At 45.1% G+C, this 121,866-nt stretch overlaps 3 protein-coding genes and 2 long non-coding RNA genes across 16 annotated transcripts; 3 read left to right on the top strand and 2 right to left on the bottom strand.

Annotated features, from left to right (window-relative positions):
- Positions 1–13,304: 13,304 nt before the first annotated feature.
- On the top strand, positions 13,305–15,386 carry LOC310667650 (beta-1,3-galactosyltransferase 2-like; the record flags this gene model as incomplete). Its single annotated transcript, XM_083420452.1, has 1 exon — positions 13,305–15,386. One exon carries the CDS (start codon positions 13,305–13,307, stop codon positions 14,424–14,426), a length of 1,122 nt encoding a protein of 373 aa, XP_083276578.1. The 3' UTR covers positions 14,427–15,386.
- A 2,618-nt stretch (positions 15,387–18,004) lies between these two features.
- On the bottom strand, positions 18,005–41,291 carry ILF3 (interleukin enhancer binding factor 3). 10 transcript variants are annotated; one of them, XM_083419687.1, is made up of 21 exons: positions 40,195–40,480; positions 38,700–38,801; positions 37,231–37,313; positions 36,930–37,156; positions 33,510–33,690; positions 31,774–31,921; positions 30,246–30,337; positions 29,778–29,873; positions 27,586–27,697; positions 27,056–27,153; positions 26,639–26,750; positions 26,447–26,557; positions 26,005–26,204; positions 25,160–25,318; positions 24,270–24,407; positions 23,989–24,162; positions 23,607–23,760; positions 23,075–23,128; positions 20,297–20,638; positions 19,212–19,343; positions 18,005–18,641 (listed from the first exon to the last, which is right to left on the bottom strand). In XM_083419687.1, the coding sequence occupies exons 3-21, from the start codon at positions 37,231–37,233 to the stop codon at positions 18,511–18,513; spliced, it is 2,664 nt and encodes an 887-aa protein (XP_083275813.1). In that variant the 5' UTR covers positions 37,234–37,313; positions 38,700–38,801; positions 40,195–40,480; the 3' UTR covers positions 18,005–18,510. The 10 variants fall into 10 exon arrangements, 7 of the variants coding, with proteins under 7 accessions (XP_083275813.1, XP_083275811.1, XP_083275812.1 ...); XM_083419685.1 differs by having other exon boundaries at positions 26,429–26,557; positions 40,195–40,442; XR_014506282.1 differs by lacking the exon at positions 38,700–38,801 and having other exon boundaries at positions 20,297–22,728; positions 26,429–26,557; positions 40,195–41,291.
- Positions 41,292–41,419: 128 nt separating this feature from the next.
- On the top strand, positions 41,420–48,436 carry LOC310667945. Its single transcript, XR_014506460.1, has 3 exons — positions 41,420–42,242; positions 42,612–44,712; positions 47,084–48,436. It is a non-coding gene; the product is annotated as an uncharacterized lncRNA (long non-coding RNA).
- Positions 47,765–107,980, bottom strand: SLC44A2 (solute carrier family 44 member 2 (CTL2 blood group)). Of its 3 annotated transcripts, XR_014506290.1 has the most exons (23): positions 89,517–89,671; positions 83,148–83,196; positions 81,249–81,322; positions 80,020–80,104; positions 78,076–78,160; positions 73,350–73,475; positions 73,141–73,207; positions 70,922–71,045; positions 69,331–69,414; positions 68,109–68,221; positions 66,480–66,611; positions 65,986–66,085; positions 65,151–65,243; positions 64,906–64,990; positions 62,265–62,527; positions 61,140–61,234; positions 59,962–60,065; positions 57,649–57,722; positions 55,988–56,058; positions 55,523–55,611; positions 54,974–55,058; positions 49,882–52,824; positions 47,765–49,628 (listed from the first exon to the last, which is right to left on the bottom strand). XR_014506290.1 is itself a non-coding variant. In XM_083419863.1 (22 exons), exons 1-22 carry the CDS (start codon positions 107,683–107,685, stop codon positions 48,941–48,943), a joined length of 2,157 nt encoding a protein of 718 aa, XP_083275989.1. In that variant the 5' UTR covers positions 107,686–107,980; the 3' UTR covers positions 47,765–48,940. The 3 variants fall into 3 exon arrangements, 2 of the variants coding, with proteins under 2 accessions (XP_083275989.1, XP_083275990.1); XM_083419863.1 differs by lacking the exons at positions 49,882–52,824; positions 89,517–89,671 and adding an exon at positions 107,634–107,980 and having other exon boundaries at positions 47,765–49,047; XM_083419864.1 differs by lacking the exon at positions 49,882–52,824 and having other exon boundaries at positions 47,765–49,047; positions 89,517–89,658.
- LOC310668031 lies at positions 89,737–100,317 on the top strand. Its single transcript, XR_014506560.1, has 3 exons — positions 89,737–90,061; positions 92,043–92,088; positions 99,354–100,317. It is a non-coding gene; the product is annotated as an uncharacterized lncRNA (long non-coding RNA).
- Positions 107,981–121,866: the final 13,886 nt, after the last annotated feature.

A 121,866-nucleotide genomic window follows, 5' to 3' on the forward strand; every position in this document is an offset into this window, starting at 1 on the left:
ATCCCAAGCCGGAATTAAGATTGCCGGAAGAAATATCAACAACCTCAGATATGCAGATGATACAACCTTGATGGCAGAAAGTGAGGAGGAATTAAAGAACCTTTTATTGAGGGTGAAAGAGGAGAGTGCAAAATATGGTCTGAAGCTCAACATCAAAAAAACGAAGATCATGGCCACTGGTCCCATCACCTTCTGGCAAATAGAAGGGGAAGAAATGGAGGCAGTAAGAGATTTTACTTTCTTGGGCTGCAGATGGTGACAGCAGTCACAAAATTAAAAGACGCCTGCTTCTTGGGAGAAAAGCAATGACAAACCTAGACAGCATCTTAAAAAGTAGAGACATCACCTTGCCAACAAAGGTCTGTATAATAAACGCTAATGGTTTTCCCAGTAGTGATGTATGGAAGTGAGAGCTGGACCATCAAGAAGGCTGATCGCCGAAGAATTGATGCTTTTGAATTATGGTACTGGAGGAGACTCTTGAGAGTCCCATGGACTGCAAGAAGATCAAACCTATCCATTCTTCAGGAAATCAGCCCTGAGGGCTCACTGGAAGGACAGATCGTGAAGCTGAGGCTCCAATACTTTGGCCACCTCATGAGAAGAGAAGACTCCCTGGAAAAGACCCTGATGTTGGGAAAGATGGAGGGCACAAGGAGAAGAGGACGACAGAGGATGAGATGGTTGGATGGTGTTCTTGAAGCTTCCAGCATGAGTTTGATCAAACTGCGGGAGGCAGTGGAGGACAGAAGTGCCTGGCGTGCTCTGGTCCATGGGGTCACGAAGAGTCGGACATGACTAAACGACTAAACAACAACAACTGTGTTGATAACCCTCCTACACAACATCTGTTATAAATGGGGACATTGTGGTTAGCGGTTTCCTGTTTTTAGCTGCTGAGGAGCTTGCCAGGACGGAGGAAAGGGCCAGCACATCAGATTTATTGCTTCCTACTATGCTTGGGTGCATTAGAAGAACAAGGGGAGAGAAATGGGGCAGAGGTCATTTTGGATTTCTAAAATCTAAGCATTTCGCTCTTAGCTCTGCAGAAGACTTCATGATTCAAACACCCTTCGTATACATGTATATATAGAAATCATACATGGATAGCTGATTTTATAGAAATCATAAGGGTAAAATTCATCCAGGTGATCCTGCCTCACTCTTAACCTTATAATCTTATCAGCTTTAACTTCCATTTTAAGTCAAGTTCAATCACACCGTGTGCTATGTCCAAGTTCAACTAGAGTTCAGGTCAAGATCATTATTTTAGAAAAACTTGAGATTGGCATAAACGGAAGCTGGGTGCAGTCTTTTAATCCTAATTGTTCATTAGTTAACTTCTCTTCCAAAGTAAATTTCATCCACACATATATTTTGTGCCTATAGCACCAGTAATGGGAGCGGACTTCCTTTTTTCACTCCCATTTTCTTGCCAAAATTAGCCAAATTAATTCCCTAATATTTCCTCACCTTCCAATTGGCACAGTATGCTGGAAAGGTAACCACTAATGACTGGATCAGAGGCTTTGCTTCTGTGGAGCTGCACTGGTGCCGAGCTCACCGGCGCCTTTGGCTCCCCCCCCCCCAATCCGTTCCTTTCGCTGCAGCACCAACAGTGAGCCGCAGGATCCCTGGATACCCCAATGTTCCTCTTGGGGTTTTGGGGGTAGGCATATCACCCTCGCACCCTTCTCCTTCACTCCACAAAGCCGAATCTGACATAGCTGTCAGATTCGTGGTCCGCCTGCCATGTTGCAGAGACCTGGAAGGGGGAGGTTTTTTAATGTTTAAAGGTAAAGCAACCCCTGACTATTAGGTCCAGTCATGGCCGACTCTGGGGTTGTGACGCTCATCTCGCTTTATTGGCCGAGGGAGCCGGCATACAGCTTCCAGGTCATGTGGCCAGCATGACGAAGCTGCTTCTGGCAAACCAGAGCAGAGCATGGAAACGCCGTTTACCTTCCCTCCGGAGCGGTACCTATTTATCTACTTGCACTTTGACGTGCTTTTGAACTGCTAGGTTGGCAGGAGCAGGGACCGAGCAACGGGAGCTCACCCCGTCGCAGGGATTTGAACTGCCAACCTTCTGATTGGCATGTCCTAGGCTCTGTGGTTTAACCCACAGTGCCACCCGCATCCCTTTTAATGTTTAATGTCTATTATTATTGTTGTTGTTGTTGTTGTTGTTGTTGTTGTTATTGTTATTATTATTTGGAAACCACCCAGAGCAGGGTATAACAACAACAGCAGCAGCAGGAGCAGAAGCAGCAGCAACAACAATTATTATTATTATTATTATTGAATGAATGAACAGGGCATCCCTATTTGGAGAAATGATGGAGGGTATGAGGCAAGGTGATAAACTGGCATTATAAGAGTGATATAAGGAGACACCTAGCGGAGCTTCTGAGGGTAATCCCTAGCTCTATTGATCTGAAGCATACTGATCATATTAGCAGCAGACCTCAGAGGCAGAGAGTGCTGCTCTCCTTTAAAACCAAAAAGCTCCCTGCACTTATTATGTCCTCAAGAAGCCTTCTAATTAACTATGGAATCCTTGCTACAAGAGTCTTTACCAATACCAAGATTTGCCCCCTCTTACCAGGCTGCTTGCTCGGAAAGAAGGCAGACAAGTCTGAGGGTCCGCCAATTGCCACGACCCCAACTCCCCTGGCCGCAGATCTAATCAGCTGGATTGACGCCCCCTTGCCTCCACTGACAAAGGCTATACATCTGGAGAACTCTACGGAGCATGAGTTACTTCTATCCTTCTCCCAATTGCCAAAACTGGAGCGAACAGAGATAACAGATTGGACGAGTTGCTACTCCGTCTCCGTAACTCAGAAGATCATGTTCATGTAAATAAGATGAATTCCTCACCAATTGTAGACCAGCCTACACAAGCCCAAGTGGTACCTGTTTTAACGACCTTTGATCTGCAACCTGGCTGTACACGGCCTCGGGATGTCAAGCCCGGGCAGGATACAGTGGAAGATTCGACAACCCTCTGGTCAAACTCGGAAGCTGTGGCAAGACTGAATGCTCTTTTGGAGGCAAACCGAAAAGGATGCCTTCCACCTGCCTTACACTGCATGTTCCCTACAGCAACCGCAGATCCAAAAGGCCCATCCCCCTCAATCTTAGAGCATACTTTAAATGCAGAGTCTATGGACCTGTCGTTAAGTGATACTCCCATGCACCAAAATCCATCCCTGCAGCTACCAATAATTAAGCCTCATCCCATGGCTGCTGCTGCGGTAAGTGGTGCTCGGAAATTGCCTGGTAAGCAAGCTACAATTACTTCCTTCTTCCAGCCTATTGCCCCCCCTCGCCGCATGCATTCCCAGGCGGATTCTGCCGTGCTGGCACCGCAAGGCCCAGCATGGCTCGAAGGGGGGACCAGGAGATTACTTACTTTCTTATCCTGGAATGCAGCTGGCATTAAACCTAAGCTGATGGATCCATCCTTTGTCGCCTACATAAAAGGCAGTCGTATTCTTTTGCTGCAAGAGACCTGGGCTTGTGAGGGCTTCTCCTTATCAGGGTATAAGGGCTTCTACCTGAATGCACAACAGAATTCACTATCACCCGGTAGACCACAAGGTGGGTTGGCTACCTTAGTTTCTTTGGCCCTAAATCTGCAGGTGGAACAAATCGACATCCAGTCGTCATCCATGCTGGGTGTAAAGCTACAGACAGCGGAGGAAGTGTTCGTGGTGATCAATGTTTATTTGCACCCAACCTATAAGAAAAACCTGGTGGACCAAAGATAGAGGGGAATTCAACTGACTCTTGAAACTCTCCTAGAGAAATATCCTGAAGCCACCTTCCTAGCTGCAGGAGATTTCAACGGCCGATTGTCTCACTCTGATAAATCATTATTTGCTAAATATAATAAATATCCCCCACTACCCATTTTAACTTCAGACCTTTTACCCAGGATTTTTAAAGACAGTGTTGCTACATACGCAGGTTTTAAATGTAGACAAACTTTGATGGCTCTTAACCTTCACCTTTTAAACGGAGCTCTCAGTTCTGATTACCCTGCCGAATTTACTTTCTGGTCAGGCTCCCGAGCCTCTACCATAGACTTTATTTGGACATCAGTAGACCTAATTCCCAAAATTTCCAACTTTAGGGTGGTAACGAGGCTGAAAAGTGACCATTTTCCACTAGAACTCTCTCTGACCCTGGATGGTGAATTGGCTACCTACCCCTGTGTGCCTTAAACAAATAACCAGCTTCAGATGAGGCCCACTGCCTTAAAATGGACCGACAATATGGCTCAACAGATAAATGAACTCCTTTGGTCTGACCAACTGCAAGAGACAAGGGACTCCCTTATCCAGGCAGCTGAGCCACTGCCATTATATGACAATTTAGTAGAACTGTTAAAACCTTCGTTGGCTAAGGCCCCGGTAATGAATAGTAACCATTTCTCTCATAAAAAGTGGTTTGACGAGGAATGTAGACACTTCAAGAACAACCTATATAATGAATTCTTGGCATATAGGGCATCAAATGACCCCGCACCTAGCAGTCACCTTATGAACCTCAAGAGAAGATATAAAGCATTATTAAAGGAAAAGAAGCTTGCGGCAGAAAGAAATGACTGGAAGAACCTTCTAAAAGCTGCAGAAAATAGAAACCCCTCCTCCTTTTAGCACCAAATTTCTCAATACCTGGGTAGACCGTTGTCAAGGACAGAACCCCAAATTTCAGCTGACACCTGGGAAAGCTTCTTCTCCGATTTATATGCAGCTCACGCTCCCAGCGGAGGAAGGTTAGATTTGGCCCCCTTGCCTGAGTGGGAACCTGTTACCTGCTCTGAAGTGGAAACACTTATAGGCCAATTTGAGGCGGGCAAGGCACCCGGAGACGATCTTATTTCCATAGATGTAATTAAAGCCAATAAGGATTGGTGGTGTCCACCCCTAGCAGCTCTTTTTACTTATATAAACAAAACAGCACAATTTCCTCCAAGCTGGAACTCTGCACTGATTGTGTTAATTCACAAGAAAGGGCCGCGCACAGATCCGGCCAATTTTAGACCAATTAGCCTGCTAAATGTTATCGGGAAGATCTATTCAAGATTTCTACTTAACAAATTAACGACCTGGATGGAAAGCAACAATATCATCGCAGAGGAACAGGCGGGTTTCCGCCCCGGAAGATCAACAACAGACCAAATCTTAATCCTAAATCACTTGGCCACCAAGTACGCTGGCAATGGCCTAAAAGCCCTCCACGTCGCCTTTATAGACTTTAAGCAGGCCTTTGATCTAATTCCCAGGAACCAGCTATGGACAAAATTGGCAGCGACATCTATCGACCGCCGCCTTCTTCTGCTGATTATTAATTTGCATACAAATACCCTCCTGAGGATTAGGCTAGATAGTAAGGGGCTAGTCTCCAATCCGGTTGCCACCACTAGGGGGGTAAGACAGGGCTGCTTGCTTGCCCCTGCTCTGTTAAATTTCTATATTAATTCGCTAGTGGTGCATATGGCAAATGCTGATTTCCATCCACCAAAACTGGCAGGACGAGCCTTGAATGTCCTACTATATGCGGACGATGCCGCCCTATTAGCTACCTCCCCCATCGGATTAAGGAGGATGCTTCGAGCTCTTCATGAATATGAGATCCAACACGAGCTCCAACTAAATTATGCCAAGACCAAAATAATGGTCTTTGCCGCTCGACCGAAACCAAATCTATGGTCAATCAATGGTATTCCTTTAGAGCAGGTCAGTTGCTTCAAATACCTGGGTCAGGTTGTAAGATCAAATAGGTCCTTCTTGGCGCACAGAGAATACATAGCCTCGAATGCATCCAAAGCAGCCTTGGTGATTAGAACCCTGTACTCCAAGAAACAGGCACAAACTGTCAAAGTTGCTTTGCGACTCTTTAAAATGAAAGTCCTCCCCCTTCTGCTGGTGGGCACTGCCTTGGGCTCACGTAGGGACTTTGAAAAATTGGAATCTATCCAAACCCAATTCCTTAGGGCCATACTCAGGATCCCCCCCTCCGTGGCAGGTGCGATCATGAGATTGGAAACCGGTTGTCAAGCCTTTAAGTATGTGGCCCTGAAAGCGAAGTTATGGCTTTGGCTCAAGCTCTGTTTCAGACCGGTGGGTTTGGCCCCCTTGATCCTGAGGGACAACTTTAAATCTCCATGGGAAGGGGAGATAGTGGAGGAAGTGCAGAAGTGCGGGTTGTCCTCCCTTTATATAGAGTCCATGACGTATAGCCACGCAAAGGTGGTGATCGCTCAAAGATTAAGAGATATTGCCAGACAGGAGGACATAGCCCGTGTGAAACCTGGGTTGTTTCTGGGGGAGCAGTTGTATCGGGCTGCCCCAGCTCGCTACCTGGCGGATATCCCCTATGTGGAATACCGCAGACTATTTACTGCGGTTAGGCTGAATGTTCTTGACTCGGCGGTCCTGAAGGGAAGATATGGAGGAGTCCCATATGACCAGAGATTATGCCACTGTGCATTGGGTGAGGTAGAATCCACAGAGCACATTTTACTGAGCTGTCCCATCTACAACGATTTAAGACAGTATCTTATAACTCCATATTTACCCCAGCTCAGTTCCCGACAAAGAGGAAAGCAGACAGCGTACCTGCTAAACAAGTCTTCTGGGAAAACAACTTTGTCAGTGGCTAAATTCCTTTTCCTGGCACTCAAGCGTCGGAAGCGTATAATTGAATGCTTTGATGTGGGTTACCTGTGAGAGTTCTAGTACTGTGGCCCTACCTTATTTATGTACCCCTATGATGTTATAGTTTATAATTATTGTGTAATGTTTTTTATTTCTGACTATCGGTCGAATAAAGGAAATTGATTGATTGATTGATGGAGGGTATGCATTATGATAACACCCATTGGCACATGTATATAATTTATATAAAATAATCATTTACATAAAATACATTTATATAAGATAAATTTATCCCTTTCATCTTGTTCTTGTGTTTGGCTTTGGGGTCTGAGGGGCATGTTCTTCTTTTCTGGTGTGTGTGTGAGATTCAGCATGGGATTGGCATGCAGGTGGTGAGTCTTTCCAGGTGCTTCAATGGTCCTGGAAAAAAGACTCTCCTGGAAGCAGAATCCCTGCTCCCTCCCTTCTGTTTTAGCTGCATGACGTAGGCGTTGTCCCTTCCTTTTGTGCCACACCCTCCCCGGGGAAAAGGTAAATTGCAGCTGACAAAGGCAGGTGGCAAGCTTGAGTGAACAGCACCTCAGGCAGGTAAGTGCTCACCTGTGAGAAGAGAATGGGAGAGGGGTAGAAAGGCACCACTAAGAGGTCCCTCAAGGAGGGAAAGAACAAATACCTGGAGCACTGAATGAGATTTCCTTGAAATAGATGATGGCAAAGGTGTTTCATAGATTAGGCTTGTATTTTTTTAACCATTTGCTTGGTCACCAAAGGTGACCAGGAGATGTATGTGGGTGAGTGGGCTGGAGGCTGAGCACTCTTTCCCTCATGTGGCAGCCCCTTGTGGTTTTATACCGTCTCTGGAGGAGACCTAGTCTAAGGTTGCCATATTTCAAACAGTGAAAATTAGGACACAAAAGTTGCTGAAGTGGCTTTTTTTGGGGGGCAGTTGTTGAATTTTGGGGGGAGGGAAAAGTTGTTGAGTTTTTGTTGAGGGGAAGTTGTTTGTTGAGCTTTTTGGCAAAATTGCAAAAAAGAAAGAAAAAAAGGCGTGGAACCACCTGAAACAAGCGCAGGTGTGCTCAGACCATTTCTCCACATTCAGCAGAAAGCTGTTGCTTTTTCTGGTGCAGAAGCAGAAAAGGCAAGCCAGCTCAATCTGTACTGGAGCCAAGACTGAAGTCTGGAGAAGGCAAGGGCAGCAAAGAATCTCAGCAAAATGCTCGCAAGTAATTACCCTATTTTTCGCCCTATAGGACGCAATTTCCCCCTCCAAAAATGAAGGGGAAATGTGTGTGCGTCCTATGGGGCGAATGCAGGCTTTCGCTGAAGCCTGGAGAGCGAGAGGGGTTGGTGCGCACCGACCCCTCTCGCTCTCCAGGCTTCAGGAGAGCCGCAGCACCAGCCCCACAAGATCGGGGGAAAGCGGGGAGGCGGAACGCTGCCATCCCACTGTCTCCCGATGTGGTTTGGAGGCTGACGGCGGGGAGACGCGTGCTTCTCCCCCCCGCCAGCCCCACAAGCTCCGGGGACAGCTGGGAGGCGCAGCGCGTCTTCCTGTTGTCCCCGGACCTGGTCTGCAGGCAGGCGGCGGGGAGAAGAGCGCTTCTCTCCGCTGCCAGCCCCACAAGCGCCTGGGGGGGGGGGGAAATAAATTCCCCCCCTTTATTTCCCCCCAAAAAAACTTGGTGCGTCCTATGGGCCGGTGCGTCCTATGGGGCGAAAAATACGGTAAAACCTATAAGTAGTTTATCAAAAACTATATTTAACAATAGGGTTAACAAGTTCTTGAAGTAAAAGAGTCTCCAGTTTATTGAGCTGCAAAGAAACCAACCTTTTAAACAAATAACATAAAGAACAGAACTAGAGAAGGGAGCATATGAATCACTGTGAATCTGAAAGCAATACAGTGGTACCTCAGGTTAAGTACTTAATTCTTTCCGGAGGTCCGTTCTTAACCTGAAACTGATCTTAACCTGAAGCACCACTTTAGCTAATGGGGCCTCCTGCTGCCGCTGCACCCCCACTGCGCGATTTCTGTTCTTATCCTGAAGCAAAGTTCTTAACCCGAGGTACTATTTGTGGGTTAGTGGAGTCTGTAACCTGAAGCGTATGTAACGCAAGGTACCACAGAAGGGAACATATTAATCACTATGAATCTGAAAGCAATACAGGCACACCTATTGGTCCATGGCAGCCCACGAGATAAAACCCAAAGAGCGACAGCAGCAAAGCTCCTTTATTAAGATGGATTGAAAGTAATGAGCAAACTTCTAAGTTCAGCAGAATTCTTCTCTTCAGGAGGGATATTAACCAAAAAGAAAAGGGAAAGGCGGGTGTTGATTGAGCTATTACTATTTGGACTCCTGTCCTGAGATGGAGAGGAGAGCAAGATCCACACTTACCAGCCCTACTGAAGAGGCTAATAATAATAATAATAATAATAATAATAATAATATATTTATACCCTGCCCATCAGGCTGGGTTTCCCCAGCCACTCTGAGCGGCTTCCAACAGAAGGTTAAAAATTTATTAAAATATCCGTCATTAAAAACTTCCCTAAACTGGGCTGCCTTCATGAGGCCGGAATAACATCGCCCGGCTGTGAGGCATGAAGGCCGCTCCCTGCAAGGTCCTTTCCACCTGGCCTAGGGGGTGAGGCCTACACTCACCGGCCTCATGAGGCCGGAGGAATATAGCCCGGATATTGTTTTATTGTTTATCCACTATTATATATTCTTTCCATCGAATCCTTAACAGCATCAATAAAACACAATGTAAAGTTTTGGAGTGTTGATATACAAGGTTAAAGTCCACACGATCACTTTCTTCCCGCATGAAATTGTGCTTTTATTGTCTAACCCAGAGGAAATGATGCCTGAAGTTTGGGGAGAATTAGACTATTGAAGCAAAATCTGATTTGCAACTTAGCTAGCTTCAACATTTCCCTTTGATAACTAAAGTATTTGGGAACATGTATCTGTAAAGAAAATAAATTTTTCTTTCTTGCTCTGGCAGAGCAAACAGAAAATGAAAACTAGGGGGAATCTAAATCTCTTATGCCTTGGATGCATCACCACAGTGAAGATGTCAATTCTTGCAAGGTTTCTTCCTTTTTTATTCCAAGTTTTACCAATTGTGATTGCTCCTGAATGACAGGGTCCAATTCAGAAGTACCCTCAAGCTGTAGACCCGCTCCTTCCAGCAGTTTATAAAAATTATGCATAGCATAGAGAAAGCAGATTCAGAAAGCCTTTTCTCCCTCTCTAATAACACTTGAACTTGTGGATGTTCAATGAAGCTGAAGGTTGGAAGATTTAGGACAGATAATGGAAAGTACTTCTTCACTTCAAACTATGGAACTCTCACCCCATTATGAGGCAGGACTCGTAATTGCTTCGTTTTTCATTAATGGTATTCTGAGGCCAAATATAGCCTATGTAGCCTGCCAATTAGGACAAGTACAGGAGGTTGTTGACATTTCTTCCAGCAATCTTAATTCCAGTTTGGGATTCATCCAGTCCAGCCTTTCGCATGATGAATTTTGCATATAAGTTAAATAAGCAGGTGAACAGGTAAAAGAACATGTATAGGATTGGTTGCATTACAGTGGTGCCTCGCAAGACGAAAAGAATCTTCGTCTTGCGGTTTTTTCCGTCTTGCGAAGCAAGCCCATTAGCGGATTAGCGCTATTAGCGCTATTAGCGGTTTAGCGGCTATTAGCAGCTATTAAAAGCTTAAGGGATTAGCGGATTAGGTGCTAAAAGGCTATTAGCGGCTATTAAAGGCTTAAGGGATTAGCGGATTAGCTGCTAAAAGGCTATTATCGGCTTAGATCAGCTGATAAGTGGCTTAGCGAACAGCTGATAAGCGGCTTAGTGAACAGCTGTTAAGCGGCTTAGGGGCTTGGGAAAAAGGCTGGGAGGGGGAAAAAACCCCCAGGAATCGCAAGGCATTTTCGTCTTGCGAAGCACGCCCATAGCATATTCGTCCTGCGAAGCACCTCCAAAACGGAAAACCCTTTTGTCTAGCGGGTTTTCCGTCTTGCGAGGCATTCGTCTTGCGGGGCACCACTGTACTTCCAAACAAATGAAATGTTCAGGAAAGACGTTAAAAAATGTGGTTATGCAGACAAGGATTCAATATTTCAGTCAGAAATAATAAATAAGGACTTTAAAATTTTGTCCAAAATGTATAAGCTGTTGCTAGAATGGAATTTGAAAGATGAGGAAGTTAAGTCGGTAATGATACACTGGGCCAGAGACTTTGGTTATAATATCCAATTTGAAGACTGGGAAAGACTATGGAAGGAGAACCTAAAATTTACAGCATGTGTGACACTAAAAGAAAAAGTTATGAAAATGTTTTATTAGATATAATTTTTTGACAGAATTACAAGCCTGGTAGATGAAGGGAACGCAGTGGATGTAGTCTACCTTGATTTCAGCAAGGCATTTGACAAGGTGCCCCATGATATTCTTGTAAAGAAGCTGGTAAAATGCGGTCTTGACTATGCTACCACTCAGTGGATTTGTAACTGGCTGACTGACCGGACCCAAAGGGTGCTCATCAATGGTTCCTCTTCATCCTGGAGAAGAGTGACTAGTGGGGTGCCACAGGGTTCTGTCTTGGGCCCGGTCTTATTCAACATCTTTATCAACGACTTGGATGATGGACTCAAGGGCATCCTGATCAAATTTGCAGATGACACCAAACTGGGAGGGGTGGCTAACACCCCAGAAGACAGGATCACACTTCAAAACGACCTTGACAGATTAGAGAACTGGGCCAAAACAAACAAGATGAATTTTAACAGGGAGAAATGTAAAGTATTGCACTTGGGCAAAAAAAATGAGAGGCACAAATACAAGATGGGTGACACCTGGCTTGAGAGCAGTACATGTGAAAAGGATCTAGGAGTCTTGGTTGACCACAAACTTAACATGAGCCAACAGTGTGACGCGGCAGCTAAAAAAGCCAATGCAATTCTGGGCTGCATCAATAGGAGTATAGCATCTAGATCAAGGGAAGTTATAGTGCCACTGTATTCTGCTCTGGTCAGACCTCACCTGGAGTACTGTGTCCAGTTCTGGGCACCACAGTTCAAGAAGGACACTGACAAACTAGAACGTGTCCAGAGGAGGGCAACCAAAATGGTCAAAGGCCTAGAAACAATGCCTTATGAGGAACGGCTAAGGGAGCTGGGCATGTTTAGCCTGGAGAAGAGGAGGTTAAGGGGTGATATGATAGCCATGTTCAAATATATAAAAGGATGTCACATAGAGGAGGGAGAAAGGTTGTTTTCTGCTGCTCCAGAGAAGCGGACACGGAGCAATGGATACAAACTACAAGAAAGAAGATTCCACCTAAACATTAGGAAGAACTTCCTGACAGTAAGAGCTGTTCGACAGTGGAATTTGCTGCCAAGGAGTGTGGTGGAGTCTCCTTCTTTGGAGGTCTTTAAGCAGAGGCTTGACAACCATATGTCAGGAGTGCTCTGATGGTGTTTCCTGCTTGGCAGGGGGTTGGACTCGATGACCCTTGTGGTCTCTTCCAACTCTATGATTCTATGATTCTATGGTATATAACACCGGCAAAATTAGCGAAAATGTATAAGACATGCAATAAGTGTTGGAAATGTAAAGAGAAAGAAGGTTCATTTTATCACATGTGGTGGGAATGCAAGAAAGTGAAAGGCTTCTGGGAAATGATATACAATGAATTAAAAAAAATATTAAAATATACATTTATAAAGAAGCCAGAGGCCTTTCTCTTAGGCATTTTAGGAAAAGAGATAAAGAGAAAGGATAGTAAGTTCTTTCAATATGCAGTGACAGCTGCAAGGGTGTTACTGGCGCAAAAATGGAAACAACAGGAAATACCGACAATGGAAGAATGGAGAAGGAAGCTGCTAGACTATGCTGAGTTGGATAAAATGACTGGGAAGATTAGATACTTAAGAGACCAAAAGTTCACAGAAGACTGGGGAAAATTTGGGGAATATCTGGAGAGTATAAGTGATGGTCAAATAACGCTAGAGGGATTTTAAAAAGCACTGTGAAACGCGAGAGGTATTGTTAAAAGGGAATAGAAAAAGAAAGGTTCAAATAATGACAATCCAAACCTAAGAAATGCGTAAATTAATAATGACTACGAAAGATTTACGGAAAAGCTGAAGGAAGTCCAGAAAAGAAAGATTTTGTGAAAAATTGGATGTGAAATTATTGTATGATTTGTTTTTGTTGTAAATTAATAAAAATTATTATTAAAAAAATATAAAAATATATAAGTTAAATAAGCAGGGAGACAATATGCAGTACAATCCCCAAGAGTACATATTTTCCTTCCAGAAACAGAAGGCAGGTATTATTAGCAGGTCTTGAGTGTGTCGGCAGTTGGAAGACTGATTCTCCGTGCGCCCAGCCTGATCCCCAAAGCTTCCCTTGTGTGCGTGCACACGCGCGCGCGCGCGCACACACACACACAGAGAGAGAGAGAGAGAGAGAGAGAACAGAATTCAACTCCTTTCACTGGGCTTCTCTTTTGCAGGTTGCTTTTGGAAACAGGATAGAGGTGGCCAGGATCTCTCCCCCACCCACGTAGTCTGCAAGCGCCTTCCTCCTGCCCACCAAAAGTATGGAAGGTGCCAGGAAGATGCTCATGACCAAGCTGCAGCATTTGCCCACTGTAATTATCTTCTGCTCTATTTTCCTTTTCCTACTTGTTGCGAAGAGCAAATGGGAGTCTCTTGAGACGCTTTCCTCACCGCCCGACATCAAGCTCAAGGGCGGCCCAGTTTCCGCAGGTGATCGTAAAAGTGCCATGGTATTTGAATGGGAATCTGCACTGGAGAGGACAAAGGAGACAAAGCCCTCTGGTCTGATTTCACCACCACCACCAGTGGCCAAGCGGCATCCCTTGGAGGTTATCTATTCCACTGATTATAAGTTCCTTCTCAACGAGCCAAAGAAATGCCAGGAGAGGAGCCCTTTCTTGATCCTGCTGGTGATAACTAAGCCCCAGGATTTTGCCACGAGGCAGGCCATCCGGCAGACGTGGGGCAACGAGAGTTTGGTGCCTGGGGTTTCCATTCTTTGTCTTTTTCTGACGGGTGTCCACCCAAAATTTGGATACCCGCTCCAGGCCCTTTTGGAAGAGGAGAGTTCTAACCACAAAGACATTATTCAGCAGGACTTCCTGGATACCTACAACAACCTTACCCTGAAGACGCTGATGGGCATGGAGTGGATAAGCAAGTTCTGCCCCAATGCCACCTACATGGTGAAGGCAGACAGTGACATCTTTCTCAATGTGAACTTCATGGTGTCCCACCTGCTACAGCCTCACCTGCCACCCAAGAAGAACTACATGACAGGGTACATCTGTAGGAATTCAAAGCCAGTGCGTAATAAGGCCTCCAAGTGGTATGTGCCACGGGAGGTGTACCCCAATGAAACCTACCCGCCCTACTGCGCAGGCCCAGGGTATGTGTTCTCTGGGGATCTGGCCAAGAAGATCTACCAGGTAGCAAAGACCATCAGGGTCATTAACATGGAAGATGCCTTCATGGGAATCTGCCTGTATGAGCTGGGCATCAGCGTGACAAACAGCCCCGGGGGTCTCTTCAAGACGTTCCATGCCAACTATCAGAAATGCAAGCTCTCCAAGGTGGTTGTGGTACATCCTCTGGTGGTCCCAGAGGAGCTGCTGCAGATTTGGCCTGGCTTTCGGGCCCAGAACCAGACTTGCAAGAGTTAAAAGGGAGGGAGGTGAACAGCCTCTTGTGGAGAAGTTGGCATAGAGGACTGGCAACATGCGGGCATGTTCCTGTACAATGGACAAATCCATGCCAACAAATTGCAATGAGGAAAGGGAAGGATGGCTCAGAGAAGAAGGAAGATTCTGTGCTTGTCGAAATCGGTATTTATGCCCTCAGAAGCGAGCTGGCCCCACATAACATGCTCATCGTGCCGTGTGGCTCATTGTCATTCATACGGCTCTCCTCCCCATAGAATCTCTGCAGCTGCCCATAGTGACTTGTTTGGTCTGCTCTGAACTGACCACTGTGCTACTAATGTGCCAAATTGACAACCTCAGAGTTTTGAGATCATCACAGCCATCACCTCACCTACTGGAAGAGAGCAACCCTCCGGCCATGCAGGTGTGGCACTAGGCATAGGGTTGCCATACGTCCAGGAATTCCCGGAAATATCCTCTTTTGGGGGGTCCTGCATGCCCATCCAGGGGGAATTATACATTTTAAAGCAATTGTTCGGGATTTTGGGTTTTTAAATATATATACATTTTTTGTGTGCAATAGCTGGGCGTTGTCCCTCCGGCTTCATGAGGAGCCTCTTCAGTAGGGCTGGTGAGTGTGCGCCTTGCTCCCTAGGTCAGGTGGACAGGGCCTTGCAGGGAGTGGCCTTCACACTCACAGTCGGGCAATGTATATTTATATATATGAAAAAGCAACAGAAGATGACAAATAATACTTTTGCACAACTGGCAACAACCCAAAGAGGCATGTGCTATGTGGAGTATGGCTTCCTACTGTGAAGGAAACTTCTACTGATCTGCTTTAAATTACTCCCCAAATCAACACAGACTGTGGAAACTTCACACTGGACTTCAAGCATCTGGCATTGTGTGCCTCCCCATTATTCCACCAGACTCTGGGTCCTGGGTTTCCAAATGAGATGCAAAAGGTGCTCTCATCAGAAAAGACCTGGGCATCCTGGGGAAACAAGCCCTTAAACCCAGTTATCAACTCATGCATGCCAAAACAATTGCCACCATATAGTGGCTTTTGGGCTCCACCTTCTGGCCACAAGACTTGCTGCTCATATAAATCAATATGCACCTAATCTTCCGCCTCTTATACTTGGAACTACTTTTCTCAGCTCTCTTCCTTCAAATCCCTGCTCAACGTTATGATTTCTTTGTGGACTCTCTTATCTGCATTGCAACAGTAGCAAAGCTGTAAGTCAGAGATGGAAAACATGTCCATGCCCTCCAATATGTTGTTGGGCTGGAGCTTCCATAATCTCTAGCCAGCATGGCCAATGGTCAGGGATGGTGGAACAGTCCAGCACCTGTAGCATCACAAGTTCCCCACCTGTGTTTTAAATACATGCAATGCAACCTCACCTTCCCACATTTTCTATCTTGCAATAAAGGAATGTAGGACTTTGATTTTAGAACAGTGCCTTGTTTTATTTGGCCATACTTGGCCACATTCGTTGGTGCAGAGGGGGCAAAGGCTAAAAAATGTGGGCATCCAAGACAAACTGAAGTGAGTTGATGGAGAGCATTTTCCTAAAGGGGAAAAGGCAAGAACTGTCCAGCTTCTAATGCCATAGCAACACCTAGTGGCAAAATCAGGCATTTTGAGTACCTTGACACTTTTACTGGAAAAAGGGAAGGGGGTAGTGCTGGCTAGAGCTGGTGAAAATGTTTCCATCTTCCTCTGTTTAAGTTGCTGAGTTGCAGCACTTCAAACAAATGCAGTGACAGATATAGTGATGCCTTGGTTCTCAAACTTAAATCAGTTCCGGATGTCTTCCAAAACCATAGCAGCTTGCCCATTGAAAGTAATGCAAAATGGATTAATCTGTCCCAGACAAATAAAAACAGCAATTTAACATGAATTTTAGTATCTAACGAGACCATGGATCCACAGAATGAAAGCAATAGACCAGGCTGCAATCTACCACCCAGTTTAAAAAACTGGAGTTATATACCCATTACCATTGGAGGGATGAGTGTGCGGGGTGCATGAAGGGGGAGGAAAGGGAGGCAAAAGTTCTCCGAGGAGCCAGTTGGCTTCTCTCCATCCGGCCCAGGCCAGCTTTTCTGGATCCCCCCCCCCCCAGCACCCATTCCTCACCTTCTTCAGGGCTAGCAGAAGCAGAAGCAGCCCCTGCCACTTGGATGCGTTCTCCTCACTGAATAATTTACTGCAGTGGCAGTGACAGCATCCTGCCCATGCTGTCCCGTGCCCTGTGAGGGAACACAGCAGCAGTCACTTCTGGGACAGCAGAGGGACCAAGCGGTGCAGGGCAGCAGCAAAATCCGGAAGCCGAGAAGGGGGTCTTTGATGCTCAGCATGCCCTTCCCCAACTTGGTGCCGGCCGTGGCAACAAAATCCAGAAGTAGAGATGGGGGTCTTTGATATGGAGGTGTGCAACTCCCCCCATGCAGCTGCGAGAGGTGTACACTCTAGGGAGTGTTTCCCGCAGTGGCCGGCGCAGAGTTAGGGAAGGTTGTGCTCAGCAGGCAAACAATGTCGCTGCCGCCCGTGCCGCCAGGTCCCTCTGCCGCTACAGCATCAATGACCCTCTTCTTGGCTTCCGGATTTCGCTGCTGCGGCCGGTGCTAAAAGAGGGGAGGCCATGTTGAGCAGGCAAGTGATGTTGTTGCCTCTATGAGCTGCTTGTTCCCTCTGCCACTGCCGTTGCTGCAGCATCAGCCACCCCCGCTTCCAGTACTGGGTGTTGCCAGTGGCTGGCACTGAGTAAGGGGAGCCCAGGTCCGGAGGCAAGCGAGTGTGGCACTCAAAACGGAAGTGTGCCCCCCAGAGTACGTTTAGGTTCCAAAAAAAGTTCGAAAACCGGAACACTCCTTTCCGCTTTTGAAGCGTTCAGGTTCCAAATAGTTTGTGAACTAAGCTGTTCGAAAACCAAAGTACCACTGTAGTGTTGAAATTACCTAGCTTCCAACTGGGATTTAACCTTGAAATGAAATGAAATCCAGTAACTACACAGGTTCCCTTTCCAATGACAATTCTATTCTTCTATGAATCTGTACCTCAGTATCATCGTAAGAACTCTGATAGGGAGGGTGTGTGTTAGGAAATGGTACAAACACTATTTTTGGCTTGTATTTACAGCTACTTGTTAGTATTTCCAATTTACCAGAATAGCTAGAGTACGCTTCATCAGTATCACATGCAAATTGTATCTTGTTGCTTCAGCTTTGATGTGCTATTAATAAATGACTGAAGACTCAAAATAAGAGTTGGACAAAATCACCAGTGTTTCTTGTTCCTTACCCCATTACTGTTTCATTGTTACCAAAGCTGCCTCTCATTCGTCCACCATCAGAATCTGTAATTCACATAACTGTTTTCTTGTGAAAGACTAAAAAAAGGCCGTTAGAGATGTTAATACAACTTGAGTGTTACTGGCCATGCAAAGTTTGGGCCTTTATAAGGGATTTTTTGAAAGTTACCACAAATTATCAGGATACAACAACCTAACGGCTTGCTTTGAAAGCTGATAGGCAGTTGGTAGCAATCAGGTTATGGGATTTAGGCAGAATAAGAATCTAGACAGACACATGAAGAGTTTGTGTTTATTTGTCTACATTCAGCATAATCCAGATGTGCTGTCTGAATGACCCAGACATACAAAACCCACTCTTTCCCACAAGTTTTAAAATAAAATCCTCACTTATAAAACTGAAAAACACTAAAGCATTAAAATACAGAAAGCTTGTTTAAACTCACTTCACAAAAGCATTAGCAGAAGATATCCCTTATCTATTTAAAGCCATACTGTGTTAACACATGAATGTCATTTAAACAGAAAAAGGATACTGAACTCAAATTCTATTTAGACAGAAAATTGAAATGGCAAACAAACCATTAAATACACCATTAAATGTCCAAAATACAGCTAAGTATGGAATTACAAAGTACTCAACCATTAGTGACTGATATCACAAAGAGCACTGCAACATGGAAACAGGGTTTACATGTTTACTGTGATGCAATAAAACTCAATATTCAAAGGGTATGCAAGTTTAGAAGGTAACAAAGCTTCACACCCAAGAACAGACTGGTTTATCTATACTGATAGTTCATGCTGTGGTCATTTCTGCCATAACCAGCTTGGGAGACTTGGTAGGAATTGGGAGGTCCACTGTAATTCTGGTTTGAACCTGGGGAGTTGTAGTTTGGCTGAGAATATCCTCCTAGGGTGAAAAGGGAGAGGGGTCACTTTAATATATCATTATAAATCTCTACTTTGCTTATATAGTCTAAACTATCACATACACAAATAGCAGGCAACACACCACGACAGAATGAACATCGCCTCCCCAAAGTTTGGTAACTGAAGAGCACTTGGGGAACAATAATCTTTCCCTGCTGCACTTCTGTCTGCTCTGGTCTATCACCGCCTCCCTTTTTAATGTGATCTAAAATTATGCTTTAGTAACAAAGGCACTCCCATCAGCTTTTGGAAAAGAAAAGCAGCAACAGGAGTCCCCTCCCTGCACTGCTAATCTTTCTTGAAACTAAAGCCTAAGCAAGTGAGAGTGACACTCTTCCACCTTTGTTCATTGCATGTTCCGGAGGACTGACGGAAGGAAGGAAGGAAGGAAGGAAGGAAGGAAGGAAGGAAGGGAGCAATAGCAGTGATCACATATAATGGATGGCTGATTAGCAAAGTCAAGATTTGTGGACTACCAAACAAAAGAACTTATTCCACTCAACATGCAAACACTTCAGGGTTGCTGTTATTCTATACGGACATTGCTTACCTTGGTAAGATGACCCTCCTCCAGCTCCGCCCCCATAGCCACCATGGGAACCAGCATTGTAGGCGGCCCCTGAGCCATAACTGTTTGCGCCACTACCGCCACGTCCACCACCACCACCACCACCACCGTAACCTGGAATTAAGAATGTATACTGAGGAAAGTCTCACATCAGGCTACTTTGGAAACATTCAAAATCAGATGTAAATATATGAAAGCTGACTTCATATAATACCACCATATAATACACAGGGAGATTATCAGCTCTTATCATAGATGTCTCCCCTGGTTTCTTGCAACACAGCAGCAGTGGAGAGGCTATACCGAAACTAGCTGCATGATGAACGTTTCCCAACACACCTGCTCAAAATTATTAGATGCCTTCATTTATCACTGCAGCTCAACTCCACTGCCTTTTAAAAGATGCTCCTCTGATCTGCATCTCAACCCAGTTACTGGAATATCTCCTGTCCACAAGGGTCTTTAAAATACAGCTATTTTACTTAAGCATACAAAGTAACACAGAATCACATCAGTTCTTAAACTATTATGTTTCCTTTACAATTCCAATCTCTGTCCTTGCACTCTGGGACTTACATAGTGATAACAGCCCTGATGTGCAGTGTACGAGACATAAAGGTAAAAGTAAAGGTACCCCTGCCCGTACGGGCCAGTCTTGACAGACTCTAGGGTTGTGCGCCCATCTCACTCAAAGAGGCCAAGGGCCAGTGCTGTCCGAAGACACTTCCGGGTCACGTGGCCAGCGTGACATCGCTGCTCTGGCGAGCCAGAGCCGCACACGGAAACGCCGTTTACCTTCCCGCTAGTAAGCGGTCCCTATTTATCTACTTGCACCCAGGGGTGCTTTCGAACTGCTAGGTTGGCAGGCGCTGGGACCGAACAGCGGGAGCGCACCCCGCCGCAGGGATTCAAACCGCCGACCTTTCGATCGGCAAGCCCTAGGCACTGAGGCTTTAGCCCACAGCGCCACCCACGTCCCTCATATGTACGAGACATATGCTTATGCTAAAAGTGTTATTAAGGGCTTTCACAACTCCCACCCCCCACGAGGAACACACTGAATTTACTTTCGTAATTGTAGTCTGATCCTCCTCCACCGCCGCCAGGAGAGTTGTAGGAATTCGAGTAGGAAGCGTAGTTGCCTTGGTTATATCCCTTCTGCTTGCCTTGCGGTGGCCCATAGTTGCTATACTGGTTCTGGTTATACGATTGCTGTTGTTGGCCTTGATGGGCTTGATACCCTGAACCATAGGCGGGCTTTTGCTGTCCTCCATGCTGCGGCTTCTTCCCAGCGTGTTTAGGAGGGGCAGGAGAGCTGTAGTCGCCACCTTGGTAGTAGGAACCATACCCTGCGGATCCACCACCGCCTCCTGCATTGCCGGAATGGCCACCATTGCTGTAGAACTGACCTAAGGACAGGACAGAAAGCAGTCACTACACTTGTTCAAGTTATTTGAAACTGCTACATGCTCAGGAAGAAACGGGCCTAAAATGTGACTGTGTAGCATGACTTGTGTCGAGCTTCCCCTGCATCCTAGAAGAAATCCGGAGCAAACTGACACGTTACCCCAGATGTCCTCCCTTTCCTAAAGGGATACTTAGGTTTGACTGGAGCCTTATACCTCTCTCTGGAAGGGCTATGCACTCTCCCACAATATTTGAGATGAGAGTAACCCATTTTCTGTAGCAGTGACAATTCAAAATTTGGAATTCTATAGACTTGAAGTCAGACTTATTACATCAGCCATCTCAGGCAGATGCTTTCAGCTGGGAGTGAACATCCAACAAAGCAGTCTGGTATGATTTCAGTTCCCCATGTACCAGACTGCAAAATATCCCCTGGTGTGTAAAAGGAAGTGATGATCACAGCTGGAAACAATAGCAGAAGACACAGAGTTACTTGGGTACATCTAAAGTCTGTAAAGATCCTGTTTTGAAATACAATTTGAGCACATAAGATTTGAACCCCCTTTTTAACATGATCTAAAATTATGCTTTAGTAACGAAGGCACCAGCTTTCAGACCCACAACAGGTGTTATAAGCCTATGGTTAAAACTGCGCAAGAAAGGCTATTGTCTAGTAAGGTGACACATGCAGCCAATCTGCACAGCATGGTATACTGGAAGGAACGCCACTAGTTTTAAATAACAATTTAGATAATGATTTCTGGAAATAAGTCTTGGCTCCCCAAACCATCTTCACACTAACACCCACAGAACACCCACAACACAGTGGGTGTTAAAGTGAGTTTTCACTCAGTTCAGAACTATAAAAAACACAGTTTCTCTTTAAAAAAAGGACATCTAACAACAAAATTCATTGGGGAAAACAATTCCCTCACCACAACCACTTGTAGTTACCATGTTAACTATTTCGTAAACTGCTTATTTAGTAATGATTTCATTTAGAATTCATTAACAAATAAATAACAATGTGTGTGCATGGGGGGGGGGGGTATTGCTTTTGTTTGTTACTATGTTATGCAATTTTGTGTTTTTATATTGTAAACCACCCCTGTGATCCTTGGATAAAAGGTGGTATAGAAATTTTAATCCCTAGACAGGGATCAAGATACACACATTTAAATCAACTACTGAAGCAAAGAAGACCAAACAGTATGTTTATTAAAAACCTCAACAACTAGTTTATTCCCTGTGCCTTTTCAGTGTTTAGTAGCTTTCATTTCCTGGACATTACATACACCTGCTTTTGGGGACATGCACTGCAAAAAAGATAAGTAGCCATACCCTACAAGAATTTGAACCAACTTGCAAAGTGCTTTAGGCCTTTTATCTTTAGTTGCAAAAAATGCCCACTGCAACTAATGAAACCATTCAATTTTAGAGGAATCGCAACCCAACCATTGTAGCTGAGGCTGTAGGTCCTGGATGTTATACCAATACAAGAAGCACAAAGGATGCAGATATTAAAATTAGCACATACTATTTCACATACAAGTCAATATCATGCATGCTTAAAACACTAAGTTGTCATAGATTCTGAATTGTTCAAATGTCTTTCCCTTATTATTAGAGGCATCTATCCACTTCAGGGAACCAAAAAGGTTAAGTTTTGTACAAAATCTGTTGTAAATTAAATCAAGTAGTTCACACATTATCATGTTCCTTAAAAATAAAGCGATGCTTTCCATAAAAAGCAAACAGGGGCCTTTTGCTTGTAAGCAGAACAGAGTTGGCTCTTTTTGTGCACAACGCACAAACACATTCCTTGAAATTTAGCTCCCCCATAGTGTACATCAATATGACCAAAGGCAAGTCACAATAAAAACTGCCACTGTTTGTAGGCTAACAGTTTCAGACAAGCTGCGGTGAAAAGCCACTGTTGAGAAACCCAGTGAAGCACAGGGACACAGCACGAACACTTTGGGTTTTGGAGTTCGAGAAAATTGGAGTAAAAAGCTGTTTTATGTGCAATACTTTTAGATGATCTAGGAAGACCCAAAATCATGATAGCCGTAGCAGTCTGTGAAAAAGTCACCTACAAAAGGGGGAGACAGAGCAGAGGAAAAAAAATTAGAATTTTTGGAAGATGGCAAAATGTGCCACATTTTTAAAATTTATTTTTATTTCTCTGCTCCCGTCTTCCCCCCCTCCCGAAACAAACCAAGCTGTGTATTTTAAAATTGTATTTGTATTTTTTTAGGGAAAATGCTTTTCAGAATGGTGATTTGCTTCACTGGCATAAAGCAGAGAAATGTTTAGTTCATTTTAAAAGCAAGTGAGATTTGCTTTCAACATCAGATTTTCCTCATTTCACTACGTAAAATAGAACTGAGCTTCACTACCCCCAGGGTGTTGTGTTTATTTTTTCCATGAACACTTACTATAGCCTGCTGTTGCAGAATTGCCACCGTAGCCATAGCTTCCATATCCAGCTCCTGGAACAAAATGAAGTATGTATTAGTCACCTGACAATATTGCAAAAAAGGAGCGAATTAAGTAGACCATTTGGGATGTTTACACCATGGATTTACACTGATGCTCAGATTCAGGCACATATATAAAAAGTGGACTCCACAGAACCACTGAGTTCAGCAACCATTAAGGCTTTCACCTGTATTTATCTTCCAGCTCCTCCTTAATCTCAAATTTGCAAATCCTGCACTCGCTCTCTCTCTCTCTCACACCCACACACTATATGCAATGTTATGATGCAAGTGCCCCTCTAGATGTTGTTGATCTCTCAATGGGCATCAGCTCCAGCCAACATGACCAATGATAGGAACCAGAATTTAATCAAACCTGTTGGGGTACAGGCCTCCCACCCTTGCTATGAAGCAGAAAAAGCAGCATGTGCAGGATGATTAATGCTAGCTTTCACACTTTAAAGTATGGAACAGAAAGGAAGTAACTCACCAGCATTCATATATCCTCCATGATTAGCACCACCAAATCCACCTCTTCCTCGACCGCGGCCTCGGATATTTCCTCCTCTACCACGACCCCGCATGTTTGGAGGGGGTGGCACTTCAGTATGCATAGGGCCTCCCATACCATAGCCTGGATTATGCTGTTGAAATTAGTAAAAATCCAATCAACAGAAAGTCAACTAACTTATATTTGATTCTTGCTATGTTAAGTATTTTGTATAATTCATTGCCAAGCAGCTCCTAGAACTGTAGCCAGAAGCTATGCTTTTCAAATCAACAGCCAAATAGTCTGTTAAGAGTACAGTCTCTCTAGGGGATTGAGTATTATTAATCTACCTGAAAGCACAAGTTATAGGGTTAAAATTTACCTTTACGGGAAATTTGGGTCCACCTCGCGCTGGCATAGGGGCCCTTTTCTTCTTTTGCTCCATTGGAAGGGGGGCATCTGGAAAAAGCTTTTCTAATGCAGCCAGTGCAGCATAAGCTTTTGCCACTTTTTTGTTTGAACCAGCTCCTTGGAATTTCTGACCATCAACCTCAACCTTTGAAGTAAGGAAAAGTGTCAGGGAGAGAACTGAACATTCCCATGTTGTAATGGCATTAACTAATAGTAATTCTGAATGCAGCTTTGAATACCAGATCATCTCACCTCCATCACAAACCGCTTATCATGACTGCCGCCAGTTTCTGAGATCAGCTCATATTTTAAGCCACGTCGTTTCTCATTTAGCTCCATAACTGGGTTTTTCCCATGCTTTGTCAGTATTGGTCCCTGCTGCTTCACATTCTACGAAATTAAAATACCAATGCATTGGTGCCATTTCTACTTTTTAAAAATGTAGATCAATAATTGGGGGGATGGGTGTGTGTGTGCTAAACCACTACAGAAAAGCCGAAAGCCAAAAAATTATCTAGGTTAGCATCCCACCTTCCTAGTTAGCACAGTAGGGCAAGCAAGATGCTGAGCACAGAGAAGCAAACCATGTGATATTTGCCCACTAGAACAAGGAACTGGCTTTGTGAATGTGTAGTAAGGTAAAGGTACCCCTGCCCGTACGGGCCAGTCTTGACAGACTCTAGGGTTGTGCGCCCATCTCACTCAAGAGGCCGGGGGCCAGCGCTGTCCGCAGGCACTTCCAGGTCACTAGGCCAGCGTGACATCGCTGCTCTGGCGAGCCAGAGCCGCATACGGAAACGCCGTTTTGAATGTGTAGTAGTAGAGGAAAAAGTAGGCTTTCAAAAGAGACACCTGGGTGCTGGTGAGAAGTGTACCAGAAACTATAATGTACTTTGTCTTCATTGACTACGCACAATTGATTAGTAGAGTACACTTAGAACTATAATGCCAGATTTAGTTAAGCTATATATATGAGAGATAACTGTATCATTTGAATCACCTCCATAATCATTTGGTGGTTATTGATTGTACAAGAGTTTCTAAAACGAAGTAGGAAATTGGCATTGATCTGGAGTGACAGGGATTCTAGCCTGAAGAGCAATGACCAGAACCTAAAAGAGGCACAAGTAATGTACACCTACCTCTGTTTGCTCTGAAGGAGAAGCAGCACTGGGTGTACAAATAGTCTCCACTACAGGCGGAGCAGTTATAGCTACTGGTTTCTGATCTGTTTCCTCTGCTGATTCATCACCCCTCTCTCTTCCTTCTACACCCGTAGGCAATCCCATATCTTGTAACACCTAAGGAAAAAAAATTATCCTGATCAATTTAGAAGCTTCTGTACAACTTCAGACTGTTATATACTCAGTAACATCCATTAAGCCATTCAGCAACCACACCTAACTAGAGTTTCACAAACTACAGCTTGAGCTTCCAAACACAGGTCGTAACATGATTTAGAGCTTGCTTATCCAGGCCCGTGCAGAGCTTGTCTGATGCCCGGGTTGGAAGTTGTGTTAAAATAAAGCTATAAATAAAAAAAAAAGAGAAAAGAAGCAGCTGGCTTCTAGAGGCCCCCCCCCCAACAGCTTAGCCCTCCAAGGCATGGGGCAAGTATACCTGGCTGCCGGCTCTCTTATCCTGTGCTTATCCCTCCCAGCTTCTAGGTAAAGCACCCTCATAGTCAACTGATACTATGGCAAATCATAAAGCACAAACTACATCGATTACATGTCTGTGTCAAATCATGGTTCTCCAATTTTGTCTTGTTGGTCAATTGCAAACTATGTGTATGTCAATACAAACACAAGACTAAATCATAGTTTAAGCTTCCTTAACCATGGTTTGTAATGAATGACACTGATGTATTCTGGGAAAGGCACAAGATCCCCTTCCAGATGAAAGGAATTCAAGTTACGTTCAATGCGAAACTGTATGTACTGACTTACAAATAATAGTTATGCACATATTCATAACCACTTCCTACCTTTACAGCTACATGCAGCTTGGCTGTTTTTTTGGAAGGTCCTGAAGCTTCATATGTGATGCCATCTACTTCCACAGACATGGTAAATATAGGCGCATGAACTGGACCTGTCTGAGACACTAGTTTATACTGAAGTCCTGGTTTCAGTTGGTTCAGTTTCATCAGTGCATTCATAGCTTGCGGCGGTTCTGATTTCTCCTCTGAACAAAAGAAGATATTAACACATTGACTGAAGACCCCACGTTAATGTCTTTTGTGCTCTATGAAGTGCACAGTGTTACGTTTATTGCTATCAAGCAAATCAGCCAAAGCAGAAGAACAACTCGACATTTTTTCTACTTCCTACCATTCACTGACATTTACACATCAACATGAATCCGAAACATCTGGATTAGCAAGCACTTGGAAAACTATGTATACCTACCTCTTGCCAACTCAATACCTTTTTTCTGAATCTTCTTTTTCTTTTTGCTTGGAGACTTCTCCTCTCCGTCTTCTTCCATAGGACGTTTCAACGGAGCAATGGCATATGTGGTGCTAGGGGGAATCTGGACTGTAGACAGATTTTAGATTGTCAATAAAAACACCAACATATTTTCTGTCAGAAATAAAATTCCAGACTACTGAAACCTACCAGTGTAATCAACTGGGTTTTCATTTTTTGGTTTCTTGGGCATCTTTGATGGCAACGGATCCATCCCCAAAACTTTATGAAGTTGACCAAAAGCAGCAAGCCTTAACGCATGCTAGAGAGATAGAATGTGTATTACTGAGGTGTCCAAACTGCTCCTAGCTTTTCCCACATTCATAACAAAACCCATTCCCAGTATTTCAAGCCAGAAATTTCTGAAGACCAAAGTCAGCAAGCACTCTGGAACTTACTGTTAAGTTTTAAAAACCTGACATCTTTTTTTTGGCAAATCAGCAAAAACCTCCTGCATTACTTAATGGGACCCTTTTTCTGTTTCCGATTAAAGCCAGCCTCATTGGGAAAACTAGCTATCATTAAGAACTCATTGCGGTTTTGTAACATCTGTAATCAAAACTATACCTGAGCACTCTGTGTGATATCTTCCCTTTGTTGTCTGTCTAGATGCCCAATAGCATCAGTGGCTTCTTTTTCACAAGGATCATAAATACCAGAACCATCTGAAGGCAGGAAACAAGGAAGATATGCAGAGAATTATCCTAGGGTCTCTACGTAGACTCAAATATTCCCTCAGCATCACCTAAGACTCAGAAATGTAAGTAGCTCAATTGAAGTTCTTGATCCAATGGGCAATAATTTGATCTAGTCTGCAATACAGATCATTAAGCCCAACACTGAGTGGCAAGATTGCCAAAGTCTTCAAGCACTCCAAAAGCAACCTGCACATTCTGTCACATCCCCATTAAGGGAGTTGGAATACTGGGTCCATAATTTTAAGAGCATTTGTTCAAGGTAATGTCATGCCCTATACATCGAGTAAAAGAAACAGATAAAATATGGTCATGCCTAACATGGCGGAAACACAAAACCTTGACTAGAGCCAATTTCAGTCACTTCTATTGAAATTTCTCAAGAGTCGAGAACTATCTAACCTGGCATGACTATTCCTGATGCAAGGCATTCAAGAACTCTTCTCAGGGCCTCACCGGCTCCCATTGGTCGATTGGCAGTTCCAATTGATTTCTCACATAGCAGTTCTAGAGGCTGAAAAGACATTTCAGAACGTTATAAGGAAAATAGTAAACAGTTATCAGTGCCCATAGTACAGATGCTGACCTACCTTAACCATTAATCTATTAAATAACTCAGTTAAAGAGACACATGTATGACTAGAAAACTGGGTGTTGGATCTAGGAGACCTTGGTACAAGCTTGCCTATCACTGACTCAATGGGAAAGTTAACATGCGGATGTTAGTGCCCTTTCTGTAAAATGGGAATCAGTGAATGAATAAAAATTTTAAACTTAATTAAGTGCAACATAAATAGTAGAAACAACAAGCTCTCTATAGCTTTAACATATAGAATGCTCATAGTTCACATATTAATTGCTTCTGCTTCAAAGTGGCTTCTCTGTTGAAGCTTCCGGGGGGGGGGGGGGGACACCTCACCAGCAACTTGAATTGAAGCATGCACCTCCTAATATTTTAAGTGTTTGAAGAGTCAATGGTAATTGTTAAAAAAAGGGGGATTGCACTGTTCATCTTGGTGAAAGCAAGAATGATCTGCATGTTAAATGATACAGACACTTGCAATTTACTCGCCCTGCATTTATATTCCGCTCAAGCGGAATCCAATGAAGCTTAGCCCAGTTTGGTTGTAGGGGGTTGCTGTAAGGCAGGCACAGGAAAACACCGGCCCTCCAGATGTTTGGGACTACAATTCCCATCATCCCTAGCTAACAGGACCAGTGGTCAGGGTTGGTGGGAATTGTAGTCCCAAACATCTGGAGGGCCAGAGATTGCCTATGCCTGCTGTAAGGTGTGTGGTCATCTAACCTGGACTAGAGTCACTTTTAGCTGTTGCCTGGGCATAAACTTAACTGAAGGTCTGAAATGTGTGTGAGGGGCTGTCTAATAATGCCTGTGAAGTATGAGAATGGTAATCTGCATTGAAGACTGAATAACCTCACCACGTTCTCAAATATTCACTGGAAGCATAAACACATAAGCCAGACTTTCTGTGTGCTGGTACATGTGGTCTGAGCACTCCTCCTCTGGTACAAGTGGGATAAACACACCAGGAGGCCCTTGGCTTCCTTTTGCATTCTAACAAGCCACAATAAGCAAGTGAACAAAGCATGGTTTAAGATGGGCAGTGACTATGCTTTGTTGTCACAATCAAACTAACAACTTCCTGGTATACATATCCTGCTCACACCAGGAGAGGGTTGAAGTGGAAGTAAGCAGGCAGCATGCACTAGCTCACTGCTTGTTTACAGCTTACCATAATAAACTAGAAACTGGCTTATGACAATGTTTGTGCAAACACAACCATTATATCTATGAAAACAATGGAAACTTCCTACAATGGCATATATTCATTGCACATTCAAATTATTTATATGCCACTAAATGGGTAATATTCCCAAGCAGTGATTTCAAAACTATTCCCTCCCCCAGGCCATCTGAAATTTGCTAAGACTCTTGGTGGACTACTTAATGATTTTTCTGCCTCTTGCAGCAACTGTGTTAAATACTGTAAGATTTCTAATTGTATTTTCATTATTTAATTCCTTCAATATTTTATTGTATTACAATTTGAATTCCATAGAACTCAATTGCATTACAAAATACAACATAACAAGTAATAAAATACAAACACAATTGAAATCAATATAACTGCTTAATAGGATGGATATGCTGGCTGTTGTTTTCAACCACAATCCAGAGATCTGCCCTGAACCATCCGAATGCAGCTTGCAGACCACTCCTGTTCTAAAAGCACAGAACAAGTCAATTTTGAGCCTTAGCAACCTGATGAACCTATGCCATGAGGATACTCTAGCTATAAACCAAAGCAGACTTTTGGCAAGCATTTTAGAACTGTCAGGTTTCCACAATCCCTAAAAGCCCATCTTACACTAGAACCTTTGGTCACATACAATCAGTCTTATTTAACAACCTAGGCAGTCTTACAAAGATTACGCTTTTCTTAAATATTATCCAAATTTTTCACATTTTCATAGTAAAATGAGAACTGCCTTCCTCTCCACAGGATATAAAAAGCACCTGCTTTTTCTCACATACATTTGCATATTAAAAAAGAAATAACTTGAAAGATTACCCATCCTCTAAGTGGAGCCCAAGTAGGCACACGGGTACAGAGATCTCTCAGCACTCTGATGACTATGACACATGATTTCAAGCCATTTGCCCTGGCCTAGAATAAAGTAATAAGTAACACAGGTTCAGTAATATACTGCATACCAGGACCAAATTGAGACAAAATATAAATTTCTTGTAGTGCTACTTTGTCAAGGGTAAACTATGTATACATCTCCATAGCTTTATTTCTTTAGTTTAATTACTGTGTATGAAAACTTACTCTTAACACAAAGCAGCAGCAATGAAATCTACTCCATTCCTTCTCTGAAAAACTAAATTCATTCAAGTGCTTCTTTAGCAACTGTGCATTTAACAGATGCTAAGTTCTGCACATCTACAGCCCAGATTTAAAACATTTTAATGAAGTTAGACAATTACAACTTACAAGTTTTCTACTTAAAGACAAATATAAGAACAAAATGCAAACCTGGAACCACTTGGCGTGTCGGAGTGACGCCAAGGCAGCAAGGCATTTCTGCCTGTCCAGAACGTCCGGTGAGTCGTTGACTGATAGCGTTTCTATTCGTGGGTGGAATAAGAAGACAAGGTACAGTTTGACCAAGGGGGTTCTGTCGGGTGGAGAGGGGATGAGGCAGTTTCCTAAAGGGCAGCTGAGGCTCCCAGAACTCTGATCTACAGCCCTGTACCTGGAAGTATAGCCTCAATACACTTTACTTTGTCACCCTTATGAACTAACAACTACATAAGGAGAACAATGTGAGGCACTAACTCACTTTTACAAAAGGAAAGGAAACCCTACAGGGAAGGACAGAAATCCTAAACTATTTTAACCAGGTTACAAAAAGGTATAGAACTATGCTAACCAACAGAATGGAAGGTTAAAATTATATCCCCACTCTATATCCGTAGAAGTACATAACTAAATGCTTTTCTAGATGGGAACCCCCTCCGCCCACAAGGCTCGACTGCCCTGGCCCCAGCCCATGACAGAGTGCGTCCTGTTGGTCAAAGGTCCAGCGTCCCTAAAATCGACAAACTAGAAGGCTTGGTAGATGTGGTCAGATATCAGAACCATAAAACAATCAGTAGCGAACAAAATTACTATCCAGTCTGTGCTGCAGCAAAACTGAACATAGGAAGAAGCCAGGGTTTTAGATAAGGCTAGTTCAGTCATTTGAAATGTGAGACCCTTTAAGCATTGTGTTCACCTGGCTACTGAAAAAACCATTCTAGATTTATTCAAATGTGAAGATTGCTTTGAATATTAAGGGTGAATTCACACATCCAAGCTCATCTCTGTACGATCAAGTGATGTGCATGTATGAAGACAGTTATCACACAAACACCGCATAGGTATTTTGTAGTATTTGATATCACCTCAAATACTTTGTGTGGACTGCCTCCTTTAAACTCAGCTGCAAATAATCAGGCTGAGTTATTATATACATGCTTGTCACTCAGACCCATAGATGTATAAGTAAGATGAAGGATGGAGTAACTTTATCCAAAACTCTGCATTACATTCTTGAATTCAGCTGAACAGGCTGAAACCCCAAAACGATCAAAAATACAAAAAGCAACTATCATTTTTGCTGCAACACAAACTGCTTTTATGTAACATATCCAATTTCATGAACATGCAGAAGTCATTTAAACTAAGACTTCATCTTAAGAGGTTTTAGTTTACATTTATAACGTCTGTATCCATCATTAAGGTCTGATGAAAAAAGTTATACCAGTGAGTTAATGTACTTGTACAAGGCCATACAAAAAGGCCCAAACATTTTAAAAATTGATTTAATTTGGAAGGTGGTACTCAGATTCTAGAAGCCTATAATCCAGTTGTTCATAACCATGACACTGTGTAGCATTGTGACACAAAGTTGATTTGCATGAAATTGCTCTGCCTAATCAAAAACAGAACACCACAGTGAACAATGAAGTCAGTCTGGAAACTTATTCTGCGGCTGCTAGCAGTTTTCAGTCCTCCATACCTCCAGCTAACATTTTTTCCATTTCTTCTCTGACAACAGGGGATGTCAAGTGGATGGTAAGTGTCAGTGGAGGCTCTTTTGTATTCTTAATGATAATTGCAGCATCACTGATAGATTGGATAATTTCATATTTATCTTCAGTAATAGCCTGAAACACAAAGAAATGCCTTAGAGTTTTATCTGAGTCTCTCCCTTTCTGCAGTGCCAACATCCAACTTAAGAGCTTTGGGGCAACTATGTTTGATTTTGGCGTAGTTGGTATAGCTAAGAGCAACATAAGGAAATTCACTTCAGGAGCCCAAATGCTCCTTGGGCAAGCTGCCCAAGATAAGGAATCCACCACATCTCCCTGCCCATCACACGGATCTCTCCACCCCCACCTTGCACAATGACTGGAAAGGTTCTTCAGGCAGAAAACCCCTTTCAACACTACGAAATTTCCTCTTATGAAGGTTCAACTAAAGCTTACTATTTTGTCTGAGCAATGAGTTTATCTAGCTCATTCAAATATCAGACTAGTAAAAAAGATTTCAAAAGAGGAAATATTGATAATGAGATCATACTATGGTATCTAACTAGTTTCTTAAATAAGCCAGTGGTAGCAAATGAAGATGAGCTACCAAGTGCTGAGAAATGTTCACCAGCTTAATTTGTAATGTTCTGGAAGTTCTGAAGGGACAGACCCACAGGGCTAGTTACAAAATGAGGTGCCAGCAACTGGATACAGAAAACTGGCAAGTGGTAGGCCAAGTACTTGGTAGATCTAATTACAGTGGGCCCACCACTTATGTGAAGGTTCAGTTCCAGAGCACCGTGCACAAAGTGCAAAGTATGGAACACCTGGAATGGCAACCTGCAAGGTGGATGGCTGCTTACTGGACTCTGGGAAGGCCACAGGGCCACTTGGGAGCTTCCCAGCCCCCTCCTGCAACCTTCCAGAGCCCAGTAAGCATGGCACTGGGCTTTGGGAAGGAGGCACAAGGGAGAGCCATGGCAGCTCCTTGCCAAAACTTGCTCAGCTTTGGGAAGGAGAAGCATGGGCTCGGGCAGCTCCTTCCCAAAGCAGAGCTGCAAGAGAAACCCACTAGGTGCATGGGTTGTGCAGAAATAAATGAATAAATGGAGAGTGGGGAACAGTGGGTTTTATTTATTCTCCCCACCCCGCATAAGTTTGTGTTTGCAAGTGATTGCAGGCTCAATGTACTACATAAAATGTTCACTCCGGAATTATCCCATGTCAGCAATGCTTTGATTACAAGGGAACTTAAAATGCTACAGTATATGATAGCAAAATGCATGATTTTAGATGTTATAATTATTTATTAAATTTCTATACTGCCCTTCATGAAAGGAGTACAGGGCAGTTTACAATATAAAACCACAAAAATACATTACATGGTAACAAACAAAAACTATAACACACCCCCAACAGTTTTAAAAGCCACATATTGTTGAATTAGCCAAAGACCTTGGAGAAAAGGAATGTTTTTGCCTGGCACCTAAAAATATGTAAATAAGTGCTTTTTACTCAGATTAAGTAACTTTATCCAAAACTGCATTACATTAGAGTACCCAAGTTGGCAGAACAGCAAAAATTCTGTGCACTCTTTGGCATGAAACCCCATAACCCAATAAAGTAGGATAACATTGTATTTGTTGCACAAACAAGTAAAAAATAAACAAGATAAGCGGTGGCAATTATAAACTTTTAAAAATTGCATATTTTTCATACTCACAGCAAGTTGGGTTCCAAGATTATCTGCCACTTTTTCCAAAAGACCAATAGTAGGCTTTTCCTTGCACAACAAAACCAATTCAAGATCCAAGTCTCCCTTAAGCAAGAGCCCCTTTGCTACAAGACCAACACGCATCACTCCACGAAGTGTTCGAGTTAAGTGCTCTGTGGTCTTCGGCTCACTAAGAAACGATGAAAAGAAGCTTTACAGAAAATGATGAAATGACAAACTGCTCTTTTATTGTGCTAAGTATTTGTTCAAATCAAACTTTCAGCACACAATGGAAACACTGAGCTGTTTCAAAATAGCCACCAAACTGTTTTGCACTACATGGAGGGGCCCAAATATCTTTAAATGTTGATTCAAGTAGAACAAACACCATGACCTGGTATTACATCTCTATCAGCTCATTATTTCTAACAGTTTATCATCATGTACAGGTCTTTTAATCCCCAAAGTATTCAATCTACCTGCCAGGGGTAAAATACAGTATTAGTAAAAATTTAATTTCAAGGAAAAAATACAAATAGAGTATGGCCTCTTCTTCATGGAAAGGGTACTTCCTTGCCATGGAATATGGAGTCTTAGAAAAGTCAGGAAGCAGTGAGGCATAACAGCCAGTGTGGTGTTGAAGTAAGTGTCGGACAAGGATCTGGGAGACCAGAGTTCAAATCTCCACTCAGCCATAAAGCTACTGGGTGCCCTTGGGCCAGTCACTGCCTTTCAGCCTAACCTACCTTGCAGTGTTGCTATGGAGATTAAATGAGCTCCTTGGGGGAAAGGGTGGGATGTAAATGCAATAAATAACTGCTTCCAGAGCCTCTGAGGCTCAGCATGAAGCCTAGGAGATTCTCCACCATCCTAAACAGGGCAGAGGTGTGGGCAGAGAAGAGAGGTGCACTGCTGCTGTCTGAGCCTTTTAAACATTCATCAGAGTGAAGCATCCTACACCCTCCAGCTTGGCGTGTGGGCATGTGAAAAGTTGCACTGGGCTCTAGAAACACTCCTAAGTGTTTCTGAAGTTCGGCAAGATGCCATTCCTTTCCTCTCAGGGTTGCAACAGGGCTGGTAGCAATCATAAATTCTAGGTGACTATGAAGGCTTCATGTGCTTATGGGCCCCTGAAAATGGATGATCTGGACTACAGGTAACAGAAGATGATGGGAACTCAAGTATAGCTCGTGGCAGAAAGACTGGTCGAGAAAGGCACTGGGAGATACCTCCTAATCCAGCCCTGAGCAAAGACCTCCTTCTAAAGTGTTTCCCTCCTAGACGATAGCATGGAGAGCGCACCAGTGTCCTGGAGTCTAGACCACTGGGTACCAATAAACTGTTGAATGAACTGTTGAATGTTGAATGAATCCTTAGTTTACTGAACAGACAGAAGTGCAGCCTGTGTAACGGTTATAGTGCAGAACTATTAAACAGAGAACATTTAACTGAATATTTTAGTTTGCAATTAATCTAATCCTGTGATGTGTTCCTCAAATGTTTCTACCACCTTTGCATTAAAATGCAGAGGTCTACATACTGTTACCAAGCAACAATGATAATCTTCCTTTTATTTTCTTCAATGCTCTTAAGTTGAAACTTTTCCCCCCAACTGGAAAAAAATAATTAGACACCTTTGGATGCTGTTCCATTCCAGATACATGGAATATCTGTTAAGCTATTTGGAGAGGCTGAGAGAGAATGACTTCCCAAAGCTTAGTGAGTTCATGGCAAAGGCAAGATTTGACCCAGCAATGTCCTGATTTGTAATTCAGTCTCTTATCCACTATGGTGCAGCAACTTCAAGAATGCCTTCTCCCAGCCCTACTCATTACCCAGCAAGAAATCAGCCCTGAAGTTGTGGTGTAGGGAGGAAAATTCTATAAACATTGTACAGCTTTATTTTTTCATGGTATTTTCAGTTTAAAAATATGCCATTTTAAACTAAACCACTCTGCACATGGAATGACTTCTGTGAGCACAATGGAAATTGTACCCCTCCTGCATTCACCTATGTTCCCCAGAGAAACCCCCACATCAAGGCGGAGGTGGGTGGCTGCACAGCACGAGAAGCTCCAGTGTGCCCGCATAAGTCATCCCACACACAATGATTTAGTTGGATGCAACACATTGTTTCAATAGGTTGCCTCTAAATAAATACACTAAATATTTAAATTACTAAATACACTAAATGGATATTATTATTATTCTGCTCTGTTCAACTAGTATATATTATCCATTTAGTACTTTACTAATTGAAGCAACTAAAACACTGCACATGCGGAATGACTTTTTCTGGGGAAACTTACCTGAACCTTTTTTTTGGGTGACTAACCCTAGTATGTCTGTGTGCATATATTATATAAATACATAGCTCTTTAGTGTGAAAAAATTAGCATATGAAGTTTTCAGCACCTTTATTACCTTTTAGAATTTAAACACTATAAGGAGGCATATGTGGTTGTGTTGCCACATTCCTAAATATATTTACAACGTGTTAAGCATGATTTTTTTTTTCCTTTTCAATTTCCTTTCCTTGTCAAAGTATTTAAGTTCAAATATTTTTGGCTATTTGAAAATTCTTTGATAGTTATGCAACAGATGAAATTAGCATAGAAGATTTCTAGATTTGCTTACTAAAAATAAAAGTCAAAGATGCAAAATGAGTTCCTAACCTACATAATGCATCAGAAGTTTCCAATTCAAACATTTTCAGGGGGAAAAAAATCACTTTTTTGATGTTTAAATATTTATGCAGTACTAGTAGAACCCCAAGAAATGGAAAGGGGTATCATATCCAGACCATGTTTTCTCCTTGACAACACATACCCAACCTATACTGTATTTATAGGGAAATCTAGTGAAAAAACATGACACTTTCTAGTTCCAGGAAGACTCCAACACAATTACCCAAGATTCAAGAAAACACTACTCACACATATGTATGTGGTAATGTAGTTGGGCTGCAATCTTACACTCTTAGCTGGGAATAAGCCCAACTGACCTAAATGACACATTTCTGAGTAGATGTGTATAGTACTGCACAGTAAGAGATTCTGTGGTAGTGGCAAATCCTCCAGCAGCAATTACCTGAGTTGATGAAATGTTCTAAAATGTTCTATCAGCTTAATCAGGGATGGAGAACCTGTAGTCCTCCAGATGGTGTTGGACCTGAATTTGCAACAGTCTCAGTTAGGAGTGATAGGCGCTGGAATCCAACAACATATGGATGACCACAAGTTCTCCTCTCTCTATGGCAAATGAAACAACCAAAACTATGGAGAACAGGAACAAAATCATGCTTACTGTTTCACCTATTGTGGCGACTGGAGATTTGCCTTTAGACGTAGAGATGGCTGCTTGCAATTGTGCCCTTTGATTTCTACTTAAGTATTTAGCAGCTGACTGATGCGCAGAAATGTTACTTACCTTCCTTCTTTGTTCTCTTCTTCAGCTACAGTCTCCATGGTCTCAGGTTCTGGCTGATCTCCGCTACCTTTCTCTTGTTCATTAATCCAGTCAGATACAGCCTTGAGAGCACGTTCAGTGTGAGAGACCATGTTCTGTACTGCTGTCAGCTCCTCTTGTGTTGGATAAACTGCAGAGTGTTTTGCCATAACATGGCGGTCATCATTCACAAAAATACGCATTGGCCGCTGAAAATAAAAACACAAATAGTAAACCACCAGTGTATGCTATTGGCTTTCACCTCTGAATGGCAGTCTCTTACCATTTTTGCTTTTGAACTTTGGCTGAATTTTTCAAGAAATATTTGCTTCTTCCAATTTGTACTCGCTCAGTGTATTCAGTACTCTGGGAAAATGAAAAGGATAAACAATATCAGAAATCAATCAATCAATCTTTATTGCGGTCATAGACCAGACAGAAAATTTAACAACAGAAACACACACTTCATCTTCATCCAATAATATCAGAAAACAAACTGGTGGACTTGTCACAACATGGTACAATTATGAATTTATATTATAACAGAATATACCCTGCTACATTTTATGTTAATCAATGATTTATCATGTTTACAGAGGTCTCATTCTGATCTCCCCATCAACAAACCATGTTGCAAACCATGTGAGCAACAAGCTTATGCCCCCTGGTTTAGCATTAGTGATAACCGTTTGTTTCATTCCAATCAAACCACAATGCAAAACCAAGATTTACTCTTGGCTTTCTGATTACAATTTGAGTGAAATGCTAAGCCAGAAATTGTGGTTTGTTGTTCCTTATAGGGGAGGGGTAAAGCCAGAGCCATCTCTGCATTCATGATAAACCAGCAACTATGGTGTACAGTGGCACCTCAAGTTACAAACACCTCAGGTTACAAACACTTTGGGTTACAGATTCAGCTAACCCAGAAGTTGTGCCTCGGGTTAAGAACTTTACCTCAGGATGAGAACAGAAATTGTGTGCCAACAGCGCGGGAGGACCCATTAGCTAAAGTGGTACCTCAGGTTAAGAACGGTTTCAGGTTAAGATCTGACCTCCGGAACGAATTAAGTTCGTAACCAGAGGTACCACTGTACTACAGGGACAGGAAACCTGTGGTCCTCCAGAGCCTGGACTCCAAGCTCCATTAGAAAGCATGGCCAATGGTTGAAGAGAACTGTGATCCAGTAGAATCTGGAGTGTCACCCATGGCTTGTTGTGTTGTGTGAATGGGGCAATGTGTTATGTGTTGCCATGAGAACAAATTGCTTTATTGTAGCAAGAACTGAGAAGTGCAGGACAGACACATTTGAAATACATAAAAAGAACTAAAAATAGAGCTTGCTGGTCACAGGAATGATTTAAGTTCGTAATTTGTGAAGTTACGCAGTCCTTTGAGCACAGCAGGATAAATATCTTTGGGAACAAAGATAAAAATTTCTTTCATTTTTTAACAGTAACAAACCATTTAGCACCACCCCCAGACTCTTCTGTTAAAAAATGTTAAACCAAAGTGACCCTATCTCCTAGAGATGGGGGGAAGGCAATCAATAACAACACATTACATGCAGCATGAAGTTGATGAGGCAAGAAGCAGTGTGTCTTGGACAAATGTTCAGATCACAGACAATGATGCTACGCTAGACTAATACTACTAGCACAACTTTTCATACAGTAAGAATATAATTGATGTTGTAAACATTAAATAAAAACTAGTCTCAGTCTAACTTAGCTTTTAAGCCACAAATTAAGCACCTGTTTTAGCTATTCTTGTGAAGCTGCACAAATTCAGTTGTATTCAACAAACTCAAATGCTCTGGAAGCCTATTTCAGAGCTGGTTTCTTGTGGAAAACGAGCTGCAAAGTTCAGGGAAGAACATTTTGTTTTCATTGTTGTTGGGGGAAGAGGAAGAAAGCAGAAACACACTGGAAAATGCCTAGTCTGTACAACACTATTCAGCACATCCTATTGCCTTTAAGCCTTCCCCCAATTTGTGCACTACAGCATCTAATCCTGGATTCAGCTTGCATTAAATTATTTCAAATTACGGTTTAGTAGGGCTATGATTTCTTGACACAACAATCCTGAGTAGCTGGTACACCCACCCCTATTTCTCTTTCCATGGGCTCAGGTGTTAACCCACTAACTTTGAAATCGTAATTCCTAGCCAAACTTAATAGTAGCGCTACTTTTGTAAACGGAAAGCCAAGGCTCCTAAGCTTGGGAAACACCATCACCTCTTTTACTAGTTAACGGACAAAATAAAAGGCTGATAGTTGCCTAGAAGTCGCAGACTCTGAAAAGAGCTGCTTTTCACAAACTTAAGGTTTACCGTCATTAGATCCCCACTCGATCAAAGTGTGGCTCTCACCCCCCCCAAAAAAAAATCAACGCAGGGGATCGGCCATTTAAAGCTCACATCTGCAGGAGATTAAAGACCAGCTTCACACCTGCGGCCGTCCAGACGCGCGCGAGAAACCCGGCGCGGCCCAAGACCCCTTTTCCCCCGTAACCCGAAGAAGGGGACCCGGCCCTTGCCGCATTTTTAACCACGTGGAGGGAGCGCGTGCCGACCTGGGCAAGGTTAGCCAGCAGGCGAAAGCCATTACGGTATGTACCGGGGGGGGGGGGGGTCGGGGAGAAAATGAGAGGGCGGCGCTTCATTTGGGGAAGGGGGCCGGCACAAAACGCGAGTCCGGCGGAGAGGAGGCAGAGGGCGCCAAGCGAAGGGGGCCGGCGGCGGCTGCAAAGGTCCCCTTCCCCTCTGCCTTCAAGGGGAACTCGAGGGCGGGATCGGCACTTATAGGAGGGAGGCGGCGGCGGCGGCAGCACACGTGAGAGGAGGCATCGGGGAAGAGATGGAGGCCAGGGACCGGGGAAGAGCGCACCCACGTCCCCGGGGCCACTGGCTCCCCTTCCGTCGAGCCGCCCCGCGCGCCATGGCGCTTCTCTCCCTCCGATTCCCCCCTCCCTCCCGGCCCAGACAACGCTGCCGCCGCCGCCGCCGCCATTTTGTTCGCTCGACACAATGGAGCGCGCGCGCGCAAAGACAGAGACACAAGCGGGAGAGAGGATCCTCTTCGGAACGCAGGGGAACGTTATTTTCCCCCTCCCCTACCCCCCGCCGCACGTTCCCTCAGAAAGGAGCCAAGCTCCCGCTGCCGCCTCAGGAGAACCCCGTGTTGTGGGAGGCGGGCCTGAGGCTCGGGCTTCTCCCTCATTCCCTCCCCTCGAAGCCCCTTCACTCACCGAGCGGGCTGGGCCCGTCGACAGCGGCGGCCTCTACTAACGGCCGCCCCGCTCCCCTCTCCGCCACAGAAAGCGGGCGGTTGCCGGTATTGGGCTCGCGGCTTTCCCGCGCAGAAGGCGGTGGCGGCGGCTACGGCGGCGACGTTGACGGCGGCTTCTCCTCCTCCTCCTCCTCCTCCGTCAGCCTCTAACTGCAGCGCGGTAGCGGCGGCGCGCGGGAGGGGGGAGGGGAGGGGCGGGGCTGCGCGGAGGAGAAAGGCAGGTCGCCGGACCACGTGGTTTGCGCCCCTCTCCTCCAATCGCGGCCGGGCGAGGAGGCGCGCGCCTTGCCTGCGGGGTGGAGGAGCGCGGCGTTCTAGTCCTTCCGCCCCGCCTCCTTCCCCGCCGCCATCTTGTCTCCTCACACGCGAGCCGTGAGTAGCCGGCGGCCTGAGATGAGCGGGGCGCTCGACCCCGCGCGTCCCCACACGCGAAACGGGGCGGTTGCTTCCAAGTATTCGAGGAAAAGGGGGTTGTGGAGGCGGATGGAGGGCGCAACTACCTTTCCATATACACTATATCTTTTTTTATTTATTGAACTGGTCGGTCTCTATATCTTGCACAGGCAGGGCGACCCAAAGCGTCGTAACAGACACCGGCCAGCCCACCTCCTTCCACGGAGCGAAGTGTGCGCAATAAAGCTGCGATCCTAAACACCCATAGCTTCGGCGTCAGGAAGCTGCTCATCAGACCATTGTGGAGGTCCATCTACCTCAGTATTGTCTGCACTGACGGGCAGCAGCTTCCCAGGATTTCTGGCCAGGAGCCGCTCCCAACTCTGATCTGGGGGTGTCGGGGATCGAACCCGGGATCTTCCACTTTCAAGGCGGAAGCTTTGCCACTGAGCTATGGTTGCTGGGAGTTCTTCCGTTCCTACGGTGCCCATCAAATAAGAATAAAATACTCACGTTTAGGCACGCCCTTAATCCTTTTGTAGTCGGACGCCTTGTTAATAATCCGCCTGTAGCATTTATAAATTGCACCCGTTAGACGAAGCAGCCGAGCCGATAGCAAACTTCCGCTCAAGCGGACCTGCCTGCTTTACTTGGAAGCAAGTCCTATTGAATTTAATGGCATTTGCTACCAGGTAAATGAGGATGGGATTGATGCCTTTGTCTTGTTATGTCTTGTTTAGCCGCAGGTGGCGCTCAGGTGTGATACAACAAGGGAAACACTTAAGGTGGTCGCCACATGGCTGTAGCCACATTGCAACTTAAAAGGGATCTAGGGGAATGTCCAGACCGAACTAGTGATACTAGGTATTGTTTTACTGCTTGTATTTTCACATACAATACTGATTTTTGGCGGGATGTAAATTAAAAATGGAAGTAAGCATGGAAAGGATAGCATAAAACAAGCTGCACACTACAGTTCTTATAAAATCCAGTAAAAATCTGGGAAACATGCCCCACTGAGTAAGACTTATTTCTGTGTAAATAAATATGCTTAAGATTGGGCTGAAGAATGAAATATTAGAATAAGAATTGTGGGTTTGGAAGGGACCTCTAGGGTCATCTAGTCCAACCCCCTGCAATGCAGGAATCGCAGCTAATGCATGACATGATCAACCTCTCCTTCAAAACCAAGAAAGGACAATCCACAACCTCTCTAGGGAGTCCATTCCACTGTCGAACAGCTCTCACTGTCAGAAGGTACTTCCTGATGTTGTCATAATCTCCTTCCTTGTAAATTGAATCCATTGGATTGAGTCCTACCCTCTGGAGGAGAAAACAAGCCTACTCCATCTTCCATGTGACAGTCCTCTCAATATTTGAATATGACTATCATATATTCTCTCAGTCTCTTTTCCAGGCTAAAAATAACCACTCCCTCAATCATTCCTCATCAGTCTTGGTTTCCATTCGCTTGATCATCTTGTTTGCCCTACTCAGCACATGTTCCAGCTTAGGAATATCCTCCTTAAATTGTGGCACCCAGAACAACACTATTCCAGGTGGTGTTTGACCTAGGCAGAATAGAATGGTACTATTGCATCCGCCGGTGGCGCTGTGGGTAAAACCTTAGCGCCTAGGACTTGCCGATCGTCAGTTCGGCGGTTCGAATCCCCGCAGCGGGGTGAGCTCCCGTTGTTCGGTCCCAGTGCCTGCCAACCTAGCAGTTCGAAAGCACCCCCGGGTTCAAGTAGATAAATAGGGACCGCTTACTAGCGGGAAGGTAAACGGCGTTTTCGTGTGCTGTGCTGGCTCGCCAGATGCAGCTTGTCACGCTAGCCACGTGACCCGGAAGTGTCTGCGGACAGCGCTGGCCCCCGGCCTCTTGAGTGAGATGGGCGCACAACCCTAGAGTTGGACACGACTGGCCCATACGGGCAGGGGTACCTTTACCTTTACCTTTATATTGCATCCCTTGATCTGGAGACTATACTGGTTGATAGCATTAGCTTTTTTTTACTTCTGCATTCCACTGTTGACTTATTAGCTACCCCCCTCCCCAAGTTTGGTGTCATCTGCAAATTTGGTGAGCATCCCTTCAATTCCTTCATTCAAGTTGTTTATAAAGACATTGGACAACAATGGGCCCAAGGCAGAACCCTGAGGCACCCCACTTTGCCACTCTTTTCCAGGATGATAAGGAACCATGAATGAGCACTCCTTGGGTTTGGTCAGTCAACCAGCTACAAATCCACCCAACAGTTACCTAATCCAGCCCATGTGTTACTAGCTGCTCTGCAAAAATATGTGGAACTTTGTCAAAAGCCTTACTGAAATCAAGATACACTATGCCCACAGCATTCCCCTGATCCACCAAGCTTGTTACTTTATACAGTGGTACCTCGGGTTAAGTACTTAATTCGTTCCAGAGGTCTGTTCTTAACCTGAAACTGTTCTTAACCTGAAGCACCACTTTAGCCAATGGGGCCTGCTGCTGCTGCTGCACCGCAGGAGCACGATTTCTGTTCTCATCCTGAAACAAAGTTCTTAACCCGAGGTACTGGGTTTCTGGGTTAGCGGACTCTTTAACCTGAAGCGTATGTAACCTGAGGTACCACTGTATATATAAAAAAGGAATGAGATTCATCTGGCATGACTTGTTTTTTTTAGAAACCCATGCTGGGTCGTAGTAATCACATCCTTTTTCTAACTGTTCACAGACTGACTGTTTCATTAGTTAATAGGAACTCCCATAGACCTCAGTCTGCCTTACCCTTTGAGTCGTTCAGCCTTTGAGCATTATGTTCCAAGCAATGTTATAAAGTCATTCCAAGTTTCTGCACATCCTGGCTTTGCAGAATGGCTGCTCTGAAAATTGGATTTAAGGAGCCAGTCCTTCCCAACTACAGATCATTGGTGCCAGCTTACATGGGAGCAAAGACCAGAATTATTTGTATGGTCCACATCTCTGTAGCTTTCTGTGGTGGGGTGAAGAGAACTCCTTTTGTAATCTTGCTGCAGTATCCCACAATAATATGGGGATCCATTATTATTTTACAGTGATGTCATTCCTCCCAAAGGATCCAAAAGCATATAACATCATACTCAAAACATCATTAAAACAATTACAAAAAACAGAATTATTTATATTTTTTGGATTGATTCCTCACCCAAGCAAGCAGAAATGTTGGGATTTTAGTTAATTTCGTCTGGTTGTGTTGACCTGTTAATTGTCTTAAGCGAGGGATTTATTGAAGCTCATATTTTAAAAAACAAATCTAGTGAAGAAAGTTAAGCTTATATTTCCAAATTTGTTCTGGTTTCACAGATCATTTTTGAGGGAGAATAATACAGTGCAAAATAAGAGCTCCCATTTAATACACTGAGCCAACGTTTCAAATGCACTATGCAGGGGGCACTTAGAACAATTGCATTTTGGTCACTACTTGGGAATGCCAAGTACTGCAGTGCTGATTCCTTTCCAACCAACATTCCCTCTCACAGATATGTAGCACTTAAATGATTAATCTTTTGTTATTAGATTTTTGCTCAAACAGATCTTGAAAGAAATAATAAATTGGGGAAAAGGGATGCCCACAGAAGATTGAAAAGGCACCCTAACACTTTATTAGAGTTTTTACTTTTTTCTTCTTGAGAGGTTTTCTAAATTACTTTTTATTTGCACCTTTCATTTCTTCTCTCTGAAAATTCCTCTCCAGTCTCTGGTGCTTCTTTTGTAACCATGCTCATCACCTCCAATTTGTAACCATGTTCATCACCTCCAAAATTATAGAGACCAAATACTCGGCCTGGTCTGTATTGACCATGAGGCAATGGGAGGCAGAGGCAGGCTCGACTAGGTGCCTAATTCCAAGTTAGGCATATATTAGAACCCTGGCAGGGCGCTTGAGAGCAGAGAATCAGCAAAGGGTACACAGGGCTCTCTTCTCACTTGTATACAAATTCCAAAGCCCCTTTAACTGCGGTTTCATATTTCAAGGTTTTGTTCTTGGCTGCAGCTCAGAGTTAGAGATGAAAGAGCTTTCGGAGAACTGCGCTCTAAACCCTGCACAGTCGCATGATCCTGGTAAGTCATAGTTTTGATTGTCTTGTGTGAAGAGTGGCAGCACTAGAACAAAATGTCAGAGGGGAACATAGATGGGGAAACATGTATTTCTAGGTGGGCGAGTTGTGTTCCACATGTTAAGCTTTCCGAAAGAAAAATAACTATATGTTAATGTCGGAATCCAGTCGTGGTGGCAAGCTCCTTGTTTGTGAACCAGGCCACACAATGGCCTTGTTAATTTATGGACTAAGAGGCTGACTTTAACCACTGGTTGGGGCCCAAGTTTGCACATGCACCCCAGGAAGGTCACTTTGGTGCCATTTGATTTCACACCCAGAGACGCACTCCATTGTCTCTCGAGATAGGTGGAGGCCAACAAGTATGAGACCATTGAGTTGACTCCTATCACTTCACCCTGTTAATTCTTCTCACACACAAAGTATCGCCTGCAAATAAAAGCCTTTTACATCAGAGGAGGATTCTAGCTCGCCCACTTACAGCTCTGGCAGGAATTATCAGCAAAACAATAATAGCAGTTAGCAGCTTTATTATTAGTACATAGGGGGATATTCAGAAACATGATCCCTGCCCCCAATCTGCAGATTAATGAAGTCCAAAGCCATCCTACCACCTTATTCATATTTTGTACTGTTGCATGCATAGGCAGTCTTGGTTAGGTTTATTGGGTTGTGCCAGCAGAGGTGCGGGAACTGTTGTTAGGATCCCCAGCTCAATTAACCCTAACAAGACAAGCATATTAGCCTTGATCCCAGATAGTTCCTTTCTTAAGCAGTCCAAGCTCTGAATCCCCCCCCCCCCCCCCGTTAGTTTGGGCATTAAGGAGACAATGGTCTCGGAGGTAGCCATACAAATCTGCAAATCTTTCTCGCTCTGCCCTATCAGTTCCTTTGGCTGTGGACTGAGCCTGTTGATTACAGGTAGAGCCTGTGTTGAACTGCATGTTGTTATGATCCACGTGTGTAATAAAATAATTTTCACATACTACATTTGTGTTGCCTCCCATTCTATCTGCTGCTATGTCTAGATTCTCCCTTTTTTGATGGAGACGTGCTGTAGACTTTTTAGAACATTCTGCCTTTTCCTACTTCTACTGCCTTCTGGTACTTTTGGTCTATATTGGGTCCCTTTGAAGTTCCTTTAAGGGGACATGTTGCAGCAACACGAGTCTCCTATTCAATCAGAGAAGCAGTATTCCAACTCCTGGATGCGTGTGCAAGCCTTATAGAGGCATGGGATCACTAGCAGAGCCAAACTGTGCTCTGGGACACATGACTTCTGTGCAGAGGAAACAGTCTGGGAAACAGTTGCGTTGAATCAAAGGTGACCTGTTCCAGAAGCTTCGCTAACACCATCTTAGTAATCAAGATAACCCCACAATTAATTGGTAGTTCTTGCAGCAATGAGCTCATATATATTCACTTGCTTTGATATAAGCTAATTAGCAGACTCTAATGTTATCCTTAGGGACGTGGGTGGCGCTGTGGGTTAAACCACAGAGCCTAGGACTTGCCAATCAGAAGGTCGGCGGTTCGAATCCCCGCGACGGGGTGAACTCCCATTGTTCGGTCCCTGCTCCTGCCAACCTAGCAGTTTGAAAGCACGTCAAAGTGCAAGTAGATAAATAGGTACTGCTCTGGCGGGAAGGTAAACGGCATTTCTCTGGTTCGCCAGAAGCGGCTTAGTCATGCTGGCCACATGACCTGGAAGCTATACACCGGCTCCCTCGGCCAGCAAAGCGAGATGAGCACCACAACCCGAGAGTCGCTCATGACTGGACCTAATGGTCAGGGGTCCCTTTAATGTTATCCTTATCTGTCAGCTTGGGGTGCTGTGCTCTGAGCCCAGAAAGGTTAACTATCTGTAAGATTTGGGTGTTTGCCACCTATGCTCTCATCTGGTTAGGTAAAGCGATGGGAAGTTGTGGCCAAAGAGACGTATGCTGCTTTGTGTATAAAGAATGTATGCATGCACTGACGGAGGAAGAGGAGTGCGAGGGGATTGCCTGTCCCCGGCAATGCAATCCCGGTGGGGTACCTGCGCTGGGCGTCCCACCCCCAGGACGAGTTCCAGCGCCAGCTCCGCCCCCGCCTGCTCTCCGCCTTCCCGGTGCCAGAGCATGAAGCTCCACCACTGTATGCATGTTTGCTTGGGTGCAGACAAGCCATCTTGCTGTGGTATCCATCCTAAGTCTGTAAAGGCTGGGAGACCTAGCAGGCTGATCTGCTTTAAGTCTACACTTTACTTGAATAAAGCATTAGAACTGATCCCTCTGGCATTTTTGACACCCTTCTTTGGTATCCCTTCACCCAACAACTCACATGAGCCCTCCTTTGGGGCAGTCGATCACCCTTTTTCTGTTTCTTTTTTGCAGACACTGGCTGCAAGGGGTGATTTCTCCCATGTGCATCTGATACCTGCTAAATGTAGGCTTCTATTCTCATTTTCCTGGCAGCTGATGGGGAAGCATTTTGCCAGCACTAGAGCGTGGGGCTTCCCAGGCACTTGGGAACCCACATAAGGGATTTTGACATGTGGGGTGAGACAACCCCCTTCTCAACTGTGATGTCCTATTGAAAACATATGCTCAACAGGTGGGTTGTTCCCAATGCCTGAGATCACAGAATTAACCGTTTTGGGTGGTATCTTCTTTGAAACGAATGTCTCCTTAAGATATACCAAGATACATTTAATTACATCTGGGATTATCTCCAGTTAAAGTGTTGATTTCCAACCTGATTATGGAATCTGCTTACTCAGGTTCCTAAAAGAAAGAGGGCTGTGCCAAACACATAATTTCCCCTTTCTATTAAACTGTTTTTTTGGACTAGAGTTCAGGTACATAAATAATATAATAGGTTTTCACTTAATATATATTTGAAGTCCCCCAACAGTTTAAATGTAGAACATCTTCCATGCAGTGGATGAATTTTGGGGTGGGGGGGAGAAAGACACCACTAATTACTTTGATTTCTAAAAATACAAATTGCATTAGACTTCATAAGTTTTGTTGGAATTACAGATTGAGTAAAAAGAAAACCACACTAAACAGATGTACAAAACAAAATGTTTAATGTTTCAGTTATAAAATAATTTTTGAAAGATACAGGGATGTATAGGAGAGTAGAAAAGGACTATAAAAAGCAAACACAAAATTAACTGCCCAGATTTAAAAATTGATTGATGGTATTATCATTACCTTTGTGGAAAGTTACCAATTCCTGTAGCCACAATTTGGAACTCTTTCCAACTAATCCTCCTACATCCTTGCATTTTAGTGATACATTTTTGCATATATTTAGGTTCTGCCTCATATTTAGTTATTCCATAGTTTATACTTACTTTACTCTCCCCCCCCAACAAACACACAGCTTTTTTCTTGCAAGTAATATTTTGAAGACCTTTCCCTATTTAGCAAGTCAAAGCTGCTACAACCATTTTGCCCCATCCTCATTCAAGAAACAACAGCGCTATTACCCAAGCTTTCTATCACCGGCAACCCCAACAACAGTTGCCTATAAGCTTTTCTTCACAGCATTTGTATGAAAGGCTGCTAGTCATTTGGAGGAGGTTATAAATTATCCACCAAGTCAACGTGCCATGCTGAAAGGCAGCTTGCTCCTTTAAAGGTGTCTATCCCAAGTGGCAAAGGGTATATATAATGAAGTAAACGCCACGACAAGGAGAAAAGACACTTAGTAAATACAAACGGTTAAAAAATGTGTTATTGGAATGATCCAACTTCTCCAAGATTATTTGTTTTAAGATTAAGACAGAACACTTGGATTGAGGCCCGTTTGGAGTCTACTGAAACAAGTTAATGGAATGAAATCAGCTCAGCTGGCTAGCGGGTTACAGCCTCCCTGGACTGCTGGCAACTGAAATCTACCGCTTCTGCAAACTGCTTCTGCACTGGCAAGCAAGAAACCCAGCCACTCCAGGCTGATCGTGAGCAGGGAGGCTTTGATTGACTTAGTAGCAGATACCTCTACACTCAAGACTTCAGATGGAGCTATTGTGACACAAGTTCCTCGTTTTTCAAGGGGGGTGGGCCAAGAGTGTTTCCAAATCAAGGGAAGCTACTGTTGTTCTGGCACAGCAGCAAGTGGAAGCAGGACCCCACAGATTGCTGCTCTTCAAAGAAAAGGCTCGACAAATCTCAGACTGGTTAATTCCAGTGCGTCTGCTGCATGCTACCAACGGAAGCAAGAGGAATGAACGGGAGGGCCAGCTATGCATCTGCTTGCTGTTTGTTGGTCTTCTTCAAGAGCTTTCTCAGGTTAGATGACATGAAGTAAGGCTTTTCGGTAGAGCCATCATTACGTTCCAGATCTTCCACTGCAAAGAGAGACAAATTCCCCCAGCAAAAGGGATGTGAAAAAGTCTGTCTCCCAAGTACCAAACGGCCGGTATCTGGGATCAAGTAAGGCCATTACAAAGGGAAAGTGTTAGCAATCTGAACCTGTGAAAACACAGGGAAACCTGACACCACTAACTGGAGGCTAGTGTTCCCTACTCTAGATGCATGTCCCAAACTGAGAAGGATTTCGAACTGACAAGTCAATCCTTCCACTTTTCCTCAAGGAAGATTGAACAATTCCTCATGGTGAAGGATATGGTCAGGATGGGTTTCCTCAACCATGTCTCGGTGCGAGGAGATGGATCACCCCATTCTCAAGGCTATGGCAGTGTCCTCATGATTCCACAGATGTCAAGATCTGGATGAAATCTCACATTTGAGGCAACATTTGCATTAAGAAAATTAAGTGGGAAGCTCACAACTTCCCTCCTCTCCGCATGTAAATTGAGTGCTTAGAACGAAGCTGTCAGTTGAACCTTGCAATGCACAACAAGCAGGTACGTATGAACTCTGAACTGCACAGCTTCTTTTGAGGATAGAATTTACCGTATTTTTCGCTCTATAAGACGCATCAGACCACAAGACGCACCTAGTTTTTAGAGGAGGAAAACAAGAAAAAAAAAATCTGAATCTCAGAAGCCAGAACAGCAAGAGGGATCACTGCGCAGTGAAAGCAGCAATCCCTCTTGCTGTTCTGGCTTCTGTGATAGCTGCACAGCCTGCATTCACTCCATAAGACGCACACACATTTCCCCTTACTTTTTAGTAGGGAAAAAGTGAGTCTTATAGAGCAAAAAATATGGTAATTCAACAGCCTTTTAAATTTAGCAGGATTCCAGGCAAGCAGAATCGGAGGAGAAGATGAGGAGTTCAATTTGCATATTTAAAATGCAGAGTCATGTTTTTACACCTGCTTTCTTTTTCCAAGGGGTGGCAATGAAGAGGATCTTTTTTCCTCCATGGGGAAGCAGGAAAAGAAGCTGAAGAATACTGCCTCTGGCCATGGCAGCAACAGTGGTGGTGATAAGTTATATGAAGTTTTGCTCTGCTTGTCTTTTTATTTGGAAATTCTTTATCTTTTTTATTAGCATCAAGCTGATCAATTAAGCTTTGTAAAGAGCACCATTCCCCTACTCACATCCTGACAAATACTATGCCTCTTTTGTGATATAAGATCCAATGTATGTGAATAGCAGACTGGCCCATTTGCCAGACGCATATCAAACCTGCATCTGGCCTTCTCTTCACAAAGTTCTGTCTTTGCAGCCTTTTGTCAACTTCCCTGCATATATATATTTTTAAAAACTGGTGCAGCACAAGAAAGAGGCATATTCCTGATACAGGTATGAGTGATCTGCTCAAAACCAAAATTGGCTGCTCAAAAAAAAAAGTCCACCAGAAACAGTGACGTCTTCAAAAACTTCAAAAAGTGCTCTGCCTGCTCAGGTCATCAACAGGCAGCAGTAGGACCATAGTTTTTTTGGATTTCATACCAGTATTGCCTCTGGAAAATGATTTTCACCTTTTATTTTGCTTCCAGAACCTGTTTAGCCAGAGACAACCCTGGGGCAGAAGAAATGTGTACACATCATGGGAAGCAAAACCTTTCTCTCATTTAGCTCCTTTAGAAAACAACTGCCTGCCACTAGCCGCAGGAGTTTCCAGGCTGGCCAGTGTCTCATGAAACACTACAGAATTTATAATGCTTTTGGTCTCCAATTTCATCTTTAAAAAAACAAGTTGCCATCTCATTGTGATGAAGATCACTAGTGAGTCTTTCTCAACATTCATTTAATTTCATTTTGACTGGATCCTATGCTATCTTTTGCATGTTTACAGAATATCTGTGCCAAAAGCAACTCTCAAGGATAACCAAGAAGCCAGGGACAAAAAAAAAAATCAAAAAAACTTATCATAATTATATTTAATCAAAGGTAATTCCAGACCATAAACTTGAAGTGGATCATGTTCCACATGACACCTGGAGAGCTAACATAAAGGAAGTATCTCTTTAATAAGGCACTGAGTTTTCCAAGATGGAATCTGGAAGTTTGATGCCGTGTGGGACAAGATGCAGAATGTATTAAGTGTTTTCAAGAAAACCTCCCAATACAGCGTTCTGTCTGCCCCACTTTCCTTTCTGACTGCCTAGCCTCTGCCAAACCCACATAATTCCTTTTCATCCTTTCCTAAGCAAATTCACAATTGTTTGCTAACTCACCTTCCCTCCCTTATCCCCACCAAAAACAAAAACAAAAAAATACCCTTTAGTTTTACAATGATTGGAGCCAGATTTGTTTTTCTGGCACAAGGAATAAATATCCTGACATATACTATGTTCAGCTAATAAAACTTTTGTAAAGCAGACAAAAATAAACTGCAGCTTTATACAATACTGAAAAACCAGGGGGGTTGTATTTTGAGGAAGAAAATCTAATACTTTATCTGCCATAGGAAGGAGATATCAGTCACAGATTTTTCAAGATCATTATTAGCTTAATTAAGGACTTTGCAAAGATGTACATTGGGAATTTCAAGGCTACACTGGGAATTCCAACACTACATTTTGACTATAGTTCAGTATGGTATGCTAAAACTTATGTATTTCAATGGGCTTAAGCATACATAGCTGTGTGGGATTGGGACCATAGCCTAGGAAGAGAGCCATTAGGGAAATGAGTAGCCATTGCTTTCCGCATCAAGACAAGCTGTAGAGAAGTTACATACAAGCAAATGTTGTATATTGATAAAGATTACTCTGCAAGCTACTATAATCTCAATGGCATGCTAGAGTGTCTGAACAGTTCAGTAAAAGGGATCATCCAGCAGGATAGCAAGCTTGCAGGTTGTACAGAATACTGCTTTTCAACAAAATAAGTAAAGGAACTGAAAATGAAGGAAACTCAAAGCTTCTGGGAGAAATGGCCAAGAGCCCCACAAAGTTGCAGCAGGAACTTCAAAACAAAGAAACAACTCTTTGCTGCTCTGCTAGAATCCCTTTCCTCCTCCACTTACTTCTGCCTGGAAGCAAGTCCTAAGCAATTTGAAGCCTCCCGTCTAAGTAGACTCAACTCAAAACCAGCCCAACCAGCCAAAGATATCCCTAGCACCTCAATAATTTTGGTTATTTTGCCCCTTTGGACAAAAGCATCTGCTCTCGAAATTCACTGATAACCAAATAAATGGCTCTGTTCTACATCTGCCTAGTCAAGGAAAGGGTAAGTCCAAGAAATGATCCAATACTTAATGTAAATATCTGCAGCACCCACTCTGTACTGTATGCATTCTGCTTATTTATGCAACCGGTTAAATAGCCAGACTTGCTATAGCGATGGCATTTTGGGGGAGAGCAGAAAACAGCACCGCATGGTGCAAACAACGGAGATGCGGCGAGTTTTCCTGACATTAAACGCATTCGGCCTTGAACTTCCGCTTCCGCTCCTCTGGCGCCAGAATGTTTGCCTCCCACTTGCCAGAGGAAGCGCTGTTTCCCAGAACAGCAAAACTAGGAGGTTTGCACCAGTTCTCAGGGCAGCCATGAAGGAACAACACCTGCACACGGACCAGGCAGGTGTGCACAAGGCTCACAGTGGGGAAACCTGTGTGCGCCTCTCCCACTCCATGCGCCAGTCCCTATTCCTGGCTCTCAGCACTTTTGGAAGATTCTAGGCTTCCCTTCAGCAGGATTTCACTCAGTGCGGGGGACATGTAATAAGGCCGCTCAGGAGATCCGTCATTCCTTTCCAGGTCTTCACCTTTTGGGATCCCACGGAAGACAGAGAAAGCAGCCGCAGAAGGATGGACAAGAGAGAAGCAAAGCAAAACAAATAAAGACAAAAGCAAAGGAATACAAAACAAAAAGGGGAGAGAGAGAGAGAGAGAGAGAAAGAGAAGATTTGGAGTTAGTTGCAAATAGATTCCTCCACCCAGAAAGAGAGTAAGGCAGCTTAGGCAGTCAACTGCTTTTATGCTATGGAAAATGCTTGCTACTATACTATAGCGGAAGCGGAGGAGTTGCTAACTGAGCTGATGGCGGAGACATGAAGGAAAAATCAGAAGTTAATAGTTTCACAATCGCAAGAGGAGTCAGCTCGTACGACCCTGCTACCACGGGGCTAAAATGAGTCATTTCCAGATCCAGAGAGCTGGTATGGTGCAGTGCTGTTCTAAGATCTAGGAAACCAGGTATTCAAATCCTCACGCAGCCATGAAGCTCACTGCATGACCTTGGACCTGTCAATTATTCCCCCACTGCATCCCCTCCCAAACCAGCTGGATGCCTTTGGGAAAGCCACAAACCAAGCCTAAACTCAACAGCTGTCCCAAGTTCTCTCTTTCCTGCATCAGGTAGACAAGAGGTATCCTAGCTGTGAATCTGGGGAGGTTCTGCATCACTGTTCTGACAAATAGTGAATGGCAGACTTCTCCTGATGCTTTTTAAAGTCTGCTGAATCGATGGCCATGACCATATCTTAGAACAGTGAGTTCCGTAAGCCAACTGTGTGAGAAAAGACCTTCCTTTGATCAATCCTAAACTGTAGTTCTCTCTCCCCCCCCTTTGTGTATGTGTGTGTGTGTGTGTGTGCCTCACAGTGTGGGAGGCGGAGGCAAATAAAGACTTGAGATAAGAAGGCACATTCTGCCTGTCCTTGACTGCTACCTAATAGGGAAGACTCGGATTGTTACAGGGGAGCCTCTCAGCTAAATAAAAGTGCAACAATTCAGCCAAGTAGGCAGTCTTTTCTGCCTCTGCTGAAGATCTCTTTGCACCTACAATTTGAGAAGCACTGAGGTGGTAAATGCAGTACCTATTGGGGGAAACTCACAGCCAGATAGAGGGTTTCTAATTCAGAGAAAGAAAAGGAACCGGGAAAGAGGCAGGAGACAACAAGAGGGGAATATGACCAAGGGAATGGGAAGGAAATTCTCCCTTGGGAACGGAATCGATTGGCTGCCTCAAACACATTTTAAGTCAATATGCAATTCTGCTGCAATGCAAATGCAACAAAAAGACAGACACATATAGGGGCGCTCTAGGATTTAAATGATCAGAAAGGGCAACTACTTAAAATAAATGTGCAAGTTACCTAAACCTCAGAGGTGCCCTTTTCAGATATTATAGGAAGGAAGCATAGTGTAGCATGGCACTGGGAGCAAACCCCAGTACAGTAAGTGGGCATCTTTCTGAATAAGCGTGAATAGGAGCGGGCTGTACATTTTAAATTACCACTCTTCATTTTTTTAGCACTCCCCATGACAAGAAGATACTAAAATGCAAAGTAGGCTCAAAATCAAAACTCTCAGCCTTCCCGGTTAGAAACTGCCCTCTTCAGTTAATCAGCTTCAGCTGATTAAATCTACCAATTAAACTTCGTAATCCAATTGATTAGCAAACGAGTGCTGGAAAATGCAGAGGCAAAATAAGGGCAGAAGGGCTGAGGGTTCTTTTGTAGCCTACAGCTTCTATGACTGGTATTCAAAAGTCAGTTTATCCGAATGTGTCCCCCCAGAAGAGAAGTCAGTGACAGATGACATGACATAGATCACAATGACTCTGTTAGCCTTCAATGCACAACAGCAGTTTGTGCTGTAACAGACTGACATGGCTGTTATCTGGAATGGAATATCACTAGAGCCCAACCTTTTGGCAAAAGCAAGGCCCATGCAGGACCATTTTTTCTGGCCTGCATCATGCCTTCTGAGGGTCCTCTTGCACTATGGCCCAAGGAATCAGGAATTTGTGGTTCTTTTGTGGGTAGGGGAGGCATAGGAGAAACTGCCTGCAGGACATTTTCAGCAGCTGCTGGTTTAATACCACAGTGACTGGAGCATTTCCATTACAGTTTATAGTGCTTGGGCAAACGTGCTTTTTTCACTAGAACGGCACCAGAGCTGGATACTTACAGAAACACAGGAAGAGTGTGTCCACACACATGGCATACACACTGAAGAATCCGTGTGCAATTAGATAGGAGCCTACAACCACCGTCTGCAAGAAAAAGCAGAGAATCGTCTCTGTTACGAGCTGCATCTCAGCTAGCCAGCGGCTGCAAACTAGAAATGGCATTGAAGCTGCAACTTTTGCAAGAAGTCAAGAGTTGAAACCTGGGATCATAAAAGTCAAGATGATGACCTTGGGCCAGTCAGTTACTTTCTGCCAAAACTCACAGGGTTGTTGTGAGAATAAAATAGGTGGCGGGGAGAACCACATTCACCGCCTTGAACTCGTTGCAGGTGAAATAAATGTAAGACAGAGAGTCCAATACAGATATTACTGCCAATTAATAGTGGTTTTCTCCTCCCTTCCCCTGCGTCCTCAACAAGCAACACAACTAACAAGGACTAGCTCAAACTATCATAGCTGAAAGACAGAATATGCAAAAGAAACTTTAGCTTCCAAGATATGTAGTAGGGGGGCTAAGAACTGAAGAAGTCCTTAGCTTAGATACCAACCAGAATGGGGACCCAGTAGTAGTTAAGGGGTGGTGCTGTGTCTTGAATAACTTTTATCCTCTGGGTGAAAAAGAAGAAGGCAAGTATACCTAAAAGAGGAAAGAAAAACAAAATCATTTCATCTCAGAATTTTCTGTCTGATCTTCAAGTCAAACTTTTGAATCCATTCCTCCCCTCCTCCACCTCAAAAGCTATTCCCTCTGTGCCCCATGCATCTTTCGACAAGGTCTCTGCACAAATAAACATCCCCCTTCCCTGCAAAATTAGCTCTTGGACCTTGCGTTTTCTATCTGTGTGTAGTGGGAACAAGCTGAGCAAAAAGGAAGTAAGAAGCAAAACAACGCTGGGAATGAGGGGGCGGAGGGCCTCTGCAAATGGAAGGCATTTCATTCCCGAGGAGAAGCTGAATAAATCAGAGGATGAAGGATATTTGAGAGGAGGCCTGAAATATCCCCAAGAACTTACCAACACTTCCCACAATCAGGAGTTTGCCAAGGAAAAGCAGGAAGTCTGTGACTTTATCCAGAACAGCAACCCTGAAAGCAGATAGAAGGAGAAACAATAATTTTCTAAGCCTCCCCTCCATTGTGGAATTATGTTAGAGAAATTTCTAGCAATGCCTAGAAGAGACTCCCGAGTAAAGTTTCTGTAGGCAGCTTTTCGCAACCTGGTGCCCTCTAGATGTTGTTGGACTACAACTCCCAGAACATCAGGCAGTCTTAACAGCATGTGGAGGGCACCAGGTTAGAGAAGGCCACTTTAGGTAAAGGTAAAGGTACCCCTGCCCGTACGGACCAGTCTTGACAGACTCTAGGGTTGTGCGCCCATCTCACTCAAGAGGCCGGGGGCCAGCGCTGTCCGAAGACACTTCCGGGTCACGTGGCCAGCGTGACATCGCTGCTCTGGCGAGCCAGAGCCGCACACGGAAACACCGTTTACCTTCCCGCTAGTAAGCGGTCCCTATTTATCTACTTGCACCCAGGGGTGCTTTCGAACTGCTAGGTTGGCAGGCGCTGGGACCGAACAGCGGGAGCGCACCCCGCCACGGGGATTCGAACCACCGACCTTTCGATCGGCAAGCCCTAGGCACTGAGGCGTTAACCCACAGCGCCACCCGCGTCCCTGAAGGCCACTTTAGATTATAGGTAAACGAACTGCCATGCATTTTCCCTTGTTGGAGTGGGCACAACCTACAGATCATGGATTGCAGACCCCTGCAGTACACATGCCATTTTTGTGGCTCAGGATTTATATTGCTTCCCCATTCACACCTCTGATACTGGACTTCACCATGCTTCTCCTCCCTCCACATTTCTCCTTTGTGCAGGGAAATTCTCAAGTCTGCATCCTCTCAAATAGCTGGTTCAAACAGAGCACATGAATCGAGCTGGTTCGCATCAAAATCACCAAGTTTGCAAGAAAATGATCCATTCCCAATTTTGAATTTAGGACTGAAGCTTTCTTTACACAGGAAATATAGAGCCCTGACCACATCCCCAAACCTTGCCTATAAGCCAGTGCAATGTTAATAGCAATAATTTTATTATTAATATGCCACCCAGCTGACTGGGTTGGCCCAGCCACACCGTGCAGCTTCCAGCAAAATATAAAAACACAATATTTAAAAATTCCTGCTTTCAGGTGTCTTCTAAAAGTTGTATAGTTATTAATCTCCTTGACATCTGGTGGTGGTGGTGGGATTCCACAGGGCAGGTGCCACTACCGAGAAGGCCCTCTGAACCAGCCAACTGACATCTATTCCCTATTGCCCATATGCCCATTTGGGCAGTGGTTTTGGCACTTGGGATCCTTCCCAGTTCTAAAGATATGGAATATGACTCCATGTCATTTTACATTGTGTGCCAGCTGGCAGAAGCTGCGCACCCTCTCTTGTAGCTCTGGGAGGATTCTTCAGCATGGGGCCGGGGCGGGTGGGCAAGCTGTCTCTGAACAAAATGCTTAAAAGGAGTGGGAGGGAAATGAGAGGGAACCTTAAAGCTGGAAGAATTTCATCCCAAAGTAGCTTGCCCAAGGAGGATGCTCCCCCACCAGTCCAAAGAAGCTGGCTATCCCTGTTTAAAGCCCTGAAGCAGTAATAACCAGGCAACTCATTGGCAGGCTCTCACCTGACGATATTCCTCATGAGCAGGAAGAAGGCATTTCTTGCAGAAGTGCAGAAGTTAGTGCCATAAATGGCAATCTGTGTGGGGGGGAAATCACCAAAGAGAATATGAACATTCCATCAAGTTGTCCAGTATACAGTGGTGCCCCGCAAGACGAATGCCTCGCAAGACGGAAAACCCGCTAGACGAAAGGGTTTTCCGTTTTGGAGGTGCTTCGCAAAACGAATTTCCTATGGGCTTGCTTCGCAAGACGAAAATGTCTTGCGAGTTCCTGAGATTTTTTCCCGCTCCCCACCCCCTTTTTCTAAGGCACCAAGCTGCTAATAGCCTTTTAGCAGCTAATCCGCTAATCCCTTAAGCCTTTAATAGCCGCTAATAGCCGCTAAACCGCTAATAGCGCTAATCCGCAAATAGGGTTGCTTCGCAAGACGAAAAAACCGCTAGACGAAGAGACTCGCGGAACGGATTCTTTTCGTCTTGCAAGGCACCACTGTACTTTAATCAGGAGCTTTTGACCTCATGCCCCAGACCAGATGGATGATTTGCATTGATCGTGACTATGTGACATTTGCTCAGCATCAGTGCTGCTCTGTTTCCAGAATGCAAAGAGGACTTGCAGGCAGAGAGAGCACGTTGGGAGTTTCTGTGCTTTCCTTTATGGTGTCTCTCTGTGCTGGTTCTTGTCAATTGTGGCCAAAGGTGGGATGACACCAAATGCAAGAATATAGATTGAATACCTCAACAGTTAACAAAGGATGGTTTATTGGCTTGGCCTAAAATGTTTCAAGTCTGTGGAACAGCCAACACAGCTTCTTTTCTAAAAGAAGTTAGTCATATCTTCCACGCCATATCTGAATATCTTTCGATAGAGCTCAAACCATAATGTCAGCAGATTCAAAACACTTTTGAGTCAATAGAACACCCTCTCTGCATCTTTGAGGTCTCCTCTTCATGTCCTTGTCATCAGAAGAACCCACACAGGTTGAAAGAACAGGGATGTCTTGAGTACAAGGTTTGGTAGCAAATCACAGGTATCACCAGAGCTTTCCAAACTGTGTGTCGCGACATGTTAGTGTATCGGCTGCAGTGTGTAGGCGTGTTACACAAATGCAAATGCTCCCCGCACTCCTCCCAGGGCTGGAGAGGGGTTAGTTTAACTTGCGGCTTGCTAATAAAACTGAATTACTGCATCGCGAAATGATGCATTTCTAAAAGGTGTGTCACCAGCATGAAAAATTTGGAAACATTTGACCTAGACACATTCCAAGCCTCAATACACCTGAAAACAGAGGGCAGATCAACACTCGTGGTTTTTAATGCTAAAAAAAGAGGTAAGGGATGGTTCTGATAACCATATAGCCATATGACGTTCTTTTTAAACGTTCATAATGTGTTATTAAAATGTGACCCCAGAGGGTGCTGCAGAGCAACCAACTACTGGAAACCTGGAAGATGCTATGGAAAGGAAGCAAAGGAGAAACCAAAAGCGGACCTTCCACGTCTTGCCGTTTTAGAACGCTATTTCTAATCATTCTAATAACGTTTAAAAGTTGAGTGTAGATCTAGCCAGAGGCTTCTTCAAGGTCTAAAGCAGGGACAGATATACTATGAAACTAATGAAGGTTAAGCTTCTGGGCCTCTAATCCTGGAGGAGCCCCAGAAGCAATTTAAGTCCACATTGCTTTTGTTAAAAATGGGTCTAATAGGCGCAATTTGAGTCGCACGACTTAAATTGGTTACTTTTTTGTTGTACAGTCAAACCTCGGTTCCCGAATGCCTTTGTTTTGGAACATTTCAGCTCCTGAATGCCGAAAACCTGGAAGTAACAAGCTCCGGTTTTTGAACAATTTTCAGAAACAATTTTCGGCTTCCAAGCCACATTTTTCATTTTTTCCCATTGACTTTGCAGCCAGCCCACTGATCCTCAGTTTTTGAACTTTTTGGAAGCCAAACCAGTCTTCCGGAACAGATTAAGTTTAAAAACTGAGGTTCCACTGCATACATTTCAATAATCCCAAAATTTGAGATTCGGTAGCACAGATGTTGTAAAGGTTGTTGTAAATGACCCCACTGAAGAAGCCAACAGTGGTTACCCAGACCTCATTGCTGGTTGCAAAGGGCCCCCCCCCCCCCGCATAACAGTTCAGGCTTCAGGGTCCCCAAAATGTAGGTCCACCCCTAGTCTAAAGTATGACTAAGGCATTTAATAGCCTCTCCTGCTAATGGCTTGGCTAACTGGTTTGGCAGTCATCCCCATGATCATCTGAGCATCTACAACTCTGCATGAATTCCCTGAGAACGGTCAAGATTCCTCACCATAATGTAGGCATTCCTGTTCAAGAACTTGATGAATTTCTCGAGGCACCAGAAGCAGCATTTGAGACAGGTCAAGAAGAACTTGGCACACTTGTTGTCGGCAGCTAATGCAAGGACGGCAACAAGGAAGAGGAGGAGAAAAAAATTATCTCTTTGTCAGACTGGGCAGGAACCCATGCACACAGTTGCTCACAAGCACAGAATCTGGAATTATCATTAACACTTGAAGGATCCTAGCCTTTGTTATTAAAAAGAACAGCTTTTTAAAAGGGATAACTTCAAGAGTTATGCCCTTGGTCCAGAGTGCTGTGGAAAGCATCAATCAAGACAATGAGGAAATCTCAGCAGGCCAGTGATCTGTGTGTGCGCCAGATCTGCAGGACCAAAGCATCTGTGTCCATGAGCGGGGTGGGGTAGGGAGCTGCAGTACTCAGGGGCCAGGGCTGTCTTGGCTTGTGGAGCTATTTGTAGTTCCCTCTCCCCACCCTGTAATATACAGTCGTACCTCGGAAGTTGAAAAGAATCTGTTCCAGAAGTCCATTCGACTCCCAGAACATTCGGAAACCAAAGCACAGCTTCTGATTGGCTGCAGGAAGCTTCCAAAAATAGTTCGCAAACCAGAACACTCACTTCCGGGTTTGCGGTGTTCGGGAGCCAAAACGTTCGAGAACTAAGCTGTTCGAAAACCAAGCTACGACTGTACTGGGATATTCTGCTGCCGCTACTCAACTGCCTGGCAAAAATTCCCCAAATTTGCAAAAATTTCAAGCCCTGACTGCATAACAAAGATGTGAGAAAACTGCAGAAAGAGACATCTGCAGAATTTTCACACTATTTCCATAGCTTGTATTCTTGGCACAATTTTCACTTTGCTTATTGGGAGTTATAACTCATAGGCTTAACTGTATTCTTGGGCCAGGCACATCCTTCAACAGCACCCCGGAGAATAAAAAATATCCCTCTAAGAATACAAAAGGAGAGACTCAAGAATCCAAAGACAGCCCCAAGATGTCTAGCTAGGTGGCAGAGAAAGAGAAGGAAAGGGAGTAGATCTCCCAATCTAAACATGGAAAAATGATTTCATGCCAACTGAACCTACTGATGCGTGGCCAAAGGAAAGAGGCGGACTCTCATTTCTAGCACACTTCCTGTACTAAATCCTTTCCCCTGTTCAGTACCTTTTAGCCTGTGATCCAAATATTCCAGCATGACTCGAATGACCTGGACAATAGCAAGAATGAGGGAGCCGAAGGCTAGTGAGCCAGTGTGATACCTGTTGGGGGGAGCAGAAAAATTGCATTTGCTGTGGCTTCAGAGCATTTGTCAACTCTGACAAAGGACGTTGTATCAGCCTGTACAGTGGGATAGGAGAGCCTGCTTGTCTAGCCACTAGGTACACCGGCCTGAGTTTCTCAAGTTCCATTTTGAACCCCAATTTCCATATTGGGCTTTGCAGCATATCCTTATGGGCTGCTGGCCTACTTCTAAGGCTCATTTACTCCAACTGGCTTTAAGCTCCCTCTGTCCGGAACCTGACCTTCTCCCTGGAAGAAATCACCAAAGCCCCCTTCAGTCATGGAACCATGCTAAGCACCTTCCTGGAGCTTGCTTTGATATTAAATGCTTCTCGTTCTGCCCAGGGACACCCCCACAGATCATGCAAATCAACCGCCTCGAAATTATCCCGATTCAGATAAAGATGTCAACCAGAGATAAGGTTGTTGTTGGACTCCAAATCCCATCAGCCCCAGCCAGCATGGCCAATATCCAGAAATGATGGGAGTTGTAGCCTGGCAATATTTGAAGGGTCACAGGTTGCCCAGCTCTGATGTTAAGTGGTAAACAAGGCTCTGTTATCTGTATGCAATTGGAAATAACAAGCCTCTGCTGTGTGCCAGCTCCTAGGATATCTAAGCTCTTTTCTGTACCACAATGACTTGAACGCTCTACCATTTTCCAGTCTTGATGCCCTATCTAGCCCAGAGTGCAGATAGTCCAATACTGAGCTGAAATCACTGTGCAGAAACCTGCCTTGTCTATCTAGGATCCTGTTCAGCCAACAAACCCTGCATCCTTCCCTGGTCCTGCAGAGTGCAGGGCAGTGTTTCTCAAACTCAGGTCTCCTGCTGTTGTTGGACTACAATTCCTATCATCCCTAGCCAGCAGGACCAGTGGCCAGGGAATGATGGGAGTTGTAGTCCAACAACAGGCAGAGACCCAAAGCATGAGAAACACCGATGCAGGGACTTCTGATGGTCAAGAATTGCATGTTGCAACTCTCCCACCCACCCCAGTCTTTGTACCTGAGTGCTCTGCCGAAGGAGGAGAACAGAGGGAAGGCTGGCATGTCATCCGGTTTCTTAAAGGCCCAATAGTACGAGGCAAAGGCTCCGGCCAGCGTGACTTGGCCCAAGGCAATGACAAAGTTTGCCAGCCAGAAGAACATAAAGACGTTGTAGATCTGGAAGATGATGAGGTACTTGTGGTAGGTGCTCTCGCCACCGTAGAAGGCAAAGAGGCAGCGAGCGCTTGGGCACACTTTGGTGACATTGGAAGTATTGAAGGTCTAAAAAAAGAAGGAAGAAAATGATGTTACTCTCATGACTATGGGGAGCCCGACAGGCAGCTTCAGAATTCCACTTGAATATAGTTTCATTAAGGATTTCTTACGTTTACAAAAATACATGCGTTGTCTCTTTTTTCAAGTTGTGTTTTCTACAGATCAGTTTCATTTCTTGTGAGATATTAGTGTTACAGTGTTAGGTTGGGAAGAAAAGAGGCGGAAAGAGGGGGGGAGGGAATGGTGAGTGGGGTCGGGTGACAATGCTTCTATTCTACTTAGTGTGTGGGGGGGTGTGTCAACATCACATGTGTGGGTTCTCTTACTCTTTGTTGTATTTCCTTGGTGGTGAGAGAGCTTGGGGGTGGCCTAGGGTCTGGTTGGCTGTCTTTGGTTGGCTGTAGTGAGGGGTGTGTGTGTGTGTGTGTGTGTGTGTGTGTGTGTGGATCAGGTCAGCCAGATTGATTTGTATGCTGTCAGCGGATTCTTGTTGTTGTCTTGTTGGGCTGTGTATGTGATAAAGGGGAACCCTACCGGGGTGAAGGCGCCAACTTGAGAATGAAGTTCTGTTTGCATCATGTTCTATTTTAGAAATGGATATGAGTACAGTGGTACCCCGCAAGGCAAATGCCTCGGAAGACGAAAAACTTGCTAGATGAAAGGGTTTTTCGTTTTCTGAGGTGCTTCGCAAGACGGATTTTCCTAAGGGCTTGCTTCGCTAGACGAAACGGCCCTGCCTCTTGTGTCATGGCAACGGTCAACGCACGCACGCTTCCCCGCTCCTCTGGCTCCCTCCCACCTTCCGGCTGACGGCTCCTCTGGCTCCCTCCGACCTTCCGGCTGACGGTTAGTGCCTCACGCTGCTGCCCACCCCCCTCGCGTGCTCCCCTCAGAGAGCCGTTGCCGCCAGCAGCCAGCGTTGCAGCCAGAGTCGCGCTCCTGAGCCCCGCCGCCCTCCAGCAGCCGCGTCGCACGGTGGCCACAACACGCGGGGGAGTCTGAGGTACCGGCTGCGGCAGCTATCCTGCTTCTCACTGCCCCTCCCCACCATTGTTAGTGTTTAAATGCAGTGGTGGTTCCACGAAAAAACTCGCGGAACGAATTAATTTCGTCTTGCGAGGCACCATTGTACTTAGATCTGGGCAGGTTGATGGGAGGAAGCTGCAGCTTGCGACATTAACATTTTGAAATCTCTCCCCAAATTGTGGGTCAGTATTTTAGAGTTGGGACCCTGCCAGAAAAAATGAAGTCAGGTCATTCTTGCAAACGTGTCATGTGGGGCTTCCTTTTTCAGTTCTCCACAGGATGAACAAGCAGGGGGAACTGAGATATTGGGTCAAGCCATATTTCCCACCTCCTCAAAGGGATGGGCAAATCCCCAGCAGACAGAAGACTCTCACTGCGTAGCTTTCATGGCGTTTGGCTGGGATGAGGTGGGGACACAGGGAAGCAAAACCACAATGTGAAAGGGGGCAATATGTAGCATGTACAACTGATCAGGAAGTTGGGGGCAGGCAGCAGCTGATTCCATATACAAACACAATAAATGAACTTATGCCTCTCCTAGGTGCTGGCATTTCCACTGCCTCATCCTTTTGAGAACTAGTTCCCTAATCTGGTATCGTCCAGATTTGGGCAGACACCATGTGAGAGGTTTGCAGCTATCACAAGATAACCGGACTCTGTGAAACTTTAATCACAGAGCGAAGTGAGCTTTCCGCCTGCCCTCGGCAGGTGACCATCAGACCACACAGGTTGTCTGAATCCACCCAGAATCAGGATGCAAAGGAGATCCCACAGCCTCCATGGGCCACTCAGAATTTAAGCTTTCTACAGCAGAAGTTCCCGACTTGTGGTCTGCAAGCTTTATTCAGGTGACCCGCAGTGTGTGTGTGGACTTGTGAGTGAACGTTTGTATCAATTTTTAATGGCGTTTTTACTGCTTCTTTTATTTCCTATACTTTATGTTACTGTATTACAATCTGAATTCATTATCGAGTTTATGAGAGTTCTTAATTTGTAAGAAATAAAAGCAGCAATGCAAATACAATTAAAGATCACGCGGCACATGGCACACCACATTACAATTGCTACAATAGGCAGAAAAATAATTAAGACCCTCTGCAGATTTTTGAGCAGTCCGGCAGGGGAGGAGGAAGCATTTGGGAATGAATGCCTGTTCCGGAGTATTTGGGCCAAGTCTGCAACGTGACTCCTGGAGCACTGCCTCAATTCCAGCAGGAAGCAGAATGCTGCATTCTGCACCCAGCTGAACCTTCAAGAGAAGCCCCATGGAGAAAGCAAGACAATAATTCTGGATACATCCTTTTTTGTCCATTGTGCAATGAAGACAACTCCATTAGTGACTATTTCAGATTTCTTACCTCTGGGTTGCAGGTCGTTCTGGCGTAAATGCACTCTGTCTCGTTGAACACCTTGTAGACAGCTTCATTGGAGGTAGACAAGAAACTGGGAGCAGTCAAGGAGCTTTGCACAAATTTACACCCCGGCTTGGAAGCAGACTTGGAACACTGGCCAGTTTCCTGGAATCCCTCCCACCCAACCGTATCCCCTTAATCCATTCTCCCATGAGAGCAGGGGAGGTGGGGGGGAGACTGAGTAAGGATACACAGCTGTGCTGGCCCAATAAGCAATACAGAGACACACCAGGAAGAAAGTGCAGAGAGGGAACAGCAGGGATGTCATGATGTGACCAATCGCTCTGTCAGAGGGGACAGGAGAAAGAAAAGGTACAAGTCAGTTTCGAGGCCCCAACTCTGTCTAGGCAGGGCAAGGACCTCTGTCACATTTCCCTTTAGCTTCACTGTGGACTGGCTTCCTGTCCCACCCACCAAGAAGAGTTGCCAGATCCCACTCTAGGAGTGACGATTCACTGCAGCTACTCTCCTCTCACACTTCTACTTGAAACACTTCTACTAGAAACAATTACCCAACGATCCCCTGGGAGTGGCGAGTCAGGCTGTGTCTGAGATGGGCATTCTCACTAACTACAGTTGTACCTTGCAAGTCGAACAGAATCTGTTCCGAAAGTCCATTCGACTTCCAAAACGTTCGAAAACCAAATCGTGGCTCCTGAAGCCAATCAGAAGCTGCGGAAACCCTGTCAGACATTCGGGTTCCAAAAGAACGTTTGCAAACCAGAACAATCACTTCCAAGTTTGCAGCATTCAGGAGCCAAAACGGACGGGTTCCTGGGTGTTCAGGATCCAAGGTATGACTGTACAGTATTTCTAGTTAGAAGGTAGTTACCCTGAACCCTGGAACTGTCTGTTTTTGCCTCTTTATGTTGGCTAGTCCCGCTAGATTTCCCAGCAGCAGAATCAGACAGAACAGCAAACTGCTCTGGATATCTGCAAACACTAGGGATGGGGGGTGGGGTGGGGAGGGGAGATAGAAGCACCCTTGCAAGGCGATCTATTGGGCACATGCCACATCAGGCTCACCTGCTGGCTTCCTTGATCAATGCAATGGCAATGAGAATCCTCTTGCGCAAGAAGATGAGCAGTAAAATGATGACAACCTCCACAATGCATAGGATGATCACTGGGCAAGGAAACAGAGAGGTGATGTGGGAGAGAGAGAGACAAGAGAGAGGAACCTGAGCCCTCCTGTGCTCTGATTCCACAAAGCAGGGGAAAACACCAAACAAGTGACTCTGGATGGTTCTTGGAGCAAGTCACTTTTAGGGATCATCTGGCTCTTCTGATGTTGTTGGACTCCAACTTGCATCAGCCTCAACCAGCATGGCCAATAGTCTGGGATGATGCAAGATTGAGCTCAACAATTCCTCAAGGGCTACAGACTTCCCATCCCTGGGTCTGCACAGAGGCCTGAGGAAGTCCTTCTCCTCCTCCTGGTCTTTCATCAACACATAGGAGGGCATGGCTAACAAGGAGACACACTCATTGTGAAGCACTCAGCTGAGCAGAAGACTTACTGAAGGCCAGCCAGGTTTGCTTCAGATGGAGGTAGACACGGAGATCTGTCTGGAAGCCAAGTTCTTTCAGGGAAACATCAGAACCAGCCTGTCCTTTCAGCTGGGCATATTCCATGTAGCAATGAAAGATTCCTGCAAGGTGAAAGCAGCAGTTAACACGGTTGCCCACTGCCTTGGCTTAATACCTCCAACATGCCAAATGGTTGAAAGCTGTCCAGCTGTTAAACAGCAGATTGCAAAGCGTACCAATGGGGAAGCAAGTTCAGAAGTATCTATCATATCAAAGGTTTAGGGAAGGAGCAGTCCAGGCTTGTCCTCAAGGCTTTACCTGACTTCCTGCGTTCAATTCTGTTGCAACAGTTCTTGAGAATTATTCACAGTTTGAAAAGGATTTGGATCAGTTCAGTTCAAGGTGCCAGGTTGCGGGTAGAGGGGGAGTTGAATGAAAAGGTGGAAGGGGATCTTATGAATAATCATCATTTATGAACTGCTTAATGACATCATGTCCACACATGTTCTGTGAAAACCAGATGCTACTTACATGCAGAGAGGGGAAATATGTCAACAGTCTGAATATAACATAAAGAGCACAGTCTTCCGAAGTGATATTCTATCACAGAATTAGAAGGATCAATTAACTTGCAACAGGGACAGGTTTATCATCTATTCAGAAATTACAGACTCTGTTGCAATCTTTTTCAACTATAACTAAGTTGTTCACCTGGGCAACTTTCCCTTCCTCTTCCTCAAGACATGAGTTACTTCCAAGAGCAATATATATATATATATATATATATATATATATATATATATATATATATATAAATTAAGGGGTCAGGAAGGGTAACTGAAGAGGCTACTGTAGAAGTGGCTGGTGCTACATCAATCTTCCTAACTTCTACTTGATCCTCAGCTCACCTTCCCTGGATTCACAGAGGAAACAATTTTATAATTTGCACAGCAAGATCTATAAAGGTCACTCAGAGCATCCCCTAAACTGAGGCAAAGATCCAAAACAATGGCATTACCCCAGGCCCAGTTCTAGCACCAACAAGCAAAGTCACAAGTAAGGGGATTCCCAAAGTGAGGTCTAGCAAGGCTCATCTGAGTAACAGTAAACAACCTGTGCCACCTGCCACAAGTGGAAAGGGAGATGTTTCACCACCAAGAGTGGGTGGAAAGAAGCATATGGTGCTGAGATAGACCATTAGTGGGAATGTATACCTGAAGGAGTGTCTCCACTCCCATCGTTCAGCCCAGACACTGAGGTCTAGCTCTGAGGGTCTTGTGACAGTTCCTTCACTGTGAGAAGTGAAGTTACAGGGAAACTGGCAGAGGGCCTTCTCAGTAGTGGCACCCATCCTGTGGAATGCCCTTCCATCAGATGTCAAGAAAATAAACAATTATATAAAGGCAATCCTATATAGGGAAGCTTTTTCATGTTTGATGTTTTACTGTGTTTGATGTTTTAATTTCTTGGAAGCTGCCCAGACTGGGCAACCCAGTCAGAGAAGTGAGGTATAAGTAATATATTATTATTATTATTATTATTATTATTATTATTATTATTATTTATTCCAGTAGGCATCTAGGCCAAATGCCCAGATCCCTGGGCTTAACCAAACTCACCATATCCAAGCACCAGGATCACCAGCACAATCATCACCCAGACCATGATCCCTGCTAGGAACCGGAGCAGGACAATAAAGATGAGACTGACCACCATGGAAATCACCAGACCTCTGCAGATAGAAGACAACAAGGGATTTCTCAAGACGTTCTTGAACTACCAAGCAACTCACAAGCTGCTGGGTGAAGATGCTGCATTGCACAAACATTTTAACTACTTGGGGTAAACGAATCAGTAGCAGAATGAAGGTGAACAGTGCAAATTATATCAAGGAAATTTAAGTTAAGTATGGGTCACAAAAAGCTGACAAAAGGGGCTATGAACCATTAGCAAGAAGGTAGTTGACAGGCAAAGAACTGCAGAGACCAGGGAACCAAAGAGATAAGCATGGGCAAAAAAGGGGTAGGAATCCCAGAGAATGGTCTGAGGGCCTTTGACACGCCATATAAGCAGCTCTGAGACGGTTCCCCTTAATCCATTGGAACAGTGATATATTATACAGTGGTGCCTCGCAAGACGAAAAGAATCCGTTCCGCGAGTCTCTTCGTCTAGCGGTTTTTTCGTCTTGCGAAGCAACCCTATTAGCGGATTAGCGCTATTAGCGGTTTAGCGGCTATTAGCGGCTATTAAAGGTTTAAGGGATTAGCGGATTAGCTGCTAAAGGCTATTAGCAGCTTAGTGCCTTAGAAAAAGGGGGTGGGGAGCGAAAAAAATCGCAAGACATTTTTGTCTTGCGAAGCAAGCCCATAGAGAAATTCGTCCTGCGAAGCGCATTGAAAAACGGAAAACCCTTTCGTCTAGCGGGTTTTCCGTCTTGTGAGGCATTCGTCTTGCGGGGCACCACTGTACACATACATACATACATAGAGAGAAGGGTGTAGGGCTGAATCTGATACAGTGATTTGAACCAATCATGAAAAAACCCTCTGGCTGCAAGTCTCAGTTCAATATATCAATATTTAATAATGGAGAAAAGTGCCAGGTGGCCCTTAAGGACTCTTGTGGTGTTCCTTTTCACTACTTTCAAGGGGGAAATACAGCAGAAGACACAGGTCTTCACAATGGTGAAATGTTCAGCTGGACATCCAGAACTTGAAAAACTCCTAAGATGGCCTGTAAGTCCAAAAGGTCCTGTTTGGAACAGAGCCAGAGCTTCCTTTTTGCTACTCCCATTAGACTTCTCATTCCACCCTTAGCTGGACTAGTCCGTTCTCTGCTCACATTATTATCCAGTACCAGGAAACAGTGTAATCTTCAAAGATCTTCATAGCCACTTGTCTCGCCTCTAGAACCACATTTGCTTTTCTGGAATTCAAAGTAAGAAGAAGTGAGAAGCACAGGAAAGGTGAAGAAATGTACATCCAGTTTTTTTTCCTTTAATTTTTTTGGGGGGCCCCCAACAGAGTGTGTCCCTAAGCTATACAGTCATACCTCAAGTTGCGAACGTGATCCATGCGGGAGGCACGTTCGCGACTCGCAGCGTTCGCAGCCTGAAGTGCCGCATCTGCGCACACGCATGATGCAATTCGGCACTTCTGCACATGACATCACTTTGCACTTCTGCATATGCGCAAGCGCTGAAACCCAGAAGTCTGGTACTTCCGGGTTCATTGTGTTCCGCAGCCCGAAAACGTGCAACCCACAGCGTTCGTAACCCAAGTTATGACTGTAACTTGTTTAGCTTATACATAAATCCGGCACTGGTGGAGACGCTCCTTCATTTATACTGGGCCAAGGCCATTTAGGGCTTTAAAGTTCGGCACCAACACTTTGAATTGTATTCGGATACATACTGGGATCTTTATTTGAGATAAGAAAGCTGCAGAGTCTGGTGTTAGGTAGAGCACTAACTGCTCACTGACACTGCAGGAACTTCACTTCCACTGAGAGACTCAACAATTGTGAGCACAGGATTTCCCTTTGCATGGGGAGAAGGATGGTTGACAAGCAGAGGGCAGTTCCATATATGCAGCACATTAAGGTTCTATATCTCAAGGCCTCAGAAGCGTTTTCATCATGCTGTCCAGAAGGACTTTGGCAGCATCCCAGAAAAGGAACTGGAAAATCCTTGTAGCTGCCAGAGAACACAGAATATAGCAAGTCTCCTGGAAGAAGTGGAGCCTTTTTTTTGGCCAGCGTAAGGTGGGACACGGGTGGCGCTGTGGTCTAAACCACTGAGCCTCTTGGGCTTGCCGATCAGAAGGTTGGCAGTTCGAATCCCCGCGACGGGGTGAGCTCCTATTGCTCGGTCCCAGCTCCTGCCAACCTAGCAGTTCAAAGGCACATAAACGTGCAAGTAGATAAATAGGTTTTGCCAGAAGCGGCAATAGTCATGCTGGCCACAAGACCCAGAAAAACTGTCTGCAGACAAATGCCGGCTCCCTCGGCTTATAGAGTGAGCTGAGCGCACAACCTCAGAGTTGTCTGCGACTGGACCTAACAGTCAGGGGTCCTTTACCTTTACATTTTTAAGGTGGAAGATAGCATGTGATTTCCCCTAACAGATTAGAGGCGTAGTCAGATGGGGGTCTTCTCAGGCCATACCCCACCTTTTCCTCTACAACCCCCGCCAGCCCCATCTGTTGTCTCAACACAACCCTGGCTTTTCTAATGTCCCAGTTTCTGCCACGTGTGATGAAAAGAACTAGAACAAGAAAACTACAAATTACTGGGGACCAGGCTGAACAACCAGAATAACACAAGTAATTTAAGCAAAGTCGGCAAAAAGTATTCTTTGGTCAAGTTTGGAATAACTAGGTCTACAAAGCCCCTTTCTGCTCATCACCACCCAACACACACACTTAAGACTCACTTGGCTCCTTCCAGAAGTTCCGTCACGTTCCTCTCATGTCCTTTTCCGTCATTAAAGGTGGTCTTGTTCCCAACCATGATGACCCCTTTCTTCGAGCTGATTGCAGGTAGACATCTGCGAGCCACTGAGGATCACAACATGTAAGAGAGATCTATGCAGCAGGAAGACTAGTACGCACCCCCTCCCCTTGTTCTCTGCTTAAAAGACCCTCTATAATCAGCAGGCCAAGAGGAAAACTACAACACACACCCACACCCCAAGCTGCTTTCAAGCAGCTAAGAGTGAGATTTGGCAACTGAAGAGGCAAAGTGGGGGTTGCAAATTGGCTAAATCCTTATGCATGCTTAGCGATTTCATCTGATGCTTGGAGTGACCTCCCTCAACCTACTATAGGAACCAGGGCTCCACTCAGCACATACTGAGCTGGTGTCAGGATACTTACTGTAGAACAAGACCTCTTTATAGATCATTGCATCGCCATCCCTTGCCCCAACACCCAAGAGTTAACTGACAACTCACTGAGTAATCAGCACCCCAAGGCTTCTCCCATCCAAGTGTTTGTACAGTGGTACCTTGCAAGACGAATGCCTCGTAAGACGAAAAACTCGCAAGACGAAAGAGTTTTTCGTTTTTTGAGTTGCTTCGCGAGACGAATTTCCCTATGGGCTTGCTTTGCAAGACGAAAACGTCTTGCGCCTTTTTTTTAAAGCCGCCAAAGCGTTCCTATGGGAAACCGTCAATACGCAGTGGTGCTTCGCAAGACGAAAAAATTCACAAGACGAAAAAACTCGCAGAACGAATTAATTTCATCTTGCGAGGCACCACTGTATTGCATATGCCTATCCAGAAGACTTGTTTCGAACTTCGTTGTGATTTAATAGATGCTTTATTTGCCACAGACATTCAAAATAGAGGGACAGGTGTAATCAGATTACTTCCTTTTCTCCTTGTGCAGCTGAGGCTGTCCTTCATGTTCAAATCCTTTTGCCTGGCTCACAGCTCTCCCTCATCCCCACAAAGGGTGCAGCTCACAAGCAAAGTCAAGCCCTGGGGGTGGGGTGTGGGGAGCCAGCAAGGCGTTCCCGACCTAGTATTCCCTGATGTCACTGGGGGAAAATATAACCTTTCTACCCAACCCAAATATCTATTTCTGCTTTCTTATTATCCTTCAGAATTAATTCGATTTTCTTAGAGAGGGGATTGATATTCAAAATCCACACTGAGCCAACCTGCTCGGGTGTGGGTTCAGGGATCATGTATGGTAGCCAACTTTAATTTCAAAAATTCGGGTGGTAGGTCAGGAGGCGGGGCCACACAAGGAAATGGGCGCAAGTGCAATTGCCACAACTGTGGGTGCCACATCACCAGGTTGCTCTGCCTTTCCTCACCTTGGGTAAATAAAGCCTGGTGGGGGAGGCAGCAGCAAATGAACAACACACATGAACCCCACAGTCTTTATTGCAGCCATGTCTGAAATGGTGTGCAAGGTCTGAAGTCAACTATCTTGTGCTCTAGTGCAGCATTTCCCAACCTTGGGCCTCCAGCTGTTTTTGGACTACAACTCCCATAATCCTCAGCTAGCAAGACCAGTGGTCAGGGATGATGGGAATTGTAGTTCGAAAATAGCTGGAGGCCCAAGGTTGGGAAACGCTGCTCTAGTGCATATTACTAAAGGTGAAAATGATGGTTACTTCCATTCAAATAGTTATAGAAACTGAATAGCTTTGTTAGAAAAAAGCCATCCCAAATTTTTGGCTTTCTATCCCAAAAAACCTCTGGCAACTGGCTCAGAGGTTAAAATGAAACTAAAAACAGCCAGGCCATTTCCCCCCCTGCAGAGTTGGCAAGGTCCATGAGGATTATGGCCTTCATGCCAACAATAGAGATAATAACTGTTTAGTGCATGAAGTGGGGGATAATATATGCTGGGTCTGAGGCTCTGCTCTAGCCCAGAACAAGTGGGCTGGTTCCTCAGAAGCTTATTGTTTTCAAATTTCAGATTCCCATACTCCCAGATAAGAAGTCTCGACGGAGCCACCATTGTGGTAGTCTTTGTGTGGAAAGGCTAAGGTGAGGCTCTTTCTGACAATGGAAGTGGCTGGGAGTCACAGCCACTGAAAGCTTGAGCTGCGTTAAGACTGACTACTGAGCTGTTCAAGAAACTATTCATAAAATCCCTAGGCTTTCCCCCACTGGTTTGCTCCCTCGGACAGACTTACAGGGTTTGCTTGGAGTGAGCATGGCTGGGCACAGATCATCTTTCAAAACTTCAGGTGCACTCAGGGCCTGAGAGAGGGGGAAAAGGAACAGGTTATTCCTGCCCAAAGGAGGATAATCTCCCAGTAAAACAAAGGCAAAAGCAGAACGGAAGATCACCCTTAAGTCTGAACCAGTTCCCAGCTATTATGCATCCGTAATGCTCACTCACCTTCTTCCGGTTTTTAAATTCTGGGACACAAAACTGCTCATAGTATTTGAGTTCCTCGCTGGCTGCGCCGACTGTTGAGGCCTGCAGGTAGGTGAGGTACCGATCTGGGCACTTTTCGACACAGATCTGAAACAGTCACAAGAAGCACAGCAATTTAGTGTCTCAATTCAGACACAACTTATCTAGCAGGGTTCCAATTCCCAGCAGCAGTGACAAATCTCTACATTACAGTGGTACAGTGGTGCCCCACAAGACGAATGCCTCGCAAGACGGAAAACCCACTAGACGAAAGGGTTTTCCGTTTTGGAGGTGCTTCGCAAAACGAATTTCCTTGCGAGTTCCTGCGGGGGTTTTTTCCTCCCCCCCCCCCTTTTCCCAAGCCGCTAAGCCACTTAACAGCTGATCCGCTAAGCCGCTTATCAGCTGATCCGCTAAGCCGCTTAACAGCTGATCCGCTAAGCCCACTAAGCCGCTAATAGCGCTAATCCGCTAATGGGCTTGCTTCGCAAGACGAAAAAAACCGCAAGACGAAGAGACTCGCGGAACGGATTCTTTTCGTCTTGCGAGGCACCACTGTACCTTGGTTCTCAAACTTAATCGGTTCTGGAAGTCTGTTCCAAAACCAAAGCATTCCAAAACCAAGGCACGCTTTCCCAGAGAAAGTAATGCAAAACAGGAGGTGCAGGGGCTTCTTTAAACTTCTCCCCTGAGGGGAGTGCAGCCGCGAACCCCTCAATGGAGAGTGTGATGGAGCCTGCACCTCCCCAGCTGAGCAGCCTCGATCCAGCTCCTGTTCCCGTGCAAGCATCAACGCTGCGTAGCGGAGCAGCCCGATCCCACTCCCACTTGCAAGGAGCAGGCGGAGGGGTGGCGGCGACAACCCTTGCCTGCTCACTTGCTGCCCCAGTTCAGCCTTCCCTCACTCAGCATGGGGGCCTCTGGGGCTGGAGGAAGGGGTGGTTGCTGTGGTGATGGAGAGACCCAGCGCTGGAGGGTGGCAGGCGCCTGCTCGCTTGCTGCCCGGCCTGCCTTCCCTTACTCGGAAAACGGAAGTGTGGAACTCAAACTGGAAGTTTTACTCAGAACAGAGCACGTTCAGCTTCCGAAAAAAGTTCGAAAACCAGAATACTTATTTCCAGGTTTGAAGTGTTCAGGCTCCAAGTAGTTCAAGAACTAAGCTGTTCAAAAACCAAGGTACCACTGTATTTGGCAGTTTTGTTCACATAGGGCATTTTGTTTTTGTTTTTTCACCCATATTTATTTATTTATTTATTTATTTATTTATTTATTTATTTATACCCCGCCCATCTGGCTGGGCTTCCCCAGCCACTCTGGGCAACTTCCAACAAAATATTAAAATACAGTAATGCTTCCTAATACTTTCATTTTGACTCCATCCCAATGTTACCTTTCCCCATTTTCCTCTGTTTTGCCTCTAATGTGCAGTTGTCCTGGACCAACCCACATTCCTTTGTTTTTCTTTCATCTAGCATCATAACCTTGGCCCCACTACTGGGAAAAATTATTCGTGTCTTCTCTCGAGAACCCTTATATGGTGGATTCCTTAAGGGACAACTACAAACGATATAATTTATTTGAACCAGGACTGCAGTGCTAAATTAATGAATTGGTTAGATCAACTTTTAACTGACTGAAAAGGTATCTCAGTGTGGTTTTTTTGATCTAGAATTGTATAATAAATTGTGTACCATACATAAAATAACAGAATCGTCAATAGTCCCAAGTCTGGGTAAAATGCAGGATATAAATAATACTGTAACATTGTATCAAGACTGTAAACATTTTACATTTTCGGAAAAAGAGTACTGAACAAATGAATTCCAATTTAACACAAAACTTATTAGTTCAGCCAGCCTTTCTTGTCTTCTTGAAATGAGCTGATGCAAGAGTTTTACCATATATGTGCTGCAGACCTTATTCAACCCATCTTTCGATTGTGGACCTTGTGGTATAGATCTATTCTGGCCATAATAGTTCTAATAGTTCTAATAACCAGTTCTTCTTTCCTTTTAGTTATCAAATGTTCAATGTAACCAAATGATAATATCCATGGTGTTAATTAGTACGTGAGTAATTCAACTGATAGTTTCAAACACCTCTTTCCAAATCATTGACCACTTCCAGATGTCTACCACAGGTAAAAGGCATTGGCTCCTAGTCTAATATATTTCCAGCAACAGAGAAGATTACTAAGACATGCTAATGCAAACTTACAGTGGTGCTTGGCATCTGTAAATAAAGTTTCTCACTGCCTCCTCACTCATTATCCAGACACTAACATCTAAATTATACACCAGGTGGTATTTACTGCCAACAAAGCTACATCACACGTCCTCACCACACTCTAAACGTGTCAAGAAAACTGTGACAGAGTGAGGTCTTATTTCCATATGCGGATTTGCCGTAAAATATAAAGAATTACTGGGTACAAACATCAGATCACATAAATAAAACTGAAGGATATTCTATCAATCCAGAACCCATAACAGCATTGCTAAACCACCTCGGTAAAGACAACATCCCCCCAGTATGAATAATTTTGATTACCGTATTTTTCGCTCTATAAGACGCACCAGACCACAAGACGCACCTAGTTTTTGGAGGAGGAAAACAAGGAAAAAAATATTCTGAATCTCAGAAGCCAGAACAGCAAGAGGGATCGCTGCGCAGTGAAAACAGCAATCCCTCTTGCTGTTCTGGCTTCTGGGATAGCTGTGCAGCCTACATTCGCTCCATAAGACGCACACACATTTCCCCTTACTTTTTAGGAGGGGAAAAGTGAGTCTTATAGAGCAAAAAATACGGTATATTACCTATAACAGTTGCCACATTTTAAAGTAACCTTATACTGGAAAAAACCAAAACAACCTTAAAAAAAGAGAATAATTACAGTGCGGTAGACCTCACTCAATTGAAAACCATGTCAAACCCTGAATATCCTGACCATTTCATAAATACTGTAAATGCCTCCCATTCCTAACAGGCATGCTGTCTTTTGAAGACTTTTTATAAACAGCGTCTTGAAACATAACGGCACGCTTCTGTAACAATGTATTATTCACCAAACAAGCCTTCACTATCTCTCTTTTAATACAGGACTTTTAAAGCAGTTTTCCACATTCAAATTAAAGTCTGGAAAACCTAGCCCAGGGTGTATCTGACTTGATACTCTGAGAGCAAGGGAGAACTAAAGAAGATTATGGCAATGGTAAAATCAAGAGAATAATACAGTGGTACCTCGCAAGACGAATGCCTCGCAAGATGAATGCCTCGCAAGACGAAAAACTCGTAAGACGAAAGAGTTTTTTGTTTTTTTTAGTTGCTTCGCAAGACGAATTTCCCTATGGGCTTGCTTTGCAAGACGAAAACGTCTTGCGCCTTTTTCTTAAAACTGTCAATGCATTCCTATGGGAAACTGTCAATGCATTTCCTATGGGAAACCATGCTTCGCAAGACGAAAAATTCACAAGACGAAAAAACTCGCAGAACGAATTAATTTCGCCTTGCGAGGCACCACTGTAGATTACTGCAACACATACATGGGGCTGCCCCTGAAACTTCATCTGGTGCAGAATTCAGTGGCCGGGTAGCTCACCGGGGCAAAACAGTTTGAGCATATTAAACTGATCCTGGCCTGACTCCACTGGCTGCCAATCAGTTTCTGGGCCCAATTCAAAGTGCTGGTTTTGACCTATAAAGCCTTAAATGCCTCAAGGGCCTGCAATACCTAAAGGGCTGCCTTTATCCATATGAACCTACCTGGACCCTGAGATCATCTTCTAAGGCCCTTCTTCGCATGCCTCCTCCGCAAAGTCCAGGGGGCAGCAACATGAGAACGGGCCTTTTCTGCAGTGGCTCCGCACTTTTGGAACGCTCTCCCCAGGAAGGCTCACCTAGCACCTTCATTACATCTCTTTAGGCGCAAGGCTAAAATATTTCTCTATAACCAGGCCTTTCGCTAATGAACAATTCTGTGACCTTTTAAATGTGTTTGTGGGAGGCTGGGTCATTGGTTTGTTTCTGTTTTTGTCTTATTAGGTATTTTGAGTTCTCATTTTGCATTTTAATCTTGTGAACCACTCTGTGATCTTTGGATGAAGGGTGATATACAGATATAATAATAATAATAATAATAATAATAATAATAATAATAATTGTTATTCTGACCTACACACACACACACACACATTCATACATCCCTGCATCACATTAAACTGAGGCAGTTTCAACATGAAGAGCGCAACCTCTGTGACACGTCACAGATTTACATCCTTTTAATTCTACTGATTCCATGTCCAATTATTGTGGTGGGGTTCTAGTGAGAAGCTGAAGTCTCTCAGAGGCAGGCAGCAAACAGCTTCAGGGACTTCAAAGAAAAGGCAAACATAACCCATTCAACCAGGATAGATTGTTCAAAACTGCTTTCTTTCTTTCTTTGGGCAGCTGCTCTTTGAAGTCCCTGCCCTCCCTTCCCATTTCCCCAATGTGACCAAGAGAGGATATAAGGCATCCTTGCTCTGACTCTCCCCCCATGCACTTTATTGGGTACCATTACACAACAGTGTGTCTATATCCAGATATCATTGAGCACAAACAACCCACCTTCCTTTTTGTCCATGAAGTTTTGTCCTATGCAGACGAGCACAAAGCTCTTGCAATTCTGACCTCTCTGGGACAAAGGTATTGACAAGGAGAGAAACTTTACCTGTGTGGTGGGACACTGAAACTCCAACAGCACCAAAGGGCTGGCACATTTCACGATGTTGAAGTAGAACAAGAAAGGTTTATTCCTGGAAACAGAGAAAGGACCATAAGAACATCCAAGCCAGCATATGTTTCTATCAGTAGATAGGTCCCAAAAGTTCAGCAAATCTTAAAGCGTTAAAATTGAGATGTGGAAAATATGGAAACAACGAGGAGAGGCAGGATTGAGATTTGGAGATATGCTTCAAGGTCCAGACTATGGGAAGCCCCGAAAAATTAATAATTATAATTTGGATGATAATTTGGTCTTTTTTATTTTAGTTTTTTATTTTAATTGGATTATGATTTGATATGTTAATTGGATGTTTGATGTTTTTATTGAAAAACTAATAAAAAGGATTTAACCCAAAGTTCAGCAAGTCTGACATACTGTGGAGTGCAGAGTATCGCTTTCCTATATTGCTAGAATATGGCCTTCCTGTATTCCCTTCCTGTGTTGCCTTCCTGTTAAATTCAATTGCTAGAATATAGGAATTCAATTGCTAGAATATAGGAATTCAATTGCTAGAATATAGGAAAGCGATACTCTGCAGTGGAGATCTAGAAGATGAAGGAGATCGCTCATGCCAGCAGACTCTCCTGAACCTACTTCTGAACAGGCTAGAATTCTCTACGCAGACCAGCCAGCACTGCTTGGGGATCACAGACAAAGCGATGTGCCAAGGGTTACCAGCCTTAGCTATCACCAGTTCTTAAAATGAAAGTTGCCACAGCTCAGGCCTATCTGGAAGTGACACCACCTAACCCATGCTGCTTGGAAGACTCAATGTGGTTGCCTACTGGGAGGAGAATGCAGTCTGCAAATGCCAAAATACACCCTTGTCTTATGTAATTGCCCCTGAAATTTCATACACAACTGGGGGGGGGGAGGAGCCACTTCTCCTTATTCTATCCTCTCACGCTGCTCTGGCTTCCTCTCCCTCACTGAATTCAATACCACCTCCTTGGAGAGGGTGACAAGGAGAGTCAGAGGAAAGGCCCACCAGATTTCCTGTACAGCAGGGGTGAGGAACACCTTTGGGCCAGAAGGCTGGAATCAACCATGGCCGATCCTCCATGGGTTACTTTGATGGGCAAGTGGGGTTGCCCACCTGCTAATCACCTCAGGCGTGTTATATGACATGAGGTGTTTCAAGCCATGACTGCAAAGGAAGAATCAGGAGCTTGCTCTTGAAAGGGCCCATATCTGATGTCAGATGTGGCTAACCCAAAACACTCTTGTGAACCAAAGCAAGAGAACAGTTGGGCCTAATTAGGCCCGTGGGTCAGAATGATCCCACCACTGCTGTAGAGGCATAGATTTTCATTCCTGGTTTCACTTGGCCTAGAATATAGTGGTACCTCGGGTTAAGTACTTAATTCGTTCTGGAGGTTTGTTCTTATCCTGAAACTGTTCTTAACCTGAGGCACCACTTTAGCTAATGGGGCCTCCTGCTGCCGCTGCGCCGCCACCACACAATTTCTGTTCTCATCCTGAAGCAAAGTTCTTAACCTGAGGTACTATTTCTGGGTTAGGGGAGTCTGTAATCTGAAGCGTTTGTAACCCGAGGTACAACTGTACCACTATTTGGGGTTTCCTGACATTCATCTGGCATGTGACACAACTGGCCCCAACTGACTGTGGCAACTCAGGAGAACATTCCAAGGGGGACTTTAGATGCCTCAGAAAATTCCAGAATTCCACATTAAGGGGGAAAACGAGTTGCCTCATGAATAAGACAAACAGGCCTTGCAAGAAACGAAGCTTTCCCTTTTCTACCCAGAAGGGATGACATGGAAAGGCAATCCGGAAAGGGAAGGTGCATGTGCAAAATTCTCTCTTAATACAAAGTGCCTCATTGGCTATACTCATGCAGATAACAAAGGATTTTTCTAAGACACCTACTCGTTGGGGGTTCCGGCCTGGCCACAGAACTGCCCACGGCTATCTGTGGGGTAGATCACCTTCCGGGGGTCTCCTTGTGTCCATGCTGAAAAGACAAAAATCCAGAGCTTGACAACGTGCTCCCCTCCACATTGTGCAACATCACCCAGTTTCCCCAGCAACTGCTTTGGACTATGATTATATCTCTGTTATTCACATGTACATTTCATCCTTCAGCTTATGAGCTATGTTAACCTACGAAAGAAGATATTTTGCTCAAGGCTGTGCAGTGACTTGGTATTTGAATCCAAGTCCAAGTCTCTACCCACTGTGTTACACTGCCTCTCTGTCAAGAGTCTCCCAAATCTGCATGCAGCCACTCACAATATTAAAGGGGTTCCACATATCACCCCATGTGACTCTGCCCTGGGTGAGAAATGGCAACGTATGGCCAACTAAGACACCACTCAGCACAGGCACCATCACCACATTGTTCTACATGAGCAACCCCTCCAAAAAGAGACAGAGGAAGGAGGCAATAAGATATTATCAGGGCAATTTCATGGCTTACCATGAATTCAGTCCCACAGCTCATGTAGATTCCTAAGAACCATAGTTTGTTGTTGTTATTTTATTTGCTTTAAAAAAGAGAATGTTTCATTGGTAGTTCAGTTGATAGAGAACGAGACTCTTAATCTCAGGGATGTGGGTTTGAGCCCCACACTGGGCAAAATATTCTTGCATTAAAGGAGGTTGGACTAGATCAGCGGTTCTCAACTTGTGGGTCCCCAGATGTTGTTGGACTACAACTCCCATCATCCCTGAGCTCTGGCCTTGCTAGCTAGGGATGATGGTAGTTGTAGTCCAACAACATCTGGGGACCCACAGGTTGAGAACCGCTGGACTAGATGATCCTCATGTTCCCTCCAGCTCTACAATTCTATGATTCATGGCTATGAAGATGTGCATTCCACACACTTAAAAAAGAGTTTGCTTAAACACCTTGTTTTCATAATGGTGCACCTTCTTGCCATATGTCCTCTTTTTCCAAGACACTTCTACTTTTTCATGGGTATGTAAAATGAGAGTCATCATAGTAATCCATAGTTAAACAAAGAAGTCGACAAATGTGTCCTCTTTTTTTGCTCTTCAAAATATGGCAACCCTACATCTACTTGCCCAGTCACCAGCAACACTCAGCTGTTGGCTAGAGCCAGAGAAAGGGAGATGGAGAGTTCTACAATACATACCCACGACTCCCACAGCGATGTAGCCCACAATGGCAACCAGAAGCAAGATGCAGCAGATGATATCGGTGCAACCCCTGAAGGAGAAAGCAAAAGGATTGAGAGTGATACAACCGTCATGCTCTGCTTGTGTTCTGTTCCCCACAGTCTGGTGGCTCTGATGCCTTGATCCCCTCTCCCCACAGCAGATTCGCAACTTCAGTATTTTATTTCTATTTTTATAAGCCCTGAATCGAACCAATCTCGCCAATAGAGGCGAAGGCAGTTAAGAGAAAAAATACTCAGGGACCTTGGACAACGTATAAAGTACTCCTAAAGGAGGATAATAACCAACTGAAATTAAAAAGCTTCGGGGAAATAAGAGAGTGTATTGTTGATTGGTTTCAATACCACCAATTATTTGAGACATTCAAAATTGATAAACAAAGGGGTTTTTCCACTGAGACTTCCAGATTTGAATCGGATTTGGTGAATTCCAGAATTAAAAGACTTTCTAAAGTATACTGACTCCTCCTTGACTGGGAAGGCAAGAAGGAGGAGGTTACTGGAAGTGAAAAATGTATTTATGTATTATAAGATTTGGGGCATGAGCAAGTGCCCAGCGATACTGATCCTCAATGCTAGCCCTGGTATATACTTTCAAATCGTAAAAAGACACAAGCAGCATTTGAATAGTTTTCGAAAGCACACCTGAAGCATGGGGGATGGGCAAAATGAAGTAACTCCATATCTGAAGTGGAAACAAGTAGTGCCTTTCAACTGCAGTACAAAGGCAGGAAGAGAAGCTCACCTTGTGGGGGAGTGAAAGGTGCCTGCTGCTGTTTTTAGCGATATTTGTATACGCTTTTTGCTGCTACTTTCTGCTACGGGTTCTTAAAACAAGGTGTGTGTGTGCGTGTGTAAAAACTCAGTCCTCCTAGTCCTTTAAGTCAAAAGAAACCAACACAGAAAAAGCAAACAAAGTAAATCTAGATAGGTGAACAAACAGCTTCACTGGGTTTAAGTCAGAGTCTATTTTTGAAGGATATCTTGCAATCCCTTAGTTTCCATCAGGGCAGTTCTGCCACAAGAGAGAAGGGCTAGTATATTATGACACAAAGCTGTGTTTCCGTTCCACCACTGGGGCATTTCTTTGCCTCTGGATGAAAATGTGTGTTTGAAGCCTTTGCTCAAGTCACCTGTGACTCTCTCCTGACAAGGCTGCTGGGGCCTGGATTGTGCTTGTATGGCTTGATCTGAGGGAGGAGGTCGGAGGGCAGATGGCCCTGCCTCTTGGGCAAAGGGACTAGACCTCTTGACCTTTGATCATTCTAGCACTTCAATTCCATAACTGATGAAAGGCTCCTCCATCATATTCCCAGGCAGAACAGAAATCTCTCATTTTTAAAACAACATCCATCAACATGAGACAATAAAGCTGAATAATGATTATAAACTGAGCAACTTAAGGTGGCGTATCACATGTAGGTCCATGAAAGTAAAGTTAAAAGGTAAATATTTGATTAATTTATAAACACCATTTGACATTTTGGCAAAACATTAATTCGACGGGTGTTTTACTCAAGACAGACTTGACTCCCATGAAGAACATCCTGACTCCCATGAAGCAAGGTCCAAGAAAGTACACAGGTAGAATGGCCTCCCTTTGCCACCTCCACACACCAAGACACAAAAGCTTGCCAGATCCCATGCAGCAGCTATGCACAGAATCATTTCATTTTGGTATTTTGAGTCTTAGGGTTGCAGGAATTGCATATACAGCAGCATGCCGCTCTTACTTTCCAAAATGCGGGTGGGGGTGATGGCAATTCAGAACAAGAGACAGCGTCCCCTGGCAGTGTTCCCTTCCACACACGCTTTGCAAAACACCATCGCACACCTTCACCAACAGGTTGCTCTTACCTGTCATATATGGGGCCTTTGAAAGTTGGGTCATATTTTTGGGGTGTCCCTAGGGGGGGGGAAAGAGAAAGAATATATGTATTAAGTTAAGCAATTACAGAAAGCAGGAACAGGATAATTGGGAAATATATTTATTTTAAGTACATCCATCTTCTGGAATGTTCTGAGGTGCAGTGGCGTAGTGTGGGGGGTGCGGGGGGGCTGGCCGCACCGGGCGCAACATCTGGGGGTTAGGGTTAGGGGGCGCAAATCCACGTTTAGGGGGGGCAAATCCATGGGTTAGGGGGCGCAAATTACTTGCCTTGCCCCGGGTGCTGACAACCCATGCTACGCCACTGCTGAGGTGGAAGCCCCACTAAAATGAACAGGACCCTGCCTTCTAAGCAGTGTGTGAGAGGACGAGGGGTATTACAACATTATTTCAGGAACCTGGACAGCACTGAGGTTTTGCAAATGTGATAACCATCTTTTCAGTGAGCTGGACCACCACTTCCTCTCGTGGCACCTCAACCTTTTAACAGCTGTGCAAATTTAAAGGAACCAAAGACCTGGATAAGAGAAGTCAAGTCTTCTGCATTATTCTAGGACAGATACCAGACAGTAAGGAAGGCAGGGCTTCTGAACCTGGAATATTTCTGTAATAAGACATGGAAATTGTGGCAGGTGGAGATCATAGTATCTTAGTACATCAGAGGTGAAACAAGCTGCTGCCAACATTCCTCCTTCTGCAGAATAAAAATTTGTACACAGTCCACCAACCACCAATTTCCACAGACTCACTGATGGGCTAAACTTCTCCCATCTACTGTCCCTTGCCTCCAGGAACAACTTAGCCCCAGTCTCTCATCTGCGAAGTTTGCTCATCCACCACCTTCAGAGCTTACACTTTGTCCAAAAACACCGTTGTATATTTCTCCCCTTGATTTCATTGTTTTATCTTTTTGTAAACCGCTTTGAGGTTTTTCACAATCAGGTGGTGTAATGCATTTTATGAAATAAATCAATAATAAACAAATAAGAGCCTTCCCATACAAACCCCAGCCCATGTCCATGCAATTAGATTTGTCAGTCTAAGCCATGGGTAGGCAAACTAAGGCCTGGGGGCCGGATCCGGCCCAACTGCCTTCTAAATCTGGCCCGCGGACAGTCTGGGAATCAGCGTGTTTTTACATGAGTAGAATGTGTCCTTTTATTTAAAATGCATCTCTGGGTTATTTGTGGGGCATAGGAATTCGTTCACCCCCCCCAAAAAAAAATAGTCTGCCCCCCCAAGGTCTGAGGGAGAATGGACTGGCCCCCTGCTGAAAAAGTTTGTTGACCCCTGGTCTAAGCTCTCTCATTTCTCTCACCTCCGTTGTCTTGAGACCCTCAGCAGTTGTTACAGTCCAGTCCCAAGCAGCCTGGAAGTCTAAGGCATACACCCTGCGCCCAGCTAGTCTATTGCACTGAGTCACCCTATAAGCTCCTCTCCCTCCCTCTTGGTTAACCGACAGGGAGGGTAAAAAGAGGGAGAGGAATCATCCCAGCAAAAAGCAAAGCAGTAGCTATGGGGATGCCCTGTCACTGCGCACAAGAAGCAGGAAGGGAAATGGGGGAACCTCCTCCTACACAGAAGAAGCAAAATTCTTTGCAAATTTGGAGAAGAGTAAGCCACTTAGGATACGCTCCTGCACGGATAGACAAAGGAGTAGGTGAAGCAGGGAGTCTGTGTTTCAAAGCTAATCAAGTGAATAATCCCAGGAATAGCTGCAGAACAGGTTCTCTGCTGGTGGTTCCAGGCTGTTACTGGAAATTTTCAGAGAGAGAAACACACACAGATATATCTCAACGAGGGATTCTCATCAGAACTACACTGTGTTTACCCAGGAATTGGTCTTCAATGGCTATCCTCCAGAACACATTTTCATTCATTTATTTAAATGTATAATCTGCCCTATCGTATGGGTTTGGGGGCAAGTGATAAATGAAGTAATGGTAGGAAGAGAAGGCCTCTCCTCATGTGCAGAGTTCCTCTTCCACACTGGAAAGCCAAACCCACAAGCCTTCACACATCATGGGTTAATAGCAAGCCCATCTTCTAGGCATGCCTTCTGGTGCAGACTGGAGCACCTCTCAATTTAGAAACTGGAGTGATCCCCACCTCCTTCACCCCAACTGAACTTTCCCAGCCCAGCAAACAGTCACTCCTTTCATCCACAGGCTGAAATGCCTCCCATTCAGCAAATAAGATTTCTCTGGTTAGACACCAGCCAATGAAGGAAAATACTTTTCTCTATACCAGCATAGACTCCCCAGCCGAAAAGCCCTGGAATCATTGCAAAACCTCAGATATTATTATCTGCTGTAAACTGCATCTGCACGACAGCCCTGAGGTTCCAGGAGAAACAGACAGGCTGGTGGTAAAGGCAACCTCTTTTTTTACTTTGCCCCACCTCCCAGATGCATTTTCAGTAGGCACAGGCCTCCTCTGTCATCACTACTATTGCCTCCCCTTTGCAAAGGCCCTGCTGCAAATAGAGATGGGAGTCTTGCCAGCCTAATTTTACACCCTCTAAAATGGCATCATGTCCCCCATCCACCCTGACTCAAAAGGGGGAAATTCTGAGTAAGCTGAAGTTCATTGTTCAAGATTCTTAAATCAGGTATTACTATAGAATGCAAATAAAATGCAGTATGGTTTTTCACAACACACATCCTTACAATTCTTTTCAAGTGGGGGTGGGGTGGGGTTGGATAGTCCTCAGATTTCAATTAAAAGCAACCCCTATAGACAACAGATATCATTTCTCGAAGCAGCCTTAACTCACCACTTTAGCTGGGCAACTGTGAACACTGCCCTTTGCTTAGAATGGGTTCCTTATATGTAATATTGGGCAAAATACAATACAGTGGTACCTCGGGTTAAGAACGTAATTCGTTCCGGAGGTCCGTACTTAACCTGAAACTGTTCTTAACCTGAAGCACCACTTCAGCCAACGGGGCCTCCCGCTATTGCCGCGCCGCCGGAGCACGATTTCTGTTCTCATCCTGAAGCAAAGTTCTTAACCTGAAGCACTATTTCTGGGTTAGCGGAGTCTGTAACCTGAAGCGTATGTAACCTGAAGCATATGTAACCCGAGGTACCACTGTACTAGCACCCCAGGAAAATGACTGGGGACTCCAGAGCTAGAGGTAAGGTCAGATATTCAACTGTTCTATTGATTTCTTTCAACAACTCTCTTGTTTCGTTCTGCCAGAGTATTCACTGCCAATGCAGTTCGAGCAAATGCATCCTCTCCATGCTGGAGGAAATTCTTGGTTCGGTTCCCATTATATGTGGCTTTGCATATACACCTCCTCCTGTCCTGGGTGGAAAACTCCATTTCCACAGGTCTCCAAGAAAACACAGGTTTCAGGGAGAGGTAGAAAGGGACACACAGTTCTCTACTTCAGCTTTGCATTCCAAAACGGCCATTCTATTTCAGGGGAGTTCTGGGGGCTTTGCAGAAAGGAAGTTGGGCACAGCCCTGAGAACTACAGCCACTAGTCATTCCTTCCACCCCAATTCAAGGTTTCATACAGAATACAAGTGTGGCACAAAATTAGCCTGGGGCTGATCTTGTTGTTTAGTCGTTCAGTTGTGTCCGACTCTTCGTGACCCCATGGACCAGAGCACGCCAGGCACTCCTGTCTTCCACTGCCACCCGCAGTTTGGTCAAACTCATGCTGGTAGCTTCGAGAACACTATCCAACCATCTCGTCCTCTGTCATCCCCTTCTCCTTGTGCCCTCCATCTTTCCCAACATCAGGGTCTTTTCCAGGGAATCTTCTCTTCTCATGAGGTGGCCAAAGTATTGGAGCCTCAGCTTCACGATCTGATCTTAGCACGAGCCACAAAGAAATTATGGACTGGCAGCACTCTCAGCCAGTGAAGGGAAGACTGGAGGATATCCAATTTTCCCTGTTAGGAAAGGCGGGTTGGGGACTGATGAGTGATCTACTCATTTAACTTCTGGTGGGATGATTGCCAAGGGTAATCAAATAGACTTGAGTTCCGAAGTACGTCCAGAAGAAAAAGCCACTTCCACTTCAGCATCTTTGCCCCCACATAGTAGCCATAATGTGGTAAAAGAAGTCCTGGAAGACTTACCGGTACTTGAAGTCTCCCCAGGTAGCCAATATTTATTTTATTTTATTATTTTATTTATTTAACAAAATTACTTTCCGACTACTCACAAGCAGAAAAACGGTTGACAAAAATTAAGGCAAAGTTAAAAATGGTTGGTTTTTATTAAGAAATCAAAATATAATTAAAACCAGCAGCTAAAATGAATTAAATTCACTTGCAACAATGTAGTCTGGATGAACAAATGAATTCAGCACAAGGGCTAGTATGGAAGTAATCCCATGGAAAATAACTTTATACTAAGGTGTTGGTGGTAAGATAAGGCTAAGATAAAGCACAACATCCTCGGCTATGTTGTGGAGAAGAGAGTACAAAATATTCTATTAGACATTTGGGGTGGGCAGGAGGTTATTCTGATGGACATCTAACACCATCAGCCAGGCTTAAAGACTGTGCTTTATCTTGGGGGACAAAGGCTCAAGAAAATGGTTCAGTGTTGGGGAAGAAACGCCCTTCAATATTTCTGATGCAGAACACTTTGTTTTCAGATGAGGCATGCATTTGCCGCAGAGGTATCAGAAGAGAGATTTCTCCAGTGTGTGAGAAAAGGCAGAATCTGCCTCTTTCAAGATATGCAAAAGTCACCTGCCAATTTTATAAGCATGGATATATATTTAAACCTGCTGCTCATTTCATCTGGGGCACTTTTTAAAGTTGTTTTAAATGTTCCGATTAATTAATCCGGCCAATGAATTGATTGCTGCAGTCCCAATTACCTCCTTGGGAGAAAAGGTGTTATATATAAAAGTAAACAACCAACAGCAATGACAGCACCACTGTCACTGTTTCTCCATGGGCAATTCCCAGAGAACATGTGAAGGGGGAGACTTTATTGCTACTATCAGGATACTTTGTTCCAGGGGGCCTATTGAAAAATGGTTGCCATTTAAGTGATGAATTGCCTCCCCACTCCAGTATTATTATTACAGTATTATTATTAGCCAGGAGTACACCAGCCAACAGCCAGAGGAGGGAGTTGGGATAAGCAAAGTGACTGTGTGTGTTTGTGTATATATAAAATAAAAAAAAATTCCTTCCAGTAGCATCTTAGAGACCAACTAAGTTTGTTATTGGTGTGAGCTTTTGTGTGCATGCACACTTCTTCAGATACGAAAGCTCATACCAGTAACAAACTTAGTTGATCTCTAAGGTGCTACTGGAAGGAATTTTTTTTATTTTGTTTCCACTAAGGCAGACCAACACGGCTACCTACCTGTGTATATATATATACATACATATGTATACATACAGTACACGGCCAACAGTTTGTAGTTCCTTAGCCTTGCAGGGACATCCCGGTTCCCTTCCCCATAGTTAACCTCTGCCTGCCCCCCCCCATCCCTTCTGCTGCGGGTGCGCAAAGAGAGAGAACAGCGGCGCGTGGTTTTGGAAGCATTCTTTCCGGAACTCGCAAGTTTCTCTGCTTAGACCGGGCGCGCGTTTTCGGCAGGGGAGGCGGCCGCTCGCCTACATTCCTCCCCGGCTACTGCGCTCCCCCGGACTGCCAGAAGGCGCCTGCGTTCCAGAGCAGCTTCGCAGCCCCGCTGGGGATGGCAATCCGGTTTAAGGTTACGCAGAACTGAGCGCCCGGTGGTGCGCCCCGCCGTAAGAGGCGCGCACCCACGGCCGGGAGGACGCGTGGATCAGCGGGAGTAGTATTTTTAGTAAGCCCGTTTCCTAACCTCCACTCCAGAGGCGCAGAAAGAAATTGCACCAGCAAGGACTTAAAATTGCCTGGAGGCGCATTGGGGGCGTCCCTAGCCCGGGAGGAGAGGAAGGGGCTCTACCCTTCTTCGCGCCCTCCCCACACCCACTGGAATTATTATTATTATTTATTCGGCAGCTGAACTAGTTCCCCTCCCCCCTGCCCCATTGATTGAACCGAAGCGTTTGGCGCCAGCCGCTTCTTTCTGCCCAGAATTTGGACTTGCTCGGTGGCCGGTCTTAGACGGGAGGGACGGCGGTGCGCGCTACAACCCGGGCTGCACAAACAGCATCTGGCGCAGCTCGCGCTTTGGGGCAGCTCGGGAAGACGCCGCCAAGGCCGAGCTGCCTTGCGCCCCAAGGCCCAGCCCCGCCTCGAGGGTTTGCAGCTTCCCGATGGTGGACGCCGAAGCCCCCATAGCGGGGCTGCGCGTGGCCACCTGCTGCCCGCACTCCCTCCCTCGTCGCAGGGCTCAGGGGTGGCAGCCCGGCGGCCTTACCATGCTTGCCATAGTAACTCTCCTCTTCCCTCGCCATCCCAGCCGAGTTCCCCTCCTGCTCGCTGGCTTGCTTTCCTTCTTTCTCTCCTTCTCTCACTCTCACACTCTCTCTCTCTTTCTCCTCCCTCCTTCCCCAGTCAGCTGATGATCAACCGCCCAATGAGGCGCCTCGGGGGCCCAACTGGCCAAACCTGTAAAATACATTTGGAGGAAAGAAAAAGAGGCGGCACGCCCTTGCCTTGCAAAGAGCCGGCTCGACCGAGGCTTCTTTATTTGCAAATAAAGTATTCGGAGGCGCCTTTCCACCCACCCCAATCCAGGAACTGTTACAGAAAAGCAGCAGAAGCAGCGGACCGGAGGGAAGCTGCCTCCGAGAGACCCCTCTCCGGATCAAAGTCGCCCCGTCCCAAGCCTTTTTGCACAAGGGAGGCGTTGCACGTGCGACTCGCTTCTCCATAACCAACAGGGTTGCTCCCTGTTCACTGAGCAGCTCAGAAAGAACGCCTTAAGTTCAAGCCAAGAAAAAGAAAGCCAATCCCGAAAAGGTGGGCTGGGGGGCGGCGGCACTGGGCTGAAATATTTTTCCAGCAACCAAGCTCACTGTGTGACCTTCGAGTAGCTAAACTTTCTCAACCAAGTAATTGCCTTGAGCAATCTGGAACAAATAATTATGTCAGGCTAGCAGTCTAAAGAATGCAAGGCTCCCTCTGTTGGGCACCCGATCTTCCCTTCTGCCTCTCTCTTTCCACTTCCAAGCTACACTCACTCACTTTGCCCCAGGCCTGGTTCCCACAGCCACCACTCACACACCTACAGCTTCTACCTAACCAGGGGGCCAGGATGCACTGGTATGGTACTGAGCAGGCGCCTTGAGTTAATCACAGTTGCAATGTGTGTAAGGTTGTGTGTAAAAAGGTAAAGGTAAAGGACGAGTCGCAGACAACTTGGGGGTTGTGGTGCTCATCTTGCTTTACAGGCCGAGGGAGCGGCGTTTGTCCGCAGGCAGTTTTTCCGGGTCATGTGGCCAGCATGACTAAGCCGCTTCTGGAAACCAGAGCAGCACACGGAAAAGCCGTTTACCTTCCCGCCAGAGAGGTACCTATTTATCTACTTGCACTGTTTGGCGTGCTTTCGAACTTCTAGGTTGGCAGGAGCTGGGACCGAGCAACGGGCGCTCACCCTGTCGCAGAGATTCGAACCGCCAACCTTCTGATCAGCAAGCCCAAGAAGCTCAGTGGTTTAGACCACAGCGCCACCCGCGTTCCCTAAGGGTGTGTGTACATCAGTGTATTATTTCTCGAACTTGTGTCTCCAGCTGTTGCTGGTCTACAACTCCCATTATCCCTAGCTAGCAGGACCAGTAGGGATGATGGGAGTTGTAGTCTGACAACAGCTGGGGGACCAAGTTTGAGAAATGCTGCTGTACATCCCTTTGTGGGCTGCAGCCCATGGGTTGCAGACATGCAGCAAGATGAAGGAACAAGCCCAACGTGGGCTGCCAGCAATGGGCAGGTCTGTGTTTCCAGCCACACTCTCTTTCATCCACACTGTGTATACCACTTGCTAGAAACCACTGTAGTGCTCAGATCCCGCTTGTGGGCTTCTCCTGGGCATCTGGCTGGCCACTGTGATTGCTGGAGGAGATGGGCCACTGGCTTGATCAAGCAAAGCTCTTCTTATGTTCTTAGGGCAGTTTCCAGGATTTGCTGCTCCTTAAATTGTCAAACACTACGGGGTGAGCTCCCGTTGCTCGGTCCCTGCTCCTGCCAACCTAGCAGTTCGAAAGCACATCAAAGTGCAAGTAGATAAATAGGTACTGCTCCAGAGGGAAGGTAAACAGCGTTTCTGTGCGCTGCTCTGGTTCGCCAGAAGCGGCTTAGTCATGCTGGCCACATGACCTGGAAGCTGTACACCGGCTCCCTTGGCCAATAAAGCGAGATAAGCGCTGCAACCCCAGAGTTGTTCACGACTAGACCTAACGGTCAGGGATCCCTTTACCCTTACCTTACTGGAGTTGGAGATGTTATTGGCTTAAGTTGTAAAACTACCATAAACAGACCAGATGAACAATGCTAGGATGCCTTTTCATTAAATTAACCAAAACCAACAATTAGGACTGGGAAAATCCTATGGACTCAGAATGCTCAGACACTTAGAAATTTGCACTGACACCTAAGAACATCACCCAGGAATCTGAAACACTTTCCAGCCCTGCACCGAATAATACTCTTCCACATTTATTATGTATGCAACTTCTGAGCATGGGAAATGCTTCTCACACATTATGTGACACTCTTACAACCACACTGTGTGTAAAGGCCAGCACTGCTATCCTTGTTTTGCAGACAGTGGGGACTGGCAGCTAGGAGATAACAGCTTGCTTCAAGCCATCCACTGAGTTTCTGGTAGAAGTGAAAGTTGCCCCAGGCACTTCCAGAACTGTAACCGTGTTTGTGTGTGTGTGTGTGTGTGTGTGTGTGTGTGTATTCCTCCTTTACTAAAGCACATCATTGTCTCTTTCTTTAGGTTGCATGTTGTACAGATCAGTTACACTCAAGGTCTCTTAAACAAGGTAAAGGTAAAGGACCCCTGGATGGTTAAGTTCAGTCAAAGGTGAATATGGGGTGCGGTGCTCATCTCGCTTTCAGGCCAAGGGAGCCAGTGTTTGTTGGCAGGAGCTGGGACAGAGCAAACCGCCAATCATTGGCAAGCCCAAGAGGCTCGGTGGTTTAGACCACAGCACCACCCACGTTCCATAAGGTCTCAAGGTCTCCACACCACTGTGAATAGGTGTTACCCTCGAACTGTATGTCAAGGCAACAGCCATGCACTACACGAGGGGTTGATGTGGACTTTGGGGCCACACATCCCATGCCTCTCTTGGGATAGTTTGAGCCCACCCATCTCTCTTATTGCATGGGCAATGGCAGCAGCGGAGTGGTGGGGGTGTTAAGAATGCCTTGGAAGTTCCTGATGCAACCTACACTACAGCTGACAAGCATAGGGGTGTGGGCTAGAAGTTTCTCCTCTAGTGGAGGAAGAGAATCTGAATCCCCTTCCACTCTACATTTTGTTGTTGTTGTTTTGTCGTGTCCGACTCTTCGTGACCCCATGGACTACAGCATGCCAGGCACTCCTGTCTTCCACTGCCTCCCACAGTACTTATCACAGTTTGCATCACCACTGCTTAGAAAGCACAATCTTATATCTGAAACCAGTTTGGCTGGGCAAAGGGGAGGTGGGATGCCAGCCCTGGGCTGTCTCATAGTTGCAAGGAGACTGCCGGCCCATTATTCTAGGAACAGACTGAGAAAGTATATCTGCATATTTCTGAAGGCAAGGGTGAAGCGTGTTATCTAATTTTAGATAACCTGTGCCTCAGGTATGAAAACAGCAAGGAAACATCCATCTTAGGAGGCCTTGGTTTCTGGGGCAGCAATCAAAGCAGCCCACAGTCGGCTGCAATGATGGGATGGCATATGCTACCATGCTGGGAATGTGTTAGCTGATCATTTATTTATGAAATGTATTTATCTCTCTGGGGGTAGAACTGTATGGCAGGAAATGCCCAGCCCTCCTGGCCCAAATGCTGTCAACAGCTCTGATTCTGATTTTGGGGCTGGGGGAGTGCTTTGGGGAGGGGCTGCTCTTGATCAAGGGCTAGGCAACCTGAACCTTGTCTGTTACTTTAAGAACTGCTTGGGCTTGCTTCCTCCTTCCTATTCCTTTCTCCTCACATGTCATGTCTTTCTGGATTGTGAGCCTGAGGGCAGGGATTGTCTTATTTGACTGTTTCCCCCCCTAATCCACACCTTTCTGGCTAAAGGGCAGGGTATAAATGCTGCAAGTAGGTAAGTAAACAAATAAATAAAAGTCACTTTTATGTAAAATGAAGCACAGAAAGAGACTAACATGAACAGTAACACCATTAAAACAGCTAAAACTACCAATGTTGAACGATTCTATTAATACAAAAGAGCAGCAGGAACTTCTAAGATTCTGAGTTTCCAATAAAAAGGAAAAGCTATAGTAAACCAAAGACTTTCCCATGACATTAAACACAAGCAAGGAAGTGACTTTGCAGGTCCACTTGGGGGAGAGGATTCTAAGGCACAGAAATCTTTCACTGCAGAAAGAGCTTCTCTTTGTGCCCAGAACGAGAGTAAAGCCCTGCTCTCTAACCAAAGGGGGCAAGGATGAATCTTAAGAGAGGACAGCCAGGTAGAACCTTGCGGTACCCACCAAAACTAGGCAACTTCCCCCAGTCCTTAAAAAGAAGGGTTTCCCCATTTAGTTCGAACAACCAACTGCAGCTGCAATGTGCCTCCTTCTTCTTAATGCAAATACCAAGTGCAGGAAAGAAGAGTCAGGACAGGTCAAACTGCAGCACAATTTTCAGCCACTGAAAAAGGAAGTTATTCTGCTGTGAAAAAGTTCTATTGTCAGAGGACCCAAAGGGCTCAGCTTCATAGGAAGCACCCATCAGCCCAAAGTAAACATTGCTGGGAACTGCTCCCAGTTTCCATTCATCTTGTTTCATAGCCACTTACAGATGAGCCTTTGGATACATTTCCCCAGTCTTTTTCTGACTGTTCCTAATCTGGTGGCGCTGTGGGTTAAACCACAGAGCCGAGGACTTGCCGATCAGAAGGTCGGCGGTTCAAATCCCCGCGATGGGGTGAGCTCCCGTTGCTCGGTCCCTGCTCCTGCCAACCTAGCAGTTCAAAAGCACATCAAAGTGCAAGTAGATAAATAGGTACCGCTCTGGCGGGAAGGTAAACGGCGTTTCTGTGTGCTGCTCTGGTTCGCCAGAAGCGGCTTAGTCATGCTGGCCACATGACCCGGAAGCTGTACGCCGGCTCCCTCGGCCAATAAAGCGAGATGAGCGCCACAACACTAGAGTCGGCCACGACTGGACCTAATGGTCAGGGGTCCCTTTACCTTTACCTGTCCCTGACATTTGGTCCTACTGGCTGCAAGCCAATAGGAACTGTAGCCCAAAACATCTGGAGGGCACTAGATTGCTCATTATTATCAATACAGACTGACAGAGGCTCTCCAGGGTTTCAGGCAAAAGTATTTTCCTGTCCCACCCGGAGACACCAATGTTTGAGCCTGACACCTCTTGCATGCAGAGCATAAGCTCTACCACTGAGCCACAGCCTTTCCCCTCAGAGAGCCAGCAGGACAAGCACTAAGCTATGACGCTTCCCCATATGAATTTTGTGGGCTACAGTTCACATCTTCTGAATATTTTAAAGGGCTTACAGATTCAAATCTGCCTTTTTGGCCCCACAAAGCAACTCAAAACATGTATAAAATACAATTCAAGTTACAGTGGTACCACGGGTTACATACGCTTCAGGTTACAGACTCCGCTAACCCAGGAATAGTACCTCGGATTAAGAACTTTGCTTCAGGATGAGAATAGAAATCATGTGGCGGTGGCGCAGCAGCAGCGGGAGGCCCCATTAGCTAAAGTGGTGCTTCAGGTTAAGAACAGTTTCAGGTTAAGAATGGACCTCCAGAACGAATTAAGTACTTAACCAGAGGTACCACTGTACAAGATAAGAACCATTTGCAATATCCATCTCCCAGTATAAAATATCATGCTATCTACTTTGCAAGCTTGTGTGTTCATCTGCACTTCCATTTGCCCTGTGCAAATCATAGTCATAGGTCCAAGAGGGTTTTCTCTTGTCCCATCAGTCTTGACCCATCTACCGTCAATCTGCAGAAAACCCAATTGACATTTCCAGCAATCAGCAGTGGGTTTTCCCAGGGAAAGTGATGGAACAAGAAGTCACAGACCAAACAGAAGTGTGGATGAGCCCTGTGAAACCAGCACAAAAATAAAACAATAAAACTCAGCCAAACCTGGAATAACAGCTCCACTTTATATCAAACTATGTGTATTAACAACAGCTTGAACTGCAGACATTATCTCCTGCTAATGCTTATATTCACGCTGTGAATAGCTTCTTCTGTTGATTTTTGCTGGTAAAGGCCGAAGAGCAAGCCAGGGCTTTAGTTGATATCCTCTGCCTATCTTTTGAGAGCCAGTGTGGTGTAGTGGTTAAGAGCGGTGGACTCGTAATCTGGTGAACCGGGTTCGCGTCTCCGCTCCTCCACATGCAGCTGCTGGGTGACCTTGGGCCAGTCACACTTCTTTGAAGTCTCTCAGCCCCACTCACCTCACAGAGTGTTTGTTGTGGGGGAGGAAGGGAAAGGAGAATGTTAGCTGCTTTGAGACTCCTTAAAGGGAGTGAAAGGCGGGATATCAAATCCAAACTCTCCTCTTCTTCTTCTTCTTCTTCTTCTTCTTCTTCTTCTTCTTCTATCTTTTGGGAATGAGAACACACATGTTTGGGTCTCTGCACTCCTGCTGACATCTCCTTTACTGGAACAGGTGTGGCAGAAGCACTTCCTCAGAGAGCCACAACAACAAGAGTCCCAACCCCACTATCTATTTTTAGGAAGAACAGTTAGTTGCCCATCTCCCCCACCCTAGACTACCCAGGAAGTCAACTGACGTGTGTTGGGGCTGATAGCAACATCCATGAAGTCAACAGATTCATGCATCTTTTATTGTTTGTAAAACGCTACTTGTTAGGTCTCATTTGTGTAGATTGCTTGAACATCAGCAATGCAGAACATGCGCTGAAACTCCCAAGATGGCCAGTGGCACCTACTATTAGTACAAGTGGGGTCTTCCTCCAGCTGCAGCTCTGGATCAGATCGTGAAACTACTTGATCGGGACTTCACAAATCTTGTTCTATGCTTTCCCCCTCTTTTTCCCACCCTCCGCCTGAGAAAACGTCTTCCCAAGAGTCCCAAGGTATGTAAAAGCAAATAACTTTAATTGTAATTATTATCGGTCATTTCTGTAGTGCTTTTTGCCATACAAAGTGCTTTACAGACTTCTCTCATTTACCCAGTTAGGCAAGTCACTATCAGTCCCACTGATTGATTGATTGATTGATTGATTGATTATTTATTTATTTATTTATTTTACCTTTACCTATCAGTCCCACTGTACAAATTGGAGAACTGTGGCCAAGAGGCAGTGGATTACCCAGGGACACTCACCTACAGTTAAGCCATATCTGTAACTGATCTAGATGCAGGACTAAACTGGCTCTTAGCGGCTCTCCTTCTTGGCCAACTCTTTTGTTTAGTTCCATGCACAGCATCAAGTAAGCACAATCATTTGCTGTTAACTAAGCTCATGCAGAAGGTGGCAGTGTATCTTTAAATAGCAGTATCTGGAAATGAGGAGGGTGTGCTCAGGTCTTGCTCACATTTCTGTAGGAGCAGGATGCTGCAGCACTTGTCTTAGGCCTTTGACCTGATACAACAGGGATCTTTTTATGTGCTTAGATGAGGCCTGACTTAATTACCTACAGGGCATAATTTGATTTTAGAACTGCTGTTCCTTGCTGGCTTTACACACTTAAGATACAAACCCTTATCAAACCATTCTGAGATATTGGCACAAGAGTCCCCATTGAGATAGCGATGGATACCATTGGAAATTCAACCCCCCCCGCTGAAACCCCCAATAATCCACTCTCATCCCAATGTTGTTATTCTTTAAAAATGAGGTTTTGGCACTTGTGGGGGTTGTTGTTGTGGGGCAGTGGGTGGCGCTGTGGTCTAAACCACTGAGCCTCTTGAGCTTGCTAAGTGGAAGGTTGCTGGTTCAAATCCATGCAACAGAGTGAGCTCCCATTGCTCTGTCCCAGCTCTTGCCAGCCTAGCAATTCAAAAGCACGCCAGTGCAAGTAGATAAATAGGTACTGCTGCAGCAGGAAGGTAAACACTGTTTCCATGTGCTCCGGCACTCGTCACGGTGTCCCATTGCACCAGAAGCAGTTTAGTCATGCTGGCCACGTGACCCGGAAAGCTGTCTGTGGACAAATGCCAGCTCCCTCAGCCTGAAAGCGAGATGAGCTCCGCAACCCCCTAGTCACCTTTGACTGGACTTAACCATCCAGGGGTCCTTTACCTTTTTACCTGTTGTTCAGTTGGGGAGGCTGTTGGAGTCTTCTTTCAGTCTGTGTTTATTTGTTTTGTCTGAGCATCACCCACTTTTCTTCTGCAACATAGGTATTTCTGATGCCCACAAGTTTATTAGAGTTCTACATACAGCACCAGATTTATTTATTTTTTAAAAAAGAAGGTTGGGAATCCCTGTCTTAAACTGTCAGAGACATATCATGTTCTTGTCTTAAGGCACGATTTGCAGGACTGGGCAGCAGATAGGACACAGATGTGGCCCTCCATAAGTCACTGGACTCCAACTCCCATCAAGCCCAGGGAATGGTCAATGGCTCTTGGAAACCAAGTGTGTCCCCAGCCATCAATGGTAGAATAGTGTGAGGAAAGACAGAAAGCTGCCACAGAAGAACCCCCTGCATTTGACCATGCAGCTATGAGCCAGCCCATGACTCACACACACCACTGGCGTCCACTAGTAAGAAAAAAATACTGGAAGTGAAACGACAAAGCCAGGAATTAGCAAACTCAGGGGAGGAACCTATGAAGAGACCATCTGAGGAAACCAGAGGTTAGCACCATGGAAGACTAGGCGCTACTTCCTGCCTCATGTCCTCATTGCCCTGAGCCAGGATATCTGATGGGCCACATCTGCCTCTCTGGGTTTGGACATCCTGTTGCTGCTGCATGGTAACTCCTTTTAAACCAGCTGCACCAGGTTAGCCCTAGCTGTCCTTCACCAGAATTCAACACACACACCCTGCCTTTCAGCTTCTGTTCTACATCATTGTTGTGGCGCCCCCTGCAGCACCATCTTGGCTTTGCGTCCAGTCTGGGTGAACCAGCTGCGCTCACCTAAATCTGCCTCTGTTCCCCAAAATCTCTGCTTAGGCCAGGCTTCCTCAACCTTGGCCCTCCAGATGTTTTTGGCCTACAACTCCCATGATCCCTAGCTAGCAGGACCAGTGGTCAGGGATGATGGGAATTGTAGTCTCAAAACATCTGGAGGGCCAAGGTTGAGGAAGCCTGGCTTAGGCCCTTCTACCAGAGTCCACTTGGATAGTTCCATCTCCCTTGGTCCTCTCTACCCTGCTCCAATGGGAACTTCAACAAGGCGAGAGAATCCAGTGTTTGACTCTAGGGTCTTGTATGCCAATATTATTTGATCTGTCTAAGTTACAATCCTTCAGGAAATCCACAAAATGGGCATCCAGACTCGGCCCAGAATCCTGCCTTGCCACTCTTCTTGGCACTGCATGTTCTCACCATGTGGGTCAAGTTGCCCAACAAAGGGAAGGAGAAGGCAACAGGTGAGTAGAGGAGAAAATCAAGGACCACTCCAAGAGGCATTAGCAGCCATGGGAGCTGGAGGCAAGGAAGGATGGAGGGGCAAGCTAAATGTGATGGTAGAACCCAGAACCCGGGGTGCATCCCTACAAAGCAGAGAGGGACAAACAAGAAGGCCCATGGCGGGGGGAAGCCATGTCCCTCCTCCACTCCACAAATGCTTTTAAGCCTAGCAGGGGATACATCCAGGAATGGTGTCTCACCAAAGAAACACAGCTTGGGGGCGAGTATCAGTTTCCATGGGGAAAGTATGAGTCAGGGGAATTAGTGAGCTCCTCCATTCTTGCTTGCCAATGCTCTGCCTCAAAGCTCTACCCGCTTTTCCAGCCCTGCTTTGTTGGGAATCAGCAGCCGCCCAACACTGACACACAGGGTGTCTTTTTGGCCCCAAACTGCATGCAGATTCTGTGGCTACAGACAATGCAGCTTGTTGTCTATATAGCAAGAGTGAGTGTTGCTCTGTGACATGAAAGCTCTCTCTTTTTTTAAAGTCCTTGTACTTAGGAGAAGCATGCACCACGAGAGCAACTTCAACCAGTCACAAATGATACAAGTGTAAAATAAAACACTTTCAGGAAAACCCGGTAGGTATCAGGCACACACGAACACACTGCAAATTTCTGTTTTGCTGCTTGCAAACAGAATGCAAATTTCACATGTGCAAATGTCGAAGTTTCAGCTGCTTTCAACATTCCCAAACTCTCCAACCCATCTGGAGGCGGCAGCTTCCTCCTCCTGGGAGGGCAGGAGAAGAGCCCTCCCACACACTTGTCATGAGGCTGACAAAACAGATGAGGAGCTAAATGGAAAATGGCTTAGCTAATTAAAAGGAGCAAATGTGCTTCTAGACAGCTTTTAAGGCTTTTATCGGCTGCTCAGCCATGATCAAAAGACCCACCAATTGCTTGATGGAGCCCTTTGCTGGTTCTAACAACTACTCCAGGTCTTCTTGGCACACTCCTTGTGCCAAATCACAGGGAGAAAGCTCTGTAGTCTCACTGAAGGTGTAAGGAAAGAGAAGCAGAAAGTGCAATTCTTGCAGCTGTATATCAGAGACCTGCAACTAGACCACCTAGATTCTTTTTTCAAAGTTGAAAAGCAATCAGTGGGGTGCAGAGCGGGGAGCAGACCAAATTGGACCCATTCCCCTCATCAAAATCCTCCCCTCCTAACCACTCAGAACTTGCTGTTAGCTTATCTTGAGAGATAACTCTGGGAGGATGGTTTTGATTGGGAAAACAGCAAGGGGAGGAGTTAAAATGCATCTCTGCTATCCCTATTCCATTTGCTGCTTTAATATTTGAAAAGGATTCCAGCGATGGATCCCGCTGTCACATCAAGCCTTGTTTTTGTTTTTATTATTATTTATTGAATTTATATACCACCCTATATAAATTCAGGGTGGTTCAGGAAGCATTGTTCTACCAGGCTACCGGTGATGTTAAGAAGCAACAGCTGCTGAAATTCTCATTTTGAGGCAGGGTGGCTAAAAATAAATGATTAAAAAAATATATTAAAAAACAGATTTTCTTTATTCAAATCGGATTTTTAAAATAAAATGCTTTTGGAGGAAAAATCTTTCTAAAGATAGTTTTCTATTTAAGTTACATTATAGTCCAAAGGCGCTATCCCCACAACACCTGCTCGCTATGGGCCCTACTAAAGCAAACAGTCTAATTGGTCAACGTCTAAAAGATATCAAGCATCGGAACAACCTGGCCACTATAAGGAAATTCTGCCCTTGGTATGTTCATTTTCCACCTTTCCATTTTGATTCGCTGGCCCCTTATCTGCACAAACTTATTATCCCAAAATACAGACATGCTTTTACACTTGCAAGACTGGATGTTTTGCCATCTGCGGTACTTGAGGGTCAATTCCAAAAGATCCCGCCTGAGAAACGTCTTTGCCCCTGTGGAGACGGTAGCACCGACACAGCGGCACACGTCCTCCTGTCCTGCACTCTCTAGAAAGACCTGAGGAACGAGATCATCACCCCACTTGTACTAACCATCCCAGGGCGCTCAACCACTGCCACAATGTCCTTTCTTCTATCAGATCAAAATGAGCAGATAACAGCAAAGGTTGCTAGGTTCATAGCAGGGGCAATCAGAATGAGGGCCACTAATTGACTGCTGATTCAGGACTTTAAATTGGGCTCTTATATCAAATTCCCCTTTCTGCATATACTGTACTGTTTTATTGTTGCTATGGCCATTGGCTAATGCGAATAAAGTTTTTATCTATCTATCTTGTTGCTGTTGCTATAGTCCAAAGACTATTCATCAGGAAATAAGGATTTGTTTTGAGTTTTCTATGTGTGCTAGAACTCAGTCTTAAGTGTTTTTAAAAAACAAAAAACCCATTGAACCACATCAGTTAACAAACATGGATACATATACTAAAATGTTATTGTTTCAGTTAAATAAATTGTTACTAATGATTATTTTTCCTTCCATTAAAATACAGCAGAAAAGTTGTCCAAATATAAACAGTTAACTTATTAAACCTAACAATAATTTCATAATTATCTGTCTTATATATTTCTAATAGTATAACCAAATCAGTAATTTTTGATATAACTGTAAAAACTAAATCAAGTCCTGCTGTCTAGTTGTTTTAAATGATGATTTAAATTGTGGTTTTAATCGATTTGATTTTATTTAAATCAAATCCACCCTGTTTTGTAAAAAAGGTAAAGGTAAAGGTACCCCTGCCCATACGGGCCAGTCTTGACAGACTCTAGGGTTGTGCGCCCATCTCACTCAAAGAGGCCGGGGGCCAGCGCTGTCCGGAGACACTTCCGGGTCACGTGGCCAGCGTGACATCGCTGCTCTGGCGAGCCAGAGCCGCACACGGAAACGCCGTTTACCTTCCCGCTAGTAAGCGGTCCCTATTTATCTACTTGCACCCGAGAGTGCTTTCGAACTGCTAGGTTGGCAGGTGCTGGGACCGAACAACGGGAGCGCACCCCGCTGCGGGGATTCGAACTGCCGACCTCTTGATCGGCAAGCCCTAGGCGCTGAGGCTTTAACCCACAGCGCGACCCGCGTCCCACCCTGTTTTGAGATAACTAATAAAGGCCCAGTTTAGGGTCCTCTATGGAGCCTGGCAACCCAGTCTCAGAAGAGACAGCACAAGAGTTTATGGATGTCCCAGTCTTGTTTCTTTGTTTGCTTGAGGTCAAGAGGCCACTGGGGGACAGGTGCAATGGGCAGAGAGAAGCATTAAGCATCCTGCTGTACATCAGCCAGCTGGCAGACCTGACCAGGGGGCACTTTTGTTTCTCCTTCAGTGCCAGGACTCAGCAAGGAGTGAGTGCCTCTCAGCACTGCACCTCCCCTGTCAGAGAGCAATAGCAACCAGCTCCCTTGCATGCGAGAACTGGAAGCCCAGAATCTTATTCCCTGAGTCAGGCTTGAGGCGGGGCACCTCGCTCTTTTAAGAAACTCTCCTTCCTATCTTTTCTCGTCCTGTTTTTACTTGAGAAACTGCTTCTAGGTGGCACAATATAGGGCAGGGGTCTGCAACCTTTAAGACAAAAAGAGCCACTTGGACCCGTTTCCGGAAAAACAACTGGGAGCCGCGGCGGGCGGGAAGGTGACGTCGGGACGGTGCGTAACGCACGCACCGCCCCCATGTGACATCACAGCCAGTACAGCGCCAGCCACAGTGGGGAGTGTCGGGGCGCACAATGCTCCTCCTCTCCTCGCTAGTATCCACCCTGGAGCCGCAGCAAAGGTGTAAAAGAGCCACATGCGGCTCCGGAGCCGCGGGTTCCAGACCCCTGATATAGGGCAAGCTACATACACACGGTGCCAAGGTACAGTATAGCAGTTTTCCCCTGAGGTGTTTTGTTGTGGGTACAAAACGCAGCCTCTAACGCTGCAATCTGGAATGGACACATCCATTGGTGTGCCAAGGGGCTGCTTTGCAAGCCTTTCCCTTCCAGCAATTTCTCTGCTGAAAATCAACCTTCACAAGCTGCTTTTTCTCCCTTGTGGGAGAAGCAGCTAAGGCAGGATTTCAGATAAAAACTGCCAGTGGTGAAAGGGTTAAAGACAGTCTCTCTCTCTCTCTCTCTCTCTCTCTCTCTCTCTCACTCACTCTCTCTTTCTCTCTCCCTCTCTCTTTCTCTCTCCCTCTCCTCTCCTCCCCTGCCTCAATGTTCCTTTTCTATTTTTTAAAATGCTTTTAAATGAAAGTCAGTGTGGTATAGTACTTAGCACATGGGTATGCAAGCTAAGGTCCGGGGGCTGGATCCCGCCCAATCGCCTTCTCAATCCGGCCTGCAGACGGTCCGGGAATCAGCGTGTTTTTACATGAGTAGAATGTGTCCTTTTATTTAAAATGCATCTCTGGGTTATTTGTGGGGCATAGGGATTTGTTCATTTCCCCCCCCCCAAAAAAAATAGTCTAGCCCCCCCCCCCAAGGTGTGAGGGACAGTGGACCGGCCCCCTGCTGAAAAAGTTTGCTGACCCCTGGCATGTTGGACTAGGACCCGGGAGACCAAGTTTCGAATCCCCACTCAGCCATGATCACCTGCGACCAAGTGAAGATGCCTGGGCGCCAGAATGGTGCCTGACATCTCTACCATCTGCGGATCATTGGATCTGGACTGTGTTCACACATTAATACCTGCTCCTGTAGAATTTTATCAGTTATATTTTATCTGCACAATCAACGATCAGATTGAATTTCAGGAACCAATTTGCTTTTTCTGTGCAGCCTGAGCAGGAGCAGTCAGCATTAAGGGGGGAAAAGGTAGGAATAGGCCAAAATCTATGTGTACTGTCCCTGGATCAAGTGAAATTCTTCATTAAGTTCTCAAAGCTCTTAACCTAGCTCCTGGTTGTCCTCTGAACTAGCCAGATGTTTGACTGAGAACCAAACACAGTCAGTCCATCCTTTGACAAATAAGACTTTAGAGCTGTCTTACCCCAAAATGGCAACTAGATGTTCTAATAATAATTTATATTATATTTATTTGTTTGTTTGTTTGTTTGTTTGTACGTACATACGTACATACATACATACATACGTACGTACATACATACAGTGGTACCTCGGGTTAAGTACTTAATTCGTTCCTAACTGTTCTTAACCTGAAGCACCACTTTAGCTAATGGGGCCTCCTGCTGCTGCTGCTGCGCTGCCGCAGCACGATTTCTGTTCTCATCCTGAAGCAAATTCTTAACCTGAGGTACTATTTCTGGGTTAGTGGAGTCTGTAACCTGAAGCGTATGTAACCTGAGGTAGCACTGTACATACATACATACCCCGCCCATCTGACTGGGTTTCCCCAGGCACTCTCGGCGGCTTCCAACAAAATATTAAAATACAATAATTCATCAAATATTAAAAGCTTCCCTAAATGTTCTGTTTTGGCGACTGTAACCTTGGTTTTAAGGAGCCGTTTGGTTCCTAGCTTATATATCTGAGTTTCTAACACTGCATGGCTGTCGCAGCTTGTGCTCCTCAGCTGGTGAGGCATGATCCAGTCATTGCCCAAGCTATTGTCTTAAGAAAAAGAAAGTGAAGTCATGCGTGAGGAGGGTGATTAGAAGCAAGAATGGTTTCAGGGCGGATGTGGGTGGAAGAAAGGCAGCACAGCCGTGTGTGTGTGTGTGTGTGTGTGTGTGAGAGAGAGAGAGAGAGAGAGAGAGAGAGAGAGAGAGAGAAACCCAGAGCGAAGCACAACTCAGAGGGAAAGCAACTCACTAAAACAGAGGCGAAAGGCCTTAAAGGAGTCCGCCTGGCACCCCACTGGTCATGTCTACATCTTCATCACATGATGTAAGCACAACAACACTTCCTTCAAGGAAAGGGGAACTCCCACTGCCCACATTGCTCTGAGAGCGGCAACTAGAGTCAGGGTAGCAAGTGCCAGTACTGGGGGCCTTCAGTGGAGAATTTGAACAGTTGAGCAAGGGGAATTGGGCCAGCCATCCAAAGTGCCGTTCTGTGGCCACAACAAAACCCTTTCCTTTCTGGTTGGCACTGGTGGAAGGGGCAGACTGCCCCCTCGTGTACCATATTTGGGCACAGGACCTCCTGGTACGGACCCCCTAATGTAGTAGCTTAAAGGTAAAGGGTCCCCTGACTGTTAGGTCCAGTCGCGGACGACTCTGGGGTTGTGGTGCTCATCTCGCTTTATTGGCCGAGGGAGCCGGCATATAGCTTCTGGGTCATGTGGCCAGCATGACTAAGCCACTTCTTGTGAACCAGAGCAGCGCACGGAAATGCTGTTTACCTTCCCGCCAGAGCGGTATCTATTTATCTACTTGCACTGCGTGCTTTCGAACAGCGCCACCCGCGTCCCTGTAAGTAGCTTACAATCAACCAATTCAGCCTCACTCTCCTCTATCACTTCTTTAATCCGCTTCAGACGGTGAGTTTAGAAAAGGCCTTTTGATGGAGCCTAGATAAAAGAGAGCCGCTTGCTGCTCTAGTTCAGAGGTTCTCAAACTTTTTTCCCTGGGCCACACTTTCAGAATAAAAATTTGCTTGTGCCACATTGACCCTTTTCTTGATAAGAAATACATTGCACAACAAAAAGAAACAACAACTAGCACTGCTTGATTTATAACATCAAACACAGCTGCTTTTTAATATGATCATGGGACATCTGGGGAGTATAAAACAATGCAGCTACATAATAACATGAATCATTCCCAAAATGTAATGATTAAACAAACCTCTTACATATGCACCTTAAGTATGTATACAAACTCAATGAGAGGTGCAAGCTTGCTTTAGGCTATTGTATTTTAATATTCTGTTGGAAGTCACCCAGAGTGGCTGGGGAAACCCAGCCAGATAGGTGGGGTATAAATAATAAATTATTATTATTATTTTGCCAGGTACCGTAATCTCATTTCTATGAGGTCCAATTTGAGACAAACCCTCATGTCCTCATCACCACAAAAAATACTTTCTCTTTTCTGATCTTTCATATTTATCAGAGCTGAAAATCCCTGTTCACAAGATGTCATGAAGAACTGTAGAAGAATAGCCAATTCTTTTCAAGAGAGGAGTAGATACTGTTTCTGATTGTACATCCACACTACTCAGAAATGTTTAAATGTTTCTTTGATCTCTCTAGAATCTTCCCCGTCACACTTGCCATCCTCTCCTGCCACACCCTTGGAGAACCACTGTTTTGCAGTAGTTTAAATCAGAAGAGAACTCCTTCAAGCCAGTGGGCAGAGATAAATGCCCTCCTCCCCCAGCGTTTGAAAAAAAACCTTGCCTGCTAAGACGCTTCGTCACCCACAAGCACTGCTGTTTTCACAGCTTCTGTTTGCTTCCTGTTTATATAGAGGTTCTCATACATCTCTGGCCAGACGGCAGCCCCCTTAGTCTGTTGCGGAAAAGGCAACAAAGACTCTTGGGGCAACTGGATGCCGATTGTGGCGTAAGCTGCAGTCCATAAAGTTCGTGGTCCTCAAGAAATCCATGCCATAATCAATTTGCTCATCTAACGGTTCCAGTGGCGTAGCGTGGGGGTGCAGGGGGGGGGCCGGCCGCACTGGGCGCAACATCTGGGGGGGGCGTGCTCCCACTCGCAGCTCTCTGAGTGCTAAAATCCACGGGTTAGGGGGCGCAAATTACTTGCCTTGCCCCGGGTGCTGACAACCCACGCTACGCCACTGAACGGTTCACAAGACTAGCCAGGGAGACCAGGAGACATTCCTGGGCCAATGGAGAATCAGAAATTGCCTGAGACAAGAGGACAGTGATGAACACCCAAACAACAGTCAGCCCACCTCGCATTGGGAGGGAGCTGGTGGTCACAGGGAGATGAGAAAGCCCCCCCCCCCCGCCATAGGAGTCAACTCCTAGGGGCTGAGGTCCCTTTGCCACCCCCAATAAAACATTTGAGGGGACCGCTCCGCCCAAAAGTTGATGGGCATTGCCATTCAAATGGTGTGCGTGGTCCACATCTTGTGTTTGATTATGCGAGGCGGGGTTTACCTGGGTCCCCCCCCCAGTTTATTCAAGGAAGTCAAGTTTTGAAATGTCAAAACGATTGCAAAATTAGTGAAATGTATAAACCTGAAAAGCATAAATAAAATTTCAAGTTGGCACCCGCACTTCCTATCCTGCCCCAGGTAACAGGTTGCTACCTATAGACCCCTGGTTCCCAATGTGGGGCACAATTTGATTTTTAAGGGGGGATATTCCAGAATGAGTTATTAACAGTGAATGGTCTTTTAGGCTTCCTCCACGTGAAAAGGACTTTGCTTTTTGAATAATAAGAATTATATGTCTCAGGGGTGGCGGTGGGGATGGGATCAGGATTTTTAGAGACGCTTAGGTGGGGCATGGCCAAAAAAGGTTGGGAAGCACTGCTATAGAGGGAAACTACAAACAAAGCAATATATCTTCTCTCCCCCCCGCCCCCGGCAAAAAAAGAAGAAACCAGCAACCCCTTTCCCTTCCTCGTCGGGCCACACCTGTTACCTGGGAGAGGGGCTACGACTCATCCACCTGCCCTGGATTTCAGGTAGCGGGCGCCTGCCTATTTGCTGGAAGCAGCGCCGAGGGGAGAAGGCGGAGGCCGCTCGAGCCCGGGGTCTGAGGAGCCACCCCGCCTTGGGCCGACGCCCTAGCCGGGCAGAGCCACCACCAGCAAAGCCCCTCACAAGGGGCAGGCGCCATTGTCGCAGCGGCTGGCGGGAGGGGAAGGGAGGAAGGAAGGTCCTCGGTGCGAGCCCCGGCCGGAGGGATCCCTCCGCGCGCAATCTTCCCGCGCATCCTCCTTTACCGTAAGCTTGGTCGGCGTCGTCGGACTCCTTGCCGCTCGGCTCGCCGTCCATCGCTGCCGGGACGGAGAGCGCTTCTGCTGCTGCTGCAGGCGCCGCCGGGGGACTGCGAGGAGGCGGAGAGAGGCAGCGTTGCCTGGGCTGTGCGGCGAAGTCAGGCCCACCCGACGGCCCTCCGCCCCTTTCCTGCCTCGGCGCGGCCGCCTTCCTGCGCTTAGCGGTCCCGGCGGGGCGGTCCCGGCGTCAGAAGAAGCGGATCCGTTTGTCTTGCGCGCCCGCAGCGGGGAGGCGGCCGAGCCGCGCTGCGCGGTGCATTTAAAAACCCGCTTCCTCCCGGGGAAATGGCTCCGCGAGAGGAAGTGTGGGAGGGAGAGGGCCTTTGTGGGTTGCTGAGCCAGCGAGGTTGAAGCTCCCCTTCTCCACGCCACGACTTAGACAATCAATATCTTCTTCTTTGGAGATCACTCGTACATCTTCTTTTGGAGATCACTCGTAGCCGAGTGATCTCCGAGTGAATTCTGGTGCTGGAGGAGACTCTTGAGAGTCCCATGGACTGCAAGAAGATCAAACCGATCCATTCTGAAGGAAATCAGCCCTGAGTGCTCACTAGAAGGACAGATCCTGAAGCTGAGGCTCCAATACTTTGGCCACCTCATGAGAAGAGTAGACTCCCTGGAAAAGACCCTGATGTTGGGAAAGATGGAGGGCACAAGGAGAAGGGGATGGCAGAGGACGAGATGGTTGGACAGTGTTCTTGAAGCTACCAGCATGAGTTTGACTAAACTGCGGGAGGCTGTGGAAGACAGGGGTGCCTGGCCTGCTCTGGTCCATGGGGTCACGAAGAGTCGGACAACAACGTAGCCGAGTCAGATTGTCTTCCATTAACACTTTTTTTTACAGTGAGAAAAAGAAATAGATGCAATACAGTGGTACCTCAGGTTAAGTACTTAATTCGTTCCGGAGGTCTGTACTTAACCTGAAACTGTTCTTAACCTGAAGCACCACTTTAGCTAATGGGGCCTCCTGCTGCTGCTGCGCCGCCGGAGCATGATTTCTGTTCTCAACCTGAAGCAACATTCTTAACCTGAAGCACTATTTCTGGGTTAGTGGAGTGTGTAACCTGAAGCGTATGCAACCTGAAGCGTATGCAACCTGAGGTACTACTGTACTCAGGGCTGTATGCAGGTCACTGAAGGATCGGCTTCCACGTCAGAGAAAGCCCCAGCATGGCCTCGGGGAAACTGAACCCCCAAAACCAGAGGGCACCAGAGGACATGCCATAACTTAGGATCTCAACTTCGTAGGCTTTGCGAGGCGGGACACATGCACACCTATTCCCACGACCAAAATCCCAAACAAGAGTTGTACTGAAGCTTTTGGAAATGTTGGGGAACTCTTACACCTAGCTGAACAGAGCTTTTTTCTTCTTATTTTCCAAACAGCCTTTCAGAAAGCAACCCCTTTCTTTCAATCACACTGTCAGCATAGAAGACAACTCCTAGGGGAAGAGGGGTCTTCAGCCCCCCCAATAAAATATTTGAGGGGGCTGCCCTCCAAAGTTTTGATGGCCATTGCCATTCAAATGGTGTGTACATCATGTGATCGATTATGTGGGGTGGTGATTACCTCCCCCCTCCCATTTTTTTTTCCAGGTTGGCACCCCTGACTTTAAGAGTTGGTTACTTAGCAGGCCTCCTCCCTCAAAGTCTGCTTGCCTGGGGGCAACCCTCCTCAGTTGATGCCGGTGCCTGTTTGGTCTAGGTGACTAATATGGCCCTTTTTGCTCCAGTACAAATATTATTTAAGTAACTATTTAGAATATGTGAGGCTCCACTAGCTGCCAGGTCTCCAACCAGGGGTGGCCATACCATTAGTTACAGTGAGGCTATGTCCTCGAGCCACAAATGCCAAGGGGAGCCCACACTTCCAGGAAGAGGGAGGCAATTTGAAGACCAGAAAGGAACAGAGGCACTTGGGCATCTTCTGCCTCAAGTGCCAAAATACCTTAACCAGCCTTGGGTACGACATAATTTGACCTGGGGCAGGTGGGGAGAGAGAGAGAGAGAGAGAGAGAGAATTTAAAGCTCTGTCTTAGGCAGCAACATATTTTGGGCTAGCTCTGCTGGCAGCCAGCTCAATTGTGGCAAGATTGGCCAAATGTACTTCTTCCTCACAATATCTGTATGGCAGGTTCCCTTGCCCCGAACAAAAGCTCTTGTTGATATCAATGACTGGGGATCATGCAGCCCATTGGCCTTCCCTGGAAATTTGAGGAAAGAGATGGACATTTTTAAAGGTATCTCATTTTCAGAACACAAGATGTAACAGCTCTACAACATAGAAACTGAGAGCTGTTTTAAAATCTCTTGGATGTTTGTCTTGCACTCCGAGGCTGTTAAGGACAAGGAAACTCAACCACAGCACCATATTACTGCAGACAAACAACCTATAATTTCATCCTCCAGATCCAGGAATGACTCTCAGAGGCTGGCAACAGGCCCGTTCCTCCCTGACAATTTAAATGGGTGTTGACTCTGCTGCGGTGTGAGCTTTTGCCTTTCATAGAATGTGCTGAGACCGTTTAGGAATATGCTCTTCCAAGGATCAACATATATACCCATTGCTAGAACATATTTGTTTAACAGACAGAATTCCCCCTCTTTCCTTTGTTTCTTCTGAGCTTAACATTCTGAAAACAGCTGTATATGAGAGCGAAGTATTCACAGTCCTCAACTCATTTGCAGAACACAGGTTTCTTAATGTGAAAAAGTTCCTATTTTCTAAAACAGGTAGGGAAATATACACTTTGAAGTTAAGGCTGCCATAAATGTTTAACTTGAACATGCCAGCCCCCATAGCCCACAAAAGCAGCTTGTTCATGCTGCTCACCTACCACTCTAATTTATGTCTGATCTATGATACAGGACGCGGGTGGCGCTGTGGGTTAAACCACAGAGCCTAGGGCTTGCTCAGAAGGTCGGCGGTTCGAATTCCTGCAACGGCCAATAAAACAAGATGAGCACCGCAACCCCAGAGTTGTCTGCGACTGGACCTAATGGTCAGGGGTTCCTTTACCTTTACCTTTATGATACAGGAAGACAGGTACTCATGTATGCTGAGACCATTAAGTAATCCAAGGACAGGCATGTAGTGGTGAATACACACAAGTTCTTTTTCCATGGTAATGCAAGCAAACAGGGATGCACTTTACAGTTTAAACCTCAGTTGCCGAAACAATTAAAGCAAAAGCTGAGATCATTCTGGCCTATACCCTCTCGGGATTATTGCAGAAACTAATGTGCTCTGTCATCCAAAGGAAATCACACCCAGCAGCAATGAACTTGTAATTGCTCAGGGAAATACAGCCCAAGGCCACTCGAGTCCCGAAGGAAAGAATTTTCAGTTCAGCAACTTGGCCATCCCTTTTTGGTTGCCTATACAGACTGAGGCAAAGAAAAGAAAAGAAAGTCTGTGAGTTAGCTGTTTGTTTTTGGTTTGTTCTTTGCTTTCAGGCTAGCTACCAGAAAAGCAAGGCTCCTCCATGCCCATTCCCCAGCAAATTTTAAAAGAGTATACATCTTTTGCTACTTGGCTCTGCCTCCAGAAACTGCAAGAATGAGGGCATATAAATTGGATAAGAAAATCGGCTTCCAGGTGGAAAAATCAAAATTGGAAACAGAATTGTTAGAACCCAAAACTAAGATTTTGTCAAAAATGTATAACTTGCTGTTGAAATGGAATACTCAAGATGAAACAGTAAAATCTGCTATGATTAAATGGGCACAAGATCTTGGACATAACATAATGATGGCTGACTGGGAACAGTTATGGACCACAGGTATGAAATTTACGGCATGTAATGCCTTAAGAGAGAATATTATGAAAATGATATACAGGTGGTACATGACACCAGTCAAGCTAGCAAAAAGCTGTCATTTGCCCGATAATAAATGTTGGAAATGTAAAGAAACAGCAGGCACATTCTTTCACCTTTGGTGGACGTGCCCAAAGATTAAGACCTTCTGGGAAATGATATATAATGAAATGAAAAAGGTGTTTAAATATACCTTCCCGAAGAAACCAGAGGCCTTTCTCCTGGGCATGGTCGGCCAATTGGTGCCAAAGAAGTATAAAAATTCTTTATGTATGCCACAACAGCAGCAAGAATACTTATCACAAAGTATTGGAAGACACAAGATCTACCCACCCTGGAAGAATGGCAGATGAAGGTGATGGACTACATGGAATTGGCGGAAATGACCGGCAGAATCCGAGACCAGGGAGAAGAGCTGGTGGAGGAAGATTGGAAGAAATTTAAAGACTATTTACAAAAACACTGTAAAATTAATGAATGTTAGAATGATGTTGGATTGAGGTTAAAGGGTTACTTACTTGGTCCCCTGCACTGAAAAGGAGGAGGGCAATACCAATGTACTTTACGGCAATCATATTTTCTACACCCTTTGCTTTCTACTCTTGCTTAGATGAAAGTGTCATAGACAGTGGCGGTTGTGTGTCTGGGAAACCCACAGCAGCAGGAGATTTAGTCAGTGTGGTGGAAAGGAGGAGGTTTGACCCTGCCCCTGCTATGTACATTTCTCCTCCAGCCCCTCCAAATTTTCCCCAGCAGGAATCCTTTATACTTTTGCTTAACATAAAACATTGCAACAGCCCTGCTCCTTCCCTCTCAGCTTCTTCTCTGCAGACTGCACCCCCCTGGCTTTTAAAAAACAAAGAGCACAACGAACATGTAGTACTATCCTCATGTTGCTTCCACATTAGAGCCCTTTAACACTGGGGTAGAACTGATTTTCTGCAAGAAACCAGAAGCAGAATTATCACTGATGTGACACACTAGCAACATCCGTCTCCACAGCTAAGATTCTCTTACAATGTGAATTCACAAATCAATCCCATCCAGGAAAGGCCATTTCCAATGCTAATTAAAAGTTTCCCCCTTGTAGGTTCACACAGCCTGTTTTATTGCTTTCCAATAAGCATGGGACGCGGGTGGCACTATGGTCTAAACCACACAGCCTAGGGCATGCCGATCAGAAGGTCGGCGGTTCAAATCCCCGCGACGGGGTGAGCTCCCATTGCTCGGTCCCTGCTCCTGCCAACCTAGCAATTCAAAAGCACGTTAAAGTGCAAGTAGATAAATAGGCACCGCTCCGGTGGGAAGGTAAATGGCGTTTCCATCACCAATAAAGCAAGATGAGCGCAGGCCGCAACCCCAGAGTCGTCCACGACTGGACCTAACGGTCAGGGGTCCCTTTACCTTTACCTTTAATAAGCATGGAGGTGGGGGAATGAGTGATCAATAGTTTTATTAACTTCATCTCTTAATTATCCCAGTCAAGTTTCTAATCCAAGGGGAGCCTTTTTTGTTTTCTTTAGAAAAATAGCACTATTTTGCTGGGGGAAATGGAAAGAAAATGTACTGATGAGAGGAAATGAATAAGTCTGCCTGCACACATGTAGCAACCGAAGCTAACTTTCAGTAACGGGAGGCTGTGATGTCCCTGGCCTAAGAAACTGGATGGCTCTTAACTGGATTGTTGTTCAACCATGTCTGCTCCCACCCACATTGATCTTCTTCCTGAACTATTTAATATTATTTACAGTCCAGGAATGATGATGATGATAATAATAATAATAATAATAATAATAATAATAATAATAATAATAATAATTTATTCCTTATACCCCGCCCATCTGGCTGGGTTTCCCCAGCCACTCTGGGTGGCTCACAACAGAAAAGAATAGAATATTAAAAACACGACAAAACATCAAACATAAAAAAACTTCCTGATATGGAGCTGCCTTCAGGTGTCTTCTAAAAGTCAGATAGTTGTTTATTTCCTTGACATCTGATGGGAGGGCATTCCATAGGGTGGGCGCCACTACCGAGAAGGCCCTCTGCCTGGTTCCCTGTAACCTCACTTCTCGCAGTGAGGGAACTGGAGCTGGACCTCAGTGGCTGGGCTGAATGAAGGAAGGATAGCATTCCATGATTCATTATCCAGATGCTGAGTTATTTAAAGTTGTTGAGAGCAAATTAATTCATTCCTCTGCACTTTCTCAGAGGCACTGGTTACTACTTCCCAAGACCCCTGGCAGAGCACTGCCATTGAAAGAAGATTCTGGTCCTGGATCAAACTTGATTTTTATTTCATTTTTTTGCTTATGGTAATATATAGAATGTTGCACCCCACTGTTATTCCTTCTGTAATCTGTTATCCCAATGTGAAGACAGCTCTTCCTACTAAAACAATGTCCGCCGATCCTTTTGTTAAAAAGAAACCTATGCAATAGCTTCTAAACCTATGCTATAATAAATAAACAATATACAATATGCATCAGTGTTAATGAGAAGCAAACCATTTCTAATTTGAATGTACTTTCTAGCCATTGCAAATCCATTAAAGATGCAGGAAATCCAAAACATCATGTTAATGTAATATGGAGAAATGTCCAGTCAGCTGAACAGATGTTCAAAGCATTGTGCAACCCTCTGCTGGTTAATGCAGCATATGACATGTGCCTGAAATGTTAATAATGTTTGTGTCTTGGGACACATGGAACAAACAGTAAGCACAATTTGATCTTCTTTTAATCCATATAATAATGCAATTAAAATGAGAAAAGCAAGCTTTTAAATCTCACATGCTCATATGTTCAGAGCAAAATATATACAGTGGTACCTCAGGTTAAGTACTTAATTTGTTCCAGAGGTCCATACTTAACCTGAAACTGTTCTTAACCTGAAGCACTACTTTAGCTAATGGGGCCGCCTGCTGCCGCCATGCCGCCAGAGCACAATTTCTGTTCTCATCCTGAAGCAAAGTTCTTAACCTGAAGCACTATTTCTGGGTTAGCCGAGTTTGTAACCTGAAGTGTATGTAACCTGAAGCGTATGTAACCTGACGTACCACTGTATATACTTAAGCTGCAGTCTTATAAACACTTACTGGGAGCAAACCAGTGGAACTTACTTGCAAGCAGGCATGGAAAAGATTGCACTTCAAAATACGCTTGATGTTCCTTTTATGCTCCTTTGATGATTTCTGAAGACCAGAAAGTTCAACCAGGTAACCAAGAGCCAGTGGCCACAGCAGACTCTGCATTTGAGTGATCACATATGTTTTGTTTTTGCTCACCGGACGACTCAGGACATGGTAATCCACCAGAGACAAAGGATTACTGGTGTGTGTGTGTGGAAATTAAAACTATAAGAGTAATGTCTTTCCAGTCTGCCTTCAGAAGGAGTCCTGTGCAATCTAATAGTTCACATATTTTAAACAGACATATGCTGGTTGCTATAAGACGCTCCTTTATTCTGTTTTGCCACTCTTCTTTTCAATGATCAGCATGGCAACATGCTGAGACAACTAATTCCTTTCTTTAATCTATTTGTAGTTCTGTTCTGACAATTCACTTCTGGAACTTGGTGGTTGTAAGCTAGAGCATTTCCAGACAGAAGTGTGTTTGAATAATGGCTACACTGCCTTTCCTCCCAGGGACCCAGGCCTGGTATGTACAGTATGATGCATCCTGGCAGAAGTTGGGGTGGGAAGCAAGATTGAGTATGGTGTCCTACTCTTGAACATTTAAAGTTAAACTGGAAGAAAACAACAGAGGATTTGCTGCAAGTATATTCTTAAATATCACTAAGGTAGTATGGTAGGCACAGGAAAATAAGCATTTTTTAAAAAAAGAATCTGTGCTTTTGACATGTATACATAATGTACAGTGGTACCTCGGGTTGCAGACGCTTCAGGTTACAGATGCTTCAGGTTACAGACTCCGCTAACCCAGAAATAGTACCTTGGGTTAAGAACTTTGCTTCAGGATGGGAACAGAAATTGCGCGGCGGCAGTGGGAGGCCCCATTAGCTAAAGTGGTACTTCAGGTTAAGAACAGTTTCAGTTTAAGAACAGACCTCCAGAACGAATTAAGTACTTAACCCGAGGTACCACTGAATAGGAATAGGAGGAATCCCTAATCATTCTTCAGGGCCTAGGGGTACATTAGGAAATCTAAGAAACAGTTCTGGATACCATAAAATACCCATTTCCCAGAAGACAGACCAATGATGCCCAGATACACACAATAACAGGCAAAACACCTGCACGCACACTCCAGAGCAATATCTAGATTGATTTTCATTCTGGGAGACTGGAGCATGGTTTAACCCACAAGCTGTAACAAAACGATGGCAAGTGCTTTTGGAGAAACCATTAGAAAGCCAAAAGCAGGCAGCTCCGTCATTCCATTTGGCAACACTGTTAAGGAGAACTAGATGTTCCCTTCTTATATTGACCCGTCTCTGCTCTGCAACGTATTGCTAGAAAACTGCGCGCTATCTTTGAAATATGATTAGTTCCCTGCTTCTGTAAGCTTACGAAACTGAATTAGGATAATTGTATTTAAAAAGAGAATACATTTTGTGTTCTGCTTATCAAGGGGAAGGAATTGAGAACAGCTTCTTCTGCCCCCCGCGCCCCCCCCCCCACTTGCTAGCTTGGCTCCCAAATATGGAGAAAACATTAGAGCAAATCATAGCTTGATACTGAGTCACAGTGGAGACTTGTGCTTAGTTCTTCCTGCAGCCATAGTTAAACTATGGTACTCTCTCCCACGGGACACAGGTGGCGCTGTGGGTTGAACCACAGAGCCTAGGACTTGCCGATCAGAAGGTCGGCGGTTCAAATCCCTGCGACGGGGTGAGCTCCCATTGCTCGGTCTCTGCTCCTGCCAACCTAGCAGTTCAAAAGCACGTCAAAGTACAAGTAGATAAATAGGTACCACTCCGGCAGGAAGGTAAACGGCATTTCCGTGCGCTGCTCTGGTTCACCAGAAGCGGCTTAGTCATGCTGGCCACATGAGCCAGAAGCTGTACGCCGGCTCCCTCGGCCAATAAAGCAAGCTGAGCGCCGCAACCCCAGAGTCGGTCACAACTGGACCTAATGGTCAGGGGTCCCTTTACGTTTACTTACTCTCTCCCACAAGAGGCAGTCACGGCCACCAGCTAGGGTGGCTTTTAAAAAAAGGACTAGACAGCTTCATGGATGAGAGGGCTATTGGTGGCTCTGCTGCGCTTCCACAGCTGGAGGCAGCAAAGCTTCTGAATACCAGTTGCTGAAAATCCCAGGTGGGGTGTGTGTTGCTCTTGTGCTAAAATCCTGCTCCCTGGTTTCTGTAATAAACGAAAACCTGCCCTTATTCCCTTATGGGGAACACAAGAGCCCTTATAGAGTCCTTTGCAGGTTCTCCATGGCTCGGAGAAAATAACAGAGGCCAACCAGAGAATATTGAGAAGCAAAGCAGCTCGTAAGCCTGATCTTTATTCAAGGAACGGTTGCAACAGGGTGCTCCCCTCACACGCAGGAGAAGGAGAGGAACCCAGAATCAAGGTGTGCCCACCCTTATATAGACATTGTAAATTGCCTGCCCTGGAGTCCAAGACCACCCCCAGACATATCATACATACATCACAGGAGGGGTGTAGCTCAAGACCACCCCTAAGACACATCATACCTAAATCACAGAAAGGGCGGTCTACAACAGAAATCTGAGTGCATTGTTTACCTCCTTTCTGGCAGGTTACCTATTAATGCTTACTTGATTGGATACCCTGGGGAGCCTGGCCAGTCTTTTGTAATGATAAATACTTAGTTCCTGAGCCAGGTCACAGACTCACCCTATTCATACACAGACATACCCTTAAGACAGGATTTGTGAATGAAAAGGCAATGGGGAAGCTTTTCCATTTTCCTTGACCTTGCAGAGAAATCATTTGGTCAGTTTAGGAGTCAACATGGTTTTCAGGGATATTTTCCTGCGCTGCTTCAGACATGTGGTTTATATATTTATGTACGTGTTTGCTTGGTACATTTATGAACATTTATTATATATATAAGACCTAAAGAAGGCCCTGATGTTGGGAAAGATGGAGGGCGCAAGGAGAAGGGGACGACGGAGGACGAGATGGTTGGACAGTGTTCTTGAAGCTACCAGCATGAGTTTGACCAAACTGCGGGAGGCAGTGGAAGACAGGAGTGCCTGGCGTGCTCTGATCCACGGGGACACGAAGAGTCGGACTGACTAAACGACTAAACAACAACAAAAATTTTATTTCATTTCCCACAGGCATCTGGTTGGCCACTGTGAGAACAGGATGCTGGACTTGATGGGACACTGGCCTGATCCAGCAGACTCTTCTTATGTTCATATATACTGGGATATATAGTTGGTGCTTGTCAACCAATGGGGGTGGGGGTGGGGGAGAGAAATGTGCTGGACAGCAGCTTTTCTGCAGAAGTTAACGCACAAAGCTTTTTAACAGCATGGAGAAGGAGCATTCCCCAACATCTGGCAATCAAGCTGTTGTTAAAGGGCACAGGAGCCAGCTGGTGGGGACTGGTTTTAAAGGCTGGCAGGCTTATTTGGCAGGTGCAAATTGCTATGCAAGGGTTAAAAACACAAAGACACACAACCTGATCTTCTATAAGAGGCTTATCAGGTGCAAACAGGAAAACTGCCCTGCCACTTTAGCAGTGTTTGATAGAGAACAAAGGAAGGACTCAGGACCACAGTACCTCAAGGACCTCCTCTTTCCATATGAACCTACCTGGATCCTTAGATAATCTTCTGAGGCCCTCCTTTGTGTGCCTCCTCCTTGAAAGGTGCAGAGGGTGGCAACATGAGAACGGGCCTTCTCTGCAGTGGCTCCTGTCTGTGGAATGCTCTCCCCAGGGAAGTTCACCTGGCACCTTCATTATACTCCTTTAAGCGCCAGGCAAAAACATTCCTTTTTAACCAGGCCTCAGGTTGATCTGATTTACATCCTATGCCCTTTTAAAATGTGTTTTGGGTGGCAGGGCTATTGGGTTGTTGTTTTTATTAGGTATTTTGTGGTTTTGTATCTTGATTTTATTCTGTGAACTGCCCTGAGACCCCCGGGTATAGGGCGGTATATAAATCCAATAAATAAAGGAATAAAACAATAAATAAAGTGGCGTTTCCACTGGATCTGCTCTTCACACGATCCCCTTGCCCAACCCCCAGCCAGTCTCCAGAAAAGTACAAGAATCCTGTCTGCTCCAGAAGGTGGGAGGAATTGAAAAGGGCTGGGGAAAGGCGAAAGCACAGGTTAAGAACATAAGAAGAGTCTACTAGATCAGGCCAAGGGCCCGTCTAGTCCTGCATCCTGTTCTCCCAGTGGCTGGCCTGTGGGAAACCAGTGAGGAGAACATAATAAATAAAATAAAATAAAATAATAATAATAATAATAATTTATTATTTATACCCTGCCCATCTGGCTGGGTTTCCTCAGCCACTCTGGGCGGCTTCCATCAAAGTATTAAAATACAGTAGTCTTTTAAAGATTAAAAGCTTCCCTAAACAGGGCTGCCTTCAGATGTCTTCTAAAAGTCAGGTGGATGGGTCATGCCTATTGATTTACTGTTAAAAGAGTTTTTGTTTTTGTTATAAAAACCTAGCAAAAGTTACTTTTGTGTTCCTTGTAATGTGTGGTCTCCCCAGCACGCCTTCTGCAGCGCAACTAATCTGCAAATAGCCAACACTCAGAACTCCAAGCATTCAGTGGGGAAGGTGCTTGCAAATAATAAAAATAAAATAAAACAATAATTTATTATTTATACCCCGCCCATCTGGCTGGGTTTCCATAGCCACTCTGGGTGGCTTTCAACATAATATTAAAATACAATAATCTATTAAACATTAAAAGCTTCCCTAAAACAGGGCTGCCTTCAGATGTCTTCTAAAAGTCTGGTAGTTGTTCTTCTCTTTGACATCTGGTGGGAGGGAGTTCCACAGGGCGGGTGCCACTACTGAGAAGGCCCTCTGCCTGGTTCCCTGTAACTTGGCTTCTCGCAGTGAGGGAACCGCCAGAAGGCCCTCGGCGCTGGACCTCCGTGTCCAGGCTGAATGATGGGGGTGGAGATGCTAGTTCAGGTATACTGGACCGAGGCCGTTTAGGGCTCTAAAGGTCAGCACCAACACTTTGAATTATGCTCAGAAACATACAAGAGCCCTCTCCCATCCTGCGGTTTCCAGCAACTTGTACAGTGGTACCTCGGGTTACATACGCTTCAGGTTACATACACTTCAGGTTACAGACTCCACTAACCCAGAAATAGAGCTTCAGGTTAAGAACTTTGCTTCAGGATAAGAACAGGAATTGTGCTCCGGTGGAGCGGCGGCAGCAGGAGGCCCCATTAGCTAAAGTGGTGCTTCAGGTTAAGAACAGTTTCAGGTTAAGAACAGACCTCTGGAACGAATTAAGTACTTAACCCGAGGTACCACAGTATTTGACAGCATTGCTGTTTCCAGCTGTGCAGGTAGAGCATAACCATCATAGTACAGCGATGGTACATAAAGTACCAGGACCCACAGACAGAACACAGCATCTTTGGCTGTGTGACATTTATTCATTCATTCATTCATTCATTCATTCATTCATTCATATCCAACCTGAAAGCATGCAAGGAGCTTTTTAAAACAGTATTCCTCCCTCCAGGCTTCAGAGGTCCTTTGTCCAGCTTTTCTAGCCTTCTACAGGGTCTTCTTGTGGCTCAGACATAGCGTTACTGACATTGCCTGCAGTGGAGGAGTTGTGCACATTCCAGCTGGGATTAATCCTAAGTCTAGCGCACTCACATACACACAGATTTCTCCCGGCCTCATAAAGCCTGGCATTGTGTGAAGGGCATCGCTGCCTCCACTGAAATATCACTCCCATGCAGTCATCGCTGTCGCCAAAGCACAATGGAAGGCCTGCCATGTGCTGCCTCGTCAGCTGTAGAATTCCAGGCGGCCGGCTGCTTCTCCCACATTCACCCACCCCAGTCACAGCAGCTTCTCTGGGCACTGCCACCAGCAACACACAGAATCCAGCTCACAGCTAAGGGGTGGGGAGAACATCAGCGCTATGATTAGCGTTTATTATATTATTATCTTTTTAAATATCTAAAGGTATCCCAAGCAATTTGTTCAATCATAAAACTATTTATTTATTTAAAAAATGTTTTTCCATGTCTGAAGCACTTCTGGGTACAAATACATTAAGAAGTGAAAAGGAAGAGGAGTCAGAGATACTTACAGATGGATTTGTATTGTTGGGAACACCGTTTTTATGTGGATCACTCTTCATCATCATCATCATCATCATCATCATCAAATTTGTATACTACCCTTCATCCGGAGAGCACAGGGTGATTCACAACAGAAAAATACAAAATGAGAATACTAAGTGCGTAATAAAACAAAAACCAAAAAAAAACCCCACAAGTACATTTAAAAATGCTACTACAGTCATACCTTGGTTTCTGAACAGCTTAGTTCTCAAACGTTTTGGCTCCTGAATGCTGCAAACCCGGAAGTGACTGTTCCGGTTTGCGAACTACTTTTGGAAGCCAAACATCTGACGGAGCTTCCGTGGCTTCTGACTGGCTGCAGGAGCTTCCTGCAGCCAATCAGAAGCTGCACTTTGGTTTCTGAACATTCTGGAAGTAGAATGGAGTTCCAGAATGGATTCCGTTCGACTTCCAAGGTACGACTGTACTGCGGCCCGTGTTTCGTTAGCCAAAAAATTGAAAACGAGCAAGGTCCCAACCAAATAAGAACAACAACTTAAGTTGACAGAATATGCACAATTCGCAGACTTAACATATAGTATAAGAGAACAAGAAGAACATATGTTTAGAGAAGATTGGAAAACGTTTATTGAATACTGTATATGGGAAATAACGGTGTACAGCTGAAAAAGCTGGCAGCAGCAGTAAGGTAAATCAGTGGCGTAGCGTGGGTTGTCAGCACCCGGGACAAGGCAAGTAATTTGTGCCCCCTAATGCGTGGATTTGCGCCCCCTAACCCTAACCCCCAGATGTTGCGCCTGGCCCCCCTGCACCCCCCACGCTACGCCACTGAGATAAATTCAACAGTGTAAATAAGTTTTGATGGATGTAATAATGGAATACTGAATGGTATAATTTCTGTAAAATATGCAGGGATTTATGATATGTAAAGTGAACCATGGAAAGAGAAGAAGGGGAGTCGTGGATATCTTAAAGATGTAAAAATGAGTATTTTAAATTGTAAAACAGAAATGTTAATAAAAGTTAGATAAAAAATAAAATAAAAAGCCATTGAATGTTAATCAGCCTGGTTGAAGAGAAACGTTTTCGCCTGATGCCTAAAGATATATATTGA

The sequence above is a fragment of the Podarcis tiliguerta genome, assembly GCF_965153285.1.
Source record: "Podarcis tiliguerta genome assembly, chromosome: 17".
Classification (NCBI taxonomy): Eukaryota; Metazoa; Chordata; class Lepidosauria; order Squamata; family Lacertidae; genus Podarcis; species Podarcis tiliguerta.

Bases quoted from the DNA above. Each gene is read 5' to 3' on its own strand.
- ILF3 (XM_083419681.1), bottom strand. The intron at 33,712-36,929 runs GTAAGTAACATT...TTTTCTGTAAAG, and splicing joins GAAGAGAACAAAGAAGGAAG to CTTCTTTTCATCGTTTCTTA. The intron at 24,163-24,269 runs GTGAGATGATCT...CTTACTTCAAAG, and splicing joins ATAAGCGGTTTGTGATGGAG to GTTGAGGTTGATGGTCAGAA.
- SLC44A2 (XM_083419863.1), bottom strand. From the start codon at position 107,685: ATGGACGGCGAGCCGAGCGGCAAGGAGTCCGACGACGCCGACCAAGCT. The intron at 71,046-73,140 runs GTAAGTCTGTCC...TGTGATCCTCAG, and splicing joins GCTCACTCCAAGCAAACCCT to TGGCTCGCAGATGTCTACCT. The intron at 55,059-55,522 runs GTTGGTATCTAA...TTTTTCTTGCAG, and splicing joins ACTACTGGGTCCCCATTCTG to ACGGTGGTTGTAGGCTCCTA.